This window comes from Biomphalaria glabrata, chromosome 1, assembly GCF_947242115.1.
Source record: "Biomphalaria glabrata chromosome 1, xgBioGlab47.1, whole genome shotgun sequence".
Taxonomy (NCBI): Eukaryota; Metazoa; Mollusca; class Gastropoda; family Planorbidae; genus Biomphalaria; species Biomphalaria glabrata.
This window is the reverse complement of record NC_074711.1, coordinates 8,705,010-8,849,188: the sequence shown is the minus strand read 5'-3', so window position 1 is coordinate 8,849,188 and position 144,179 is coordinate 8,705,010. Positions and strand designations below refer to the sequence as shown.

Sequence of the window (144,179 nt, the reverse complement as noted above, 5' to 3'; positions counted from 1 at the left end):
CGTAAAAATACAAAGCTATCATTAAAAAAATATCATTAAAAAAATACAAAACTATCATTAAAAAAAATCATAAGTGGTTGCTGCCCCCAACGCTTCAGTATCTAGTTGCGCTGCTGACCAGAACTTAAGTTTTTTTCGCTAATCGCGATTAGACATTATAAATAATTATTATATTATATTATATTATATTATAGATATAATGTTCGTCTAATTACTATCACAATGTAGCCTTCTACACAAAATAATACAAAAGCGAACATATTGTCAACAGCTGGGAGAGGTGGCGATAGAACAAAACAAAAAAAAACAAGACAGACTAACAAGCGAGAATAAAGTACTTACAGCTGTGGTTCAGTCATTACAGCCAGCGTATCAGATAAGACCACAGTGGAGAAAGCATGAACACTCTTTTGTTTTTTTTTAAATGACCTTATGTCCCAATGTTACAATGTTACACTTCCATCTAGTGAAGAGATTTACAATATCCACTTGTTCCATTTAAAGGTTCTTAAATTTGTGAACACAATTTGTTACTATTCACATTTAGCTAGAGAGTAGCACCATTCAAGTCAAATCATTAAACTTAAGAGACACTTCGGGACAGAAGACTAAAAAGTCAAAAAGCAGTAACGCATAACTGACATAACTTCATACATAACAAAGTCATAAGCTAATAAAATGTTCAGAAAGACACAAAGATAAAGGCACATTTCTTATTCCATAAGCTAGAACAAATTCGCATAAGTGCTCCTTCTTCTCTAGGTTCACAAGAACATTGATGGTGTTGCCAGAATTAGTCTGGATAACACCAAGAGTTTAGTCTATATTAACACACGAATTCGTGTAGGGCGTAATTATCTTCCGTTCATAAGGAACGTCTGTAATTTTATAAGATAGGGTTATAAACAAGGCTTTTATATCTATACCTAAATGCTATGTTGATGCATTGGCGTTTGTATTGTACGAGTTTCGAACGCTTCTTCAGAAACAAAGAAATCAATTAGGGCTAGGTTCAAACTCCAGACCTTCTTGTTGGCAGTCCAAAGAGCAAACCACACGACAAGGTAGCTACCCTATGTTTTAGTAACGCTTTAAAATAAGAGGCAGGAATATGTCTTCGTGGCTTGTTTTAAAAAAGTGTTTCCAATGTAGATGCCAATTGTATTTATAAAGGACATACACATATTTTATAGGGGCATCAGTTATACCACGTCTTGGTGAGTTGAAATGAAGAGGCAATCCTGTTGTTAAATTACATTTTGTGGAAAGTGAACAGTTGTTGTAAAACAGGTTTATCTCGGAACAACACACACAATATACACTATAAATACAATATACAGTAATATGCACTATACAATATATACACTATAACAATCAACAGCTTTGTACTGTTGTTATTTTTTCATTGCATCAAATATCAAATAAAAGTATAAATAAATGAGGCTGAGGAAAAACGAGAAAGCGTGAAAGAGAGAGATAGAAAGAGAGAAGAGAGAGAAAAAGAGAGAAAGAAAGAGAGAGAGAAAAAGAGAAAGAAAAAAGAGAAAAGAGAAAGAAAAAAGAGAAAAGAGAGAGAGAAAAAGAGAGAAAGAGAGAGATAAAGAAAAAAAAAGTGAGAAAAAGAGAGAAAAAGAGAGAGATTGAGAATAAAAGAGAGAGAAAGAGAGAGAGAGAAAGAGAAAGATAGCAAGACAGAAAAGAAAGAGGCAGAGACAGAGACAGGAAATAAAATAGAGAGAGGGAAAGAAAGAGAACATGAGAATGAGGTTTAAAAAAACAAGAAACAGAGAGGTTATTATAGAAAAATTATTTTTTTTAAATAATATGAGAAAAGATGAAAAGCAGAACAGGTGTCCATTGCACTCACGGCTAAACGTATTTCTCTATGGACGACATACGACGCAATTTGATCACATCCCTCACTACACCACAATTTAAAAGTAAAAAAAAATAAGATGTAAAAATGGCGCCTTGGGGAGTCAGGTACACAATAAGAGCCAAGCATAAGTATGAGTTCAATCACCAGGGGCTAGACATACACGCCATTATTGATCTAAGTCAGACCTTGTAGGCGATTTCTTTATTGCTTGTAATATTGAACAGCGCCGAATGGTTTTAGATAGTTCACATAGCAATATATAGGCCAGGGTGGGGGGCGTCCTTTCGCTTTCGTGCGCCAATTTTTCTTAACTTTCTGATCCAGATGCGCCACTTCATATTTAACAAGTTTCAGTCATTTATATTATGGTCATTGGACAATATTTAGTTTGTTGTTGGTTTGTTGTTGGTTTGTTGTACACATTTGTGTGTAGTAGAGGAAAAGATTTCAGAAATTAAAAAACAACAACAAAAAAACTTGACTTTTAAGAAATTCTTTGTTAATTTTTTTTTGCGTTTATAATTTTAATTTATTTTTTCTGTGTGACCTATAGACTAATTATAATTCATGAACAATGTTAGCAGTTTTAAATGTAAAAAAAAATCACATATATTATAGAGCCTTGTTTTTTTTTTTACCTCGACACTACGATGGCATAGCTCTAGACTGCACCAGAGGAGACAGACAGTGAGCAAGAAAGCTAAGGACAGCGAAAGAACATGGGCCTCAGCTCTGGAAGAAAAACGTACAATGCGAAAGATGGCAGGCTCCTCTACCACCGATGCCAAATCCACCTTAACCTGCGATATTTGTGGAAGGGAGTGTCTCTCCAAAATAGGTCTCCACAGCCACATGAATAAAGTGCGCGAGATGAACCATAGCCGTTCTATGACTGAAGGAGGCCAACAACCCCCCCCCCCCACACACACACATACCAATCAGCACTAGATTTGCTCGTCTGTAATCTGAGCCATGGAAAAGATTGCAATATTTAGTCTTGAGATTAGTTTGGCCCGAGATTCAGAATGGCTCTACATCTTAATGGATTAAATTTTCATTTTAAAACTGAAAAGGTATTAGAATAGGTTTTTACAAAGAGCTGGCTCTAAATAGAACAGGTTTTTAACTGAACTGAATCTGAATAAGATATTCATTAGACTAAACTGGATTTAATTAACTAGATCTCAGAACAGGAAATCAAGAACTTTTAAGTCAGCTATTCCTTTTTTAAGGGCGCGGTGGCTGAGTGGTAAAGCACTTGGCTTCCGAACCAGATGTCTCGGGTTCGAATATCAATATAAGCAGAGATTGGAATTTTAAGGACGTCATTGAGTCCAACCAACTCTAATGGGTACCTGACATTAGTTGTGGAAAGTAAAAAAAGTAAAGGCGGTTGGTCGTTGTGCTGGTCACATGACACCCTCGTTAATCGTCGGCCAAAGAAACAAATGAACTTTACATCGTCTGCCATAGAGATCGCAAGCTCTGAAACGGGAACTTAACTTCCATGTACTTAATTTCTTTCCTTGCTTTTCAATACATGCATTCAGAAAGAGGGATGTTCCGGTCAGTCCTTCTCTCTATGACTCAATCATTACATCCTGCTTGGGGCGAAGATGACATCACATGGAATTTCCGGTCATTACCGACTGAACGACAAACATAAATCGCCCACGTTTTTAACATAATGGTGTCACTGCTATGGCCAACTACTATAGGAATTCTTTGAAAATTAAAGAGCATCACTATCATTAGAAGATACGTCTTTAGATAGTCATTAAGTTGAATGAATAGGTCGTTCAAAAAGGATATTTTTTAACTCACGAACTAATTTAACATGGTCGTTAATAATTGCTTTTCTGTAACTAAGTAACTTAACTCCTTCTCACCTAATCGACGATACCATCGTAGATTTTACCTCATTACATAAAATAATATATTTAATTTTTTAAAAACTTGACTTTGTGTTATATAAAAAGAGCATACATTCCCTCCTTAATTCTATACTAGATACAGCATTTTCTGATAACAAACAACAAAGCTATTGAGGCCAACCATAACAGGGTACTGAAATAGTTATGAACAATAAAGAATTCCTTCGAAACGTGGAAATATAATTATGGTAAGAAAGAGTTAATAAACTGGTGGGATGTTTGACTGAGTGGTATGAGCAGCTAGGCTATATCTATCAAGGTGCTAAAGGCAACAATGAAACCAGCTCCCAGATAAACCCCACCCTCAACAGTTCCACAACGTGATTGAGCATGTATGAATAATACATGTACAATAAAATGTACAAATGTAATTTCCAAAAATTAAACTCTGTGTATGTTAGACCATGTGCTAGTTAAAACCATAGATGTTAAAATGTTTATGTTAAGTTACGTGTAATTTAACTGAATCTGTATAACTGTATGTACGCTACATGTTATGTGATAAGCTGTGAGTATGTTACACTGTATGTCAGCTAAGCTGTGTGAATACCAAACTGCAGATGTCAAAATCTGTTTATGTCAAATTTTGATGTATGTGCAAGCAAATTTGCATCTGAAGTCATGCTCACCGTTAGTTTGTATTTTGTGTTTACAGACTTACAGTTTATTAATACAGGACGTAATCATCTTCTTTTTTGAAGTAACGTCTGTATTATATAAGATAAGTTTGTATAATAAATTCTAAGTATGCTGACTTATTATGCTGATCTCGGCGGTTTTAAAATAATTACAAAATAAAATAAAAAAATGTAGTAAACAAAACAAAAAAAAAACACCACAAAATAGGTTAATTAAAAAAAAAAACTGTATAGATCTAGGTTTTTCTCTTTCAAAGAAAAGGGAAAAAAACGTAATTTATAATTTTTATCCATGCAAACAAATATTCACTCAGGTATTTCTAAAAAGGCTTTTTAATTAGTTTCATTTGCTTTGATCGATTAAAAAAAGTGCTTGCTTCAGTACAAGGTTATGTTTAAGTGTTTAAGTGTTTAAGTGTTTAAGTTGATATCATTTGAACATGGTAAGGAGTAGAGTATACAATAGTGTATGTGTGTATGTGTGTTTCAGTGTGTGGTTGGGCAACATTGTTTTACTGCTGCCTCACGTGCATTTACCGAATCAGTGAAACGTTTAGGGTTAAAGTCTGTGCGCTGTAAGAGATAGACTAGGTCAGAGCAGTTCTAATGCACTGATAAACTAGGTCAGTGCCATTATAAGGCAAGCATAACTTAGGTCAGCGCAATTAAAACGCCAAGGATAAAAAAGGTCGGCGAAATGGTAAGTCAAGGGTAAACTAGGTCAGCGGCAATGATACATTGTGTCAGCGCAATCACAAGGTCAGGGATAAATTAGGTCAGCGGCTATGATACATTGTGTCAGCGCAATCACAAGGTCAGGGATAAATTAGGTCAGCGGCAATGATACATTGGGTCAGCGCAATCACAAGGTCAGGGATAAATTAGGTCAGCGGCAATGATACATTGGGTCAGCGCAATCACAAAGTCAGGGATAAATTAGGTCAGCGGCAATGATACATTGTGTCAGCGCAATCACAAGGTCAGGGATAAATTAGGTCAGCGGCAATGATACATTGGGTCAGCGCAATCACAAGGTCAGGGATAAATTAGGTCAGCGGCAATGATACATTGGGTCAGCGCAATCACAAAGTCAGGGATAAATTAGGTTGGCGGCAGTGATACATTGGGTCAGCGCAATCACAAGGTCAGGGATAAATTAGGTTGGCGGCAGTGATACATTGGGTCAGCGCAATCACGTAATCACAAAGTCAAGGATAAACTAGGTCAGCAAAATTGTAAGGAAAGGATAAAATAATGTATGCAGTTGTCAGAAAATGATAAAATAGTTTAGTGTGGTTAAAAGATATGAATAAGAAAACTATTTAGGATAAAAACATGACAATAAACTAGGTCAGAGACAGTCCGAGCGGTTATAGAAAATAAAAAAAAAACTAGGTCAACATAGTACAAAGAGGGCGATAAACATGGAAAGTTATAGAACTTATAGTGTGATTCTGGGTATGTGGTGATTTCATACCCATGTCAGATACAGCAGTCAAGTCCAAGTGATACACTAAAGTGAAGGTAACTTACCTATGCCTTACATCATTGAACTAGACCTTCTTGAAAATGTTGCACCAAGAACAATGGGATACATACATACATCCTTTTGAAATCCCATTGAAATGTCTGATTGTTACCTCATTAGTGACGTTGGTCAAACAAGTACAATTCCGAACAGAAAGACACAATTGGTACATAAACCTAATGCAGTGTAAAGTGTACTAGATCTATCTGAAGAGGAAGTAAGTATGTATGTGTAGACTATATCAAGCAATCAGGAGAGAAAAAAAATATGAATGTATTCGCGGCGGTCCTCATTGTTGGACTTCGTTGATTGATTTTAAATCGATTAGCTATAGGTTAAAAAGTTATACAAATAGATCAATGGTGATGTATGTGCTGCATAGTGGACTCAATGGACCGTGGATGGTAGGATTGTGAACTGTTGACTTTAACGGAGTGTGTGGAATTTAGTGCCAGTTCAGGGCCAGGCATTTGATTGACCTGTCTGTCTGTTATAACGTCTGTCTGTCAAATCAAGGGCTTATCTTTTGAGCGGGAAAATGAAACAAATGGAAGGGAATGAGAAGGAAGAAACGGAAAGAAACAGACGCATGCACAGAGAAAAGAGAAAGAGACACACACACACACAAAAGAGAAAGACACACACACACATAAGAGAAAGACACACACACACCCAAAAGAGAAAGACACACACACACAAAAGAGAAAGAGACACACACACAAAAGAGAAAGAGAGACACACACACACTGAGAGACAAAGCGCCTCCAGAAGTCTTGTATGCTTGTAATGACTTCCTACTTCTTAAACTCAAACAGTGTGTCTTTGGACCAATCATGCAGATCTCTTCACGTGTCTTCTGTCCAGTTATATTCATCTATTTATATTGACTCATTTCAAATCTTATAGATTTATTTACACCAGTATAATTCATATAGATCTATGCACATTTGAATAGTTTACAGTCATACAGATCTTCACACATAATAATTTTCAATCATGTAGATCTATACACATTAGACAGGTTTCCAGTCATATAGATCTATACAAATTAGACTAGGTTCCAGTCATATAGATCTGTACACATTAGTCTAGTTTCCACTCATAGTCATATAGTTCTCTTGACATCTGTCTTCTTTCCATCCCTAAATTAGTTCATTACTTCTTCCAAATATTTGCATATACGTGAATAATTTATAAACAAAAATACATAATTTACCTTGAACTGAAGAGTCGTCTAATTATCCTTTTAGTTCATCGGCAGTATATCCGACGACTTGAAATAAATAGCAGTTCAAAGCACTCACACACAAGAACAAAAGTTACCTAACACACTGCACGCATGATCCTAGAGCTCGTTGGTAAATATGTTCAGTCAGAGACACATTTGTTCTTCTTGCGTTTATAAGCAGATGCAACAGCCGGCCAACTTTCTCTCGTTCCACTCTTTCTCCTCTTCTCTTCCCCCAGTTTTTGTTTCGCCTCCCACCTCTTTTTTTTTCTCTCTCTACCCCCACTCCATTTTGTCTCTCTCTCTCTCTCTCTCTCTCTTTCTCTCTCTCTCTCTCTGTCCTGGGACACGAGTCATACCGCTTTGCCAATGATATTTTAAATCAAATACCGTTTGACCAGGCTTGGGCTATTCCCCCCATTGATCTCAACTCCACCCTCCCACTCCACAGCACCCGCCAAGTACCTCGGTATCAGTTAGGCTTTTCAGTGCCATGCATTAATATCTAGGGGAGGCCAGCAGGAAAGAACAAAGAGCCTGGCATCTATTTCACACCACGGAATAATTTCCCATAATTCCTAACCGATAAAAAAAAGGGGGGATTCCCTCACGTCTGTCTCACCAGCCTCCCCCACTTCATCCCCGCCTCTTACTATTTTTCCTCTTTACACTCATCTGTCTGCCTCCTCATTGAGAGGGTCAGTAAGTAGTAGATGGGGCAGGTCATGTAATGCACACAAAATAGACTTATCGATTTACTTTTCTTGTTTAGTTTTTTTTTGTAGGTCAGAATGTGTCGGGGGAGGTCTACGTGTGAGCAGTTCGTTAAGTAGGTACTCATCACACGAGATGTTCAATTTTAGCTTTATCATCATAGGAATCGTTGGGCCTTAGGCCTCTTTTCTTTGCCTCTTTTTGGGGCTTTATGAGCCTCTTGTATGGGCCATCTTGCCTCTTTTGTGGGCTTTCTTTTTTTTTTTTAGGTTTTTATTTGTAAGTTCTAATAATTCACAAGTATTAAATCATAAATAATTGAAAAGTGATTAACCTAAAAATATAATAATAGTAATAGAAATATTATTTAATATCAAAGACATACTACCTAACCATTGAAACCACTAGAGACAGAAAAATTATATAAGTATCCTCTACCCCAGGACAATCAACACAATATCAAATATCCCTGACCCCCAACACCCCATTTCTGGAATACTACCTGAGTATTGTACAAGTATATGAAAACCACCTAAATATATATGAGAACATTGTGTACGGAGACAATGAGTGGATAAATCAAACTTAAACAAGAAATTTAAACGTAATAATTTGGGTAAATATCAAGATCCATATTTGCTTACTAGTTATATTATAACATAATTAGCTCGTTTAGTTTTTACGGAACAGAGTTACATGACCTTGGCTCTGGACTTTAAGGCGAACGGAGCTCGTCAGATGTCTACCCAACTAGGAGAAGGAAAACCTCTTCATCCAAACCACTGCTGTATTGCGACTATACCCAGAACATAGCAAAAGCTTTGACAGTTAACCCTGATGAAGAATCAGGAGCATGTCTAGGATTTTAACTCGATCTGCTAACAAAAAAATTGGTTGACTATTTTGACATTCTGGTTGGCGAAGATGTAAAAATGTAGGACGTAATCATCTTCTTTTTTGAAGTAACGTCTGTATTATATAAGATAAGATAAGAAATATGTGAGATGAATACTTTCTGATCAAAGCATACATTGGGTTGTGATTTATGTGTACACACATCTTGGGCCAGGTTGTTTGGCATGCGCTTCGAATCTCATCCCAAAAGTCTCGAGTTCAGACCCTTTCATTAGAATTTTATATACTTTTAGATAGGGGTTTTAAATCTGTGGGTCGCGACCCCTTTGGGAATCAAATGAACATTTGTCAGGGGTCGCCTAAGACCTCCGGAAATTTTTAGATTCTATCTATTTATCATTTTTTGTCGATTCTAACAAGCATATTTGTACATTAATTGGTATTCATTTACATTTGTAATAATAAAACAAAGTGACATTACTCAACTTGTTTATCTTCTCATAAATTGTGAGACTTGTGGTCCACTACATCAGTGGATTAAAGACTTTCTGATAGGGAAAGAACAAACTGTAATAATAAATGGTTCTAAATCAACACCGATAACAGTAAACTCAGGTGTACCTCAAGGAACAGTCTTGGGTCCACTACTATTTTTAATTTACATAAATGATTTACCAAATTGCATTACTTCAGGAACAAAAGTCAGATTATTTGCAGACGATTGCATAATATATAGAACAATAAAAACAACACAAGACACAGATATTTTACAAAGAGAATTAGATGAATTACAGAAATGGGAAGCAAATTGCAGCATGTCTTTCCACCCAGAAAAATGTCAGTTGTTAAGAGTAACAAAAAAACTAAAACAAATTAATTCCACTTATCTTATTCATGGCAAACCAGTAACACAGACTAAAAACGCAAAATACCTAGGTGTTATAATAAATGAAAAACTGTCATGGAATCCACATATTGATGCAACTACAAAAAAATCAAACAAAGCATTAGGATTTATTAAAAGAAATTTCTATAAATCAAATAAGAACATAAAACTAAAATGTTATTTAACCTTGGTTAGGCCAATAATAGAATATGCATCCTCTGTTTGGGACCCCTCAACTCAAGAAAACATTAAGAAACTAGAACAGACACAAAATAGAGCAGTGCGATTCATAACAAACGAATATTCACATTTGACTAGAGTAACACCTTTAGTAAAATCACTAAATTTAGAAAGCCTTCAGGACAGAAGACTCAAAAGTAAAGTAGCAATCATACATAAAACACTGAACCATAATCTTCAAATACAAAAACAAAATTTAATAAAATACTCTGAAAGACACAAAGATAAAGGCACATTCCTCGTCCCATATGCTAGGACAAATTTGTACAAATACTCCTTCTTCCCTAGTGCTATTAGAGCATGGAATGGGTTGCCTGAGCTAGCCAGGAAAACCAGTGACTTGGCAGAATTTAAGTCATTGGTTAATATGCATGACTAAATGCATGACGCGTAGGACGTAATCATCTTCTTTTTTGAAGTAACGTCTGTATTATATAAGATAAGATAAGAAGACTGTCAAACCTAAATTTAATGAACTCAAAACTGAGGGTAACAGATTGAAGAAGACGGATGTTTTGTTAGAGCTTAAAGATGACACTTTGAGTTAGTGAGTGTAACATGTTTGTTTGAAGGCAGATATGTTTTTTTTTTCATTGATAATTTACTTCTTTGTAACGAGTTTGATGCATTCAATGTGTTCTGTTATTTCACACTGATGTGACGTGGTGGTCGAGAGACTACTAAAAAAAAAATTGTTTTTAAACTCTCGTCAAGAATTATTTTTTAATCAGAAAGCAAAAATGAGTAAATTAGCCCACCCGGTAGACATCTTTGTAATCTTGAAAAATTAAATTCTGCAATGGTCGGGGGTCGCTGCCTTGGAGGAATTGTATTAGGGGGTCGCGGCACTAAAAAGAATGAGAACCGCTGCTTAAAGTAGATTTATACATACACTTAATCAGGATTTTTGTGTCGTAGGGAGGGGAAACAAACATCAGCTTCATATAGTAGGAATTTCTAAAATAAGTATTTTTTAAAAATATTTTACTGTAGATATTCAAACCAAAGAGCACATTTTTAAAAGAGCAAATGAATTATCTCCCTTTCATTACTTTACTTTTTTTTGTGTAGGAAATCGAATCTTTCATAAGACGATGTGTAAATAATCTTCCTGTTTACACTTCTCCTGGGACATTGACGCGCACATCACGTGCCAGTAAGCTATGTTATTTGATGACAGCAAATAATAATATAGCACAATTAATTTTTATCAAAGGTAACAAAGTAAAGGTTGTTTGTGCTACCTGGCTGGATGGTAAATACAAGAAAAGTGGCATCTTGTTGTTTTTATTACTGACATAAAAATGAGTTTGGCCAACGAGCTCAGATGATTACATTTAGAAAAGATTATTATGGCTGGACATGGAGCACCAGAAGATAAGGGGGAGAACTCTGGTCAGATAACAAGAAATCTATAGTTCAATTTGTTTTCAAATGAAGAAGCCAGAAATAAAAGATAGAAACATGACATTGGCTAATTCTGGAATACGGTTCTTTAATCTCAGCAGTGTAACTTTCAACAGTTTTTTTTATATATTCTTATTATATAGTTTATAAATACTATACATTAGTAGTCGAAAGTACAGGCCCCCTTGACTTTTCCGTTTCCATTGTAATACAAGGACAAGGGAAATCACTCTATTTCAAAATTAGCAGACGGCTTTTAGTATACACAGAATTAAATATTTTAATATAGAATTCGAATGCTTGCACAACTCTACCAACAATGTTTCGTCCACGCTTCTCAAACACCAAACCCTGTTCGCCCAGAGGCTAAAGTCACATATTACTGTGTTGTTCTTTTAAAGTCTCTTTTCTAAATGTGAATGGACAATCAGCTAAAAGGTTCGTGTGCGCCTAATGTAGCGTCTATAAGATAGAAAGATTTAGAGTATAAAATCTACTGGTAGTGCATGATGACAGCAGGGCTAAAACTTCCTTTTCGTCACATGCAACACACACACACGCACACACTTCAAGAGCTATTGAAAATGTTACGAAATGTAAATAGCATATCACTCCTTCACTGCTCTCTATCTCCCTCACTTTTCTCTGTAGTCACATTTTCTGGAGGCTGTTCTGAGTGTTCTCTCTCTCTCTCTCTCTCTCTTTAATTCTGCTAACCTTCAAACTTGTTCCTGCCTAATTTAATTATTGGATCTCTCGATACCTCTTACCCAATCTTATGCTTGAATCAAGAGCAGCCTCTCTCTTTCTCTCTCTGTTTTTTTCCCAATCTCTCTCTCTCTCTTGCATTGCCTCTCTTGATTTCTCTCTTTTGTTCCCTCACTCTCTCCATTTTTTTCTCCATCTTTCTCTCTTTTCTTCTCTCTTTTCTCCCATTCTCCTTTGTTCTACCACCTCTCTCTTTCTCTTTCTTTCTCTTTCTCTCTCCCTTTCGCTCTCTCTTTCTCTCTTTTTGTCTCTCTTTGTCTGTCTGTCTTTCTCTCTGTCTCTGTCTCTCTCTCTATATATATATATATATATTGTTCTCTCTCTCTCTTTCTTGTACATTCTATCTTTGTCACATACACCCTAACTACAAACACACATACCAATCTATTTCTTCGGCATATCTCATCGCCTACATTATATAGTCCTTTATCGTCTGATTCATTCTGTGATCTAAATCTTCCTTTAAGACCAGGAGAGTTACATGGGCTTAGGGGAGAACTGACCAGGTCTTTGTTTCCATAGAAACCTTAATGATTTCTTTTAAATGCATTAGTCTCTGGTCAAAACAGAAACTTTCCAGTTAAAACAAAATCCTATTGATGAAAAAAGCTCTCAGTCTAACTCTATCAAAGAAAGATCTAGATCTCAGTCTAACTCTATCAAAGAAAGATCTAGATATCAGTCTAACTCTATCAAAGAAAGATCTAGATCTCAGTCAAACTCTATCAAAGAAAGATCTAGATCTCAGTCTAACTCTATCAAAGAAAGATCTAGATCTCAGTCTAACTCTATCAAAGAAAGATCTAGATCTCAGTCTAACTCTATCAAAGAAAGATCTAGATCTCAGTCTAACTCTATCAAAGAAAGATCTAGATCTCAGTCTAACTCTATTAAAGAAAGATCTAGATCTCAGTCAAACTCTATCAAAGAAAGATCTAGATCTCAGTCTAACTCTATCAAAGAAAGATCTAGATCTCAGTCTAACTCTATCAAAGAAAGATCTAGATCTCAGTCTAACTCTATCAAAGAAAGATCTAGATCTCAGTCTAACTCTATTAAAGAAAGATCTAGATCTCAGTCTAACTCTATCAAAGAAAGATCTAGATCTCAGTCAAACTCTATCAAAGAAAGATCTAGATCTCAGTCTAACTCTATCAAAGAAAGATCTAGATCTCAGTCTAACTCTATCAAAGAAAGATCTAGATCTCAGTCAAACTCTATCAAAGAAAGATCTAGATCTCAGTCTAACTCTATCAAAGAAAGATCTAGATCTCAGTCTAACTCTATCAAAGAAAGATCTAGATCTCAGTCTAACTCTATTAAACGGTATTTTAATGAATATACTGAAATACAGTGATCTGTACTTTCACTGAATGAATTATATGCTATGGGAAAATATCAACATTACATTGAAATGTAAGAAAAACATATAGTATTTTAGTATTTATATAGCTTTATCAATAGTAATAAAATACTCTGAAAGACACAAAGATAAAGGCACATTCCTCGTCCCATATGCTAGGACAAATTTGTACAAATACTCCTTCTTCCCTAGTGCTATTAGAGCATGGAATGGGTTGCCTGAGCTAGCCAGGAAAACCAGTGACTTGGCTGAATTTAAGTCATTGGTTAATATGCATGACTAAATGCATGACGCGTAGGACGTAATCATCTTCTTTTTTGAAGTAACGTCTGTATTATATAAGATAGTATAATAGATACTTCATTGTTTGTGTTTAAAAACAGTTAACAATTCAGTTGTCCACCAAGGTTCAAAACCAAAAAACATTTTTTTTCTTAGGACTGTATTGTCTGTGACAAAATAAACTATTGAGCACAACTATAATCATATTGTTCGGGTTATCTAACTTAGAGTGACATTTAACGCAATCAAAAGGAGAGGGGAAGGTAAACAATACATTATTTTTTAACTTAAAATTATGAATTTATTGTCTCAAAATAGAACATTACTATTTTCTCCTATCTAAACATTCTAATAAACATCCAAAAGTTGAGGCGTCTATCATGTTAATACAAAACTATAAGAAGATAACTTATATGCTAAAACTATTACAGATTGTGAAGAAATTTGTTTTATGCGCAATACAGAAGAAACTTAACTCTTTCTCTCTGTAATTATTTACCACATTCTGGTGGAATCAACGTTGCTATCGTAAGTTAGGAGAGAAAGAGTTAATCAAAAATGTTTGGAAGAGCCAAACGAAACATAATTAAAAATTAAATATTAATTAAATCCGGCAATTAATGAGTCAAATATGGCGGTCCATGAAGGGCAATAACATTCAGGCAAAAGACTTAAAGTAGAGAGCCCATGAATGTTGAGTACATGGTTAGGGGTTAGATTGAGTACAACATTAAACTACATTCACTACATCTCAAACCTTTCACCAGGCTAACTCTAAGCCACTGTAAGACACTCAGTGCTGTCTCCCCCAGACACAGCGGGCTTGCACAACATATTAATATCCAGAGGCGTGTATTCTGAGCTCTCTGTCACTAAACAAAACCAGAACAAACACACCGAGTTCTAATGAAAGGCTTGCAGGTGCCATTGAATATCTCTCTCTCTCTCTCTCTCTCTCTCTCTCTCTCTGTCTCCTTTTGTCTCTGTCTCACTCATATCCAGCTCATGAAAAACAAGCCATGCAAATAATACGCAGCGGGAATATTTCATATATTTGGAGTACAATTATGTCAAAGCTAAAGAAAAATAAAAATGGGAATCAAATATAATGGGTTTTATCGACAAAATCAAGATCATTTATAATTGTTGTGTTTGAAAAATAATGCAATTACTTATGTATTATGAACATCTCTCTACTACGTGGGAAACAGTAAACATAAAAATTGGGGTGATCTAACTTTGGTAATAACGAAAGAAAATAAAGTTAAAAGTATAATTAGGAACCTTGTTGGAAAGTCCAGACAAGGGAACATCTTATTACAATGTTCAATAATCATGTTAAAATAATATAACCCAACTATATCAATAATGTCGAAGTTATATCCCTTATTCTATGATACCAAAAGTATTAATTACAAATAATTAATTTAAATAATTAAAAAAATCATTCCTGCTTTGTTAGATAGAAGAACTAATTGCTTCAAGTTTCAATTTGATCGGGGAATATGCGTGGAAGAAATAGCTTTTAACAATTATTTAAAGAGACTAAACCCTACAAATGTAGCCATATCTGTAAATACTGTAGGATTAAATTCTCTTGTTGGTATGAAGCGTTTTATATTCATGCGAATCTTGGACGCTTACGACAAATCTCGAGAAGGATCCTAGCAATGGAACTAAGACGCTACAGACAGATCCTAGCAATAGAACTAAGACGCTACAGACAGATCCTAGCAATAGAACTAAGACGCTACAGACAGATCCTAGCAATAGAACTAAGACGCTACAGACAGATCCTAGCAATAGAACTAAGACGCTACAGAAAGATCCAAGCAATGGAACTAAGACGCTACAGACAGATCCTAGCAATAGAACTAAGACGCTACAGAAAGATCCTAGCAATGGAACTAAGACGCTACAAACAGATCCTAGCAATAGAACTAAGACGCTACAGACAGATCCAAGCAATGGAACTAAGACGCTACAGACAGATCCTAGCAATAGAACTAAGACGCTACAGACAGATCCTAGCAATAGAACTAAGACGCTACAGAAAGATCCAAGCAATGGAACTAAGACGCTACAGAAAGATCATATCAATGGAACTAAGACGCTACAGAAAGATCCTAGCAATAGAACTAAGACGCTACAAACAGATCCTAGCAATGGAACTAAGACGCTACAGACAGATCCTAGCAATAGAACTAAGACGCTACAGAAAGATCCAAGCAATGGAACTAAGACGCTACAGAAAGATCCTAGCAATGGAACTAAGACGCTACAGAAAGATCCTAGCAATGGAACTAAGACGCTACAGAAAGATCCAAGCAATGGAACTAAGACGCTACAGACAGATCCTAGCAATAGAACTAAGACGCTACAGACAGATCCTAGCAATAGAACTAAGACGCTACAGACAGATCCTAGCAATAGAACTAAGACGCTACAGACAGATCCTAGCAATAGAACTAAGACGCTACAAACAGATCCTAGCAATGGAACTAAGACGCTACAGACAGATCCTAGCAATAGAACTAAGACGCTACAAACAGATCCTAGCAATAGAACTAAGACGCTACAGACAGATCCTAGCAATAGAACTAAGACGCTACAGAAAGATCCAAGCAATGGAACTAAGACGCTACAGAAAGATCCTAGCAATGGAACTAAGACGCTACAGAAAGATCCAAGCAATGGAACTAAGACGCTACAGAAAGATCCAAACAATGGAACTAAGACGCTACAGAAAGATCCTAGCAATGGAACTAAGACGCTACAGAAAGATCCAAGCAATGGAACTAAGACGCTACAGAAAGATCCTAGCAATGGAACTAAGACGCTACAGAAAGATCCTATGTGTCTCTTACAACGACCGCATCTCAAATGAGGAGATTAGAAACATGATTGATACAGCAATTGGACTACATGATGATCTGCTAACCACTGTCAAGAAACGTAGACTCAAAATCTATGGCCTCATCACAAGGTCACCAGGGCTCGCAAAGACCTTCCTTCAGGGAGCAGTACCAGGAAGAAGAAGAAAAGTAAGACCGAGAAAACGATGGGAAGACAACATCAAAGAATGGACAGGCCTGTCAGTGAATGAAATTCTATTCAAGGTAAAGGAGAGAGAGCAATGGAGAAAGATGGTTCTCAGATCCTGTGTGGTGTCTCAACGATCCAACAGACTAAGGGATAGGAGAAGGTGAAGGTTGCTATCAAAGAAAATAATTAATTACCAGTAATTAATCGACTAATTGTTTTTTTTTTTATTGATTTTTGTTTTGTCTACGCCAATAAATAATTATGCAAATTTGAACTTGATCTGAGAATGGGGGTGGGAGAAATAGCGTGTAGGCCTACACACTTTTTACCTGACAGACAGACAGACTGAATTATTATAAGCTTTGTAAAAACCTTCTCTTAAAAAGACAGCTTAACTAATGTGACTGCACAAAAGATGCTGAAAGTACGAATCACCTTTTTTTTTTTTTAGATATTTCGTCCATACATCAAAACAATAACAGACTAGAAAGAGGAATCCAAAATGTTTATCTTAGACACTTCAAAACTAAATGCAGAGGTCATTAGTTAATTGATCACTCTTAAGAATCCTTACTTTATGAACCTGGCCACTCAGCAGCGCAGAAAGGTTCATGAGCGTTTGTTCTTTGATTATTTCATCACTTTTATCTTTACAGTTCTTTTTGACGCGGTCATTAGATGATTGCACATTGAGGGTCAACAAGGACCTAGGGTTCAAATCTACTAATGAAATACTTATGGAATTTAAACAACAATTAAGATTTAGATACAAGGGCAGAACTGAACAGTTCAGGTTACAGTAAAGAGATCCACGAAGAAAGAGTCGTCCAAAGAACAGCTGGCTGGACGACGTAAAAGAAAGGACCGGCCTCTCTCTTGATGTCCTGCTAAGAACAGCTGATGACCGGAAATAGTGGAGGGAATTGACCACGCGAACTGTCACAGCCCCGCTACTACGAAAGTCAAATGTCAGAGGAGATGAGAAACTAGTACGTTCAGGGTCTTCCAATGGTAGGACCAAGATTTTCTTTGACCTTTGTTGAACATCTCTTTGCTGTGTCTTGGTGGAGGTAACAACGAATCCCACACTAGCCAACTAAACACAGGCGAAGTGCCAACAATAAAACATTCAAGACAGAGATAGAAACATTTAATCCAGTACAGAAAGGATTCATCTATATCGTCGCTGTCGACAACTAACCAAATAACTAATCCCAAAACCTTTTCGATTAATAAAACTTGACTGTCTCTAAAGACCCTTACATATGAAAGGCATAATACCATAACCATCCCTAGTATCTCTTTTTTATGATGTTATTGTCGCTATATAAAACCTAAACATATGCATATATGAACTTTTATGCCAAAAATTCCTTTTAGTAAACTAGAAAATCTTTACATTTACTATATAGTAAAAAATGATCAATAATAACTTAATTTAAATATACATCAACTAGTGGTGGAATGGTTCACAGATCATGGTTCACTATTAATGAAAAGACTAAATTCCCCTTATCAAACCTTGCGATCTATGGGGCAAATGACGTGAAGCTTACCTAGTTCTGTGACTCAAGGTGAACGAGAGTGTTATGTGGCCAGCAAAACGACTAACCACCTTTACTTTACCCATCTATTGTCACGTACCCAATAGCGTGGGTGGACTCAGGGAATTCCTAAAATCCGGAATTGAAGCACTTGATCACTCAGCCACATCGCTAATCTGAAGCTTATAAAATGTAAATACCTTTCTAGTTTTGTTGTTGTTGTTATTGTTGTTATTGATTGTTATTGTTGTTGCTGTTGTTATTGTTGTTGTTGATGTTGTTATTATTATTGTTGTTGTTATTGCTGTTGTTGTTGTTGTTATTGCTGTTGTTGTTTTGCCTTTCCATCGTCAATTTTATTGTTACTTTTTTGTCTTCCATTTGTCTTATTTTGGAGTTTACTGAAATCTTAAATTTCTTTCGCCTTTTTATGTCCAAATAATGTTCACATACATAAACACACACGCACATTTTATGGGAGAGGGTTCATGAAATATAACATTTATATTCAATTCGTTTTCTAGGATGTTATCATTATTATGTTAGAAATGAACGAGTAGTCATTCTCTGGCGCTGCCAGGGTCGAGTTTCGCCAAAGAGAAACACAATTCATCGTAGTCCTTTTAACAGTTTTCACTGAGGATTTTTCTGGTGATGTGGCAGGTCTGCAGCAGTACCGCCCTCTGACAGGCAACGAAGATATTCCTAGGAATGTTAAGGGCCTTGAAGGTGTCTGTGAGGTCAGTTGTTATTATCCCCTCGGTTGATATAACAATGGGGTATATTGTTATTTTGGACAATGTCCATAGACGCTTTATCTCCAAGCCTAGGTTCCCATATTTTCTTTGTTTTTCTATCTCAGTTTTTCTTAAATTATGAGACAGTGGTACGGCGATATCGATAATGGTAGCGGTTTTTTCTTTTTTATCGATGAACAGCAGATCCGGGCGATTGAAATCTACCGTTTTGTCGGTCAGAATAGGCCTATCCCAGTACAGCAGTATTATTATTATTATTATTATTATATTAACTTTGCCTATCAGGTAAAAAGCTGTACACTTTTTTGTCCGACACCCAGTCTCGTATCAACCTGAAATTTTACACAATTATTTCATTTACCTGACAACGCAACAATCAATAGAAAAAAATACAACAACAAATAGTCAATCAACTATTGGTAATTAATTATTGTGTATGTTATCTTGAACAAGGTTTTTCTCCACTGATGAAATATTATTAGATTTATTATTTGAACCAATATGTACACAGCTATGGGCATTAACCGAGCATTGTTGGGATTCATTTCGTTCCAATGAAAGTGACATTTATTTCTCTGGCGTGCACAATAAAAATGTCAGATGTCATAAAGAGGGAAGAAGAATTTTAAGATGAACGCGTGTAAATATTTGTGTGTTTCAATTACATTAAAGTGTCCAAGAGCTGTGAGATTATAAATCAACTAGAAAAAATAACATGAAAAAAGAGCTTTTGAAGTCAGTAGAGTTATTTGCTTCAACTATATACACTATTGCGTCATGTTAATTCTTCGTCTGTTTCAGCACTAGTTACAGCCTACCACAATTAGTATTTTTTACCCATATTATTACAAGGAAATGAACAAAAGTGAAAAGCATGCGAGTTTCTTTTTATGTAAGAGGAAAATGTTAAAAATGTGTAATGTAAATGTAATCTGGACGCTCTTTTATCTACTTCCTGTCACGCAGGCTATCTCCCTTTAGGCTAAGAAACCCTATTCTGAAAAAGAGATGGTCAGCCACATTTCTGTTTGTCATATTTGACATGTCACATGGATGTCTATCACACTGATGCAAGTCACATTTCTTTTGAGGACATGTATGGCATGTCACACAGATGTCAGCCACATTTCTATGTGACATATATGACATGTAATATAAACAAATATCTGGTGATAATGATTGTTTAACACTGTAACCACGTTCTGTTTCGGTTGTTTTAAAATCTGAAATTCAAGTCACTGGTGATTATTATCTCTTCACCATTCATTGATGACTAGACTTATTTTGGTACAACGCCACATAGTGTACACTGTACGTAAGCATCCATTGCTCTCTCTTTTATATTGCGGAGAAATTCATCATATAATTGGCCACACCATTTAAAAACTGGATTTCTGTAAAAAAAAGCCATGGCCAATGTGTACTCTCCGAGATGTTTCTAACGCACTAACAATTGGTTATTCTATCTCTGAAGTTGACTCTCTCTCTCTCTCTGAATCTCATTCTCTTTCATTGTCCCCATGTCTCTCTCTCTTTCTCTCACTATTTCTCTCTCTTTCTCTCTCCGTTTCTCCCTTTCTCTGTGTCGAGGTTTTTTCGCCCTCCTTATCTCGTAGTTTCTGGAGTGGTACTAAAGTCAAGCGAAGCATAAGTCACATCGACACATGACTTTTCTTGACTTTACGTGACCTCTAGTGGGCCGGCTCTTCCAAACACGATGGTTCTAAAACTGTCAGAAATCAGAATTGTCAGTTCCTTGAAATATCCACTTCAAGTGTTGGAATAATTTCTCATATAAGCAAAGTTTAATCAATAGGATTGATTCAATAAAATGGAAAACTTTTCTCAAGATTCACTTTAACTAAAATTTGTTTCCCCGATATTCTGTTCCATGGATCACATTTCAGGAACACGAAGATCCAGATTTATATCACTTTTCAAGGACAGAAATAGGCACGTTTCATTCTTATTCCCTGGGGCTATTAGTGAATGGAATGGGTTGCCTGAATCAGCCAGGAAATCAACGATTTCGCAGAGTTTAAGTGATTGATTAACATGCATGACTAGACTGACTTAGGGACACTCGTAGGACGTAATTATCTTCTTTGTTAGAGTAACGTCTGTATTTTATAAGATAAGAAGATAAGATAACCAAAACCATTCGTTCGACTTATATCGTTCAGTTAATGTACTTGTAAAGTCTATTCAATGAATAATGACCAGAGACAAGGGTATATAACTCTTTATTTATGATAACTATAGTTTCCTCTTGAATGATGTTATTGTTTCCCTTATATCGTGTTTTCGTATTGGGGGCCATAGCACGAACAATTAGAGCAGTAGTTCCCAAACTTTTTCCCTAACAGAACTTTTAGCAAATTCTGAGTATTTAGCGGAGAACTTTGCTTATTTTGTAGATGAGATTAATTCACGTGGTGGCCTACTAGCTATTTATTCAAGTAAATCGTGGAACACTAAATCAGACCTAGTTGAATAATAGGGTTCTGAGGAACACAGTTTGGGAAACCCTGAATTAGAGTATCGAGAGTGCTCTATCATTCAGAAGGATGGGGTAGTAAAAATCTTGTTCAACAGTCTTTCACCAGGCCAGGTTTTTGAAACAAAGAAATGGTGCCAGAAGTGGTCTATTAGTTATTATGTTGTTGTACACAGTCAAAGTCCGGCTGCACCAAATCCTACCTTGAACTAGGACAATTTGTAGCTGAGAATGAAGAGGGAAGATAGGCGGGTGATTTAAATGTGAAAAAGTTTGTACAAGATTTCACTATAAAACTAAATGTTGAGCCACGGTGCTCCACAAATTAGCTTAAGATCCAATATGGTCCTTCAACAACAAAGGCTCGCTCTATCTAACTTGAATTGCAACAACAATAGGATGTTACTGTTGAATGATACATTTAAATGTAAACTTTTGGAAGACTTCTTTTCTCTAACGTTACTGGCACGCATTGCCACTAATTTACATTTTCACCACTCAATATTTACACCAATTTACATTTACGCCACTCAATATTCACACCAATTTACATTTTCGCCACTCAGTATTTACACCAATCTACATTTTCGCCACTCAATATTTACACCAATCTACATTTTCACCACTCAATATTTACACCAATCTACATTTACACCACTCAATATTTACACCAATTTACATTTACACCACTCAATATTTACACCAATTTACATTTACACCACTCAATATTCACACCAATTTACATTTTCGCCACTCAGTATTTACACCAATCTACATTTTCGCCACTCAATATTTACACCAATCTACATTTTCACCACTCAATATTTACACCAATCTACATTTACACCACTCAATATTTACACCAATTTACATTTACACCACTCAATATTTACACCAATTTACATTTACACCACTCAATATTTACACCAATTTACATTTACACCGCTCAACCTTTGCACCAATCTACTTTTACACCACTCAATATTTACACCAATTTACATTTACACCGCTCAACCTTTGCACCAATCTACTTTTACACCACTCAATATTTACACCAATTTACATTTACACCGCTCAACCTTTGCACCAATCTACTTTTACACCACTCAATATTTACACCAATTTACATTTACACCGCTCAACCTTTGCACCAATCTACTTTTACACCACTCAATATTTACACCAATTTACATTTACACTGCTCAACCTTTGCACCAATCTACATTTACACCACTCAATATTTACACCAATTTACATTTACACTGCTCAACCTTTGCACCAATCTACATTTACACCACTCAATATTTACACCAATTTACATTTACACTGCTCAACCTTTGCACCAATCTACTTTTACACCACTCAATATTTACACCAATTTACATTTACACCACTCAATATTTACACCAATTTACATTTACACCACTCAATATTTACACCAATTTACATTTACACTGCTCATCCTTTGCACCAATCTACTTTTACACCACTCAATATTCGCACTGTTTTGCCATTGCTTAGCACCAGTCAATATTCTAAAAAGAATCCCTATGCAAACTTTACAATAATTGAAAAACAATGGATATAATGAACCAGGTGTAGACTTGTGTCCTAAACTCTGCTCAGGTTTATAACACATTCTTTTTTTTTTTTCGAAATACAATATCAGCAATTATCAACATCCCTTCTCGTTTGATCGGTACACTCTAGTTCTCTCACTGGTTATTAAATGTCAACAAATGACCTGTGGGATAGAAGGTAGTTAGAACATGTTCCACGACATGGCTCCCATCTCACAATAGCATAACAAGAAGACATCGTATCTTTTATCTTTGTTTTGTTCTTTTAAATAGTCTTACATTATTTCATCATGTATTGTACACTATAATATATAGTCTTCATAAACTATCTGTTTATATTATATTCAAACACAAACTTCTTATAATGAGCTCGTACTGTACAATATATTCTAATAATCTAATCATAGCAGGTAGTAATATCGTTTTCTTATCTTATTTTGTAATAATGTTAAAATACCTTCTTTATATTATATTATATTATATTATATTATATTATATTATATTATATTATATTATAATATTTTATATTGTATTGTTATATTGTTATATTGTCATATTGTCATATTACATTATATTACATCATATTATATAGTAAAACACTATCCATTTATAATGTGTATGAAAATAATGTTCTAATAGCATAATCCTAATCTCGCTTTATAATCTTATACTCCTTAGAGTATAATCTTACTCTAACTTTTTAAATCATGTTGGGATGCTTAATAGAATGAAGAAATAATTTTGTGAGTGGAAATCTGGAAACCAAAAGTGTAGCTAGAATTTGACAGGAAATGACATCACGTTTGGAAGCGAGACGTCTAGAGCAAGGACACTAGTGACATTCTAGATTCTAGCTAAAAAATTCAAGGACATTTTCCCCTGGTAAATAAATGTTTAAGGTTCTTTAAGTATTATCAAGTTACTGGGAGCGTCTGGAATGCCAATCAGCTGTTAAGAACTCGCATATATGCCATGGAGACTTGGACTACAATAAATTATAATGTCTGTTATTATGTTCATGAGTTATACACTTACGCTAGAGCTTGCGGAGAAAGGATCTTAATCTAATTAGAATTGAAAAGTATGTGTCTAATTACACATGCTGATAAATGATTAATATATTAGTATAGAAATATATATTTTTATAACAGTAAAAGTTTTGATGAATTCAGTTCACCTGCTAAGTCTGAAAGAAGGTACAATGATTAAAATAACGCTTAACTTACGTAAGCATCTGACGAAGATCCAGGACAATTTATCCTAATGACAGGCAAAATACCTGCGCTGGAAACCAGAAAACAGGTGAGGAAAGCCAACACATTCGCAGACGATTAAAGTTGAGGCCAGGAAACAGTTCGGTCTTCAAGTTGATTTTACACCCACTACACACACTTACACGTAAAGTTTTGATGTACACATGTAAATATTTGATACACACATGTAAATATTTGATACACACATGTAAATATTTGATACACACATGTTAGTATTTGAAGCAATCTAACACATATAGATGTAGTCTATGCTCAACACTAACAACTAGATTCAAACTTGCGAGAAAAATAATGTGTGTGTGTGCTTCATATTACATAAAAAATGTGTGTGTCTCATATTATATAAAAATGTGTGTTTGTGTGTGCGTTTCATATTCCATATTAAGGTGGGGGAAGACTTGGATATTGTGTCTGTGTGTATATGTGCGCGTGCGTATGTACTGTGGATGCGTTAATAAATGTCTGAGGCGACAGGTTGCGGTAAACGTAATGAATGATGGTGCAATTGCACAATGTTGTCTCACAGGAGGTAACTCTTTCACAAGTCCAATTTCCATATTTCAGCTGGCCTCCCTTATGAAGTTATTTCGTGGTTTGTTTTTTTTTTGTTTTAAAATACATTCACTCGTAGCGAATATTTGAACGTAAGGGAAATAGTGAAAAGAAAAATTATATACAAGTCAGTGTAAGTCAATAAAGTTATTAAAAAAAAAAACACACAGTTTCTCATCTCGAGACACTACTACATGCAGAGGCATGAACCCAGCATTTCTCTTATCTGCACGTCGGGCCCTTGTTATCTGGAGAAACGCTCTCTAAATGGGGCCCGACGGCTTGATAAAAAGGGGGAGCGAAATCATTTCAATTAATTTTCCAAAAAATAATAATAATATTTTCATTGCATGTATCAAATTATCAATCCATGTCTGAATATTAACTAAGTAAAATAGTATTATTAGTATTAACCTATGTTTTCGAAAATTAAAACATTTTAAGCAAGAGACGTCTTTTTATCTTCTAAGTAGGATTTTTTTTAATAGCGAGAGGCGTCTACATCAATAACGACTTAAAACTTTTCAAAAGAAGTCGTTTTCAAACACCCCCGACAACGTTTATCCAATACGACATATGTGGTAATGGAGACGATCTGTAGAACTGTTTTACATCGTTAGGTTTACGGCTTAATTATTTGGTAGGAAAAAAACAAACAAAAAGGTTCGTGACAAGATTTCTGACTTAACTCTTTCTCTCCCTAACTATTTCCCACGTTCTGACAATCTAGTTCTTTTTGTCACATTTGTACATTCTACCCTGATATGATAAAACTTCAATAACATCTTTATAATCGGAAAAGGTTATTTTTGGCATAGATTTTTAGGAGAACCCGTGCTTTTTTGTTTTATAAAACACTAAATTAAAGTTTAAGAAATCAAAAATTTATTGAATTTAATCAGGTCCAATCAACAATGATATCGTTAATTAGGAGAGAAAGAGTTAACACAAAGACGTGTTGATGACGGTTACGTCACTGACAGAAGTTGGTGCGCTTTATTATCTCAAATCCCTTTTTTTTTTCACAAGTAGGAATAGTGCGCTCTGATTTCAAGCTTGCATATGAATACAAAATAAAACCGCTGAATTGTGCTATTTGCCTTATATATCCCAAATTTTCTTTTCTTTTTCATACAAGTTTTAAAAATTGCCAGGACCCCACATACAGTGCTCCTCCAGGTCCCAATCTGTCTAAAGAGGGGAGGGGGGACGCGAATGAATTTTTTAAAAAAATTTAGTTGGGCGCCAACGATAAAAGTTTGAGAAACCCTGCACTAAACAAGGGAGTTAAGTTAATCAATTATTGTAGAACAAGGGAGTTAAGTTAATCAATTATTGTAGGCTCGCCTACACAATTTCTAAATCCATTTTTTGTTTTTGTTTTTTTGCCCTTACAAATGCAAAATACATGTTAGAGTGGTGTGACTTAATGAGTGATTCAACTACCAGTCTCCAGAAGGATTTGAATCTAGATTTTTTTTTTCAATTACACTACCAATGATCGTACCACCAATTCGAAGCAAACTAAATAACATTCTTTTATCAAAATGTAACGTTTCAGCTAATTCATCACTTCTTATGGCGGAGATAAATTGTACAGAGGGTTTATCAGACAGAAGGACAGAGTCAGCTGCTTTGTAAAAATTGGACTATATTAAATTATTTATTCAGTTATCAATCTTTGTAAATCAGAAATTAAAAAAGGGGAGTTAACCACACTAAAAACATCCATTAGTTAGCAGATGTAATTACCTCCCTTACAACAACAGACCATCGATAAACTAAATCCAGATACTCGACATAAATAGTAATATTTTTATTTTAATAATAATGCTTACAATGTCAAATATGGAAAAAAAAAGACACTATGCTATGCTGATTGTATTCACTATGTTTACCTGTGTGCAGAAAGTTGTTTTAACGGTGTACATTAGGTAACAGTTAATACTGTATCCTCAGTAAACTGTATTAGAAATTCTCACTATTAAAGGGAAACTCCGATTGTTTTTCAAATTTGAGTTAATGACATATTTAAATTCTGCGTAAAAAGTTGTAATAGTAAACATTTTACCTTTTTTTATTTAAATGCTTAGAAACATTTATATTTAATAAATTAGTCAGTAAATTCTTGACATCTCAAAAAAAACGGGGTTCTATGAGATTTTGTTTTAAGCTAGTTCATACGTCACTTCCCTCAACAATACTGAAAGAGAAAATAGATTTGACCAATCGTATCGCTTCATTCTTACAGTAGCTGTTAGGCCTAGTGACGGCCTAGTCCAGAGCTATGATACAGTTATATATATATATATATATATATATATATATATATATATATATATATATATATATATATATATATATATATATATATATATATATATATATATATATATATGCCTATATATATATATATATATATATATATATATATATATATAAATATATACACATGTATAGATAGATCTAAAAGCATAGTATAATCAACTCGAGAAAAAGAGTAACATTTTCATCTAAGCCTCTCTCTCTGTCCCAAGATGTAAATAGATCGTGTGTCTGACTGATTCGAACAAACTGGTCAGTGTAAGGCTAGTCGAGACTACGTGTAGTCGGTCATGACAAGACAACCAAGCGATAGTGCTTGTTGTGTGTTGAGTGGTCTGGCGTGAAAATACAGACTGCCGGGGTTAGTCAAGCATGTAAATCTACTTTTAATACGCATTTTTTCTTTGCTTACAAGATCCTAGATCTAACTGCATAGACCAAGATATATCTCTTTTACGAGAATGTAAACTTTGCTGTATGGTCTTCTGTTATACAATAAGTCAATAGATTAAAACACATTTGTGACGTCACATAGAAACCCGGTGAAAGTCTGACTGTTTTGGATGCGCAGGAAAATTACGCCGGAAAAACATCAAATACTAAGTTATTATTGTAAAGAAAAAAAAAAAAGAAGAATATATTCATTATCTGTAAATCAAAACACATATTATATCAAAAATTGTCAAAACCATAGGAGTTTCCCTTTAAACTGTGGAAGAAGGAAACAGTGTCAACGAGGATCATTAATCACATGACCGGAAGTAGGGTCAAGTAAACATGTAAAAATACAATTTGTCTACGATTCAAAATCAAAAGGGGGGTGAATGGGGGTGGCGAGAGACAGGAAGATTGCTAGAGATGTAGATCTAGAAGTCGAAGTTGTACTCAAGTAGTGAAGCATTCTTTACTTAACCCTTAAACTGCTGAACTGTTTTACAAAGAGTGCATACAAAATGGAATTACAATTCTGATGTTTAGAGGCTAATCTACCAGACGCGTTTTAAGGGTTAAGGGACTTGGGTATTTTGTATATTATCAGATGTTTAATTCTTGATCGTGCTATGGAGGCGCGGTGGCTGAGTGGTAAAGTTCTTGGCATCTAAACCCTTTGGTCTTGGGTTCGAATCCTGGTGGGACTTTGATTTTTTTTTATTTTCGGGATCATTAGAACGCCTCTAAGTCCACCCAGCTCTAATGGATACCTGATATTAGTTGGGGAAAAGTAAAGGCCGTTGTTGGATGCGCTTGCCACCTCATAAACCGTGTGACAAAGAAATAGAAAACCTTTACATCGTCTGCCCCATGGGGAACTTTACTTTACGCTATGGTACTTAAGGAATGTGTAGTTTCTGAAAAAGAAGAGCCATTTATTATTCATTATGTGCAGATTTCGTTGAGATGGCCTGAAATTATTATTATATTATGTTCTTATAAATTAATAAATAGAGAATAACTGATAAACTTCGAGCAATGATCAATGTCATTTTCACCTATCCTTTAGTGTGATGAACCGTTGGGGCACCACATAAGATCTGTTGACCGTCTTTCTCCATTTCCCACTGTCTGCCTTGGATAGATGGTGGGCCTGTCCATTCTTTTATGTTGTTTTCTTATTTCTTTCTCTGTCTGCCGCATTTCCTTTTTCCTGGTACTGTTCCCTGAAGGAAGGTCTAAGGACCTTGTGATATGGCTATAGAGTTTAGATGACTGTCACGTTAACTAGTAATGAAAAGTGTTAATGTTAATTCCGCATCGAGAAATTTTGGCTTGAAAATTTATAAATACTGCAAACAAATATATGGCTTCCCCAAATCAGTCATTAAATAAGCTTGAAGCTTCACTGTCTTATACATATCACTGTCTTATTGATCAATCAACACTGTCATATTATCTAACCATCACTATCTTATTGATCAATCAACAATGTCTTATTGATAAATCAACACTGTTTTATCGTTCAATCATCACTGTCTTTTTGACATTAGGAAAAACATTAGGAAAAAATAAATACAAAAAAAAATGGAGGGTGGGGTTGAAATGTTGATCTTTTCTAACTGATGTCCACAATTCTTAAAAAGCGAAAACGAAACATACAATTTGAGAAGCGTTTGTCATTGATGACCAGTTGAAACAGTTGATTCCATAAGGTCTGCCACAGACTGGCTCTCATTGATGACCAGTTTAAACAGTTGATTCCATAAGGTCTGCCACAGACTGGCTCTCATTGATGACCAGTTGAAACATTTCATTCCATAAGGTCTGCCACAGACTGGCTCTCATTGATGACCAGTTGAAACATTTCATTCCATAAGGTCTGCCACAGACTGGCTCTCATTGATGACCAGTTGAAACAGTTCATTCCATAAGGTCTGCCACAGACTGGCTCTCATTGTTGACATTTAGAACTATTACACAACATTTATTGTATGCAAGGCGTGTCTGAAGTTCGCTACCAAACTCCAACATATAAATCGAGGACCTAGTGAGGACACATAGGGCACATAATCTTTAAACAAATAATTACAATTACGTAAACCATACCTACAAGTATTTATAAGATATTGTGGAAATACGTTAAAAAAATCTAAGCCCGCAAGAAAAAAAAATAGATATAGCTAGTCTCTGGGAATTGGTTTAGATTTAGGTGTTTGTAAAAGTAAACTAGGATAGAGAACACTTCATTACTTTTAAGAGAGACAGCCCGAAGCGCAAACCACACAACCATGCAGCCCTCCCTGGAACCTTCTGTGCACACTGCATAATGACTCAACAGAGGTTCTGATTAATTGGACGAATACATTTGGACATCACTGAACTATATTGACTTGTCTCAAATGCAGACCAATAGAAAAAGTAACAACAACGATTCACAGAAAGTTTTTCTTGAAAATGTTTTCATTTCTCGACCAACTCATACTGACATTAATTTGCTTTGAAACATAATTACGTCCCTTGTGTACAATGGCCTGCCCAGTACATAAGAATATCATGATAACTTATGTATCAGCCTATCTGGTGGTTGATTGTGTTAACAGCCGATTAAGTCAGACAATGCAACAATTTCAGCTATTGTCATCTTTCATATCAAACAAAGCGAATCTTTTTGCATTATTCATTATCACTGGGGCTGGTTAGTGTATGTTCTAGCATTCACTCAGTGGCGATTAAAATATTGAAAAATGCCGAGACCAGACCTACTAGAGAGGTACAAATGTTGCCATCCGATGCCCCCAAGCGCCTCGACGTAGTTTTGGATACTTGCTGCAAACTAGACCGCAGTTTCAAATGTCAAAATGTGAAAGGATGGAGTGTTAAAAAAAATTTATATAAAATTGTCAGTCAGGGAGGATAGTTTCGATACCGTAGTACTTCAGCTAATAATCAACAAGATTAGTTTTAATATTTAGCTATTTGTAGAGCAAAGATAAAAGTGCTAGATTGTCTATAGCTAGGGTTACCGGATGTCTAGCAAAAGGAGGCCGAGACCTCCGTTTTATGATCGTGTCCTCCGTCCGGAGGGAATTAGCCTGAAGTGTGTAATTGTCCGACTTTTTCACGGTTGTTTTTTTAAAGTTTAATTTGTCTTTTTTGTGTCCTCCTAAGTTAGGATTTGTCCTCCTTTTTGTCTTTCTTTTGGAAAGTTGGTGTCTGGTTACCCTATCTATATCTATGGCAATAACTGTCAAATGTCTGTTTATCATTTTATTTCCCATTTCCATATATATATATATATCTATCTATCTATCTATATATATATATATATATATATATATATATATGTGTGTGTGTGTGTGTGTGTGTACACATAGACACACACACACCGACACAGACAGCCACACACACAAGGCGAAGTATGACTACGAATCCTTAAGGCAAAGAGTAAAATGTTTTTCAAAGAGTTGTATTAATTCTCAGAAAAACATTTGTTGTTGACAGTATTCGAAATAATTTTTGTCGTGTTCTTAAAATTGTGGAGCTCGTTGTGTTACGGCTGTGTGTTTCCAGTGGCGTAGCTATAGTGGGGCGAGGTGGAAGGAAAATTTGAAAATCTTCCGGACCCCCACTTCAAAGGGGCCCCCAAAAAAGTTTTTTTTTTACATTTAAATTTAAATATTACAAAAAAATGCAGTGCCCGAAAGAGGTCAAGCCTCTTTCATTACAGCAAAAGACAGAGAAAACGAAAGGGCGGCTGTTATTGGATACGCTGCTGAATCGGACTTAGATTTTTTGGTTATCACTGAACTATATATACTTCAAACACACACGCAGGGAAATAGAACACACAGTTTGTTTAACATAATTCATTGTTTTTATTTTTCACTCACTCCATAATAATGAAATGAATTTTCGTTTACAAATAATTGTGTCGTTAGCGTAACAATGGAAGCTCCAGTCCATAAGGTCACCAAGCTAACTTATTTATCAACTGTACTGATGTCTGATTGTATTAGCAACCAGATTTCATATATCTCTCGATAATGTCAGAAGCTGCAACAGATTCACCCATTGTCACCGTTCATATCTAACAAAACGAATCTTTTGGATTATTCATCATCACTGGGGCCGGTTTCTACATGCTGTACGCCCTAACATTCACTCAGTGGCGACTGAAATATTGATAAATGCCGAGGCCACACCTAAAAGCGAGGTACAAATATTGCCATGTCCGAACTTGTCGATTTAGTGGGGGATACAGACTGTTAAACAGCAGGCAACAGAGCAGATTCTAACGAGAGAGAGAGTGTAAAAGGGAAAATATTTATTTGGCACAGAAAGTATGTCATATCAAATTGGCACTCACAAAGAATAGTCGCAATACTGTTTACTTCAGCCACGGTCATCAAGATTAGCTTTTAGATTTGGAAGTAAAGTCAAGTGTAAAATTGGCAGCTATGGCGGATACTTCCAAATTTCTGTGGATCATTTTGATTCTGTTTTCCTCGACACGTGAAATCTTGGCTAAAAGTTTATTGAATGAAAAACAACTGGACAGGTAAGGAGTATACGAGAGTATTGAGTGATCGGATTTTGTTTATAAATGGATCATAGATACTATTTAAAGATTACAATCTCAACCACTGTCTATGCAATCGTATTGTATGATCTACACAAACTCATTGTTACAAAAAAAAAATATTCTCCTATAAATTAAAGAAAAATTACTTTCACATTTCAGGAATTATTTTTGCTTTCGTTTACATTTTAAAGACAAAATGATTCCAAATAATTTTCGTTAGGAATTATTTAAATTCGTAGAAAATAAAAGTCTTTTTTCTCTTTTTGCAAGGACAACTAAATCTGTCAATTAAGTAAAAGAAAAAAAAAAACAAAACAAGAACTTAAAATATTTTATGGCCTTTATATAAATACATATTTATTTTATAGGACATCTGAGGAAGAAAGTGCCGCCATTCTTGACCGTTTCACTAAGCTCAATGAAATTATTAGCAGAGTTAAACTACTGGGAAAAAATAATCAACAGAAACAAGGGAGAGAAAGAGGTTATGAACTAGCAGACGACAATAGAGGAAGCACTGCAGACGATTTTGAACGAGCTTCGGGCCATCTTGACACTAAAATTTCAGATTTGGTGGACAGTCTTCAAGACGTTATTGGCATGTTACGGAATGAGAAGAGCTCAGAGAATTCAGAAGGACTAAAACAACAAGAAAAAATTAAGTATAATTAACGAAGCTAATTGCACAAGTTTTGTTAACTATGTTTATTAGTCTATATGCACAACTTTTGTTTACTGCGTTTAGTTATCTAACCGTAAAATGTTTGTTGACTAGTTGCACAACTTTTGTTGAATATTTTTACTTTTTCATATGCACAACTTTTGATTACTACTTTCAGTTATCTAACTGTACAGCTTTACTACACTATGATTGCTTATCTAATTGCACAACTTTTGTTGAATATATTTTTTGTTTAGAAAATGACACCTAGACTAGCTTAAAAATAATTCAAAGTTATTCCATTTACAGATGAAGCAAGTCCATCCCAAATGTTCCTAGATTACAGCAGTAAGTCGGTATCTAAATAACTCATAGACTCTTTTCTCTTCTTTCTTTGTAATATGTTGTCCTTTTAGCGGTCACCGAAATGGGGATAGCCGCTATTAGTTTTGCGTGTTCTGTCGTCCATCCCGTTTAGATCTCGTAAACAAGAAAAGATAGTGAAAATCCGACATCATAATATTTTAGACCATTCAAAATTCTGATGCAAAGCCTACCTTTTTTTTTTGTTACAACTAATAATAGTAAGAAATACGGGATACGTTTTTTTTTAGTAAGGGAGAGAACAATTTACCATATTTTTAACACATTTATACAAACGGTTTTAGATTTTTTGTAAAAAAAAAAATTCTTTTTACAATTGTTTTGCTAAGTTGTATATATTGTCATACTAACTACTACATTTACCAAAAATAATGTAAACTTTTTTTTTAAAGAGAAAAAAAAAATCTATTTTAGTATACATATAAGTGGAATATTATTTAACACAACAATTAATAAGTAGTTTTTCATATTATCGCGTGAACTGTAGAAGAGGGAGAAAACACACGTAACACACGTAAATATAGGAATTATTTTTTTTTTTTTTTTACGTACATTTCGTTTCTTTTTCTTTGAATAAGAGATTGACTCTTTACAAAACAATGACATCAATTAGATAATCATTATAACACATCAGCTAGGCCAGGTTGACATCGAGCTTCACATTCAGATAACCCTAGTGGAAAGCGTGGTCGAGAGGCGCTTGGCTTGGCTACCTTGAAGGGGGCTCGAGGTTCGACACCCGACTCGGTCAGAGTTGTGTTTACAGAGCGCCTAAAGGTAGCACGGAAAGCCAACTCCTAGATACCCCCTCCCCCAACTGGTCACAAATGAGATTGTCCAAAAGCGCTCTGAGCATGCTATAGCGCTATATAAATACTATAATAATAACCCTTGGTCTGGTGGACCGTTGGGGCTTCACACATAATCTGTTAACATTTTTTCTCCATTCTTTTCTGTCATTTGCCTCTGATAGAATTTCATTCTGATATTCTTTCTAAAAATATTTAAAAAACTGTCTTTGTAACCTTGTTTATTCATGAATTAATTTGTGTGTAAATATGATATTAATATGATTTTTGTATGCACATTCTGCTATTCTTAAACAACACAAATATTTTCTTGATTCCATGATCACCACAACACAGACAAGCTTGACCAATGCATCAGTGATCTCCAAACCATATCAAGTCGTGGAGAAGATGGTCAGAGATTAAAACGAGGTAAGTAGGATTAATAGAAAATAATTTTACAATTTAAAATATGTGACATTTTATGCAACAGATCTTTCGTGAGGCATGTGGAAAGGGGTGGCTGGAGAAATAAAGGTATCTGGGTGATCGCTTTTTAAATGCATTTATAAAAACATTATATATATATATATATATATATATATATATATATATATATGTGTGTGTATATGTACTAATTACTTTGGATCAGTCATGTAGTTGATAATAGATCTCGAATAACAATAATAAATCTGTGTGATTACAAATGTTTTCGTTTAGCGCAATTTCATGCTTTTAGTATTCTCAGTACGTTATGATCCTTTCCCTTGTCTGGACCGGTTGGGGTAAGGGTGGGGAAGAAAGAAGAGTGCAGTCGAAAAGCCAGGGTCAAAATTTGAAAATCTCCCCCGGCCCAATCTTGAAGGGCCCCTAAACAGACCAAGCCGTACCCTTCTCTGGGAAACTAAAATCCCTTGGTACGCCACTGCAAGAGTGTATCTGGTTGGATTTTACAATAATTTTCTTTTTAATTACGTTTACAAAAAATAAAAAGAAAACTTAAAAATTGGGCTAACGACATGAATTTGAACTTAGGGATTAAGCCTCACCAAGCTGACACCTTTCCCATTGTGCTAGTGAAGTGCTTATTATAATAGAAGATTTTGTATTTATCTATTTTTAGTTTTAAATTTTAAAGTGGTGACGAATAAAGGGAACTTATTCAGCTTATACAAAAACATCAGCAAATATGATTTCTTTCCTTTGTTTAATACCGAAAAAATAATTAGTAAACAATAGTTAATTAACTACTTTTTTTTCTTATTGATTTTTATTCGTACACATTATTTGTCACTAACTCCAGGAATAACCTATTTTAAGGTTCAATAAACGTCTTACGAAAGAATGAATTGTAAGAATGTAATGAAGATTAATTATACACACACATAAACACACACACAAACATATATATATATATATATATATTTGGCTCGGAGGGGGAGAAAAAAATCCCCCCACCTCCTCAAATAAAAAATCCTGGCTACTCCCATGTAGTCAATTAATTTAGTTAAAATAAAAACTTGACGTGGTGTGATCTAACGTCGTATGAGGTTTGTGGAAAATGCCTCTGACAGAATGAATTGCGTGTAGCAAGAACCAGAAGCCTGGCAAGGAGGAAAACGCAGAGAAGGACGTCCCCTAGAACCAGGTGCTGCATGCACCTTGTGGACATTTAGTCTGAGAACGCCCGCTGGGAAGAGAGTGCAGACAGTGCTGATCACCAACTATCTATGGAGACAGCTCGCCACCCAACGCCCCAAACGACGCAGTGTGATCCAAGTCGAGATTTAAAAAGTAAAATAAAGTTTTCCTTTCAGACCTTGTGTTATGCTCCAATCAGAACTATGCCATCACATGCGAGTTCCCACAGCTGCTCGGTTTTACAGACGCTCTTGAAATAACTAATTGTCATGTGGCCAGCGCAATGACCATCCGCCTTTAATTTCCCAAACTAAAGTCAGGTACCCATTAGTGATGGGTGGATTCAGGTGCTCCCTAAAAATCCCGAAATTCAAAATGCCAGTCTTCACCGAGATTCGAAACCAGGACCACGGTTTCGGAAGCCAAGCGCTTAACCACTCAACCACCGCTCCCCAAAGTGGAGATATGGGTAATTTTTAATATATTCATATTTTCATTCTTATACAATTTCTCCTGTTGTAACTCACCAGGTCCTGCAAGATTGTGTGAATCAAGTGGTGGTGGTAACAGTAGAAGGGTAAACTTACATTCTTTGTTTTCTTTTTACTTTTATAATTTAAATAGTTTACTTCAATGAGTAGGTGGCATAGTTACTTTGAATGGCAGACAATCTATTTTGATATAATTATTTCAAATAATTCAATATATATATATTTAACTGTTAATTATTCCTATGCAAGGACAAATATACTTTGTAGCAGTTACTTCCCACTACAAATTCCCACTACAAGCTCTCTGTACAACTCCAAGTTCTGAGTTTACTAGCTCAAGTTCTAACTAACTCACATTAACAAAAATCAGACCGTAAAGACTTTTTTCTCCCCCCTCCCCCTTTTACTTTCCACATGTACCTTTACAAACACATGTCACGTGGACACTTCGCGTATCACAGTCATCCACCCGTATCGTACCAACAAACATCTTTCTCTCATCCAGAGATTGACACGTACGCTCTTATGTCTCTCCTGCCTCCACACTATATATATATAATGTTTTTAATGTTATACAGAACTTGATATTGTTACGACTTTAGAGTAGACTGAAGAAAGTTAACTCACCGATTGTCAGGTCGCCGATATCCTTCTGGTTGCAGAAGCACAATCCACTACGAACAGTCAATAATCCAAGTCATAGAAATAATTTCACAGTTCTACTAATCAAATGTACACACAACTATTCACAAAAACCGATTCAAGAAAAACAATCCTCCGTTGAAAAATCCCTCCCCGATCATAACTCTCGTTACTTTACACATCAACACACTCGCTCAGGTCTGTTTCGCCTCCAAACATAAACAAAATTTAAAAAGTTCTCACGTGGGAAAAAATGGTCAGTAGGGGGGGAACAAGTTTACAACAATATGAACTTTCAAACTTTAATGATAAATTGACAAGTTCCTTTAAAGAGTTGAATGAAAGAAAAACTTAAAAAATTATTTTTTTTATATAAAAACAATATCTCCTTTATACATCTTATACAGCAGGAAATGTAAACAATTATTGAATTTTGCATTCATTATTTTCATTTTGAATTAATACTAAATAACCCCGTTTATTTTTTTCTCTCGAAATTTAAACTTTGCGGAACAAACAAAAAAGTGCTGATGAGGAACGGCGCAACAGGTAAGTTTTACATTTTTTTAAATGTTCCAGCTAGACGACTCCTCTTAATGCGGAACGATAGGCTCATCTGCAAAAAAGCATAGATTTTCACCAGATCTAGTAGAAAATACCCAACCCTGGAATCACTGAAAAAATATATTTAGAGTAAGATTATAAAAAATAAAATATTTTTGTGATGATCTCTTACCCTACTATAAATTACTATAAATTATATCTACCATAACAGCTTGTCTGAAAATGGATGGAGTTTTTAAGAATCTGTTTATAAAGAGCAAAAAATATTTTCTAATCAACATAGGTTTTTTTGTCTGAAAATTTTGTTTTACAATACTGTGCATGATGCGCGGAGAGAATGCGCAAAGACCCTACTGTTCCTTTAGTATAGTTCCATGAGTGAACCATTACAAAACAAGAGATGAATAAAATGAGAAAATATGGTACGCCATTCGCTTCCTAAAGGACGTTTTGATTGATTTTAAAAAATATGTTTTCTATGTTCCATATAGATCTATTCGTTATTTCAAATATTTATATCGTCATTTACACTCGATCTTCTGTTAAACATTTCCAGGCAGTGGCGTAGCATCCATGACCCGATAGGGGTTCAATGAACCCGGGCTACTAACAATTAGAGGCCCACAGCATGAGCCCTTAAAGATGACATCAAATAGGGAAAACAATAAATAAAACAAGTGCACTTTTGTAAATAATGATGTCTTAAAAAGGGATCTAAAAACACCTTTCAATGTTTTTAAGGTTATACAGAACTTGATATGAACTTCACAACTTTAACCCGTGTTTCCAGCTAGAGTCCGTGCTGGGACTGTAAGGGTTTGCTTTCATTAGATTTAGTGTAATGGTGGATAGCCCTCATGATGTGTCCACGTATTTTACCGAAGTATCGATGTCATTGTTTCTCATTTACTTGAAACATTTCCTGGCATAAAACATTGTCAACATGTTTTACTCATTAATGGCCAGCTTCATTTCAAGAGCAAAAGATAATGATTTATATGATGCCAACATTCTTTTAGTCTCATTTGGACCAGATAATATTGCATTGGAAATAGTTCAGAGATACAATCCTTCAAATAAACCTTCCATGTTTAATACGAGATTAGACTTTTTAAAAAATACCTGACAACTACATTTTATCATCAAGTTTTACAAGCATTTCTCTCTTTACCAATGAGGTGGCTAAGCGGTAAAGCGCTTGGCTTCTGAACTAGAAATCCCAGGGGCAAATCCTCGTGAATTCTGGAATTTTTAATTTCGGGATCATTGGGCACCTTTAAGTCCTTCCAGCTCTAATGGGTACATGACATTAGTTGGGGAAATGTAAAGGCGGTTGGTCGTTGTGCTGTCCACATGAAGCCCTCGTTAACCGTAGGCCACATCTTCTGCCCTATTGACCACAAGTTCTGAAAGGGAACTTTTTTTTCTCCCTTCGATACTTTATTCACCAGAGCGGTCATTCTCGAAGTTTCGATTGATCAAATATTATTGAAGATTTATTTTTGAAGCAGAGCAGTTTGGCTACACTTGGTGTTCTTTCATATGTGCGCGAAACAGCCACAAGCTTAGAAACCGATAAGTTAAAACTTTGCTACTTAAGAGGCCAAAATTAAGCAATTATACTAATTAAATGTTACACTACTTACTTTTCCATAATAGACATATAAGTAGAGAATAGCTTTTATTGATATTTAATGGACGTGTTTTGTTTTTTTTTGTAATGCAAATATGTATAAGAGGGGGGGGGGGAAATCATAACACACGTGTTTGTAAATTTGAAAACACATTTAAGTCGTTTGACACTGTCATGAAGTTTGACAAACACTGACTTTTAAGACAAGTACGGAGTTCTTTACTGAATCATACGTAATGATATTGTTACTTATTAAAAAAAAAAAAGTACTATCATTAAGTTGGAAAGTCTCTTAGTAAATGTACCCGCTATATTCAGATTGCTCATTTTATTTTATCACACAATTAATTTTTCTTAATGGGGGTTGGGGTGGAAACCGGGGAAGCGCGTACCTTGCTACGCCACTGTCCAGGTCCTGTTCGAAATGATTCTTTTGGTAGTCCTAACGGTTAATGAAGTAAACATTTTGATCTACTTTTTACTTTGTAATTAAAATCGACTGCCTACGCTCTCGTGTATCTCTCGTGAATTTTTTTTTGTATCTTTTTCTCATCTCGGTCGATCAATCAATAGATTAGATAGATAGATAGATAGATAGATAGATAGATAGATAGATAGATAGATAGATAGATAGATGATAAATGATAGATAGATAGATAGATAGATAGATAGATAGATAGATAGATGATAAATGATAGATAGATAGATAAATAGATAAATAGATAAATAGATAAATAGATAAATAGATAAATAGATAAATAGATAAATAGATAAATAGATAAATAGATAAATAGATAAGATAGATAGATAGGTAGATAAATAGATAGATAGATAGATAGATAGATAGATAGATAGATAGATAGATAGATAGATAGATAGATAGATAGATAGATAGATAGATAGCTAGATAGATAGATAGATAGATAGATAGATTCGAATTGCTCATTTTATTTTATCACACAATTAATTAATAGATAGATACATAGATAATCTAAAAGTTATAAATACATAGAAAAAAATTCTAATCAGTTTTTTCCTTTTTTTTCCAGACAGAATGTCAAACAGAACATTGACAAGAACAAAGAGACAAAAAGCTCAAATGTATTGGCATCACTGACATAGATATATTTTAAAACGTAGAAATAAAATAAATAACATAACAATAAAGTTTTAAAATTGTTATGTATTACATGTCCATTACTGTCCATACATTTGTTTTTGTTATGTCATCAAGTTTGCTTTATTTTTTGATCGTCTGATGTGACTATAATAGCCAGGTATAAACATTTTTTTCAAAATTGTTTTTTTGTTAACCTAAGGCAGGGGTTCTCAACCTATGGGTCGCGACCCACTTAGGAGTCGATTGACGATTTGCCAGGGGTCGCCTTAGACCATCAAAAATATGGATTGTTATTTGTCTATTCTTGTATTGTTGTATGTGTGTGTGGGAAGGGGGGTCGGGGTCGTGGCAGAGTGGGGGATTGTAAAAAGGGGTCGCTGAGCTTAAAAGGTTGAGAACCGCGGACCTACTGTCAAATCAGTCTTTCGATCCCTTCTTTGAGGTCTAAGGTCATCTATACAATAAGTAGTCTCAGGAATTCGGGCCGATGATGATCCTTCATCCCAAACGGAACAATGAGATAGACTATGAGTGCCATTCACGCTGTTTTCCTAGACTGAGATTAGCTATAAAAGAAAGAAAATAGTCACAAAAACAATAATCAAATGTTATGATTTTTTTTATAAAAAGGAAAACTAAAAGCAAAAGCACCATCTGCCACTCTGTTTTCAAAAGGATAGCTTCTCCTATCCTGCTCTCAAAGTGATATCTCCATCCGCTTCCAAATCCCAAAGCGATAGCTCCACCTACCATCCTGTTCTCAAAGAGATAGCTCCACCTACCATCCTGTTCTCAAAGCGATAGCTCCACCTACCATCCTGTTCTTAAAGCGATAGCTTTACCTACCAGCCTGTTCTCAAAGCGATAGCTCCACCTACATCCTGTTCTCAAAGCGATAGCTCCACCTACATCCTGTTCTCAAAGCGGTAGCTAGCTCCACCTACCATCTTGTTCTCAAAGCAATAGCTCCACCTACTATCTTGTTCTCAAAGCGATAGCTCCACCTACATCCTGTTCTCAAAGCGATAGCTCCACCCTGCTCCTGATCTCAAGGTGAATGCTCTACCTACCATCCTGCTGTCAGGGAGAAAGCTCAACTAGTCATACGCTTAAACAACACATTATCTCCATTTTTCGGTGAACGAAAAAAGTTGTTATGTCACGCAGGGGAGCACTGGTTATTTGGGCATCCGGCAAATGCGTCAGTGGGGTTGCCGAATGGCCACTTTGAATTACAAAAAGTACCTTTCATAAAAGAACTTTACAGATTTTACTGTGTAATACAAAACACATTGTCTCGTAATAATGGAATCACTCACATATATCCATAAATAATTTAATACCATATTACTGGTGATTTACATGCCTCTATATCTACACTATATATACATGGCTCCGCGATATGGAAGCAGTTGCCAAGCAGTTGGGCAAAACATAGGGACAGTTCAAGAGACCCCACCAAGACCGAGTTAGTGATTACGCAAGTGTGCGAAATTTTAGCTTGATTAAAGATTGAGTGTCTGAAAAATAACGAGTACACACTTTTTACCAGACAGACAGACAGACAGTGTGAGTGGATATAAGCTTTGTAAAAACAAACCAGAAAGTTAGCAGTTAATTGTGTATCATCGTGTTTATTATAATCTTTAGTCCATTAGGCATGTTGGCTGAGTGGGACATTTCTTGGCTTTCAAATTGTAGGGTACAGTCAGGGGAGGACTAAGTACCTAAATCCGTCCTGGTATTTCTTCCTGTCAGCCTACATAGTGGCTGCCATCTGATAGGTATCCATTTGTACCAGTCGTCATAATAAGAAATGGATGATAAAGCTTCAAAGACTGATCTCGAGCATGAGTTAGTTGACCTAACATCTTGTATTCCTAAAATAAAAATTGATTTAGTGGCACTTTGAAATCTTAAAAAAAATATCTACAGTACAATTGTAATTTTAATGAGGCCAAAAAAAAAACAACAAAACTTTATTACTAAATTTTTAAATGATTTGAAATACTTAAACATTACACTTGATAACAGAGAGACATAAAAACGTATTCCTTCCTTATCCATCAACAGACTAGTCCATGAAACATCGTTTATGATTGTGTTCTAATCAATTTCTTGTCGAATGTCGTTATCAATAACCATCAACATGAAGAGGGAATATATAAAATCATGTAAGGACTTATTTTCATTAAAAGTGTTCCTATTGTCGGCGACCACACGGCCCATTCTATTCCAGTCCACTGGGCATTGGCCCGAAAGCCTATATAACAAGTCACCCCTGGGTAGAATTTCGGTGAAGATGTAAATTTTAAAGTTCAGGATTTTTATGGGGATAACTGAGACCTCCTCATTCTAAGGATAATCTGACATCAGTTGAGAAAAGTAAAGGCGAATTGTGGTTGTGCTGGCCACGTGACATCCTCGTCAACTGTTGTTCACATGTGACCTTTACATCACCAGCCCCATAGATCGAAAAATCTAAAAGAGATTTAAAAAAAAAAATCTTCTAAACCAACTCTATGTGGTCAGTGTATTATATATGCCCTTAGAGAGTCTTTTGTTCTGGGAACAAGCTTAAATGTTTTTTTAAATTGAGTTTATTATGATAGTAACACAAACAAATGCCAACTTCTCGCTGACAAGCCTTTGTAGCGAGGTATGTAGAAGTTTATCTGCCGCTCCTTTATTGTCCAGCTTTACAAGTGTAGGTGTTTGATAAATTCAGTTTATTTTGATAGCTGTATAAACAAATCTCCCCGTCTTTCTAATGAGCAGGTATTGTGCACTGAAGCTGACAGGACTACAATGACCGCCGCAATCTTTTGTTCCTTCGGTAGTGACCGCGATGACGTTAGACGTCGCCTTTGACACTTGGTCTTTTGTTCTCTTATCTTACCGCTCTATGACATGAGGATTGGTCAGTTCGGTCGGGGAGAAAAAATATAGGAGGTGACGTGGACAAAAAGACACTGCGATATAAAGCGTGACAGATTTCTGGTCATCCATATCACAAAGTTGCTTCGCAATACAACATATAGTGTGGAATTATTGATGTGGTTTCTTAAAAACGAAAATAAGTGTACTTGTTTAGTGACCAACAGACTCTTAAACTTTAAAGACTTGTTTAGTGAACAGCTTCTGAAATAATCTGGTAAGTAGATTTTTTTCCCTTATAATTCTTTTAAAAAACTTAAACTTATTTACTTTTGCTTTGGCATCCGCATTTCCATAATAGAGACATTTTTTTTCCTAAATTAAAAAAATAATTTCTACCACCTAAACCTCTCGATATATGTCTACTTAAAGTAAGAAATATAAACATAAAGTCATCCACCCACTCCCGATATATAAGTGTTACAACAGATTGTTCCAAAGTCTGTAAGATTGTGAGCAAATGAAATGCAAGGCATTAGATTTATTTCAAGTCTTTTTTTTTTATTCAATTTTGAAAGTTTTAAAAATTATATAAATAAAAATATAAATTTCTAAAAAAAATATAAGCATTCATTTCGTTTGCTACGTAAAGTAATGACTATCATCCAGTAATTGTTTATTTTTGGACTTTTTATATCTAATAGATCATTAGACGAGCCTTTAACTAATTTACTAAATGGTTCTTAAGTGAAGGTTACATTAGTCATTTATTGGTACAAATAATGTTCTAGCCATTTTTTTTTTGATGATTTCATAAAATGTGTATTGGTGTCTTACCATTAGGGATTAAAAAAGAATCATTTAAAATAGGCGTAGAATTTATATAAAATATTTATGAAATTTATGTTATTATTTTTATGCAATTTAAAAGTGTTTTGATGTAGTAGAGTGTACACGTATTTTTATTATTAATTAATTAATTATTATAATAATTTTTTTTTCACAGAAAATATCATGGAGAAAAGTATTTGCTCAACACCGCCCAAATCTAAAGCCATGAAAAGAGAGTTTGATGCTTCAGATAAGTAAGTCACTTTTGTAATCGAAACCCAGTCTTAAAAAAGAGAAGAATATAGGCTTTGAAGCTGCAATTTCTATGTATCTATCTATCTATATATCTATCTATGTATCTATCTATGTATCTATGCATCTATGTATCTATCTATGTATCTATGCATCTATGTATCTATCTATCTATCTATCTATCTATCTATCTATCTATCTATCTATCTATCTATCTATCTATCTATCTATCTATCTATCTATCTATCTATCTGTCTGTCTGTCTGTCTGTCTGTCTTGCTTTTCTATATTGCAACTGTCATGTTTATGTTATTCACATTCACGGAGGTTATAGTCCACATCTTCTATGTAACAGTTGGGGGGGGGGGCGGAAGGCGGTGCTCATTATTTAGGGCTGCTCTCCCCTAACACAAACAACTCACTCACAAGTCTTGATTTGCACTCGAGCATCTAGATCTGTGGCATAGGGGTTTTAAAAGCATGTTTAGAAATACTATCTTATAGAAGCACTTTATACTAGATAACGATTTACTGCTTTAATTTAAATGTCTATATCCAATTACCGCCTTTAGATGTGTAGTATGTATAACTATTTATTATAACCCTTTGTACTATTATATCAATGTCTATTTAAATTTTAATACATTTATGCTCTTTGTTTCTTCTCCAGTGAAAAGAGATATCAGGATAACTTAAAGAGTGTGAAGAAGAGTCTATTCTCAGCCATTGAACATAGAGATCACGTGGCCTTCGCCAAAATCATTGAGACACAGATCCACGTGACAACGTGCAGTGGCAGAAAGATTATCCAGAAGGTTTTCATGAAAGCTTGTCATGCAGGCGACATAAACATCGTCCGATTTCTGCTCCGTAAAGGAGCTGACGTCAACGAGGCGTCCAGCGATGACATCTCGCCTCTCATGGCTGCTGTTCTGTCTAACTCTTTCGATACTGTTGAATTCTTACTTGAATGTAGAGCTACAGTCAAAACTCAAATAAAACCTACACAAGACAGTGTACTACATATGGCACTGAAGAGAGGATTTCGCCATAGCAATGTCTTAGGTTCAGAAAAATGGGACCCTAAATTTTTTATTGACACCAAAATAATCAAACTTTTAATTGACAACGGAGCTTTAGTTAATCAGAAATGTGCAGATGGTTACCTGCCCTTGTCACTTGCTGCCTCTTCCAACAGGGATGCAGTCATCACTCACCTCATTAAGAAAGGCGCTGATGTCAATGGCGTGGACAGTAAGTATGGGATGACTCCCTTGATGTACGCAGCTATTGCAGGCAATGTCTACACCATGAGACAGCTGCTAAAGTATAACGCAGATTTGGACATTACAGACAAATGGGACTATTCGGCTCTCATGTTGGCTGCTCAGTTCAAAAAGTATTTAGTTGTCTTAGCATTAATTGAAGAGGGCGCTGATGTCAACAAGGTCAGTGGCTTTGACGGAAAGAGCGCCCTAATTTTGGCTACAGAGTGTAATTGTTGTGACACAATTAATATTCTACTGGAACTCGGCGCAGACGTGAACTACAGAAAGCCAATCCACAATCGTGGGACGACTGCATTGATGATAGCCGCCAAAAATGGTTTCAAAGATGCTGTTGACACTTTACTCTACTACAATGCAGATGTTGACCTGAGAGACGAGGATGGAAAGACAGCTGTGTGTTTGTGTTCAGATGATGAGATTGTTGAAATGATAAACATGTCACAATAGATAATTTGTTGTTGTATATATTCTAAGTATTATATTGTTGTTTTTTTTTACATGTATAACAAACACTAACAGACACATGATGGTACAAACATATTCTAAGATGCATTATAACACAATTTCCTATGTTTTATTTCTATGTCATTGTTTTATTGTATTTTTGCTAATGTAGTAATGAATAAAATAATTTAAAAAAAAAAACACAATAATTTCTTTTTTTTTTTTGCAAGCTTTTATCTATTTTTTTTAATTTCCACATTAAACTATTAATGCAACGCCCAAAATTCATAGAAGTTTCCCTTTCAGATGTTTTGGTCTATAGGGCAGATGATGTAAAGGCCATTTGATTTAGAGAATTAGATACAATTTATAGCCCGTACTTATTACCTGGGTCAGGCTTGATGTGGAGGGAAAACTCACGAGATTGAAGTGATCAAAATGTCAAGACCTTTTCCACTGTCAGTGGCAATTTTTACAATTTTTATAGTCTGCAATATAAGTATTGTTATCGTACAACACAGGAATTGTTTGAGCCATCTTTTTTAACAGTTTTAAAACATAGAGGCAGGTATTCTAAAAGTAGATCAATGCATTTCTAAAAACTACAAGCATTTTCAAAGAAATATGGACAATAATTTAATAACTACCTTGCGGCCTATTTTTCTTAAGTTGCTACACAATTCTAAATCATTAAACACAAACGATAATGCAAAAAAAAAAAAAATAATAATAAAAAAAAAAATAAAACAAAAAAAAAAATAATAAAATAATATAAAAAAGTATAATTTTATAGTTACAACAAATTTTTGTTGTTATTTGCGTGTCAATTGTCGTCATCCATATTTTCATCTTAATCGCAAATTAATCTTCAAAGATTGCCTATTACCATTAACCCTCCCTCCTTACACCCTTTGTACAAAAAAAAATATAATGAAATTTAGTAGATTTTTCTTTTCTACTTTTGACAAAGCTTATACACATTATGTTCAAGTTACCGCTTCCACTTGTTAATCTCGGCTCAAGTTGAAACTTTGAACTATTATTCATTGTCACTAACAGAAGACGAATCATTAAAAAAAAAGCTAATTAAGTAATTAACTTGTAGTAATTAAATAATTAGTTTTATTTGATATCAAATAGGGAAAAAACTATTTTTATTAACGATACATATGGATGCAAATATGCAGCTTTATTTTTAAAGAAATAATTTTGCTAAAAAAAAGTAAATTTGTATCAAACGTTTTAGATCCGTCGAAACCGGCAACGAAGTTTTTTTGTACAAATTTAATCTATAATTTAAATAATCTAATGATACTATAGCTCAGACTTAAATTTTACTTTAAATTTAAAATTTAACTTAACAAAACAGTAATTTCGGTGGAATAGATATGGAAAATAGATACTATAAAACTTGCAAAATTAAAAGAAAACTGCCAGCATAGTTTATAACACAGTCCATTTGTATAAGCCTTGAAAGAAGCTACAATGCTAACTGTAAGCAGTCACACACACATACACCATTTTTTTATAGGAAACCTCAGATTTTGCGCTATTCAATTTTAGCTTTATCATCATAGGAATCCTTGGGCCTTAGGCCTCTTGTCTTTGCCTCTTTTTTGATGTGGTTGGAGACACTGACAGCCAGGTTATGTAAATTAAGAGGTAAATCCATAAATTGCAAAATTGTTATAAATGTGGTGTACAGAATATGAATAATCATGTAATTTATTGAGCGCTGTTAACAAACAAAGGCGTTGTGATAACATAACAAACATAAACACGAGAGTTAAAATGACAAACTAATTTTAAAAAAGTTTTAAACAGATAGGTCTTAATGTTTTTATTTTTTGAAATGTAGTGTAGCATGTTGTCTGTCTGAGATCAATGGGGAGTGCGTTCCAAACCTCTGCTCAGTGCTCTGCAAAAAACAAGTCCATTGAGCGCAATGTTATCTGGAGGACATATGGACTGGTCAGCTGGTTGAGATACAAGGGCATCAGCAAAATACGGAACTAGAAATAAAATAAATATTTTAATAAATCCTATAGATTAGTGGTTCATTCACAAGAGTGTAGAGTTATTAAGCTCTGTGACACTTGTGACACAAAGTACATTTTTATTTATTTCGTAACAGTAATTCTACTTTTCTACTTTCTTTGTTGTTTTTTTCTCCCAAATCTTTTCCAAACTTTCTCTTTTAAGTTTCTGGCGTTTTTACTACGTTTCATAACGTTTTCAACATATTTCTTTAATTGCGGAGTCTGGGAGCGCATGAGACGCCCTGACCGCAACTCCTCGTAATGGAGGCTGTCAATAGCATAGTGCCGGAAATATATATATATATATATATATATATATATATATATATATATATATATATATATATATATATATATTTCTATTTCTCACGGCTTTGGCCAAATTTTGACTTACGGTGACTGCGGGGAAGAAGACGAAACCGTGCCTCAGATTCTTTTTGACTGCCCCAGACTTTTTGATCTCCGTCTCGACAGGTCTGGGAAGCCAAAAATTCTAAATCTGTATGGTGACATGTATGCATTAAGCAAAACTGCAACAACTTATACCACCACATTAATCAAGCACAATTTCTATCCGCTGCTCGATGCCATACAAAAAAAGTAACTATCAATATTAAATTAAGTAACTTTTTTTTTACATTGAATCTTGAGTTGTCTAGTAGAAGAAATAATTGTGCACAATTTCAACTTATGCGAGACTGGGTGTGGAAGATATATCGTGAACAAACTCTTTTTAGCACACCTGCAGACGGACACAATGAGATGATATAAGTTTTGTAAAACCATGTTTACTTGGAAAATACCAAAGAAATCTTTAAAAAATCATAGATTGCACGATTTTTTTTTACTTAAATGTGGGATGGAAGAGGGACTGACAAAATCATTTGAAACACTGAAATTCGCCATTTAGATAAAATAAAAAGGTTACAAAGACAGTGTGTGGAAACACAAACTCAAAATCGGCCTCAGGCAGATAAAATAACAGGTTTCAATATTTTCAGAAAGAATATCAGAATAAAATTCTATCAAAGGAAAATGAGAGATAAAAATGGAGAAAAAAAAGTTGATAGATCTTGTGTGGTGCCCCAAATGCCCAGAAGACAAAAGGATAGGTGAAAGTAAAGGTGAAGTTAAATGTAAACCTGGCCTTAAATATGTCATATAAGAATTAAAAATTGATCTAATTGTTCTGTAATGGGTCAATCTCTTATTTAAAGCCTCTATAAGTGGAACATGCCGCTAAAAAAAATTCTCCCCTTCCTTTAGTTCAGTGTTTTATGTCTAAAGGACCGCGCTGCAGTTCAAGCGATAATATGAAAAAAAAAACACTAATTAATTGTTGTTTTAATTTGTTTTTCTTATATCCATACTAAATATATTTTTTTCCTTAAAAAAGTAAACATTTTGTTTTGTGAATGTAATAGTTAATATGACAAAACTTCATCATCATCACATCATCGTTCCTTTAAGTTCCTCATGGAATATAGGGCCTCGACAAAAACACGCCACCCTCCACGGTCTCACGCTAGTTTTTTGATGGTTTCCCAGCTCTTCCCGGTCTTCTCTACTTGAAGAAGCAGAGAAGACCGGGATGACAAAACTTACTTAAATTTAAAAAAAATTGCAAAATAATTTTTAAAAAAAAAGTCCTCTCCCTTACTAAATAGCATCCCTTGTTTGTTACTATTAATATTGAATAGTTGTAAAAATAAAGAGGGTGTATTTTTCATTAAAAAAAACTAATTGCATAGTTTATTTTAAAAAACTATTTTTTTGCTTTCAAAACAGAATATTTAGCCTTTGCATTAGAGCTTTGAATGGTCTAAAATATCATAATGTCGGATTTTCAATATCTTTTCCAGTTTATGAGATCTAGACTGGACGGATGGACGGACAGACCACACACACACACACACACACAAATAGCGTCTAAAGAAAAAGAGTTTGAAAAACAAAATGAAAATTACTTTTACAAAGCAAGGTCGTAAAAATATTTTTTTCAAGAATAAATACAAAGAAATCCTAAAGTTAGTCTTCATCAACATGACGTAGTTTAGAAACAAATGTATTTTCTTATTATTAAATTTGTACTTGTAAACTTTATTGATTTTTGAAACGTTGGCCATTAAATAAACCAAAGTCTTATAACTTTCAAATTTTGCAATGGTGATATTTTATTTTCGGTGAATAATTTCATTTTTAAAAAAATTCATTGGAAATTTTAATTTAAAATATTTGGTTTTGTAAAGGAAAAAAAAACCCTATGTACTTGACACGGTGTGTGCGTGGCTTCAATGATTTCGTTTCATTGTTTTAGTATGTGTTTGATAAACCCACTTTATTTATTTAGCTGCGTAAACAAATGTCAACTTGATGTGTACCATGATATGGTAGAAATATTGTTTTTATGTCACAACTTCTAATGTCCGCGGTTCGAAACTTCTGCTTTTGATTAATGCGGTTTATTTAGATAACTACATAAACAAATCTTCCCATTTTTTTTTTTTGGGGGGGGGGGGGGGGCAAGTATTGCAATGGATTTCAATAACCGCCGCCATCTTTTGTTCTTTGAGTTGTGACCGCGGTAATGACGTTGGATCGGTCACTTAGGCTTTTGTTGTCTTATCTTACCGCTCTATGACATGAGGATTGGTCAGTTTGGTCAGGGGGATTTAATTCAGGGTGTGACGTAGACAAAGGGCTCTTCAATATAAAACGAGACAGACTTCTGGACTTTCACATCGTCAGTTTTCCTTGCGCTTGTAGTGTTCAGTTGCTGTAATTTGTTGTTAATTTAGACGTTTTCTTGATTGGTGATAATTAGGATTTTCAACATTAAATAATTAAACTGGTAAGTAGAATATTTTTTTTATTTATGTTATCTTTTTTTTTTTTTTGCTAAACAGCTTTGTATTTTTATTTAAGTGACAAAAATATATCTAAATATCATTGAAATATTTCTATCTCGTACATTATTGTCCAATAGTCACGATATAGACATTTTTTTTTCATGTAAGTCAAACAAAGTAATGCGCATTTTTTCCATTCACTCCTACAAGTCTTTGTTCAGATCTTATTTTTACAATGTTCATTAGACTGTAGAGAGTAGGCATTAGGTCGATTGCTCCAATCGGGCCTATAACTATCAGTCATGGCTCTTGTCACAGGCTTTAAATGGTGTAGGACTAAAAGGGAGAACATCTTTAGTTTAGGCCTGTCGTACAATTGATAGAACTTTAATGAAGACTACTATTGTGTTTGAGTTGCTTCCTACGCATGCTGTATAGCAAATGTTTCTATAATGATCTAATTAGTAGTAATTGGGCCCCACAATTCGTAAGTTCGGCTCGATTTCCCCTCCTCCCCCCCAACGAGTACAAAAAAATATAAAACATTAGCTTCATTTCATAAAATTATTTTATTTTCTTAAATTTTAGTTTTAAAAAAATGTATTAATAAAAGATTTTTTAAAAATTATGAAATCAAAATTTTACCATTCATTTGGTTTATATATTTTACTAAGTAATAGAAAATGGCTGAAGTCAAGTAATCGTATATTTGCACAGGACAAGCTTAGGTCACTACGTAATTTGTTTTTTTAAGTACATGTTACATCATGACTCTAAATATAGTTGTAACTGTTTTTTTTTTTTGTTCATTTGAAAGTAAAAAAAATTTGTTGTTTTGTTACTGTAAATTTAACAAATTTAAGTTCTACTTGAGCTTTAGGGATCTACAAAATATCAAACAAATTAGGCATAAACTTAAAAATAAATTATCACACAATATATATAGAAATGTAAAAACACACACACACACACACAAAAATCAAATACATATATATTAAATATTTAGAAATAAAATGTCTTTTATGTAGTATTGTAATGTACATTTATTTATTTTTGGCAGATAATATCATGGAGAAAAGTGATTGCTCAACATCGCCTAAGTCTAAAGCCACGAAAAGAGAATTGGATGCCTCAGACAAGTAAGTTTGGTTTCTTATGAAAGCTCAGTCTTAAAATAGGAAAACATAAAAATAATGTGTAACATTGTCTATTGATACAAATATCCAATTTCAATAATGGGATGAGAGACCAAGCATCCTTATTTTTTGCTCTCTCTTTTATCTATATCAAATAGTTCTTTATTTAGAAACTTTACCAATAAATTTGTCAGACATGTCAACATTTTTCTAATTATATTGCCATTTTATAAAACTTCTTACTTTTTTTAAAGCATTAATTGAGTTAATTTAAAAAAATACACTTTTCAAGTTGGTGCAATGCACCGTTTTTTTTTTTAAATTAAACAAATAAAAAAAGAAACACTAATTTTTCTTTTAATTTAACAATCTCTAAAAATATGTGTTTTCTTCTCTTGTGTTAGTTTAGTCATGTATGCTCAAGACTTTTTAGAAACATTAGCTATACTTAAAAGCTATACTCAGAAAAAGCTGAAATAGTATATCTACCAAACGTCTATATAACTAAACAAAGTTGGCCAATTATCTTACAAAGAGCTCAATAAAAAAACAATGATTTAATCTCAGCTTTTATAATTATATAATTAAAAAAATATTAACACAAACATTTTATAAGATTATATCAAAACCTGTTTAATGTATTTTAAAATTAAATTTTTCTTTCCAGTGAAAAAATTTTTCGTAAGAACGCAAAGAATGTGCAGAAAAGTTTATTCTCTGCCATTGAAAGTAGAGATCACGTGGCCTTTGCCAAAATCATTGATACTCAGATTCACGTGTCACATTGCAGTTGCAGAAAGATTATCCAGAAGGTTTTCATGAAAGCTTGTGAGGCAGGCGACATAAACATCGTCCGATTTCTGCTCCGTAAAGGAGCTGACGTCAATGAGTCCAGAAAGGGCATGACGCCTATCATGGCTGCAGTCCTGTCTAACTCTTACGACACGGTTGAATTCTTGCTCGAATGTAGAGCTAAGGTGAAAACTCAAACAAAACCAAAAAAAGAAAGCGTACTCAATATGGCGCTAAAGAGAGAATTTTACGATAGCAACAATATAGGTTCAGAAAAATGGGACCCCAGCTTCTTTATTGACACCAAAATAATCAAACTTTTAATTGACAATGGAGCGTCAGTGAACCAGAAATGTAAAGACGGCTACCTGCCCTTGTCACTCGCTGCCTCTTCCAACAGGGATGCAGTCATCACTCACCTCATTAAGAAAGGCGCTGATGTCAATGGCGTGGACAGTAGGTATGGGATGACTCCCTTGATGCACGCAGCTATTGCAGGCAATGTCTACATTGTAAGACAGCTTCTGAAATATAACGCAACGATTGACATTCTGGACGATGGGGACTATTCGGCTCTCATGTTGGCTGCCCAGTTGAAAAAGCCTTTAGTTGTCTCAGCCTTGATTCAAGAAGGCGCTGATGTAAATATGGTTAGTGGCTTTGATGGGAAGAGCGCCCTAATTTTGGCTACAGAATCTAATTGTTGCGACACAATTAATATTCTACTGGAAAATGGCGCAGACGTAAACTTCAGCAAACCTTTTAACAAGCGCGGCACAACCGCCTTGATGATAGCGGCCCATAATGGTTTTAAAGATGCCGTGGACACTTTACTCTACTACAATGCAGATATTGATTTGAGAGACAAAGATGGACATACAGCGGTGTGTTTAAGTTTAAATACTGAGATTGTTGAAATGATAAATATGTCTCTCATAAAAAAATGTTGTAGGTGTTGTTGTAAAATAATGTATAGTGAGTGATGTGTATAAGTAAGCACTGGTTAAATTAACAGCCAGATAATGGCATACACGTTTAATTGTGATGCATTTTAAACTAATTAAAAATTAATTCATTTCTTTTTGTAAAATTGTAAATACTTATTACTTCAATAAAATATTTGTTTGCAACTTTACATTTTTTTATTTATTTAAAATCTTGAGGTAATAATGCTAATTCCTCTTGGGTATTAAATGACCTGATTGGCTTGGTTTAGGACTAGCGGGACCATTTTTTGACGATCTTAATATTAAGGTCATCAAACTTGGTAATGCTTTAGGACCTCATCAATTTTTAATTATTTTTGCACCAAAAGTTTATATCTCCAAAGATTGCAGAAAGGTAACCCAATCTTTAATTTAATAATTACCACGTACTATAATCACATAAGTTGCTTTTAAATTAATAAACATTAAAAAAATAATCAGAAATGAAAAGAAAAATTAAAATACAAAGTAGAAGAACTAAAATAAAATAATGACAAGGTCCAATAAAAAAGAAAGTGGGAGTTTAAAAAAAGTGTACGCTCCACCTGTGTGTAGTTTCCCACACTAAAGTCCAACTCGGAAGTTAATCATTTAAAATTTCTAACTAGCATAGCTCACCTCACACAGATACAAACACTTTAATTGAGCTATTTACCAAAATTATTAACTATATCTTTTATTATCAGAATTTTGTTTTTAATTAAGCCAATGGGGGTGGTATATTGAAATAAAGATAAGTGTTTGAAAAACACATTTAGTTGAACAATTATTTTAGAAACTTAGTTTAATGTAGAGAATTTGTTCCCCTATAATATCTGCAGACACATTTTATATTATTTACTTTTTTAAATACTACACACTTTAAGTAGTGGTACCACAAATTATTTCACGTTGCTATAAAAAATGAGGGTCACAGAAAAAAAACAAGGTTACAAAAGACAGTTTGTGTGGAAACACAAACTCAAAATCGGCCCCCGAAGTGGTCCACCCAGGCAGGCTTCAATATTTTCAGAAAGAACATTCGAATGAAATTATATCAAAGACAAATTAGAGATAAGAATAGAGAAAGAAGGTTAACAGATCTTGTGTAGTGCCCCAACGGTCCAGCAGATCAAGGGATAGGATAATGTGAATGTAAAGGTAGATGTGAACCTGGCTAACTAGTTCTCCTTATAGACCTTGAAGTCTATAGGGCAGATGATGTAAGGTTCATCTGTTTTTGTGGCCTACGGTTAACGAGGGTGTCATGTAGCCAGCACAACGACTAACCGCTTTTGATTTTCCCCAACTAATGTAAGGTACCCATTAGAGCTGGGTGGACTCAGAGGAGCACAAGAATTCCAAAGTTGAAAACCCCAGTCTTCACCAGGATTCGAACCCGAGACCCACGGTTCGGAAGCCAAGCGCTTTACCGCTCAGCCACCGTGCCTCCCCTGGCCTAACTGATGTCTTATAATTAATATAATTGTTTTGAAAAGGCTCAATCTCTTAATCAAATCCTCAAAAAAAAAAATAAAGATGTGTTTCAACTATGTAAATAAAGTTAAGGAATATGACGTTTACAAGACTGATATACGTTTTGAATTAGGTCTAAATTATAATGCATACTAATTAGCTTTTTTTCTTTACAAAACTGCTTGCATAACTGATTTTAAAATTAGATTTTTCGCTTTCAGAAAAAAAAATTAGCCGTAGCATCAGAACTTTGAATGGTCTAAAATATAGTGATGTCGGATTTTCAATATCTTTTCTAGTTTACGAGATCTAAACGGGACGGACGGACAGACGCATAGACGAACAGAAATTTCACACAAAACTAATAGCATCTTTTCCCCTTTCGGGGGCCGCTAAAAAGCAAAATTAAAAAATAATCGGAAATATGTGCTTTTTAAGTAATTTTAACATGAGTATCGAATGAGAGATTAAACTCATGTTAGTAATACAGACACATGAAATTTATATAAAAGAGAGAAAATAATGAATTTAAATGTGACGAAAATAATGGAAAGCGCGAACCAGCGGCTCGGGAAACGGCAACATCGTCAAGTAGCAACACATTACCAAGAGAACCAACCTTCCAGACCGTAGAGATCGAAAGTATTTCATTAGTACGCAATTAGCACCCCAGTAGTCAAATGTTCACAAGCCCAATCTAACTCCGTCTCCGGTTGGTTCAAACCTAGGTTAGGCCAATAATAGAATATGCATCCTCCGTTTAGGACCTATCAACTCAAGAAAACATTAAGACACAAAATAGAGCAGTGAGATTCATAACAAACGAATTTTCACATTTGACTAGAGTAACACCTTTAGTAAAATCACTAAATTTAGTAAGCCTTCAGGACAGAAGACTCAAAAGTAAAGTAGGAATTATACATAAAACACTGAACCATAATCTTCAAATACAAAAACTAAATTTAATAAAATACTCTGATAGACACAAAGATAAAGGCACATTCCTCGTCCCATATGCTAGGACAAATTTGTACAAATACTCCTTCTTTCCTAGTGCTATTAGAGCATGGAATGGGTTGCCTGAGCTAGCCAGGAAAACCAGTGACTTGGCAGAATTTAAGTCATTGGTTAATATGCATGACCAAATGCATGATGCGTAGGACGTAATAATCTTCTTTTCTGAAGTAACGTCTGTATTATATAAGATAAACTCGGTCGATAAAGTCTCTTATTTTTTACAAAGCTTATATAAGCTCACTCTGTCTGTTAGGTCAAAAGTTTGGACACTTATTTCTTCAACACTCGATCTCGGATTAAGCTGAAAATTTTGCACAATTACATGCCAACACAAATATCAATTAAAAAAATTACCGATTAGTTAAATTAACTATTGATAATCAATTATTTTGTTTGGTGTATCAAACAAGGGAAATAAATTACTTGACTGAAGTGGTGGTATAAGCTGAATTAGTCCTCTTTATAGTCTTTTTTTTATTTTTAGATAATCCGTCTCTGACCGATTGGTTGTCGGGTTACGGGGCTCGTGGGGCTTGTGTACAGAAAACGGAAGAAGTGCTAACAAATTATTTTTTAACGAATGTCATTTACGTCCTATTAATTTTTCTTTCTGCATTATTCAACACTGTAGATTTTGTAAGCACTGTCGCTTGTAGCACAAATAAAGTTTTATTATTTCTTTTTCAACAGTAACCTTTCTATATGGCGTATTTGACATAGTTTTTGTTTTAAATTAATTTTTGTTTCATTTTCTTAGTTTTTTTTTTTATTTAGCTTTCATGATATAGCTGCTTCATTTTCTATTATCGCTTTATTAGTGGGAAGCGTGGTCGAGAGGCCAAGTGCGCTTGGCTTGACTTGGCTACCTAGAAGGCTAGCTTGAGGTTCGACACCCGACTCGGGCAGAGTTGTGTTTACCGAGCCCAAGAGGCAACACGAAAAACCAACTCCTAGATACCCCTACCCCCCCCCCCCGCCACTGGTCCACAAATAAGATCGGACCAAAAACAAAATGCTATAAGTATGAAAGTAGCGCTATATAAAAGCTATAATAATTTTATTAAATTTTGTTGTTACCGAATTTTATTACAAACCAAACAGGAACTTGAAGTGCTTAGAAAAGATTACTGCAAATAATTTTAAATGGAAATTCTCATTTACATTGAATGTGATAATAAAAGAAAACACTACCAACAAGGACTTTGAAAATTTTGACAGGAACTCAACATCTACATCAACCATTGCAGTCTTGAACTATTTAATATATGTAATTTTAAACAAGAAACTTTAAACTTCACAATAAAGGTGAAGCATATATATATATATATAGCAGGTTGCCCTCTAAATGACGAAGCTGCCTGGTCGTGAGGTTTGTACGCTATAATGTCGTTTGGATTTATTGATGGTCCCGGGTTCAAACTATGCCCGCTCCCATTACCCGTCGTCCTGCGCGAGGTTTGGACTAGGTAGTAAACTATCTTCAACTCTGAAGGAACATCCGAAACATTTTACAAACAAACAAGCTATAAGAAATTTTAAAATATCTTCAAATAACCATTTTTAGTCTGTTTTATAGAACATTATTTAGATTTTTATTATCGATTGAAATTCTTTTAAATATGAGCTTAATGACTTGTGTTTGGTTTTTAAATTTTGAGGAAGAGGGGACGACCCAGTCAATGGCGTTTGAACGAAATCTGGGACATGGGGATGTGGGGGGGGGGGGGGGGCTCGGCCTCTTTAAGGGCCATGCATTTGACATTCAATATCATGACATACGATAATATGCTTTATAAATGTATAAGTCTAATGTGTGGAATACATGCAACATTGCCAGTAGTTTACAAAAAAAAAATATGAATAGCAAGATAACATGGCATTTAAAAAAAAATTTAATGTTGAAAAATTTCGGACCCTCATATGGTGTCCCCTCCAATGAGGGCCAGGGGAGATTTTCAAATTTGGACCCCACCCAACCTAGCTACGCCTTAGGGCCCATTCACACATGATGTGTCTCGTTTTGGAAGCAGCTGGGACATAGGGACAGTTGGAGAGACTCGCCCAGAACCGACACGCCTGAAGGAAGCTTGTTGGTGTCGATGGCGTAGCTAGGGTGGGGGGAGGAGGGGGGAGAATTTGAAAATCTTCCCAGGCCCCCACTTTTACATTAAAATTAAATTTTACGCAAAATGCAGAGTTCTCCAAAGAGGTAAATCCCCAGGGCCCCAAACGATGGAAAATTCCCAACTACGCCCCTTTTTAATAGATTAGAATCGTAACGTCATAACGTTAAAAAAAACAACGCTTATAGATAAAGCAACTATGAAAGCGGACTAAACTTACAATATATGAAATTGCGATATACCTAAGCAGAGGAGTCTGACAACTAACACAACACATTTGAAGCCCTGATCATATTTATACAAGCTTCCATTAAATGTCAGAATGCTGTACTGCTGTGGACCTGCCTATTATAACCATTGAAATTTTTGTGTACAGTTGACAATGAATTTAGTTTTTGCTTAACAAATCTAGACTGTGCCAGAGCTACACTAATGTCAAGTAGTTAAAGTTTTCAATAATAATAATTATTTAATAATTATAATAATTATTTACACAACCGGGGGAAGGTGTGGTGGCCTAATGGTAATGACCTTGAACTCCGAACCGATGGGTCGAGGACAGTGGTGAATTTACCTATAACCAACAAAAGCTGTAGCTTAGCCCCCCCCCTCCCCCCCCCCCACAGACACATTTGTCTGGTGGCCTCCCAAATATTGTTTGAAGAAAAAAAAAGCAAACGAATAAAGTACTTTATGATGATTACATGAAGCTCCAAATCTCAACTTAGCTTAGGGCCTTATCAACTCTAAATCGTGTCCTGATGATCTGATCTCAGGTTTAAATCTCAGTGAAGAGTCCACACAACTCTAATGGGTACCTGAGTTTGGTTGAAGAAAGTATATTATAACGGGGTTTGATGTGCAGTTCGTTAATTAAAAAAAAATTAATTCTCTAAGGAACTCTCTATAAAAGAAATTTCTACAAATCAAATAAGAACATAAAACTAACATGTTATTCAACCTTGGTTAGACCAATAATAGAATTCCCTATGTATCTTTTGTTTGAGACCCTACAACTACCCCCCCCCCCCACCCCCAAAAAAAACATTAAGAAACTGAAACAGACATAAAATAGAGCAGGGAGATTCATAACAAACGAATATTCACATTTGACTAGAGTAACAAAAAGTAAAGTAGCAATTATACATAAAACACTTAATCATAATTTAAAGATACAATAACACCCACTTATATACACAGAAAGACACAAAGATAAAGGTACAATCCTTGTTCCATATGCTAGAACAAATTGGTACAAATGCTCCTTCTTTTCTAGTGCTATTATGGAATGGGTTGCCTGAGTCATCCAGGAAAAAACAATGTCATGACTAGATTGACATAGGGATACGCTTGTTTGAAGTAACGTCTGTATGTATAACATTTCTTAAATTGAACATTATTCAAAGTTTTCTTTAACGACTCTCAACGAAGACAGAAATCTCCTGAAATTACAATCGAGTCTTTTTAGGAAGTGAATTGATCAACAATCATTTGATAATCAATTGCTTTCACAAACACTATGGTGGTCATCACAGAATTATACAATGTTATAGATTTTACTGATCTTCCACTCCATATGTGTACCGGTTCCATGGTGTAATGGTTAGCACTCTGGACTCTGAATCCAGCGATCCGAGTTCAAATCTCGGTGGAACCTGAATATATTTTTTTAGTGTGGTAGGTGACCGAGAGATCGAGCATCACGAGTAGGACGTAATCATCTTCTCTTTTGAAGTAACGTCTGTAAGGATCTCGGTTGATGGCTGGGAGTTTGAAATCTTTCGTTAAGGAAAATAAAGTTCGTTGTGCTGGCTATATGACACGACTTTTAACCCTCAGCCAAAGAAACAGATAAGCTTTACTTTATCTGACTTTTATATCCAGTTTCGTAACTGTTGAGCGTGTTCAATGTATTTTAAATATTCTAAAAATGTTTCAAATCTTAACAAGTCAATGTTATTTCATGTTCGATAAATATTGTTACGAATGAACAGTGACAGGTAGAGGTCACTATGTGTGACCCCGGCGAGATGACACAGCACCGAGTGTTATCTGGAATCTATGCATGTAAACAAAGACAGGATGGGACGTGCCTCACGTGTTGTTCCAGAGGACGAACAGATTTACGAAGGGGGGGCATTGTGACAAATGAACAGTGACAGTTAGAGGTCACTACGTGTGACCTCGGCGAGATGACACTGCAGCAGGCATCCTCTGGAATCGACATGTATAAACAACAACAGGATGTGATGTTTCCTCCCATGTTGTTCCAGAGGGTACTAGCAGTGTTTTTGCAACAATAGACAAGCGATTAGGGACTCTTTATAAACCAGAGATGTTCATGTGAAAAGAGTCAGTACAGTCGTCGATACTGTTCTCTACTGTGCGAGACAGTAGAAGAGAGTGGACTTGAGCCGTTACAGTCGATACAGTCGATGTAAGACGTATACGCTACATGTTACAGTGACGAATTGTTATAGTTATAATTCAATAAAGTTATTTAAAGCTGAAAGTTGAGTCGTCAAGTTCTTTGCAGTGTTTCTTTTATTTGTGTGCCTAGTACATTTAGCCAGAAAATCAGAAATACGTAACAATTGGTGTCAGAAGTGGGATGTTTTCTGGCTGAAATGTCTTCGAGGAAACTACTTAACCAGCTGTTGGTCAAAGAATTAAGGCAAGAACTTCGTGAGAGAGGTCTGCAGCTCAATGGTAACAAAGAAACACTAACAGAACGCCTAAGACAGGCCCTTATTGAGGAAGATCAAGATCCAGATGAATACATATTTGAATTAAACCCAGATATGACAGAGATCCTGAGTAACATGCAGGGCCAGATGGACTTAATGAAGGAGAGCCTCAAGAAAATAAACGCCATGAATGAAAAAGTAAATGAACAGATGAGCTCTATGAACGAGAAGATTGACCAGAGAGTCAACACTGTGGAAAAAGAAATGGAAGAGATAAGGACTCATGTCCAAGAACAACTGAGTAAGGAACGGGGTACTAGAACAAAAACATTAGTGCCCGAAATCTCCGGGAAGATAAAGCCGCCTGTGTTTGATGGATCCATCTCATGGACTGTTTACAAAAGACAGTTTGAGGCAGCGGCCAAGGTTAATAACTGGAACACTGAAGAAGAGAAAGCGACTGCTCTGGTGTTAGCTTTAAGAGGGAAGGCAGCAGAACTGCTTCAGTCAATAACAAATCAACAAGATTACGCTGCCATTGTTAAGGCTATGGAGCTCCGTTACGGAGACGAACATTTACAAGAAGTTTATAGAGTTCAGTTGAAAACCCGACAACAACGCTCCGGTGAAACCTTGCAAGAGCTAGAGGCGGACATAGAACGTCTTGCTCATTTGGCATATCCAACAGCAGCACAAGACTTTCTGGACGTCATTATCACTGATGCATTCATTGATGCTATTCGAGATCCAGAACTGAAGAAGGCAATAAGAATCAGTGGTAAGCGCAAATCCAGCGAAGCTCTGGTCTACGCCCTCTCCTATGAAGCCGCCAAAGACGCCTCTAAGAATATCCATCATGGGCGTATGCTGGAAGTCCAAGAAGAAGATCTTACACAACTTCTCAGAAGGGTAACTGAAGTGCTAGAAGAACGCAGACCAAATAAGAAGCAAGAAGGACAGAATAGAACCAGTGTACGTTGTTGGAATTGTGGAGAACCTGGCCATCTACAAAGGAACTGCACGAGAAGATTTCCCCGACAAATAGAGTATCAGCACAGACCGGAGACAGATGCAAGGTCAGGTGCTCATGTCTACCAGGGAAACTAACTTTCGCCGGTTTTATGGGGCAAAAATCGGCGATCAAGAACATGACAGCCCCTGCAACTATAATTCCAGTCGCTGTGTTAGGGAAGAATAAAAGTCTGTACATCAATGGTAGAATTGGATCTCGAAATTACCGTTTTCTTCTAGATACTGGTGCCTCACGTTCAGTCATTCGTCCAGACATTGTCAAAAAGAACGAAATCAAGAGAGTGAACTCTTACTCCTTGAAGACGGCCAGTGGAGAGATGATGCCTATACATGGACTGACAAATATAAACTTTGAGCTCGGGCATCAGTCATTTATACATGAATTTCTGATCGCTAACATTACGGATGACTGTATTATTGGGCTCGATTTTATGCAGAAATGTGAATTCTCTCTGAACATCGGAGGTGGTACTTTGAAATGTGGTGATGTTGAGATTCCCTTGCTCGGGGATGAAGATGAAGAGAATGGTCAAATAAGAAGAATCCTTTTAACAGAAGATACAAGTTTGCCAGCTCAGTCTGAAGCAATTATCTGGGGAAAGTTAGAGCATGGTCAAACTGCAACGATGACGGCGATAGTGGAAGGCATTGAAAATGACAACAGCGGAATGGCAGTAGGAAAAACATTGGTCCTTGTCGGAAAAGATCAAAAGGTGCCCGTCAGAATCATGAACCTCGGCCTACAGGAGAGACATCTAGAGAAAGACAGCCCCATCGCAATATGTAATACTCTTGACCTGATAAGAAACTGTAATAATGATATCACGATCGTTAATTCCACCAAACCTTTCAATCCACAAATTACCAAGCTCCTGACAGAAATGAAAGTGAATTTATCAGATGAGCAGTTCAGCAAAGCGGAACAGTTGATCATTGAGTTTGAAGATATTCTGCCATCTGATGAAACAGACTGCGGACGGACAAACATGGTACAACATCGAATAGACACTGGAAACACCAGACCGATTCGACAGCCACCACGTCGCTTGCCGCTAGCAAAGCAACAAGAAGCTATGGACATGATAGAGGGCATGACGCAGCAAGGAATCATTGAGCCCTCAAATAGTCCTTGGTGTTCGCCTATTGTCTTAGTAAAGAAGAAGGATGGATCTATGCGATTTTGTGTAGATTACAGAGCTCTGAATGAAGTCACACATAAAGATAGTTATCCACTTCCTAGAATCGACGATACTTTGGACATGCTTGCAGGGTCCCAGGTATTTTCTACTCTCGACCTAAAGAGTGGGTATTGGCAAGTTGAAATGCATCCCAATGATAGAGAGAAAACCGCCTTCTCTGCTGGCAATGGCCTCTGGCAATTTACTGTGATGCCATTCGGTCTCTGCAACGCACCAGCCACCTTTGAACGATTGATGGAGAGGGTTTTACGAGGACTTCATTGGACTACATGCCTTGTTTACCTTGATGACATTATTGTCATTGGCAAAACGTTTGAAGAGCACCTTGCAAATCTGAAGGAAGTATTTCAACGGATAAGAAGTGCGGGAATGAGACTCAGCCCAAAGAAGTGTTCCTTATTCAGGAAAAACGTTAAGTACCTTGGTCACATTGTGTCAAATGACGGAGTCAGCACTGACCCTGACAAAGTTGAGGCAGTGAAACGATGGCCTACGCCAAGTAATATCCATGAGCTGAGAAGTTTCTTGGGACTCTGTACATACTACCGACGTTTCGTGCCAAATTTCTCAAACATCTGTAAGGTCCTTCATCAACTGACAGAGCAAAAGAGGCCATTTATTTGGACATCTGAATGTCAAGAAGCTTTCGAGAGGCTGAAAAACACACTATCCTCATCACCAGTATTGGCCTACCCCATTCCAGGGAAGACATTCATACTCGACACAGATGCAAGCAACACTGGAATAGGCGCAGTCTTGTCCCAAAAGGTGGATGAAACTGAACGAGTCATCGCATACTTCAGTCGAAGCCTATCGAGAGCTGAAAGGAACTACTGTGTGACGAGACGTGAATTGCTGGCTGCTGTGGATGCAATAAAACATTTCCACAAGTACCTATACGGGCAGAAATTTATCTTAAGGTCAGATCACGCAGCTCTGCAATGGTTGCTTTCGTTTAAGAGCCCTGAAGGTCAGGTGGCAAGGTGGATCGAACGTCTTCAAACCTATGAATTTGAAACTAAGCACCGAAAAGGGCAAATTCACCAAAATGCTGATGCACTGTCTCGACGACCCTGCAAAGCAGAATGTAAGCACTGCAAGAGGGCTGAAGAAAAGGAGGTAGCTGTCAATTGTCTTCGGCTCGGAGTAGATGTTTCCGGACCCTGGTGTGATAAAAGGATTCGAGAGGACCAAATGCAAGATGAAGATCTGGCTCCCATTCTTCTATGGAAAGAAGATGGACAACGGCCAGATTGGAAAGACATCTCTGAGAAGGGGGTAGCCACCAAGGCGTACTGGGCTCAGTGGGACTCGCTGACGTTAGTCAATGGTGTCATCAAAAGAGTTTGGGAATCTGATGATGGAACATCCAATCGCCTTCAGCTGATGTTACCGAAGGTGAGAGTTGCTGAAGTACTGAAAGAGATGCATAATGGCGCTAGCGGATCTCATCTTGGTGTCAATAAGACTCTGGAAAAGGTTCGTCAGCGGTTCTACTGGTTCAGATATAGAGAGGATGTAGAGGAATGGTGTCGAAGGTGCGACATATGTGCGGCAGCAAAAGGCCCTCGACGCAAAACTAGGGGTCTTTTGCAACAGTATAATGTTGGTGTTCCATTCGAGAGGATCGCAATAGATGTAGCAGGCCCATTTCCTGAAACCAAGAAAGGAAACAAATACATCTTGGTAGTCATGGACTATTTCAGCAAATGGCCAGAAGCTTATGCCATACCAAATCAAGAAGCTATCACAGTGGCCGAAACACTCGTGGATAACTGGATCAGTCGCTTTGGTGTACCTAATGAGTTGCACTCTGACCAGGGCAGGAACTTCGAGTCCAAAGTTTTCCAGGAGATGTGCAAGACACTTGGCATCGAAAAGACTCACACGACAGCTCTCCATCCGCAATCTGATGGGATGGTGGAGCGATTCAACAGAACCCTAGAACAACATCTGTCTAAGGTTACTGATGACCGACAAGACGACTGGGACAGCCATATCCCCATGTTCCTCATGTCATACAGAGGATCCGTTCATAGCACCACAGGATATACCCCAGCGAAGATGTTATTTGGTCGTGAGCTTCGTCTACCATGTGACCTGTTATTTGGGATTCCGAGAGATACGCCAGTGTCTTCAACTGAATATGTCACCAATCTCCGAAGACGATTGGAGAATGCTCATGTATTGGCCCGCAGAAACATCAAGACCAACAGTGACCTGATGAAAACGAGGTATGACAAACGGGCCAATACGTCGGGGTTCCATGAGAATGATCTAGTGTGGCTCTATAACCCACAGAGACGAAAAGGCAGATCCCCGAAACTCCAAAGAGACTGGGAAGGTCCATACCGTGTCGTAAAAAGAATAAACGACGTGGTCTACCGGATACAGAAAAGTCCACGGTCCAAGCTGAAGGTTGTCCACGTTGACCGACTCCATCAGTACCGTGGTGAAATAGAATCTGTTCGGGACGAACAGATCTAAGAAGGGGGCAGTGTTACGAATGAACAGTGACAGGTAGAGGTCACTATGTGTGACCCCGGCGAGATGACACAGCACCGAGTGTTATCTGGAATCTATGCATGTAAACAAAGACAGGATGGGACGTGCCTCACGTGTTGTTCCAGAGGACGAACAGATTTACGAAGGGGGGGCATTGTGACAAATGAACAGTGACAGTTAGAGGTCACTACGTGTGACCTCGGCGAGATGACACTGCAGCAGGCATCCTCTGGAATCGACATGTATAAACAACAACAGGATGTGATGTTTCCTCCCATGTTGTTCCAGAGGGTACTAGCAGTGTTTTTGCAACAATAGACAAGCGATTAGGGACTCTTTATAAACCAGAGATGTTCATGTGAAAAGAGTCAGTACAGTCGTCGATACTGTTCTCTACTGTGCGAGACAGTAGAAGAGAGTGGACTTGAGCCGTTACAGTCGATACAGTCGATGTAAGACGTATACGCTACATGTTACAGTGACGAATTGTTATAGTTATAATTCAATAAAGTTATTTAAAGCTGAAAGTTGAGTCGTCAAGTTCTTTGCAGTGTTTCTTTTATTTGTGTGCCTAGTACATTTAGCCAGAAAATCAGAAATACGTAACAATTGGTGTCAGAAGTGGGATGTTTTCTGGCTGAAATGTCTTCGAGGAAACTACTTAACCAGCTGTTGGTCAAAGAATTAAGGCAAGAACTTCGTGAGAGAGGTCTGCAGCTCAATGGTAACAAAGAAACACTAACAGAACGCCTAAGACAGGCCCTTATTGAGGAAGATCAAGATCCAGATGAATACATATTTGAATTAAACCCAGATATGACAGAGATCCTGAGTAACATGCAGGGCCAGATGGACTTAATGAAGGAGAGCCTCAAGAAAATAAACGCCATGAATGAAAAAGTAAATGAACAGATGAGCTCTATGAACGAGAAGATTGACCAGAGAGTCAACACTGTGGAAAAAGAAATGGAAGAGATAAGGACTCATGTCCAAGAACAACTGAGTAAGGAACGGGGTACTAGAACAAAAACATTAGTGCCCGAAATCTCCGGGAAGATAAAGCCGCCTGTGTTTGATGGATCCATCTCATGGACTGTTTACAAAAGACAGTTTGAGGCAGCGGCCAAGGTTAATAACTGGAACACTGAAGAAGAGAAAGCGACTGCTCTGGTGTTAGCTTTAAGAGGGAAGGCAGCAGAACTGCTTCAGTCAATAACAAATCAACAAGATTACGCTGCCATTGTTAAGGCTATGGAGCTCCGTTACGGAGACGAACATTTACAAGAAGTTTATAGAGTTCAGTTGAAAACCCGACAACAACGCTCCGGTGAAACCTTGCAAGAGCTAGAGGCGGACATAGAACGTCTTGCTCATTTGGCATATCCAACAGCAGCACAAGACTTTCTGGACGTCATTATCACTGATGCATTCATTGATGCTATTCGAGATCCAGAACTGAAGAAGGCAATAAGAATCAGTGGTAAGCGCAAATCCAGCGAAGCTCTGGTCTACGCCCTCTCCTATGAAGCCGCCAAAGACGCCTCTAAGAATATCCATCATGGGCGTATGCTGGAAGTCCAAGAAGAAGATCTTACACAACTTCTCAGAAGGGTAACTGAAGTGCTAGAAGAACGCAGACCAAATAAGAAGCAAGAAGGACAGAATAGAACCAGTGTACGTTGTTGGAATTGTGGAGAACCTGGCCATCTACAAAGGAACTGCACGAGAAGATTTCCCCGACAAATAGAGTATCAGCACAGACCGGAGACAGATGCAAGGTCAGGTGCTCATGTCTACCAGGGAAACTAACTTTCGCCGGTTTTATGGGGCAAAAATCGGCGATCAAGAACATGACAGCCCCTGCAACTATAATTCCAGTCGCTGTGTTAGGGAAGAATAAAAGTCTGTACATCAATGGTAGAATTGGATCTCGAAATTACCGTTTTCTTCTAGATACTGGTGCCTCACGTTCAGTCATTCGTCCAGACATTGTCAAAAAGAACGAAATCAAGAGAGTGAACTCTTACTCCTTGAAGACGGCCAGTGGAGAGATGATGCCTATACATGGACTGACAAATATAAACTTTGAGCTCGGGCATCAGTCATTTATACATGAATTTCTGATCGCTAACATTACGGATGACTGTATTATTGGGCTCGATTTTATGCAGAAATGTGAATTCTCTCTGAACATCGGAGGTGGTACTTTGAAATGTGGTGATGTTGAGATTCCCTTGCTCGGGGATGAAGATGAAGAGAATGGTCAAATAAGAAGAATCCTTTTAACAGAAGATACAAGTTTGCCAGCTCAGTCTGAAGCAATTATCTGGGGAAAGTTAGAGCATGGTCAAACTGCAACGATGACGGCGATAGTGGAAGGCATTGAAAATGACAACAGCGGAATGGCAGTAGGAAAAACATTGGTCCTTGTCGGAAAAGATCAAAAGGTGCCCGTCAGAATCATGAACCTCGGCCTACAGGAGAGACATCTAGAGAAAGACAGCCCCATCGCAATATGTAATACTCTTGACCTGATAAGAAACTGTAATAATGATATCACGATCGTTAATTCCACCAAACCTTTCAATCCACAAATTACCAAGCTCCTGACAGAAATGAAAGTGAATTTATCAGATGAGCAGTTCAGCAAAGCGGAACAGTTGATCATTGAGTTTGAAGATATTCTGCCATCTGATGAAACAGACTGCGGACGGACAAACATGGTACAACATCGAATAGACACTGGAAACACCAGACCGATTCGACAGCCACCACGTCGCTTGCCGCTAGCAAAGCAACAAGAAGCTATGGACATGATAGAGGGCATGACGCAGCAAGGAATCATTGAGCCCTCAAATAGTCCTTGGTGTTCGCCTATTGTCTTAGTAAAGAAGAAGGATGGATCTATGCGATTTTGTGTAGATTACAGAGCTCTGAATGAAGTCACACATAAAGATAGTTATCCACTTCCTAGAATCGACGATACTTTGGACATGCTTGCAGGGTCCCAGGTATTTTCTACTCTCGACCTAAAGAGTGGGTATTGGCAAGTTGAAATGCATCCCAATGATAGAGAGAAAACCGCCTTCTCTGCTGGCAATGGCCTCTGGCAATTTACTGTGATGCCATTCGGTCTCTGCAACGCACCAGCCACCTTTGAACGATTGATGGAGAGGGTTTTACGAGGACTTCATTGGACTACATGCCTTGTTTACCTTGATGACATTATTGTCATTGGCAAAACGTTTGAAGAGCACCTTGCAAATCTGAAGGAAGTATTTCAACGGATAAGAAGTGCGGGAATGAGACTCAGCCCAAAGAAGTGTTCCTTATTCAGGAAAAACGTTAAGTACCTTGGTCACATTGTGTCAAATGACGGAGTCAGCACTGACCCTGACAAAGTTGAGGCAGTGAAACGATGGCCTACGCCAAGTAATATCCATGAGCTGAGAAGTTTCTTGGGACTCTGTACATACTACCGACGTTTCGTGCCAAATTTCTCAAACATCTGTAAGGTCCTTCATCAACTGACAGAGCAAAAGAGGCCATTTATTTGGACATCTGAATGTCAAGGAGCTTTCGAGAGGCTGAAAAACACACTATCCTCATCACCAGTATTGGCCTACCCCATTCCAGGGAAGACATTCATACTCGACACAGATGCAAGCAACACTGGAATAGGCGCAGTCTTGTCCCAAAAGGTGGATGAAACTGAACGAGTCATCGCATACTTCAGTCGAAGCCTATCGAGAGCTGAAAGGAACTACTGTGTGACGAGACGTGAATTGCTGGCTGCTGTGGATGCAATAAAACATTTCCACAAGTACCTATACGGGCAGAAATTTATCTTAAGGTCAGATCACGCAGCTCTGCAATGGTTGCTTTCGTTTAAGAGCCCTGAAGGTCAGGTGGCAAGGTGGATCGAACGTCTTCAAACCTATGAATTTGAAACTAAGCACCGAAAAGGGCAAATTCACCAAAATGCTGATGCACTGTCTCGACGACCCTGCAAAGCAGAATGTAAGCACTGCAAGAGGGCTGAAGAAAAGGAGGTAGCTGTCAATTGTCTTCGGCTCGGAGTAGATGTTTCCGGACCCTGGTGTGATAAAAGGATTCGAGAGGACCAAATGCAAGATGAAGATCTGGCTCCCATTCTTCTATGGAAAGAAGATGGACAACGGCCAGATTGGAAAGACATCTCTGAGAAGGGGGTAGCCACCAAGGCGTACTGGGCTCAGTGGGACTCGCTGACGTTAGTCAATGGTGTCATCAAAAGAGTTTGGGAATCTGATGATGGAACATCCAATCGCCTTCAGCTGATGTTACCGAAGGTGAGAGTTGCTGAAGTACTGAAAGAGATGCATAATGGCGCTAGCGGATCTCATCTTGGTGTCAATAAGACTCTGGAAAAGGTTCGTCAGCGGTTCTACTGGTTCAGATATAGAGAGGATGTAGAGGAATGGTGTCGAAGGTGCGACATATGTGCGGCAGCAAAAGGCCCTCGACGCAAAACTAGGGGTCTTTTGCAACAGTATAATGTTGGTGTTCCATTCGAGAGGATCGCAATAGATGTAGCAGGCCCATTTCCTGAAACCAAGAAAGGAAACAAATACATCTTGGTAGTCATGGACTATTTCAGCAAATGGCCAGAAGCTTATGCCATACCAAATCAAGAAGCTATCACAGTGGCCGAAACACTCGTGGATAACTGGATCAGTCGCTTTGGTGTACCTAATGAGTTGCACTCTGACCAGGGCAGGAACTTCGAGTCCAAAGTTTTCCAGGAGATGTGCAAGACACTTGGCATCGAAAAGACTCACACGACAGCTCTCCATCCGCAATCTGATGGGATGGTGGAGCGATTCAACAGAACCCTAGAACAACATCTGTCTAAGGTTACTGATGACCGACAAGACGACTGGGACAGCCATATCCCCATGTTCCTCATGTCATACAGAGGATCCGTTCATAGCACCACAGGATATACCCCAGCGAAGATGTTATTTGGTCGTGAGCTTCGTCTACCATGTGACCTGTTATTTGGGATTCCGAGAGATACGCCAGTGTCTTCAACTGAATATGTCACCAATCTCCGAAGACGATTGGAGAATGCTCATGTATTGGCCCGCAGAAACATCAAGACCAACAGTGACCTGATGAAAACGAGGTATGACAAACGGGCCAATACGTCGGGGTTCCATGAGAATGATCTAGTGTGGCTCTATAACCCACAGAGACGAAAAGGCAGATCCCCGAAACTCCAAAGAGACTGGGAAGGTCCATACCGTGTCGTAAAAAGAATAAACGACGTGGTCTACCGGATACAGAAAAGTCCACGGTCCAAGCTGAAGGTTGTCCACGTTGACCGACTCCATCAGTACCGTGGTGAAATAGAATCTGTTCGGGACGAACAGATCTAAGAAGGGGGCAGTGTTACGAATGAACAGTGACAGGTAGAGGTCACTATGTGTGACCCCGGCGAGATGACACAGCACCGAGTGTTATCTGGAATCTATGCATGTAAACAAAGACAGGATGGGACGTGCCTCACGTGTTGTTCCAGAGGACGAACAGATTTACGAAGGGGGGGCATTGTGACAAATGAACAGTGACAGTTAGAGGTCACTACGTGTGACCTCGGCGAGATGACACTGCAGCAGGCATCCTCTGGAATCGACATGTATAAACAACAACAGGATGTGATGTTTCCTCCCATGTTGTTCCAGAGGGTACTAGCAGTGTTTTTGCAACAATAGACAAGCGATTAGGGACTCTTTATAAACCAGAGATGTTCATGTGAAAAGAGTCAGTACAGTCGTCGATACTGTTCTCTACTGTGCGAGACAGTAGAAGAGAGTGGACTTGAGCCGTTACAGTCGATACAGTCGATGTAAGACGTATACGCTACATGTTACAGTGACGAATTGTTATAGTTATAATTCAATAAAGTTATTTAAAGCTGAAAGTTGAGTCGTCAAGTTCTTTGCAGTGTTTCTTTTATTTGTGTGCCTAGTACATTTAGCCAGAAAATCAGAAATACGTAACAATATTTTCTAAAAATTACATTGGATTTTTTAAAGATTTAATTTTTATGAATATTTTTCTGATGTGTAAAGATTAAAAAAAATCTACTCACACTGTCTGTCTATCTGTTTGGCTGATACATATTTTTAAAATGTTTTTTCTCCAAAACACAATTTTGGTTCAAGTTTAAATTTTTGCACCATTATTTCTTTTACCTAACAAAACAATGGTATTGAACAAAGGAAATATATTGCAATTGACAAATGTGTCGGTACAAATTAAATTAGTCCCCCTTTATACTTTGTTTAAAGAATTAGGTCGATGCTTTACAGTTTGACAACTGACAACAGGTAATGAAACATTCTATTTTTCATAAGCATTTAAAACTAGTTAGTGTATTGGCTTGAGGAGGCTTAAACTCTCAAGTTCAAATTCAAGTTGTACAATAATTTTGTTCTTTTATAAACTACATTTAACTACATAACCAAACCACACCACTTTCTCCCCCCCTTTTTTTTTTACTATTCCTAACTGGTCCAAACTAATGATAGGATATAAAAACATTGAGAAAGCTAAAGGCATAACATTGCGCTAAACAAAAACAATTGGTAAAATTATATTACATTATATTTAATCTCACATATTTATTATTGTTAGTCTAGATCTATTAGTATCACAAAATAATTAAATGAGTGATCCAAACTTTTTGATACAATTACACTTAATATAAGGTTTGCTTTTTTCTTCTTCTAGTTTGACAATCTTGGAATTTTTATTCTTTTCGAACCATAAAAGACGTTTAATTTTTTACTTGGTTTTGTGTTGCTTTGAATATAAAAAACACAACTATGTACTTTTCACTGTTGACGTGGAATCTATGCGTTTGTTTCAGTGTTTTCTTATGCATTTGGTCAATCCACTCTATTTTAATAGCTGTAGAAACAAATGTCAACTTTTCTCTGATAAGCTTTTGTTCTGTAGTGTAACAACGTAAAAGAAGTATATTTTTTTATGCCGCTCCTTCTATTGTTCAGGATTCGAGAGTCAGTTTATTTTGATAGCTACATAAACAAATCTTCCCATGTCTCTGAAGTGTAGGTATTGTGCACTGTACCGCACAGGACTTCAGTGACAGCGGCTCTCTTTTGTTCCTCGAGTGGTGACCGCGGCGATCTTTTGTTCCCTGAGTTGTGACCGCGGCAATGACATAAGTCGTCGCTTTTGACACTTTGTCTTTTGTTGTCTTATCTCTACATAGCATTAGGATTGGTCGGTGTGGTCAGTGTGATGAAAAGAGCGCAAAAAAAATACATGATATGACGTAGACAACCAAAGTTGTTATATAAACGGGTGTTGACTTAAACACACTTCAGTTCGTTACTCTGACTTGCAGCGCATGTTATTCGTACTGGATTGTTTTTGTGACTTTTAGTAATTTGGAAATTATTTCTCGCTTAAGAAACGATCTCCGAGTTTTCAACATCAGGATACACACTGGTAAGTAAAATGTTTTAAATATATATTTTTTTATTTTTCAAATTGATAACTTTCAAGACTTTAGTTTTTGGTAAAATTAATGATTAGAAGCTAGCTGGCAGATGTGTTGCCTTGAAAAAAGTTAACCAAAAATAAATGGAAAACTATTACATAGTTTTGTTGTGGTTAATATGTTCTATCATTATAAGATAGTTATATAGTATAATAGTTTTCCCATTCAGATTTCATGATCTGTGGGTAGATAATGTAAAGGTCATCTGTTTCTGTGGCCCACGATTAAATAGGGTATCATGTGGTCAGCCTTTACTTTTCTCCATCTAATGTTAGGTACTCATTCTAGCTGGGTGGACTTAGAGGCGCCCAAAGATCCCGAAAATATAAATCCCAGTCCGCATTAATATTCGAACCTAAAACCCCAATTTTAAAGCCATGCGCTTTGCCACTCAGTCACATCGCCCCCTTATAATATTATCTAAGAAATTACAACTTTTACTAAAAATAATTATATTATTATAATATTGAAAACTCTCATCAATATTGCTAAATGTAAAACTCCCTGCTATTACATTTAAGATGATTATCCAATGACTCATACATTATTCAAGTTGTACCAAGATGAAATTGTTAAATAAAATTTCTTTCCTCTGTGATTATTTTGAAAATCGATGTTAATGCTATTTATTCACGCAAAATTTTTGTTTGATGTTTGCAAGTGTGTAAGAAATCTAAATGGAAATTTAAATCAAATATATTTTTATTCTTAATTTTGCAGATAATATCATGGAGAGACGCTTAAACTCAACACTGCACAAATCTAGAGCCTTGAAAAGAGAATTTTCTGCTTCGGACAAGTAAGTTTCTAATCTTTTTCTCATATAATCATAAAATATAGTCATGAAACTAATACAAGAAAAAGAAAAAGTTAAAGCCTAAAGCGTTTTTCACACTTAATTTTTCCCTCTATAAATTCCTAATAATCGTCTGATTGATTCTCTCACCTTACTGTTGTTAATAAAATAACAGTAGCAATTTGATTCTTTAATTAATTGTCATTCTTATGTTTTAGTTCGCATTTAAGTAAATACAAAATTTAAAAATATAATTTCATTGAAATTATTAGTCGCAAACCTGGGGACTCGAGTTTGAATCCTGGTGAATACTGGGATTTTTAATTTCGGGATTTTTAGGGCGACTCTGAGTGCACCGACCTTTAATTGGTACCTGACATTAGCTGTTGAAAAGTAATGGCGGTTGGTCGATGTGCTGACCACATAAAAACCTTGTTAACTACAAGCCACAGAAAATTATTAGAATTACATCATCTACCCTTTTGTCGCTAGGTCTGAAAGGGAAACCTTCTTCTTGCTCTATGTGTTTATTCAAAGTCCTCTTTGAGTTGCTCCATAGTACTTTATGAGTTTTAGCCATAGTAGCTTCAGAACTGATTTGTTTTAAGGATATTTAAATTGACACTTATGTAAATGAACTTTTTGGATCAACAATTTTGTTTCGATGCCAAAATATATTAAATGTATAGGTTTATTTATTTACTAATAAAATAAAAGTAATTAATTGAAATACTTTATTTATTGTTTTTTTTTTCTGCAGCGACAAGTGTTTGAAGGATCAAATGAATTATACCAGAGAGAATATAAATGCAGCAATTAAAAGAGGAGATCACGTGAGTGTGGCCAACATTATTGGTACACAGATACGCAGGACAACATACTATGGCAAGAAGATCATGAAGCAGGCATTCATTAAGGCTTGCCTGGCAGGCGATAGTCGTATCGTGTGTCTGCTGCTACGTAATGGAGCTGATGTCAACGAGGCGTCCATTGAAGACTTCACACCTCTCAAAGCCGCTGTTCTGTCTAATTCTTACCAAACTGTTGAGCTGTTGCTGGAATGTGAAGCGAGTGCCAAAACTCCTACTAAGCCTTCACAAGACAACGTGCTTCATGTGGCGCTGAAAGGAGGATTTCACCCCAGCCTTGTCATAGGTTCAGAAAGATGGGACACCGAGTTCCTAACTGATACAAAAATTATAAAACTTTTGATTGACCATGGGGCATCAGTTAACCAGAAATGTGCAAACGGTTACCTGCCCTTGTCACTTGCTGCCTCTTCCAACAGGGATGCAGTCATCACTCACCTCATTAAGAAAGGCGCTGATGTCAACAGTGTTGACAGTAGGTATGGGATGACTCCCCTGATGCACGCAGCTATTGCAGGCAATGTCTACATTGTAAGACAGCTTCTGAAATATAAAGCAGCCATAGACATCACAGACCAATGGGACTATACAGCTCTTATGTTGGCTACTCAGTTTAATAAGCCTTTAGTTGTCTCAGCCTTAATTCAAGAAGGCGCTGATGTCAACAAGGTCAGTGGCTTTGATGGAAAGAGCGCCCTAATTTTGGCTATAGAGTCCTACTGTTGTGACACAGTTAATATTCTGCTGGAAAACGGCGCAGACGTGAACTATAGAAAGCCAATCCACAAGAGTGGGACGACCGCCTTGATGATAGCCGCTCAAAATGTTTTTATACAAGCCGTGGAGAGTTTATTATCTTACAATGCGGATGTGGATCTGAGAGACGAGGATGGACATACCGCTGAATGTTTGTGTTCAGATAGTGAAATACTTGAACTACTAAATATGTGACAATAAATTAGTTGATGTTTTTTTTGTAGCCATTAAAATTATGTTTTGTTACATGTATAACTATTTACTGAATATATTAAACGCCAAATTTTATAGTGTACAGAATTTTTGAAATGCATTATGATTTTTTTATATTTTGTATGCTCTAATATAGTACTCAATAAAATATTTAATGAATTGAATGAATAGTTTTCTTTTATTGTTTTTATATGTTTTTCTATTTTTCCCTTAGATTAAAACTAAGTTTACAAATACTTAAATTTAGATAACCTTCATAAGAGAAGACTCACAAGTAAAGTAGCAATTATACATAAAACACTGAAACATAATCTTTAGATACAAAAACAAAATCTAATAAAATACTCCAAAAGACACAAAGATGAGGCATGTTCCTCGTTTTATATGTTAGGACAAATTTGTACAAATACTCCTTCATCCCTAGTGCTATTAAAACATGGGATGGGTTTACTGAGCCAGACAGGAAATTATGTGACCTGGCAGAATTTAAGTCAATTGTTAGCATGAATGACTCGATGCATGACACAAAAGACGTAATCCTTTTTTTTTTTGGAAGTTAAGTCAGTATTATATAAGATAAGAAAAAAAAAATTTTGACTGGTACTGAGAGAGGCTAGAAGAGAAAGGGTAGCTTTGGTTTTAATTCACAAGAACAAAATTGTTAAAATCTTTAGGACTTTTCGACTATCAGCCACTCTTTTGGTCTGCAATTTTTCTTAAATAAATTTTAATACTATTATTTCTTTCTTTTTTTGAAAAATTATAACAAGAAAATATTACAATTGCTTTTCATTTTTCTAGATACAAAACAAAAAAAGTTAATACCGATACATAATTAATTTAAAAAAATGCTTTTGTGTTGTCAATAAAAAGAATATTAATTGTGCACAATTTAAGCTTAATCCGTGGCTGGGTGTCTGAGAAATCTCGTGTACACAATTTTTTCATACGCACAGAGGAAGTTAAGATAAGCTTTGGGAGAAATAACGTGTGCACATTTTTTTTCAGACAGACAGACAGGGTGAGTTGATATAAGATTTATTAAAACACAACTGATGATGTGTGAAAACAAAATTTGAAACAGAAAAAATACCTACAAGTAAAATTAATAAAACAACAGACAAACAATTTTAGTCGGCACTTGTAGGTCAGTAATACTCCCAGCAACAGTTTACATATTATAAACAAATTGGATTATTTGAAATATTGCACTTTTTTTCTTTTAACTGAAAAGAACAAAATCAAAATTAATAAAGAAAATCAACAAATTTGCTAATTAAATACTGCTAATAATTTTTTGGGTACTGAACAAGGGATATAAAATTTATTTAACAGATGTGTTGGTAAAAGTTAAATTAGTCCCCTTTTTAATTTGTTAAAAAAAATAAGTTTGAAAGTAACAATAAGAAATGAAACCTTTTATTTTCATTAGCACTTCAACTGGTACAGTGGTTAGTGTATTGGCTTGAGGAGTCTTCAACCCTCGAGCTCGAATTCAAGTCTTACAATTATTTGGTTCTTTATAAACTACATTTAAAAGCGATCTTGATAACCTTTACAATTTCTTTCCCTTCCTCCTCTTTACCCTCCCCAACTAGTTTAGACAGGTAATAGTTTTTAAGCCCATAGAGAAAGCGAAACTTTAAAAGTGTGCTCATCAAAAACAGGTGGTAAAATTATTTTTTTATCGCACAGATTTATTATGTTAGTCTAGATCTATTATTTAAAAAAAAAATTAAATTACTGATTTAAACTAATTGATACAATTACCTTAATATAAACTTTGTTGTTGTTGTTGTTTTTTGAAATAATTTTATTTTCTTGTTTGAGAGTCTTAGGAACATTTATTTATCTCGGTTTAGTGTGTGAATGTTGTTCGTATTTGCATATATAATGTTATTGTTACAGTAGTTACGCTGAGGTGGTCAATTGTAGTCAAACTGAATTTCCATTTGATTGGATCTTATCTTATCTTATCTTATCTTAAGACGTTTATTTATTAACTTGGAGAGTTTATTATCTTACAATGCAGATGTTGACCTGAGAGACGAGGATGGACATACCGCTGAATGTTTGTGTTCAGATAGTGAAATACTTGAACTACTAAATATGTGACAAAATATTAGTTGATGTTATATTTGTAGGCAATAAATTTATGTTTTGCTACAATTATAACTATTTACTGAATATATAAAAACGCCAAATTTTTATCTTATGGATTTTTTAAATGCATTATTATTTATTTTTTTTATACTGTATGCTCTAAAATCAAGCGCACTTAGCCTCTCGAACACGCTTCCCACGATTGTTTTCATTTGTACATAATTATAGTATTTATTATTATTAATTTAAGCCCTAGAATATGATAGATGTTTTTTTTTATCTATGTTGGATGTAGATGTCTTTCAATGTTGTTAAATTTTTTACATTTCTTTGAACAATAGTGAAGAGTGCAGTCATTTATAAATGCATGTAGGTCTTGTGGAGTTGCGGTCCGTGTTAGCGCTCTATAAAGCTTCATCATCATAAAGAATTAACTGCATTTACTTGGTATTTTGTTGATGAAACTGCAGATATTTCAGGCCGTGTCTTTGGACTTTGGTTTGTTGTTGGAGATTGTATTCGAGAAGACCTCATTGGCTTTGTCCCTGTTGTTTAGAGAGAAGCGCTGTCTTGGGTCTAGTGTCAACGAATACATTATGGACACACTACTCGGCCAAGATTACGATGGCTTCCCTGTGATAGCTAGCTTTTAGAACTGTGCTCAGACAAGAATTTGTAAAAAAAAAATTCATAAGCAGGCTTTTTCCGCCTAAGAAACGTAATCATGTTATCAATGACCTAAATAACTTTTTAGATATACGTAATGCTGTTAGTATCATCATGAAAACTTGAATTGAGCTGATGCTACTGAGAATTGGCAGTTGACTGACGCAATGAATAAAACTCATATTTTTTTATAGAACACCCCTTTACATCGAGTTGTTAGATTTTTCATTAACGTCTGATTTGTCTTCATCCCTAAAACTGTGAAAGAGCTGGAACGTGAAGAAAAATGTCAGCACTGTACACGATAAGCGTTCATCTCCAGCTTGTTCATGGCGACGAGAAGCTTTAGTTAAATTATTGAGTTTTAGCAGCTACAGTTGAAGTTTGCAGTTGTTCTTTTGTGCTTGTTTGATAAACCTTATGGAAGGAAGTGTTGCACGGATAAACTTTACAATATGTTTGTTTGTTTACATGTTAATTTTTTTTTTATTTCATGAAACAATATACAATACCTTTATATAGTATAAAGCTATTTAAAATATTTTTACAGTGCATTTAATATCACATAGGCATGAAGGGGGAGAAGCACCTGTTTTTTATTTATTTATTCTCCGTAACAAGAGAGTTGGCGATACGTCTTTGGCCATTGTTGACAACTTGTACACCCATGCAAAAAATCCCACAAGCGCCCATGTAGATAAATAAGTTTAATTACATGATTTTAAACTGATTTGAAATGACTCAATAGTAAAACATAAGACTTAACACTTAACGAAGGAGAGGCACACAATAAAAGTATTCCTTCCGTACACATCAACAAACTAGTCCGTGATACATCGTCTATGATTGTGTACAAATTAATTTATTGTCTTGTCAATAACCATTAACATAAAGAGTAAATATATAAAATCATGTAAAGACTTATTTTCGTTAGAATTGGTCCAATTATCGGCTACAGCACGGGCCATTCTCTTCCAGCCCACAGGACATTTGTCCGAATGCCTATATAGCAAGCCCTCCTGCACCCCCCCCCCTCGGGTCTAAGGTTCGAATTTCGGAGATAAGTTACATTTTAAAGTTTAGGATTTTTATAACGGCCACTGAGACTTATTGTAATGATAATCTAACAATAGTTTTGGAATGTAAAGGCGAATTGTCGTTGTGCTGGCCACGTGACATCCTCATTAACTGTTGTTTACAGATACATATGTTCTTTACATCACCAGCCCCATAGATAGAAAAAAAACTGAAAGAGATACTTAATTCTCATAATCATCTTAACAAACTCTATGTGGTCTGTGTAGTCTATATGCCCTAGTCATCTATTGTTTTGGGTATGGGCTTACCTGTTTCTATAAATTACATTATTATGATAGTAACACAAACAAATTACAACTTCTCGTTGATAAATGTTTGTCGTGTTGTATGCCGCTTCTTTATTGTCCATGATTTCAAGCGTAGGTGTTTGATAAATTCAGTTTATTTTGATAGCTGTATAAACAAATCTCCCCGTGTTTGTAATGAGCAGGTATTGTGCACTGAAGCTGGCAGGACTACAATGACCGCCGCCATCTTTTGTTCCTTCAGTAGTGACCGCGGCGATGACGTCAGAAGTCGTCTTTGACACTTGGTCTTTTGTTCTCTTATCTTACCGCTCTATGACATGAGGATTGGTCAGTTCGGTCGGGGAGAAAAAATATAGGATGTGACGTGGACAAAGGACACTCCTATATAAAGCGTGACAGACTTCTGGTCATCCATATCACAAAATTGCTTCGCAATACAACATATAGTGCGGATTTATTGATGTGGTTTCTGAATAACAAAAATAAGTGTACTTGTTTAGTGACCAACAGACTCTGAAATTTTTAAGACTTGTTTAGGTAACAGCTTCTGAAATAATCTGGTACGTAGATATTTTTTCCTTATAATACTTTTAAAAAACTTAAATTAATTTACTTTTGCTTTGGCATCCGCATTCCCATAATAGGGACATTTAAATAAAAAAAAATTCTACCACTTGAACCTCTCCCTCGAGTGTCACGATATATGTTTTACTTAAAGTAAGAAATAGAAACTCATTCATTAAGTCATCCACGCACTCCCGATAGTATATGTATTACAACAAATTTATTACAAAGTCTGTAAGATTGTAACAGATAATATACAAGACATTAGATTTATGACAAATATTTTTTTAAAATTCATTTTTGAAAAATTATATAAATAAAAATATAAATTTCTAAAAAAAAATGTAAGAATTCATTTTGTTTGCTACGTAAAGTAATGACTAGCACATAGTAATTGTTTATTTTGGGATTGCTTCTATCTGAGAAATTTTTTAGACGAGCCTTTAACTAAATAGTTCTTAAGTGAAGGCTACATTAGTCATTTATTGGTGCCAATAGTGTTCTAGCCATTCAGAAAAATGGAACATCTTGTTTTTATTGATGATTTCACAAAGGTGTATTTGTGTATTACCATTTGAGATTAAAAAAAAAATATTTAAAATATTTATGAAATTTATGTTATTATTTTTATGCAATTTAAAAGTGTTTTAATGTAGTAGAGTGTACACGTATTTTTATTATTAATTAATTAATTATTATAATAATTATTTTTTTCACAGATAATATCATGGAGAAAAGTATTTGCTCAACACCGCCCAAATCTAAAGCCATGAAAAGAGAGTTTGATGCTTCAGATAAGTAAGTCACTTTTCTTATTGGTACCCAATCTTATAATAAAGAAGAATAAAAGAAATGAATAAAAAAAAGGAGAAAAACAAATCATAAAAAAATATGAAGCTGCATTTTTACTAGATTGTCATCTAAAATAATATGCACTGGTGCAAGAGTGATTTCCTGACATAGTGTGAAACAAGTTTATAATGTAGACCTATTGATTGAGATATCAATGATACAGAAAAATTAGATTGATCTGCATATTATTTTTGTTTACCAGTCATTCAAGGTTCTCTGTATTAATTCTCTTTCAATTATCTAAAAAAAAATGTTTCAACGAGCTTCTCACATTTTTATCCAGTTTGTGCCGGTTTCGATATTTAATAGATTAATATCTATCAATCAATCTATCTATCTATCTATCTATCTATCTATCTATCTATCTATCTATCTATCTATCTATCTATCTATCTATCTATCTATCTATCTATCTATCTATCTATCTATCTATCTATCTATGTATGTATGTATGTATGTATGTATGTATGTATGTATGTATGTATGTATCTATCTATCTATCTATCTATCTATCTATCTATCTATCTATCTATCTATCTATTTATCTATCTATCTATCTATCTATCTATCTATCTATCTATCTATCTATCTATCTATCTTTCTATCTATCTATCTATTTATCCTGCTATTGTATATTGCAACTGTCATGTTTATGATATTCACATTCACGGAGATTATAGCCCACTCTCTGCTGTGTAACAGTTGGGGGGGGGGGGGCTGTGCTCATATTATAGAGAGTGGGAAGAAATAGTCTCGTACTGCCTTTAGGCTGCTCTCCCCTAACACAAACAGGTCACTCACTAGTCTTGATTTGCACTCGAGCATCTAGATCTGTGGCATAATGGTTTTAAAAGCATGTTTTAGTTTAAAGAAATACTATCTAACAGAAGCACTTTATTGCTTTAATTTAAATGTTTATATTCAATTACCGTCTTTAGATGTGTAGTTATTATATGTATAACTATTAATTATAACCATTTGTACTATTATATCAATGTCTATTTAAATTTTAATACATTTTTGCCCTTTTATTTTTTTTCCAGTGAAAAGAGATATCAGGATAACTTAAAAAGTGTGAAGAAGAGTCTATTCTATTCTATTGAAAGTAGAGATCACGTGGCCTTCGCCAAAATCATGGAGACACAGATCCACGTGACAACGTGCAGTGGAAGACTTATTATCCAGAAAGTTTTCATGAAAGCTTGTCTGGCAGGCGACATCAAAATCGTCCGATTTCTGCTCCGTAAAGGAGCTGATGTCAACGAGGCGTCCAGCGATGACATCACGCCTCTCATGGCTGCTGTTCTGTCTAACTCTTACGATACTGTTGAATTCTTACTTGAATGTAGAGCTACAGTCAAAACTCAAATAAAACCTACACAAGACAGTGTACTACATATGGCACTGAAGAGAGGATTTCGCCATAGCAATGTCTTAGGTTCAGAAAAATGGGACCCTAAATTTTTCATTGACACCAAAATAATCAAACTTTTAATTGACAACGGAGCTTTAGTAAACCAGAAATGTGCAGATGGTTACCTGCCCTTGTCACTTGCTGCCTCTTCCAACAGGGATGCAGTCATCACTCATCTCATTAAGAAAGGCGCTGATGTCAACGGCGTGGACAGTAAGTATGGGATGACTCCCTTGATGTACGCAGCTATTGCAGACAATGTCTACATCGTGAGACAGCTGCTGAAGTATAACGCAGATTTGGACATTACAGATAAATGGGACTATTCGGCTCTCATGTTGGCTGCTCAGTTCAAAAAGTATTTAGTTGTCTTAGCATTAATTGAAGAGGGCGCTGATGTCAACAAAGTCAGTGGGTTTGATGGAAAAAGCGCCTTAATTTTGGCTATAGAGTCCTACTGTTGTGACACAGTTAATATTCTACTGGAAATCGGCGCAGACGTGAACTACAGAAAGCCAATCCACAAGCGTGGCACGACTGCATTAATGATAGCCGCTCAAAATGGTTTCAAAGATGCTGTTGACACTTTACTCTACTACAATGCAGATGTTGACTTGAGAGACGAGGATGGAAAGACAGCAGTGTGTTTGTGTTCAGATGATGAGATTGTTGAAATGATAAATATGTCACAATAGATAATTTGATGTTGTATATCTTGATATTAATATATTGTTTTTTTTAATGTATAACAAACACTAACAGCCACATGATGGTACAAACATCTTCTAAGATGCATTATAACATCATTTCCTATGTTTAATTTCTATGTCATTGTTTTATTGTATTTTTGCTAATGTAATAATGAATAAAATAATTTTGAGAAACTTAATAATTACTTTTTTTTTACAAGCTTTTATCTATTTTATTTTTACTTTACACATTAAAACTATTAATGCAACGCATAAAGTTCATAAAAGTTCCTTTTTCAGATCTTTTGTTCTATAGTGCAGAAAGGCCATTTGATTTAGAGAATCAGATAAAATTAATAGCCTGTACTTATTACCTGGTTAAGGCTGTAAGTGGAGGGAAAGCTCACCAGATTGAAGTGATCAAAATTTCAGGACCTTTCCCACTGTCAGCGGCATTTTTTACAATTTTTATAGGCTGCAATATAAGTATTGTTTTTGTACAACAAATGAATTGTTTTAGCCATCTCCTTAACAGTTTTAAAACATATAGGCAGGTATTCTAAAAATAGATCAATGCATTTCTAAAAACTACAAGCATTTTCAAAGAAATATGGACAATAATTTAATAACCACCATGCGGCCAATTTTTCTTAAGTTGCTACACAATTCTAAATCATTAAACACAAAAGAGAATGCAAAAAAAAAAAATAAAATAAAAGTAAAAAAATATATATAAAATATTATTAAAAAAGTATGGTTTTATAGTTATCAAAAAATTTTGTTGGCATTTGCGAGTCAAGTGTCGTCGTCCACATTTTCATCTTAATCGCAAATTAATCTTTAAAGATTGCCTATTACCATTAACTCTCCCTCCTTACACACTTTGTACAAAAAAATTGTAATGAAATTTTGTAGATTTTTATTTTCTACTTTTGACAAAGCTTATATCTACTCACTCCGCCTATCTGTCTATTACACATTTTGTTAAAGTAACCGCTTCCACTTGTCAATCTCGGCTCAAGTTGAAACTTTGAACTATTATTCATTGTCACTAACAGAAGACGAATCATTAAAAAAAGAAAGCTAATTAAGTAATTAACTAGTAGTAATTTAATAATTAGTTTTATTTGATATAAAATAGGGAATTAACTATTTAATTAACGATACATATGGATGCAAATATGCAGCTTTGTTTTTAAAGAAATAATTTTGCTAAAAAAAAAAGTAAATTTGTATCGAACGTTTTAGGATGGTGGGAACCGAGAACGAAGTATTTTGTACACATTTCATCTATAATTAAAAAAATGTAATGATACTATAGCTGAGACTTGAATTTTACTTTAAATTTAAAATTGAACTTAACAAAACAGTAATTTCGGTGGAATAGATATAGAAAATAGATACTTTAAAACTTGCAAAATTAAATGAAAACTGCCAGCATATTTTATAGTACAGTCCATTTGTAAAAGCCTTGAAAGAAGCTACAATGCTAAATGTCAGCAGTCACACACACACACAGTCAATTTACACTCTTAATATGTAGGTAACTTTTGATGAACCTATATGTACAAATTAAGAGGTACATCCATAAATTTCAATAATGTTATGATTTTGGTGTACAGAATATGAATAATAATGTAATTTATAGAGCGCTGTTAACAAACACAACGCAGGCACAATGCGCTGTGATAACATAACAAACATAAACACGAGAATTAAAATGACAAACTAATCTAAAAAAGTTTGAAACAGAAAGGTCTTAATGTTACTTTTTTAAAATGTAGTTTCGCATGTTGTCTGTCTGAAATCAATGGGAAGTGTGTTCCAAAACTCTGTTCAGTGCACTGCAAAAAAAGATTACAAGTCCATTGAGCGCAATGTTATCTGGAGGACATATGGACTGGTCAGCTGGATGAGATACAAAAGCATCAGCAGAATACGGAACTAGAAATAAAATAACTATTTTAATAAATCCTAAAGATTAGTGGTTTACTCACAAGAGTGTAGAGTTAATTACCTTTACCACTTGTGACACAAACTACATTTTTATTTATTTCCTAACAGTAATTCTACATTTCTACGTTCTTTGTTGTTTTTTTTTTCTAAAATCTTTTCCGATCTTTCTCTTTTAAGTTTCTGGAGTTTTTACTAGGTTTCATTACGTTTTAAATATATTTCTTTAATTGCGGATTTTTTTGCATCATTCAGAAAAGAAATATTTAGCCTTTGCATTAAAGCTTTGAATTGTCTTAATATAATGATGTCGGATTTTCAATATCTTTTCTAGTTTATGAGATCTAAACTGGACGGACGGATGGGCAGACCACACACACACACACAAAAAAAAACGTCTACTCCCCTTTCGGGGGGTCGCCAAAAATCATTGGTCGATAGTATTTTTTTTTACCAAACTGTGGGAGGGAAGGGGGACTGAATAAATCATTTAAAATACTGAATGTCGCCATTTAAATAAGAAGAAGAATTTAAAAAAAAATTATAATTACTTTTCAAAGAAAGAACGTTAAAATATTGATCTTTATTTTAAGAATAATACGTAGAAATCTATTAGATAGTCTTTATCAGCTTGACGTATTTTCTTATTAGTTAAATTTGTACTTGTACACTTTATTGATTCCATTGGTATAATAAAATAAAACGTAAGCTATTAAATACACAAAAGACTTATAACCTTCAAATTTTGTAATTGTGATAATTTATTTTTGGCCAGTAATATCATTTTTAAAATGTACATTGGAAATTTTAATTTAAAATATTTGGTTTTGTAAAGGAAAAAAAAACCTATGTACTTGACACGGTGGGTGCGTGGCTTCCATGATTTCGTTTCTTTGTTTTCGTATTTGTTTGAAAAACCCACTCTATTTTAATAGCTGAGCAAACAAATGTCTACTTGATGAGCCCATTGTTGTGTACCAAGACATGGTAGAAATATTGTTTTTATGTCACAACTTTTAATGTCCTCGGTTCGAGACTTCTGCGTTTGATCAATGCGGTTTATTTAGATAACTACATAAACAAATCTACTCATTTTTTTTTGGGGGGGGGGGCAGGTATTGCGAGTTTGAGGGGAAAGGATTTCAATGACCGCCGCCAATCTTTTGTTCTTCGAGTTGTGACCGCGGCGATGACGTCGAATCGGTCACTTAGGCTTTTGTTGTCTTATTTTACCGCTCTATAACATGAGGATTGGTCAGTTTGGTCAGGGTGATTTAATTCAGGGTGTGACGTAGACAAAGGGCTCTTCAATATAAAACGAGAAACACTTCTGGACTTTCACATCGTCAGTTTTCCTTGCGCTTGTAATGTTCAGTTGCCGTAATTTATTGTTAATTTAGACGTTTTCTTGATTGGTGATAATTAGGATTTTCCTTATTAAATAAATAAACTTGTAAGTAGAATAATATTTTTTTTTGTTAAACAGCATTGTATTTTTATTTAAGTGACAAAAATATATCTAAATATCATTAAAATATTTCTATCTCCTACTTATTGTCCAATAGTCACGATATACACTTTTTTTCATGTAAGATAAACAACTTAATGAGCATTTTTTTCCATTCACTCCTACAAGTCTTTGTTCAGATCTTATATTTACAATGTTCATTAGACTGTAGAGAGTAGGCCTTTCACTATCAGTCATGGCTCTTGTCACTGGCTTTAAATGGTGTAGGACTTAAAGGGGGAAAATCTTTAGATTAGGCCTGTCGTACGATTGATAGAACTTTAATGAAGACAACTATTGTAATTGAGCTGCATCCTACTCATGTTGTATAACAAAATGTTTGTATAATGATCTAACTAAAAGTTGATAGTGTACACAAAATTAGAACAGGGGCCTAACATGAAATTGGGCCCCACGATTCGTAAATTCGGACCTAGATTTATAAACTTACATTATAAGTCTGTTTTATTTTCTTAAATTTTAGTTTTAATAATGTATTTATAAAATGATAAAAAATTTACACCAATTAAATGAATAGTTCTAATTTTTTCGTTCATTAGAAAGTAAAAAAAAATGTCTGTTTTGTTGCTGTAATTTTAACAAATCGTTTTTTTTTAAGTTCTAGTTTGAGCCTTAGGGATCTACAAAATATCAAAATAAATTAGGCATAGACTTAAAAATAAATTATCACACAGTATATATAGAAATGTAAAACACACACACACACACAAAACAACTACATATATATTAAATATTTAGAAAAAATAGTCTTTTATGTAGTATTGTAGTGTACATTTATTTATCTTTGGCAGATAATATCATGGAGAAAAGTGATTGCTCAACACCGTCCAAGTCTAAAGCCATGAAAAGAGAGTTGGATGCTTCAGACAAGTAAGTTTGGTTTCTTATGAAAGTTCAGTCTTAAAATAGGAAAACATAAAAATAATGTGTAACATTGTCTATTGATACAAATATCCAATTTCAATAATGGGATTAGAGACCAAGCATCATTTGTTTTCGCTCTCTCTAAGGCTCTTTTAACTATATCAAATAATTCTTTATTAGAAACTTTACCAATAAATATGTCAGACATGTCAACATTTTTCTAATTATATTTTATAAAACTTATTACTTTTGTTAAAGCCTAAATTGAGTTAGCTACAAAAAAACTACTTTTCATGTTGGTGCAACGCACCGTTTTTTTAAAAAGTCAAACGAATTAAAAAAAACACTAATTTTTCTTTTAATTAACAAATCTCTAAAAATATGTGTTTTCTTCTATTGTGTTAGTTTAGTCATGTATGCTCAAAACTTTTTTAGAAACATTAGCTATACTCATAAGCTATACTCATAAAAAGCTGAAATAGTATATCTACTAAACGTCTATATATCTAAACAAAGTTGGCACATTATCTTACAAAGAGCTCAATAAAAAACAATGATTTAATCTCAGCTTTTATAATTATAAAATTTAAAATAAATATTAACACTAAAATTTTATAACATTATATCAAAACTTGTTAAATTTAATTTTAAAATTAAATTTTTCTTTCCAGTGAAAAAAAATATCGAAAGAACGCAAAGAGTGTGCAGAAAAGTCTATTCTCAGCCATTGAAAATAGAGATCATGTGGCCTTCGCCAAAATCATTGATACTCAGATTCACGTGATAACTTGCAGTTGCAGAAAAATTATCCAGAAGGTTTTCATGAAAGCTTGTGAGGCAGGTGACATAAACATCGTCCGATTTCTGCTCCGTAAAGGAGCTGACGTCAATGAGTCCAGAAAGGGCATGACACCTCTCATGGCTGCAGTCCTGTCTAACTCTTACGACACGGTTGAATTCTTGCTCGAATGTAGAGCTAAGGTCAAAACTCAAACAAAACCAAAAAAAGACAGCGTACTGAATATGGCGCTAAAGAGAGGATTTTACGATAGCAACAATATAGGTTCAGAAAAATGGGACCCTAGCTTCTTCATTGACACCAAAATAATCAAACTTTTAATTGACAATGGAGCGTCAGTGAACCAGAAATGTAAAGACGGCTATCCTCCCTTGTCACTCGCTGCCTCTTCCAACAGGGATGCAGTCATCACTCGTCTCATTAAGAAAGGCGCTGATGTCAATGGCGTGGACAGTAGGTATGGGATGACTCCCCTGATGCACGCAGCTATTGCAGGCAATGTCTACATTGTAAGACAGCTTCTGAAATAAAACGTAACGATTGACATTCTGGACTATGGGGACTATTCGGCTCTCATGTTGGCTGCCCAGTTGAAAAAGCCTTTAGTTGTCTCAGCCTTGATTCAAGAAGGCGCTGATGTAAATATGGTTAGTGGCTTTGACGGGAAGAGCGCCCTAATTTTGGCTACAGAAGCTAATTGTTGCGACACAATTAATATTCTACTTGAAAATGGCGCAGACGTAAACTTCAGCAAACCTTTCAACAAGCGCGGCACAACCGCCTTGATGATAGCGGCCCATAATGGTTTTAAAGATGCCGTGGACACTTTACTCTACTACAATGCAGATATTGATTTGAGAGACGAAGATGGACATACAGCGGTGTGTTTGAGTTTAAATACTGAGATTGTTGAAATGATGAATATGTCTCTCGTAAAAAAATGTTTTAGGTGTTGTTGTGAAAAAATGTATAGTGAGTGACGTGTATAAGTAAGCAATGGTGAAATTAACAGCCAGATAATGGCATATACGTTTTATTTTGATGCATTTTAAACTAATTAAAAATTAATTCATTTCTGTTTGTAAAATTGTAAATACTTATTATTTTAATAAAATATTTGTTTGCAAATTTAAATTTTTTTAAATTTATTTAAAATCTTGAGCTAAAAATGCTAATTCCTCTTGGGTATTAAATTACCTGATTGGCTTGGGTGGGGACTGGGCGGGACCATTTTGTGACGATCTTCAGGTCATCAAACTTGGTATTGCTTTAGGACCTCATCTACTTTCAAATGAAGCTATTGTAGACACAAAGTTTTTTTTCTATCAAACGTATATATTTCCCAAGATCGAAGAAAGGTAACCCAATCTTTAATTTAATAAATGATTACCATTTACTCTAATCACATAAGTTGCTTTTAAATTAATAAACATAAAAAAAAAATAAACAGAAATGAAAAGTAAAATTAAAATACAAAGTAGAAGAACTAAAATAAAATAATGACAAGGTCCAATAAAAAAGAAAGTTGGAGTTTAAAAAAAGTGTACACTTAACCTGTGTGTAGTTTCCCACACTAAAGTCCAACTCGGAAGTTAATCATATAAAATTTCTAACTAGCATAGCTCACCACACACACGGACACACACTTTAATAGGGAAAAAAGACGAATCTGTGTAGACTTCTGTTGTATTATAATTAAATACAAGAGATTGGGACTCTAAATTATAGCTATTTACCAAAATTATTAATTATATTTTTTATTATCAGAATTTTTTTTTAATTAAGCCAATGGGGGTGGTATATTGAAATAAAGATAAGTGTTTGAAAAACACATTTAGTTGAACAATTATTTTAGAAACTTAGTTTAATGTAGTGAATTTTTCCCCCTATAATATCTGGAGACACATTTTATATCATTTACTTTATAAATACTACACACTTTAAGTAGTGGTACCACAAATTATTTCACGTTGTGAGAAGCTATGAAAAATGAGGGTCACAGAAAAAAACAAGGTTACAAAAGACAGTTTGTGTGGAAACACGAACTTAAAATCGGCCCCCGAAGTGGTCCACCCAGGCAGGCTTCAATATTTTCAGAAAGAACATCCGAATGAAATTATATCAAAGACAAATGAGGGATAAGAATGGAGAAAGAAAGTTAACAGATCTTGTGTAGGGCCCCAACGGTCCAGCAGATCAAGGGATAGGTGAATGTGAATGTAAAGTTAGATGTGAACCTGGCCTAACTAGTTCTCCTTACAGACCTTGTGGTCTATAGGGCAGATGATGTAAAGTTCATCTGTTTTTGTGGCCTACGGTTAACGAGGGTGTCATGTAGCCAGTACAACGACCAACCGCCTTTACTTTTCCCCAACTAATGTCAGGTACCCATTAGAGCTGGATGGACTCAGAGGAGCACAAGGATTCCAAAGTCGAAAATCCCAGTCTTCACCAGGATTGGAACCCTGGTCCCCCGGTTCGGAAGCCAAGCGCTTTACCTCTCAGCCACCGCACCTCCCCTGGCATAACTGATCTAATTATGACCGGATGATGCATTCTCTCTCTTAATCGAAAATGACATTTACAAGATTGCTATTCGTTTTAAATTAGGTCTAACTTATAATGCATACTAATTAGCTTTTTATCTTTAAAAAACTGCTTGCATAACTGATTTTAAAAATTAGATTTTTCGCTTTCAGAAAAAAAAAGTAGCCGTTGCATCATATCTTTGAATGGTCTAAAATATAGTGATGTCGGATTTTCAATATCTTTTCTAGTTTACGAGATCTAAACGGGACGGACAAACAGACGCACAGATGGACAGACATTTCACACAAAACTAATAGCATCTTTTCCCCTTTCGGGGGCCGCTAAAAATTAAAATACCATCTATTCGAAAATATGTTTAACAGTAATCTTTCTATATGGCGTATTTGACATAGTTTTTGTTTTAAATTATTTTTTGTTTCATTTTCTTAGTCTTTTTTTTTTATTTAGCTTTCATTATATTGCTGCTTCATTTTCTAATATCGCTTTATTAGTATGAAGTGTGGTCGAGAGGCCAAGTGCGCTTGAACTATGCTTGAGGTTCGACACCCGACTCGGGCAGAGATGTGTTTACTGAGCGCCTAAAGGCAGCACGGAAAACCAACTCCTAGATACCCCCTCCACCCACTGGTCCACAAATGAGATTGAAAGTAGCGTATATAAAAGCTATAATAATACAACTCTGAAGGAACATCCGAAACATGTAAGACATTTTACAAACAAAAAACAAACAAGCTATGAGAAATTTTAAAATATCTTCAAATAACCATTTTTAGTCTGTTTTATAGAACATTATTTAGATTTTTATTATCGATTGAAACTCTTTTAAATATGAGCTTAATGAATTGTGTTTGGTTTTTAAATTTTGAGAGGACGACCCAGTCAATGGCGTAGGAAGGAAATTGGGGAAGCGGGGATGTGGGGGGCGGGAGGCGGGGGCTCGGCCTCTTTAAGGGCCATACATTTGACATTCAATATCATGACATACGATAATGTGCTTTATAAATGTATAATTCTAATGTGTGGAATACATGCAACATAGCCAGTATTTTACAAAAAAAAAATGAATAGCAACATAACATGGCATTAAAAAAAAATTTAATGTTGAAAAATTTCGGACCGACTCCTCATATGGGGTCCCCTCCAATGAGGGCCAAGGTAGATTTTCAAATTCAGACCGCCACCCCACCTAACTACGCCTTGGGGCCCATTCATGCATGGGGTGTCTCGATTTGGAAGAAGACGCTAAGCAGCTGGGACGTAGGGACAGTTGGAGAGACACGCCCAGAACCGACACGCCTGAAGGAAGCTTGTTGGTGGCAATGGCGTAGCTAGGGTGGGGGGAGGAGGGGGAGAATTTGAAAATATTCCAAGGCCCCCACTTTAACATTAAAATTAAATTTTACGCAAAATGCAGGGGCCCCAAAAGATGTTAAGCCCCTAGGGCCCCCAAACGATGGAAAATTCCCAGCTAAGCCCCTTTTAAATAGATTAGAATCGTAACGTCATAACGTTAAAAAAAAACAACTAATAGATAAAGCAACTATGAAAGCGGACTAAACTTACACTAGAACAAATTGCGGTATACCTAAGCAGAGGAGTCTGACAACTAACACAACACATTTAAAGCCCTGATACTAACCATATTTATACAAGCTTCTATGAAATGTCAGAATGCTGTACTGCTGTGGACCTGCCCATTATAACCATTGACATTTTTGTTTTCAGTTGACAATGAATTTAGTCTTTGTTTAACAAATCTAGACTGTGCCAGAGCTACGCTAATGTCAAGTAGTTAAAAGTTTTCAATAATAATAATAATTATTATTTACACAACGGGGGGGGGGGGGGGCGTGGTGGCCTAATGGTAATGCCCTTGAACTCCGAACTGAGTGGTCGAGGACAGTGCTGAAATTACCTATTACCAACATAAGCTGTAGCAAAGCCCCCCCCCACACACACACACACGCACAACACTTGTCTGGTGGCCTCCCAAAAATTGTTTGAAGAAACAAAAAGCAAAGGAATAAATTTATGATGATTACATGGAGCTCCAAATCTCAACTTAGCTTAGGGTCTTATCAACTCTAAATCGTGTCCTGATGATCTGATCACAGGTTTAAATCTCAGTGAAGGGTCCACCCAACTCTAATGGGTACCCGAGATTGGTTGAAGAAAGTAACGTGGTTTGATTTGCAGTTCGTTAATAAAAAAAAATAATTCTCTAAGGAACTTTATATAAAAGAAATTTCTACAAATCAAATAAGAACATAAAACTAAAATGTTATTCTACTTTGGTTAGACCAATAATAGAATACCCTATGTATCCTATGTTTGAGACCCTACAACTACCCCCCAACCCCGCAAAAAACATTAAGAAACTGAAAGAGACACAAAATAGAGCAGCGAGATGCATAACAAACGAATATTAAATGTAGCTAGAGTAACACCTTTAGTAAAATTACTAAATTTAGAAAGCCTTCAGGAGAGAAGACTGAAAAGTAAAGAAGCAATATATATAAAACACTAAACCATAATCTTCAAATACAAAACAAAATCTAATAAAATACTCTGAAAGACACAAAGATAAAGGCACACTCCTTGTTCCATATGCTAGAACAAATTGGTACAAATGCTCCTTCTTCCCTAGTGCTATTATGGAATAAGTTGCCTGTGTCATCCAGGAAAAAAACAATGACTTGGCAGAATTTAAGTCATTGATGTTATTACTAGATTGACTTAGGGATACGCGTAGAATGTAATCATCTTCTTGATTGAAGTAACCTCTGTGTGAAGGCCTATAACATTTCCTAACATTATTCAAAGTTTTCTTCAAACGCTCAACGAAGAAAGAAATCTCCTGAAATTTCAATCAAGTCTGGAAGGTAGTGAATTGATCAACAATCATTTGATAATCAAATTCTTTCACAAACACATTTGTAGTCATCACAGAATTAGACAATAATATAGATTTTGCTGATCTTCCACGACATATGTGCACCGGTTCCATGGTGTAATGGTTAGCACTCTGGACTCTGAATCCAGCGATCTGAGTTCAAATCTCGGTGGAACCTGAATATTTTTTTAGTGTGGTAAAGCGCTAGGATTAGATTATTACGCCAATGCCATTGTCAAATACATGGGCTCCTAAAGAGGCTACGCCACTGGTTGGTGACCTTTTCTCCCAGATAGGAACCACAGACATTTGGACTTGTAAACTTAATGATCATCAACATTATTAACAAAAATGGAGGCAGTAGCAATGAAATTCACTTCTGTGTACAATAGGTTGTTGAGCGTGTTCAGGGTATTTTAAATATTCTAAAAATGTTTTAAATCTAAACAAGTCAATGTTATTTCATGTTCGATAAGTATTTTCTAAAAATTACATTGGATTTTTTAAAGATTTAATTATATAAATATTTTTCTGATGTGTAAAGAATAAAAAAATCAACTCAATCTGTCTGTCTATCTGTTTGTCTGATACAAATTTTAAAATGTTTTTTCTCCAACACACAATTTTGGTTCAAGTTGAAATTTTTGCACCATTATTTCTTTTACCTAACAAAACAAAGGTATTGAACAAAGGAAATATATTGCGATTGACTAATGTGTCGGTACAAATTAAATTAGTCCCCCTTTATACTTTGTTTAAAGAATTAGGTTGTTGCTTTACAGTTTGAAACTGACAACAGGTAATGAAACATTCTATTTTTCATAAGCATTTAAAACTGGAACAGTGGTTAGTGTAGTGGCTTGAGGAGGCGTTAGCCCTCGGGTTCAAATTCAAATCGTACCATAATTTTGTTCTTTATAAACTACATTTAACTACATAATCTTTGCCACTTTCTCTCCCCCCCCCCTCTCTTTACTATTCCCAACTGGTCCAAACTAATGATAGGATTTAAAAACATTGAGAAAGCTAAAAGGCTTGACATTGCGCTAAACAAAAACAATTGGTAAAATTATGTTTAATCTCACATATTTATAATTGTTAGTCTAAATCTATTAGTATCACAAAATAATTAAATGACTGATCCAAACGTTTTGATACAATTACACTTAATGTAAGGTTTGCATTTTTTTTTCTAGTTCGACAGTCTTGTAAATTTTTATTCTTTTCGGACCCCTAAAAACGTTTAATTGTTAAATTGGTTTTGTGTTGGTTTGAATTAAAAAAAAAACACAACTATGTACTTTTCACTGTGGACGTGGAATCTATGAATTTGTTTCATTGTTTTCCTACGCGTTTGATAAATCCACTCTATTTAAATAGCTGCACAAACAAATGTCAACTTTTCTCTGATAAGCTTTTGTACTGTAGTATAACGTTGTACAAGTAGTTTATTTTTTTTATGCCGCTCCTTCTAATGTCCAGGGTTGGAGAGTCAGTTTATTTTGATAGCTGCATAAACAAATCTTCCCGTGTATATGAAGTGTAGGTATTGTGTACTGGACCTCACAGGACTTCAGTGACTGCGGCGATCTTTTGTTCCTCGAGTGGTGACCGCAGCGATCTTTTGTTCCTCAAGTGGTGACCGTGGTGATCTTTTGTTCCCTGAGTTGCGACCGCGGCAATGACATAAGTCGTCGCTTTTGACACTTTGTCTTTTGTTGTCTTATCTCTATAGAGCATTAGGATTGGTCAGTGTGGTCAGTGTGATAAAAGGCGCAAAAAAAAAATACGTAGACAACCAAAGGTGGTATATAAACTGGTGTAGACTTTAACACACTTCAATTCGTTACTCTGACTTGCAGCGCATGTTATTCGTACTGGATTGTTTTTGTGACTTTTAGTAAATAGGAAATTATTTCTCGCTTAAGAAACGATCTCCGAGTTTTAAACATCAAAATTCACACTGGTAAGTAAAATTTTTAAAATATATATATTTTTTTATTTTTCAATAGTTAACTTTCATGACTTTAGTTATATTGTAAAATTAATAATTAGAAGCTAGCTGGCAGATGTGTCACCCTGGTAAGTGTTGACCAAAAATAAAAGACACATTTTTAAAAGTTTGTTGTAGTTACCATGTTCTATCAGTAAAAGATAAATATATAGTATAATAGTTACCCCATTCAGACTTTAAAATCTGTGGGGAGATAATGTAAAGGTCATCTGTTTCTGTGGCCCACGATTAACGAGGGTATCATGTGGTTAGCCTTTAATTTTCTCCATCTAATGTTAGGTACTCATTCAAGCTGGGTGGACTTAGAGGCGCCCAAAGATCCCGAAATTAAAAAACCCAGTCAGCATTAAGATTCGAACCTGGAACGCCAGTTCGAAAGACAAGTGCTTTGACGCTCACTCACATCGCCCCCTTATAATATTATCTTATAAATTACAAACTTTCCTAAAAAAATTATTATATTATTATAATATTGAAAACTATTATCAATATTGCTAAATGTAAAATCCCTGCTAATTCTTTCCTCTGCGATTATTTTATTAACGATGTTAATGTTATTTATTCATTTTGTTTTATGTTTGCAAGTGTGTAAGAAATCTAAATTCAAATTTAATTAAAATATATTTTTATTCTTAATTTTGCAGATAATATCATGGAGAAAAGCTTAAACTCAACACTGCACAAATCTAGAGCCTTGAAAAGAGAATTTTCTGCTTCGGACAAGTAAGTTAATCATATTTTTCTCATATAATCATAAAATATAGTCAGGAAACTAATACAATAAAAGAAAAAGTTAAAGTCTAAGCGTTTTTCACACTTAATTATCAATCTATCAATTCCAAATAATCGTCTGAGTGATTCTCTCACAATACTGTTGTTAATAAAATAACAGTAGCAATTTGATTCTTTAATTAATAGTCATTTTCATATTTTAGTTGCATTTAAGTAAATAAAAAATTAAAAAATATAATTTTATTGAAATTATTATTCGCAAACCTGGGACTCGAGTTCGAATCCTGGTAAATACTGGAATTTTTTATTTCGTGATTTTTAGGGCGCCTCTGAGTGCACCCACCTTAAATGGGTACCTGACATTAGCTGTCGAAAAGTAATGGCGGTTGGTCGTTGTGCTGACCACATAAAAACCTTGTTAACTACAAACCACAGAAACAAATTACCATTACATCATGTGCCCCATTTGAAAGGGAAACCTTCTTGCTCTATGTGTTGATTCATAGTCCTCTATGAGTTGCTCCATAGTACTTTACAAGTTTTATCCATAGTCGCTTTAGTACTGATTTGATTTAAGAATATTTAAATTGACACTTATGTAAATTAAATTTTTGGATCAACAATTTTGTTTCTCTGCCAAAATGTATTATATGTATAGGTTTATACATTTACTAATAAAATAAAAGTAATTAATTGAAAGACTTTATGTGTTGTTTTCTTTTCTGCAGCGACAAGTGTTTGAAGGACCAAATGAAATATACCATGGAGAATATAAATGCAGCAATTGAAAGAGGAGATCACGTGAGTGTGGCCAACATTATTGGTACACAGATACGCAGGACAACATACTATGGCAAAAAGATCATGAAGCAGGCATTCATTAAGGCTTGCCTGGCAGGCGATAGCCGTATCGTGTGTCTGCTGCTTCGTAGTGGAGCTGACGTCAACGAGGCGTCCATTGAAGACTTCACACCACTCAAGGCTGCTGTTCTGTCTAATTCTTACCAAACTGTTGAGCTGCTACTGGAATGTGAAGCTAGTACCAAAACTCCTACTAAGCCTTCACAAGACAACGTGCTTCATGTGGCGCTGAAGGGAGGATTTCACCCCAGCCTTGTCATAGGCTCAGAAAGATGGGACGCCGAGTTCCTAACTGATACAAAAATTATAAAACTTTTGATTGACCATGGAGCTTCAGTTAACCAGAAATGTGCAAACGGTTACCTGCCCTTGTCACTTGCTGCCTCTTCCAACAGGGATGCTGTCATCACTCACCTCATTAAGAAAGGCGCTGATGTCAACAGCGTGGACAGTAGGTATGGGATGACTCCCCTGATGCACGCAGCTATTGCAGGCAATGTCTACATCGTAAGACAGCTTCTGAAAAATAAAGCAGCCATAGACATCACAGACCAATGGGACTATACAGCTCTCATGTTGGCTGCTCAGTTCAATAAGCCTTTAGTTGTCTCAGCCTTAATTCAAGAAGGCGCTGATGTTAACAAGGTCAGTGGCTTTGACGGAAAGAGCGCCCTAATTTTGGCTATAGAGTCCTACTGTTGTGACACAGTTAATATTTTGCTTGAAACGTGAACTATAGAAAGCCAATCCACAAGAGTGGGACGACTGCCTTGATGATAGCCGCTCAAAATGGTTTCATAGAAGCCGTGGAGAGTTTATTATCTTTCAATGCAGATGTTGACCTGAGAGACGAGGATGGAAATACCGCTGAATGTTTGTGTTCAGATAGTGAAATACTTGAACTACTAAATATGTGACAATAAATTAGTTGATGTTATATTTGTAGGCAATAAATTTATGTTTTGTTACAATTATAACTATTTACTGAATATATTAAAACGCCAAATTTTAGTGTAAAGAATTTTTGAAATGCATTATTATTTTTTTTATTCTGTATGCTTTAATATAATAATCAATAAAATATTTAATGAATTGAATGAATAGTTTTCTTTTATTGTTTTTATTTGTTTGTCTATTTTTTCCTTTAGATTAAAACTAAGTTTACAAATACTTAAATTTAGATAACCTTCATAAGAGAAGACTAACAAGTAAAGTAGCAATTATACATAAAACACTGAAACATAATCTTGAAATAAAAAAGAAAATCTAATAAAATACTCAAAAAGACACAAAGATAAAGGCATGTTCCTCGTTCCATATGTTAGGACACATTTGTACTAATACTCCTTCATCCCTAGTGCTATTAGAAAATGGAATGGGTTGCCTGAGCCAGCCAAGAAATTCTGTGACCTGTTATAAATTATGTCAATGAATAACATGCATGACTTGATGCATGACGCCTAGGACGTAATCATCTTCTTTTTTGAAGTAACGTCAGTATTTTATAAGGTAAGAAGAAGAAATTTTGACTGGTACTGAAGTATCTGAGAGAAGCTAGAAGAGATGGGGTAGCTCTGGTTTTAATTTACAAGATCGAAATTGTTAAAATCAATAGGACTTTTCTGACTATCAGCCACTTTTTTGGTCTGTAATTTTTCTTAAATAAATTCATAATGCTATTATTTCTTTTTTTTCTTCGAACAAAATATAACAAGAAAATATTTTTTTTTAATTATTTAAAAAACGCTTAATATAAAGTGTACTTGTATCTTATAGTTTGGATTAGTCATGCAATTAAATATGTAATGGAGCTAAACTATCAAGAAAAAAAAGCATTTATAAAAATAAAAGAAGGGAGAACGACTTGATATCAAACTCATTGCTCAAGTCTTCTCAGTTGACACAGTAACCACTCGACTAGTGGATAGCTTATGAACATGGAAGATTGTATAGTTATCTATGGTTTCTATAATCTGGTACTATTTTTTATGTTTGCGTTTACTAGACTCAGTCGAAGACCTATAAAATTATAAAATGGACTCATTCAGCTTGTACCATCACTTCAGTCAATTACAATTGCTTTCCATTTTTCTAAATACAAAACAAAAAAAGTTATTATCGATAGTTTATTATGTTTTAAAAAAATTGATACTTGTGTTGTCAATTAAAAGAATATTAATTGTGCAAAACTTAAGCTTGAACCGAGACTGGGTGTCTGAGAAATCTCGTGTACACAAATTTCTCATACGGACAGAGTAAGTTAAGATAAGCATTGGTAGAAATCAAGTGTGTTCATTTTTTTCCAGACAGGGTGCATTGATATAAGATTTATTAAAACACAACTGGTGATGTGTGAAAACAAAATTTGAAACATAAAAATGATAAAAAATAATAATAAAACAACAGACAAACAATTTAGAGTCGGCACTTGTAGCTCAGTAATACGTTCAGCCACATACTATAAACAAATTGGATTATTTGAAATATTGCACTTTTTTTTCCCTTTTAACTGAAAAGAAAAAAAATAAAATTAATAAAGAAAATCAACCAATTTGCTAATTAAATACTGGTAATAATTTTTTGGGTACTGCACAAGGGATATAAATTGTATTTGACAGATGTGTTGCTAAAAGTTAAATTAGTCCCATTTTAATTTGTTTGAAAAATTAGGTCGTCGCTTATAAGTTTAAAATAAACAATAAGAAATGAAACCTTTTATTTTCATTAGCACTTCAACTGGTACAGTGGTTAGTGTATTGGCTTGTGGAGTCTTCAACCCTCGAGTTTGAATTCAAGTCTTACAATTATTTTGTTCTTTATAAACTACATTTAAAAAGCGTTCTCGATAACTTTTACATTTTCTTCCATTTCCTCCTCTTTACTCTCTCCAGCTAGTTCAGACAGGTAACAGTTTCTAAGTGCATAGAGAAAGCAAAAAGTTAAAAGTGTGCTCATCAAAAACAGGTGGTAAAATTATTTTTCATCGCACAGATTTATTATGTTAGTCTAGATCTATTATTATCACAAAAAAATATTAAATGACTGATTTAAACTAATTGATACAATCACCTTAATATAAACTTTGTTGTTGTAGTTTTCTTTTAAATATATTTTTGTTCTTGTTTGAGAGTCTTAGGAACATTTATTCATCTCGGTTTAGTGTGTGAATGTTGTTCGTATTTGCATATATATTGTTATTGTTACAGTAGTTTCGCTGAGGTGGTCAATTGTAGTCTTACTAAATTTCCATTTGAATCGATCAATAGAAAATTATCTTATCTTATTTTAAGACGTTTGATTATTAACTTGGTTGCGAGTTGGTTAAACATATTATAAAAAACAAAAAAAAAATGTTCTTTTAACTGTTGACGTGGAATCTATGCGTTTGTTTCAGTGTTTTCTTATGCATTTGGTCAATCCACTCTATTTTAATAGCTGTACAAACAAATGTCAACTTTTCTCTGATAAGCTTTTGTTCTGTAGTATAACAACGTAAAAGTAGTTTATTTTTTTATGCCGCTCCTTCTATTGTTCAGGATTCGAGAGTCAGTTTATTTTGATAGCTACATAAACAAAACTTCCCATGTATCTGAAGTGTAGGTATTGTGCACTGGACCGCACAGGATTTCAGTGACAGCGGCTCTCTTTTGTTCCTGGAGTGGTGACCGCGGCGATCTTTTGTTCCCTGAGTTGTGACCGCGGCAATGACATAAGTCGTCGCTTTTGACACTTTGTCTTTTGTTGTCTTATCTCTACATAGCATTAGGATTGGTCAGTGTGGTCAGTATGATGAAAAGGGCGCAAAAAAATAATACAGGATATGACGTAGACAACCAAAGTTGTTATATAAACGGGTGTAGACTTCAACACACTTCAATTCGTTACTCTGACTTGCAGCGCATGTTATTCGTACTGGATTGTTTTTGTGACTTTTAGTAATTTGGAAATTATTTCTCTTATAAGAAACGATCTCCGAGTTTTAAATATCAGAATACACACTGGTAAGTAAAATGTTATATACATTTTTTTTTTCAATTGTTAACTTTCATGATTTTAGTTATATTGCAAAATTAATAATTGGAAGCTAGTTTGCAAATGTGTCACCTTGATAAGTGTTGACCTAAAACTTTTTAAAAGTTTATTGTAGTTATTATGTTCTATCAGTATAAGATAAATATATACTATAATAGTTAACCCATTCAGACTTTACGATCTGTGGGGAGATCATGTAAAGGTCATCTGTTTCTATGGCCCACGATTAACGAGGGTATCATGTGGTCAGCCTTTACGTTTCTCCATCTAAAATTAGGTAGTCATTCTAGCTGGGTGGACTTAGAGGCGCCCAAAGATCCCGAAATTAAAAATCCCAGTCCGCATTAATATTCGAACCTGGAACGCCAATTCGAAAGACAAGCACTTTGCCGCTCATTCACATCGACCCCTTATAATATTATCTTATAGATTACAAACTTTTCTAAAAAAATTATTATATTATTATAATATTGAAAACTATTATCAATAATGCTAAATGTAAAACTCCCTGCTATTACATTTAAGATGATTATCCCATGATTCATATATTATTCAAGTTATACCAAGATGAAATTGTTAAAAAAGTGTTATTTATTCAGGCAAAACATTTTGTTTTATGTTAGCAAGTGTGTAAGAAATTGAAATTCAAATGTAATTAAAATATATTTTTATTTTTAATTTTGCAGATAATATGGAGAAAAGCTTAAACTCAACACTGCACAAATCTAGAGCCTTGAAAAGAGAATTTTCTGCTTCGGACAAGTAAGTTACCAATCTTTTTCTCATATTATCATAACATATAGTCAGGAAACTAATACAAGAAAAAAAAAAGTTAAAGCCTAAGCGTTTTTCCCACTTAATTTTCCGTCTATCAATTCCAAATAATCGTCTGAGTGATTCCCTCACCCTACTGTTGTTAAAAAAATAACAGTAGCAATTCGATTCTTTAATTAATAGTCATTTTCATGTTTTAGTTTGCATTCTAGTAAATAAAAAAATATAAAAATATAATTTGATTGAAATTATTAGTCGCAAACCTCGGGACTCGAGTTCGAATCCTTGTGAATACTGGGATTTTTTATTTCGGGATTTTTAGGGCGCCTCTGAGTGCACCCACCTTTAATGGGTAACTGACATAAGCTGGCAAAAAAATAATGGCGGTTGGTCGTTGTGCTGACCACATGAAAACCTTGTTAACTACAAGCCAAAGAAACAGATTACCATTACATCAACTTCCCTGTTTGTCGCAAGGCCTTAGAGGGAAAATTTCTTCTTGAGTTGATTCATAGTCCTTTATGAGTTGCTCCATAGTACTTTATGAGTTTTACACATAGTCGCTTCAGAACTGATTTGTTTTAAGAGTATTTAAATTGACACTTATGTAAATACATTATTAGTATCAACAATTTTGTTTTTCTGCCAAAATTTATTATATGTATAGGTTTTTACATTTACTAATGAAATAAAACTAATTAATTGAAATACTTTATTTGTTGTTTTTTCTCCAGCGATAAGTGTTTGAAGGATCAAATGAAATTTACCATAGAAAATATAAATGCAGCAATTGAAAGAGGAGATCACGTGAGTGTGGCCAACATTATTGGTACACAGATACGCAGGACAACATACTATGGCAAAAAGATCATGAAGCAGGCATTCATTAAGGCTTGCCTGGCAGGCGATAGCCGTATCGTGTGTCTGCTGCTTCGTAGTGGAGCTGACGTCAACGAGGCGTCCATTGAAGACTTCACACCACTCAAGGCTGCTGTTCTGTCTAATTCTTACCAAACTGTTGAGCTGCTACTGGAATGTGAAGCTAGTACCAAAACTCCTACTAAGCCTTCACAAGACAACGTGCTTCATGTGGCGCTGAAGGGAGGATTTCACCCCAGCCTTGTCATAGGCTCAGAAAGATGGGACGCCGAGTTCCTAACTGATACAAAAATTATAAAACTTTTGATTGACCATGGAGCTTCAGTTAACCAGAAATGTGCAAACGGTTACCTGCCCTTGTCACTTGCTGCCTCTTCCAACAGGGATGCTGTCATCACTCACCTCATTAAGAAAGGCGCTGATGTCAACAGCGTGGACAGTAGGTATGGGATGACTCCCCTGATGCACGCAGCTATTGCAGGCAATGTCTACATCGTAAGACAGCTTCTGAAAAATAAAGCAGCCATAGACATCACAGACCAATGGGACTATACAGCTCTCATGTTGGCTGCTCAGTTCAATAAGCCTTTAGTTGTCTCAGCCTTAATTCAAGAAGGCGCTGATGTTAACAAGGTCAGTGGCTTTGACGGAAAGAGCGCCCTAATTTTGGCTATAGAGTCCTACTGTTGTGACACAGTTAATATTTTGCTTGAAACGTGAACTATAGAAAGCCAATCCACAAGAGTGGGACGACTGCCTTGATGATAGCCGCTCAAAATGGTTTCATAGAAGCCGTGGAGAGTTTATTATCTTTCAATGCAGATGTTGACCTGAGAGACGAGGATGGAAATACCGCTGAATGTTTGTGTTCAGATAGTGAAATACTTGAACTACTAAATATGTGACAATAAATTAGTTGATGTTATATTTGTAGGCAATAAATTTATGTTTTGTTACAATTATAACTATTTACTGAATATATTAAAACGCCAAATTTTAGTGTAAAGAATTTTTGAAATGCATTATTATTTTTTTTATTCTGTATGCTTTAATATAATAATCAATAAAATATTTAATGAATTGAATGAATAGTTTTCTTTTATTGTTTTTATTTGTTTGTCTATTTTTTCCTTTAGATTAAAACTAAGTTTACAAATACTTAAATTTAGATAACCTTCATAAGAGAAGACTAACAAGTAAAGTAGCAATTATACATAAAACACTGAAACATAATCTTGAAATAAAAAAGAAAATCTAATAAAATACTCAAAAAGACACAAAGATAAAGGCATGTTCCTCGTTCCATATGTTAGGACACATTTGTACTAATACTCCTTCATCCCTAGTGCTATTAGAAAATGGAATGGGTTGCCTGAGCCAGCCAAGAAATTCTGTGACCTGTTATAAATTATGTCAATGAATAACATGCATGACTTGATGCATGACGCCTAGGACGTAATCATCTTCTTTTTTGAAGTAACGTCAGTATTTTATAAGGTAAGAAGAAGAAATTTTGACTGGTACTGAAGTATCTGAGAGAAGCTAGAAGAGATGGGGTAGCTCTGGTTTTAATTTACAAGATCGAAATTGTTAAAATCAATAGGACTTTTCTGACTATCAGCCACTTTTTTGGTCTGTAATTTTTCTTAAATAAATTCATAATGCTATTATTTCTTTTTTTTCTTCGAACAAAATATAACAAGAAAATATTTTTTTTAATTATTTAAAAAACGCTTAATATAAAGTGTACTTGTATCTTATAGTTTGGATTAGTCATGCAATTAAATATGTAATGGAGCTAAACTATCAAGAAAAAAAAGCATTTATAAAAATAAAAGAAGGGAGAACGACTTGATATCAAACTCATTGCTCAAGTCTTCTCAGTTGACACAGTAACCACTCGACTAGTGGATAGCTTATGAACATGGAAGATTGTATAGTTATCTATGGTTTCTATAATCTGGTACTATTTTTTATGTTTGCGTTTACTAGACTCAGTCGAAGACCTATAAAATTATAAAATGGACTCATTCAGCTTGTACCATCACTTCAGTCAATTACAATTGCTTTCCATTTTTCTAAATACAAAACAAAAAAAGTTATTATCGATAGTTTATTATGTTTTAAAAAAATTGATACTTGTGTTGTCAATTAAAAGAATATTAATTGTGCAAAACTTAAGCTTGAACCGAGACTGGGTGTCTGAGAAATCTCGTGTACACAAATTTCTCATACGGACAGAGTAAGTTAAGATAAGCATTGGTAGAAATCAAGTGTGTTCATTTTTTTCCAGACAGGGTGCATTGATATAAGATTTATTAAAACACAACTGGTGATGTGTGAAAACAAAATTTGAAACATAAAAATGATAAAAAATAATAATAAAACAACAGACAAACAATTTAGAGTCGGCACTTGTAGCTCAGTAATACGTTCAGCCACATACTATAAACAAATTGGATTATTTGAAATATTGCACTTTTTTTTCCCTTTTAACTGAAAAGAAAAAAAATAAAATTAATAAAGAAAATCAACCAATTTGCTAATTAAATACTGGTAATAATTTTTTGGGTACTGCACAAGGGATATAAATTGTATTTGACAGATGTGTTGCTAAAAGTTAAATTAGTCCCATTTTAATTTGTTTGAAAAATTAGGTCGTCGCTTATAAGTTTAAAATAAACAATAAGAAATGAAACCTTTTATTTTCATTAGCACTTCAACTGGTACAGTGGTTAGTGTATTGGCTTGTGGAGTCTTCAACCCTCGAGTTTGAATTCAAGTCTTACAATTATTTTGTTCTTTATAAACTACATTTAAAAAGCGTTCTCGATAACTTTTACATTTTTTTCCATTTCCTCCTCTTTACTCTCTCCAGCTAGTTCAGACAGGTAACAGTTTCTAAGTGCATAGAGAAAGCAAAAAGTTAAAAGTGTGCTCATCAAAAACAGGTGGTAAAATTATTTTTCATCGCACAGATTTATTATGTTAGTCTAGATCTATTATTATCACAAAAAAATATTAAATGACTGATTTAAACTAATTGATACAATCACCTTAATATAAACTTTGTTGTTGTAGTTTTCTTTTAAATATATTTTTGTTCTTGTTTGAGAGTCTTAGGAACATTTATTCATCTCGGTTTAGTGTGTGAATGTTGTTCGTATTTGCATATATATTGTTATTGTTACAGTAGTTTCGCTGAGGTGGTAATTGTAGTCTTACTAAATTTCCATTTGAATCGATCAATAGAAAATTATCTTATCTTATTTTAAGACGTTTGATTATTAACTTGGTTGCGAGTTGGTTAAACATATTATAAAAAACAAAAAAAAATGTTCTTTTAACTGTTGACGTGGAATCTATGCGTTTGTTTCAATGTTTTCTTATGCATTTGGTCAATCCACTCTATTTTAATAGCTGTACAAACAAATGTCAACTTTTCTCTGATAAGCTTTTGTTCTGTAGTATAACAACGTAAAAGTAGTTTATTTTTTTATGCCGCTCCTTCTATTGTTCAGGATTCGAGAGTCAGTTTATTTTGATAGCTACATAAACAAAACTTCCCATGTATCTGAAGTGTAGGTATTGTGCACTGGACCGCACAGGATTTCAGTGACAGCGGCTCTCTTTTGTTCCTGGAGTGGTGACCGCGGCGATCTTTTGTTCCCTGAGTTGTGACCGCGGCAATGACATAAGTCGTCGCTTTTGACACTTTGTCTTTTGTTGTCTTATCTCTACATAGCATTAGGATTGGTCAGTGTGGTCAGTATGATGAAAAGGGCGCAAAAAAATAATACAGGATATGACGTAGACAACCAAAGTTGTTATATAAACGGGTGTAGACTTCAACACACTTCAATTCGTTACTCTGACTTGCAGCGCATGTTATTCGTACTGGATTGTTTTTGTGACTTTTAGTAATTTGGAAATTATTTCTCTTATAAGAAACGATCTCCGAGTTTTAAATATCAGAATACACACTGGTAAGTAAAATGTTATATACATTTTTTTTTTCAATTGTTAACTTTCATGATTTTAGTTATATTGCAAAATTAATAATTGGAAGCTAGTTTGCAAATGTGTCACCTTGATAAGTGTTGACCTAAAACTTTTTAAAAGTTTATTGTAGTTATTATGTTCTATCAGTATAAGATAAATATATACTATAATAGTTAACCCATTCAGACTTTACGATCTGTGGGGAGATCATGTAAAGGTCATCTGTTTCTATGGCCCACGATTAACGAGGGTATCATGTGGTCAGCCTTTACGTTTCTCCATCTAAAATTAGGTAGTCATTCTAGCTGGGTGGACTTAGAGGCGCCCAAAGATCCCGAAATTAAAAATCCCAGTCCGCATTAATATTCGAACCTGGAACGCCAATTCGAAAGACAAGCACTTTGCCGCTCATTCACATCGACCCCTTATAATATTATCTTATAGATTACAAACTTTTCTAAAAAAATTATTATATTATTATAATATTGAAAACTATTATCAATAATGCTAAATGTAAAACTCCCTGCTATTACATTTAAGATGATTATCCCATGATTCATATATTATTCAAGTTATACCAAGATGAAATTGTTAAAAAAGTGTTATTTATTCAGGCAAAACATTTTGTTTTATGTTAGCAAGTGTGTAAGAAATTGAAATTCAAATGTAATTAAAATATATTTTTATTTTTAATTTTGCAGATAATATGGAGAAAAGCTTAAACTCAACACTGCACAAATCTAGAGCCTTGAAAAGAGAATTTTCTGCTTCGGACAAGTAAGTTACCAATCTTTTTCTCATATTATCATAACATATAGTCAGGAAACTAATACAAGAAAAAAAAAAGTTAAAGCCTAAGCGTTTTTCCCACTTAATTTTCCGTCTATCAATTCCAAATAATCGTCTGAGTGATTCCCTCACCCTACTGTTGTTAAAAAAATAACAGTAGCAATTCGATTCTTTAATTAATAGTCATTTTCATGTTTTAGTTTGCATTCTAGTAAATAAAAAAATATAAAAATATAATTTGATTGAAATTATTAGTCGCAAACCTCGGGACTCGAGTTCGAATCCTTGTGAATACTGGGATTTTTTATTTCGGGATTTTTAGGGCGCCTCTGAGTGCACCCACCTTTAATGGGTAACTGACATAAGCTGGCAAAAAAATAATGGCGGTTGGTCGTTGTGCTGACCACATGAAAACCTTGTTAACTACAAGCCAAAGAAACAGATTACCATTACATCAACTTCCCTGTTTGTCGCAAGGCCTTAGAGGGAAAATTTCTTCTTGAGTTGATTCATAGTCCTTTATGAGTTGCTCCATAGTACTTTATGAGTTTTACACATAGTCGCTTCAGAACTGATTTGTTTTAAGAGTATTTAAATTGACACTTATGTAAATACATTATTAGTATCAACAATTTTGTTTTTCTGCCAAAATTTATTATATGTATAGGTTTTTACATTTACTAATGAAATAAAACTAATTAATTGAAATACATTATTTGTTGTTTTTTCTCCAGCGATAAGTGTTTGAAGGATCAAATGAAATTTACCATAGAAAATATAAATGCAGCAATTGAAAGAGGAGATCACGTGAGTGTGGCCAACATTATTGGTACACAGATACGCAGGACAACATACTATGGCAAAAAGATCATGAAGCAGGCATTCATTAAGGCTTGCCTGGCAGGCGATAGCCGTATCGTGTGTCTGCTGCTTCGTAGTGGAGCTGACGTCAACGAGGCGTCCATTGAAGACTTCACACCACTCAAGGCTGCTGTTCTGTCTAATTCTTACCAAACTGTTGAGCTGCTACTGGAATGTGAAGCTAGTACCAAAACTCCTACTAAGCCTTCACAAGACAACGTGCTTCATGTGGCGCTGAAGGGAGGATTTCACCCCAGCCTTGTCATAGGCTCAGAAAGATGGGACACCGAGTTCCTAACTGAAACAAAAATTATAAAACTTTTGATTGACCATGGGGCATCAGTAAACCAGAAATGTGCAAACGGTTACCTGCCCTTGTCACTTGCTGCCTCTTCCAACAGGGATGCTGTCATCACTCACCTCATTAAGAAAGGCGCTGATGTCAACAGCGTGGACAGTAGGTATGGGATGACTCCCCTGATGCACGCAGCTATTGCAGGCAATGTCTACATCGTAAGACAGCTTCTGAAAAATAAAGCAGCCATAGACATCACAGACCAATGGGACTATACAGCTCTCATGTTGGCTGCTCAGTTCAATAAGCCTTTAGTTGTCTCAGCCTTAATTCAAGAAGGCGCTGATGTTAACAAGGTCAGTGGCTTTGACGGAAAGAGCGCCCTAATTTTGGCTATAGAGTCCTACTGTTGTGACACAGTTAATATTTTGCTTGAAAACGGCGCAGACGTGAACTATAGAAAGCCAATCCACAAGAGTGGGACGACTGCCTTGATGATAGCCGCTCAAAATGGTTTCATAGAAGCCGTGGAGAGTTTATTATCTTTCAATGCAGATGTTGACCTGAGAGACGAGGATGGAAATACCGCTGAATGTTTGTGTTCAGATAGTGAAATACTTGAACTACTAAATATGTGACAATAAATTAGTTGATGTTATATTTGTAGGCAATAAATTTATGTTTTGTTACAATTATAACTATTTACTGAATATATTAAAACGCCAAATTTTAGTGTAAAGAATTTTTGAAATGCATTATTATTTTTTTTATTCTGTATGCTTTAATATAATAATCAATAAAATATTTAATGAATTGAATGAATAGTTTTCTTTTATTGTTTTTATTTGTTTGTCTATTTTTTCCTTTAGATTAAAACTAAGTTTACAAATACTTAAATTTAGATAACCTTCATAAGAGAAGACTAACAAGTAAAGTAGCAATTATACATAAAACACTGAAACATAATCTTTAAATAAAAAACAAAATCTAATAAAATACTCAAAAAGACACAAAGATAAAGGCATGTTCCTCGTTCCATATGTTAGGACACATTTGTACAAATACTCCTTCATCCCTAGTGCTATTAGAAAATCGAATGGGTTGCCTGAGCCAGCCAAGAAATTCTGTTACCTGTTATAAATTATGTCAATGGATAACATGCATGACTTGATGCATGACGCCTAGGACGTAATCATCTTCTTTTTTGAAGTAACGTCAGTATTTTATAAGGTAAGAAGAAGAAATTTTGACTGGTACTGAAGTATCTGAGGGAATATAGAAGAGATGGGGTAGCTCTGGTTTTAATTTACAAGATCGAAATTGTTAAAATCAATAGGACTTTTCTGACTATCAGCCACTTTTTTGGTCTGTAATTTTTCTTAAATAAATTCATAATGCTATTATTTCTTTTTTTTCTTCGAACAAAAAATAAACAGAAAATATTTTTTGAAAATTATTTTAAAAACATTAATATAAAAAGTAAATGTATCAATTAGTTAGGATTAGTCATGCAATTAAATATGTAATGGAGCTAAACTATCAAGAAAAAAAAAGCATTTATAAAAATAAAAGAAGGGAGAACGACTTGATATCAAACTCATGGCTCAAGTCTTCTCAGTTGACGCAGTAACCACTCGACATATGTGCACCGGTTCCATGGTGTAATGGTTAGCACTCTGGACTCTGAATCCAGCGAGCCGAGTTCAAATCTTGGTGAAACCTGAATATTTTTTTTAGTGTGGTAAAGCGCTAGGTGACCCAGGGATCGAGCATCACGCGTAGGACGTAATCATCTTCTTTTTTGAAGTCACGTCTGTATTATATAAGGATCTCGGTTGATGGATTGGATTTTAAAATCTTTCGTTAAGGAAAATAAAGTTCGTTGTGCTGGATATATGACACGACGTTTAACCCTCAGCCAAAGAAACAGATAAGCTTTACTTTATCTGACTTTTAGATCTAGTTGCGAAGCTATAGTGGGGGGGGGATTAGAAAATCCCCCTAGGCCCCCACTAGAGGGGCGCCCCCAAATGAGTGTTCGAAACCTTTTTTTTTACATTAAAATTATATATTACGCCAATGCCAATGTCAAATACATGGGCTCCTAAAAAGGCTACGCCAATGGTTGGTGACCTTTTCTCCCAGATAGGAACCACAGACAGAGATGACATTTGGACTTGTAGACTTAATGATCATCAACATTATTAACAAAAATGGAGGCAGTAGCAATGAAATACAATTCTGTATACGATAGGTTGTTGAGCGTGTTCAAGGTATTTTAAATATTCTAAAAATGTTTCAAATTTAAACAAGTCAATGTTATTTCATGTTCGATAAATATTTTCTAGCAATTACATTGGATTTTTTAAAGATTTAGTTTTTATAAATATTTTTCTGATGTGTAAAGAATAAAAAAAATCAACTCACACTGTCTGTCTATCTGTTTGTCTGATACAAATTTTAAAATGTTTTTTCTCCAACGCACAATTTTGGTTCAAGTTGAAATTTTTGCACAATTATTTCTTTTACCTAACAAAACAAAGGTATTAAACAAAAGAAAATATATTGCAACTGACTAATGTGTCGTTACAAATTAAATTAGTCTTCTTTATACGTTGTTTAAAGACTTAGGTTGTTGCTTTACAGTTTGAAACTGACAACAGGTAAAGAAACATTCTATTTTTCATAAGCATTTAAAACTGGTACAGTGGTTATTGTATTGGCTTGAGGAGGCGTAAGCCCTCGAGTTCAAATTCAAATCGTACCATAATTTTGTTCTTAATAAACTACATAAGCTTTGCCACTTTCTCTCTCCCCCCTCTCTTTACTATTCCCAACTGGTCCAAACTAATGATAGGATATAAAAACATCGAGAAAGCTAAAGGCATGACGTTGCGCTAAACAAAAACAATTGGTAAAATTATGTTTAATCTCACATATTTATAATTGTTAGTCTGTAATAAGAAATAAAGGAACACTGTCTAGTAACCTAAAACAAGGCTTTATTAAACTAGAACGACACATGAACTGACGAAAGAGACTTGGACTGTAGCACACTAGATCAATGTTGTGAACACATTCTCACGACGTTACACAAACATAAACAAATAGCAACTATTTCACCACATTCACCCCGCCTAGAATTAAAATAGCAAGTATAGTAATATAGTAGGCCAATAGCATAAATAAAAGAGAATGCCAGTGCCTGTAATACAATAGATCAATAAATAGTGTCGAAATATTAATTTCTCTTGTAAACAATAGTGAATGGTGATGCAAAGAAACCTAAAAACCAGTATCTGTTGTATGACTTATAAACAATTACTAGTTTCTGTTTTAAATATTAACAAATAGTGTAGTAAGTAGACATGTACGTAAGTAAGTGAAAAGTAAACTCTAATATCAGTAGCAAGAGATAAACAATGCCAGTTTATGTAGAACATATGTAGTGCAATAAAGGAACAACTCTAGACTCTATAGTTCGGTCTGGTTCTTCTCTCTCTCAAGTTGTAACGGGGTTGACTATCCTGTTCTACAGTTTGGGAGTCACTAGTGAGTTCCTGAGCGTCAAGTGGGGTATTTTCAAGAGGAAGCGCTCGGAGGTCCTCAGAGCCTACCAGGGGTTCTTTCCTTTCTTGTATCACCGTAGGGGTGTTGACTGGTACTTCCGTGTTTTGAGTTTCTGGAGGATATTCATTATCCTCACCCTGAGGGAAGAACGAAGGTTCACTTGTTGTTGTGGATGGGGAGGGGGTGGGAGCCAAGCGTCTTAGAGAGACCGTCTCCTCTTTACCGCTGGGCAACCGTACGACAGCATATTGGGGGTTGCACATCAGCAATTCGACTTCCTCCGTGAGAGGATCATACTTTGAAGATCGGTTCTCTCTTCTCAGCAACACTCTACCTGGGCTAGATAGCCAAGTGGGGATAGATATCCCGAAGGAGGAATTCCGGTTGAACCGGAAAACTCTCTCATGTGGAGTTTCGTTTGTTGCCGTAGATAGTAATGATCTAATCGAGTATAGGGCCTGGTTCAAGACAAGCTCCCATCTCGAGATCGGGAGATCGAGGTCTTTCAGTGCTAAAGTAACAGCGTTCCATAGAGTTTTGTTTAGTCGTTCAATTTGTCCGTTGCCTGAAGGATTAAAGGCGGTTGTTCTACTTATAGCTATTCCCCTCTCGTGCAGAAAGGATTGCACCTCCCTCGACATAAAGGACGTACCTCTGTCAGAATGGACGTACTCATGCATCCCAACAAAGGAAAACAGCTGATTTAAACACTTTATGACAGTGGATGAGGACATATCGGGACATGGGTAGGCAAATGGGAAGAGTGAGTACTCATCCACCATTGTTAATAAGTATTTATTGTGAGTAGCAGATGGGAGTGGCCCCTTAAAATCAATGCTTACTCTCTGAAATGGTTGGGTAGCTTTGATGAGGGTGCCTGAAAACTGTTTGAAGAATCTAGGCTTCAGTTCAGCGCAAGTTTTACATTGGTTTACCACTTTGCGGACGTCCTCGCAGGAAAAAGGTAAGTTCTTGGTCCGAACGAAATGGAGGAGTCTCGTGACCCCTGGGTGACAGAGGTTGTTGTGTAACAGTTTGAGGTCTTCTCCAGTCATTGCTGACGCAAAGTGGTTCCTTGAAAAGGTATCCGCCGCAGCGTTTTGTTTCCCGGGTCGATATATGACGTCATATTGGAAACAACTAAGCTCCAGTCGCTATCTTTGAATCTTTTCGTTTTTGATCTTGCCCTTGTTCTGCTGGTCAAACATAAAAGACACTGAGCGTTGATCTGTAACCAATGTGAAGGGTCTGCTGATAAGGTAATGTTGCCATTTTCTCAGGGCTTCTACGATAGCGTATGCTTCCTTTTCCACTGCTGAGTGTCTGCGTTCACTATTAGTGAGTGTTCTTGAAAAGAAGGCGACAGGACGGCCGTCTTGATTAAGAGTGGCGGCAATCGCAATGTCAGAGGCATCTGTTTCGACTGTTAGTGGTCGATTGTAGTCTATCGTCGACACAGCAGCGTTTTCAAGTTCGTGTTTTTGCGTTTTTATGTCGAGGGAGGTGCAATCCTTCAAATGGGATCATCAGTTTTTCGTGCTGGCTGATGAAATCTAGCCCTAAGATTACATCAGATACTAGTCCATCTAGTAGTGAGAGCTTAACACTTTCATATTGTTCATCTTTGTACTTTATTTTAGCGAAAATATGGCCGTGAGTAGTGCGAGAAAGATGTGTAGAGGCCATGTAGATTCTGTTTCTGGACGTTTCTAATTTCCATTTGTACCTTTTAGCAATTGAAGAAGATATATAGCTTTCACTGCTCCCCGTATCTACGAGAGCCTTCAATTGTACTCCATTGACGAGTATTGAAATAGTAGATTTAGTAAGACCGGACGCTGGTGTCGATGCCCAGGAAGATCCAACGGTTGTAGTCCGAGACGTGTCATCATCTGCTTTCACTATGGCTGAGGTTGTAGATTTGAGTGTCTGTCTGGTCGATTTACAGACTTTCTGGAAATGGCCCCTCTTACCGCACAAGTTGCATGTAGCGTCACGGGCCGGACATCTAAAGCGTTGATGTGGGCTGTTTCCACAAAAGAAACATCTTTTACTAGTCGCCGCACTCACCTCGTGTTCTACTTTTGTCATTGGAGAAAGCCTCTCCTCGTCGGCGCTAGCTCCACAGGGAGTTTCAGAGTGGATGTTATACGCCATGGCATGGTTATGGGCATATTCAAGTTGCCTTGCCTCTTCATAGGCGCACTGTAGAGTTAGAGTAGATTTCTCTAAGAGTCGCAGCCTTATGCTGTTTGAAGCCAGTCCAGTAATGAAGGCGTTTCTTACGAAGATATCTCTGTGTTCTTCAGCGGTGACAGCTTTGAAGTCACAGTCTTTGGCCATACTTTTAAGCTTAAGTAGGAAGGAGTCAACGGTTTGTCCGTTCTCTTGTCGACAAAGAGTTATCATGTGCCGTGCAAAAATTTCGCTTTTAGGCTTCACGTAGACATTTTGTAGAACTTTGATTGATTCTTCGAACGTTGTACACTCACTTATGTACTGAAATACGCTCGAAGAAACGTAGTTTTCTAGTAATTTCTTTTTGTCAATCTCGCAATGAGAGACTGAGGAGATGAAATTCTCAAATGTTCTCAGCCAGTGCAGCCACTTCTCGGCAGCCGATGGCGAGCTAGGCTCTATGTCTAGCTCTTTTGGCCTAAATAGACGTTCCATTTGTATTACTACTTTTACTTACAGACTGAGAATAGTGTTGAACGAAAATCCAAAAAAGATACGTGAGGCACATAGATCCATGGAATTGAAAATTTCTAGTTTAATAAATTGTAATAAGAAATAAAGGAACACTGTCTAGTAACCTAAAACAAGGCTTTATTAAACTAGAACGACACATGAACTGACGAAAGAGACTTGGACTGTAGCACACTAGATCAATGTTGTGAACACATTTTCACGACGTTACACAAACATAAACAAATAGCAACTATTTCACCACATAGTCTAAATCTATTAGTATCACAAAATAATTAAATGACTGATCCAAACGTTTTGATACAATTACACTTAATATAAGGTTTGCATTTTTTTTCTAGTTCGACAGTCTTGTAAATTTTTATTCTTTTCGGACCCCTAAAGACGTTTAATTGTTTACTTGGTTTTGTGCTGGTTTGAATGTAAAAAAGAACACAACTATGTACTTTTCACTGTGGACGTGGAATATATGAATTTGTTTCATTGTTTTCCTACGCGTTTGATAAATCCACTCTATTTAAATAGCTGCACAAACAAATGTCAACTTTTTACTGATAAGCTTTTGTTCTGTAGTATAACGTTGTACAAGTAGTTTATTTTTTTATGCCGCTCCTTCTATTGTCCAGGGTTGGAGAGTCAGTTTATTTTGATAGCTGCATAAACAAATCTTCCCGTGTATCTGAAGGGTAGGTATTGTGCACTGGACCTCACAGGACTTCAGTGACCGCGGCGATCTTTTGTTCCTCGAGTGGTGACCGCAGCGATCTTTTGTTCCCTGATTGTGACCGCGGCGATCTTTTGTTCCTCGAGTTGTGACCGCGGCGATCTATTGTTCCCTGAGTGGTGACCGCGGCGATCTTTTGTTCCCTGAGTGGTGACCGCGGCGAACTTTTGTTCCCTGAGTGGTGACCGAGGCTCTCTTTTGTTCCTCGAGTGGTGACCGCGGCGATCTTTTGTTCCCTGAGTTGTGACCGCGGGAATGACATAAGTCGTCGCTTTTGACACGTTGTTGTCTTATCTCTATAGTGCATTACGATTGGTCAGTGTGGTCAGTGTGATAAAAAGGCGCAAAAAAATACAGGGTATGACGTAGACAACCAAATGTGGTATATAAACGGATGTAGACACACTTCAATTCGTTACTCTGACTTGCAGCTTATGTTATTCGTACTGGATTGTTTTTGTGCCTTTTAGTAATTAGGAAATTATTTCTCGCTTAAGAAACGATCTCCGAGTTTTAAACATCAAAATTCACACTGGTAAGTAAATTTTTTAAAATATATATATTTTTTTATTTTTTCAATAGTTAACTTTCATGACTTTAGTTATATTGTAAAATTAATAATTAGAAGCTAGCTGGCAGATGTGTCACCTTGATAAGTGTTGACCAAAAATAAAAGACACATTTTTAAAAGTTTGTTGTAGTTACCATTTTCTATCAGTAAAAGATAAATATATAGTATAATAGTTACCCCATTCAGACTTTACAATCTGTGGGGAGATAATGTAAAGGTCATCTGTTTCTGTGGCCCACGATTAACGAGGGTATCATGTGGTAAGCCTTTACTTTTCTCCATCTAATGTTAGGTACTCATTCTAGCTGGGTGGACTTAGAGGCGCCCAAAGATCCCGAAATTAAAAATCCCAGTCCGCATTAATATTCGAACCTGGAACGCCAATTCGAAAGACAAGCGCTTTGCTGCTCACTCACATCGCCCCTTTATAATATTATCTTATAAATTACAAACTTTCCTTAGAAAATTATTATATTATTATAATATTGAAAACTATTATCAATATTGCTAAATGTAAAACTCCATGCTATTTCTTTCCTCTGCGATTATTTTTATAATCGATGTTAATGTTATTTATTCATTTTGTTTTATGTTTGCAAGTGTGTAAGAAATTTTAAATTCAAATTTATTTAAAATATATTTTTATTCTTAATTTTGCAGATAATATCATGGAGAAAAGCTTAAACTCAACACTGCACAAATCTAGAGCCTTGAAAAGAGAATTTTCTGCTTCGGACAAGTAAGTTAATCATATTTTTCTCATATAATTATAAAATATAGTCAGGAAACTAATACAATAAAAGTAAAAGTTAAAGTCTAAGCGTTTTTCACACTTAATTATTCCTCTATCAATTCCAAATAATCGTCTGAGTGATTCTCTCACACTACTGTTGTTAATAAAATAACAGTAGCAATTTGATTCTTTAATTAATAGTCATTTTCATATTTTAGTTGCATTTAAGTAAATAAAAAATTAAAAATATAATTTCATTGAAGTTATTATTCGCAAGCCTTGGGACTCGAGATCGAATCCTGGTAAATACTGGGATTTTTTATTTCGGGATTTTAAGGGCGCCTCTGAGTGCACCCACCTTAAATGGGTACCTGACATTAGCTGTCGAAAAGTAATGGCAGTTGGTCGTTGTGCTGACCACATAAAAACCTTGTTAACTACAAACCACAGAAACAAATTACCATTACATCATCTGCCCCATTTGTCGCTAGGCCTGAAAAGGAAACCTTCTTGCTCTATGTGTTGTTTCATAGTCCTCTATGAGTTGCTTCATAGTACTTTACAAGTTTTACCCATAGTCGCTTCAGTACTGATTTGATTTAAGAATATTTAAATTGACACTTATGTAAATTAAATTTTTGGATCAACAATTTTGTTTCTCTGCAAAAATGTATTATATGTATAGGTTTTTACATTTACTAATAAAATAAAAGTAATTAATTGAAGACTTTATGTGTTGTTTTTTTTTCTGCAGCGACAAGTGTTTGAAGGACCAAATGAAATATACCATGGAGAATATAAATGCAGCAATTGAAAGAGGAGATCACGTGAGTGTGGCCAACATTATTGGTACACAGATACGCAGGACAACATACTATGGCGAAAAGATCATAAAACAAGCATTCATTAAGGCTTGCCTGGCAGGCGATAGCCGTATCGTGTGTCTGCTACTTCGTAATGGAGCTGACGTCAACGAGACTTCCATTGAAGACTTCACACCACTCAAGGCTGCTGTTCTGTCTAATTCTTACCAAACTGTTGAGCTGTTGCTGGAATGTGAAGCTAGTGCCAAAACTCCTACTAAGCCTTCACAAGACAACGTGCTTCATGTGGCGCTGAAGGGAGGATTTCACCCCAGCCTTGTCATAGGCTCAGAAAGATGGGACGCCGAGTTCCTAACTGATACAAAAATAATAAAACTTTTGATTGACCATGGGGCATCAGTTAACCAGAAATGTGCAAACGGTTACCTGCCCTTGTCACTTGCTGCCTCTTCCAACAGGGATGCTGTCATCACTCACCTCATTAAGAAAGGCGCTGATGTCAACAGTGTTGACAGTAGGTATGGGATGACTCCCCTGATGCACGCAGCTATTGCAGGCAATGTCTACATCGTAAGACAGCTTCTGAAATATAAAGCAGCCATAGACATCACGGACCAATGGGACTATACAGCTCTCATGTTGGCTGCTCAGTTCAATAAGCCTTTAGTTGTCTCAGCCTTAATTCAAGAAGGCGCTGATGTCAACAAGGTCAGTGGCTTTGACGGAAAGAGCGCCCTAATTTTGGCTATAGAGTCTTACAGTTGCGAAACAGTTAATATTTTGCTGGAAAACGGCGCGGATGTGAACTATAGAAAGCCAATCCACAAGAGTGGCACGACTGCCTTGATGATAGCCGCTCAAAATGGTTTCATAGAAGCCGTGGAGAGTTTATTATCTTACAATGCAGATGTTGATCTGAGAGACGAGGATGGACATAACGCTGAATGTTTGTGTTCAGATAGTGAAATACTTGAACTACTAAATATGTGACAATAAATTAGTTGATGTTTTATTTGTAGCCATTAAAATTATGTTTTGTTACAATTATAACTATTTACTGAATATATTTTATCGCCAAATTTTTATCTTATGGATTTTTTAAATGCATTATTATTTTTTTTATTCTGTATGCTCTAATGTAGTAATCAATAAAATATTTATGAATTGAATGAATAATTTTCTTTTATGTATTTATTCGTTTGTCTATTTTTCCATTAGCTAAAAACTAAGTTTACAAATACTTAAATTTAGATAGCCTTCATAAGAGAACACTCAAAAGTAAAGTAGCAATTATTTATAAAACACTGAAGCATAATCTTTAAATACAAAAACAAAATCTAATAAAATACTGAGAAAGACACAAAGATAAAGGCATTTTTCTCGTTCCATATGCTAGGACAAATTTGTACAAATACTCCTTCATCCCTAGTGCTATTAAAACATGGAATGGGTTGACTGAGCCAGACAGGAAATTCTGTGACCTGGCAGAATTTAAGTCAATTGTTAACATGCATGACTCGATGCATGACACAAAAGACGTAATCCTATTTTTTTTTTTTGGAAGTAACGTCATTATTATATAAGATAAGAAGAAAAAATTTTGATTGGTACTTTAGTATCTGAGAGAAGCTAGAAAAGAAAGGGTAGCTTTGGTTTTAATTCACAAGAACAAAATTGTTAAAATCATTAGGACTTTTCGACTATCAGCCACTCTTTTGGTCTGCAATTTTTTAAAATAAATTCATAATGCTATTATTTCTTTCATTTTTTGAACAAATTATAACAAGAAAATATTTTTGTAACATTATAAAAAAAAAACATTTATATGAAGTATACTTGTATCATATCGATTGGATTAGTCATGCAATTAAATATGTAATGGAGCTAAAGTAACAAGAAAAAAAAAAGCATCTATAAAAATAAAAGAAGGGAGAACGACCTGAAATCAAACTCATTGCTCAAGTCTTCTCAGACTTTTAAGTCGACAAAGTAATAACTGTACTAGTGGAGAGCTTATTAACATGGAAGATTGTATAGTTATCTATGGTTTTTATAATATTGTACTATTTTTCAGGTTTGTGTTTACTAGACTCAGATGACGACCTATAAAGTTATAAAATGGACTCATTCAGCTTATACCATCACTTCAATTAATTACAATTGCTTTTCATTTTTCTAGATACAAAACAAAAAAGTTAATACCGATACATAATTAATTTAAAAATAATTGCTTTTGTGTTGTCAATAAAAAGAATATTAATTGTGCACAATTTAAGATTGATCCGTGACTGGGTGTCTGAGAAATCTCGTGTACACAATTTTTTTTATACGCACAGAGGAAGTTAAGATAAGCTTTGGGAGAAATCACGTGTGCACATTTTTTTCAGACAGACAGACAGACAGGGTGAGTTGATATAAGATTTATTAAAACACAACTGATGATGTGTGAAAACAAAATTTGAAACAGAAAAAATATCAAGAACAAAAAATAATAAAACAACAGACAAACAATTTTAGTCCGCACTTGTAGGTTAGTAATACTCCCAGCAACAGTTTACATATTATAATAAAATTGGATTATTTGAAATATTGCACTATCTATGTATACTTCTTTTGTATTATTAATTTAAAAAAAACGAATTGAAATGTTAAATTATTGACTTGAGCTGAATACCTTCTCCCACGTACCACTCCCACATTGCTATGTACCTACAACTTATCTGGACCAGCTTGAAAAATAAGGGAGGAGGTAAATTAAGAGATACCTGAGTGGATTTTACAGGAATTTTTTTTTTTAAAGGTGAGTGTCCTAAAATCTAACGCCTCCTCGGGCCGACTCTGCTAGTGAGGTATTTACACCTAATGAGGATTTTATAGTTGTTAATTGTTTATTACAATTTAGAGAGTCGAACTATAAAGATGACTAAATAGGCTTAAGTAAAGTAAAAATTCTTTAAAATGCTCGAGAGCAAATGAACTATTTTTAAAAAATTATTCTTGTGTTATCAGGTAAAAGAAATAATTGCAAGAAATTTTAGCTTGATTCGAGATTGGATGTCGAGAAGATAACAAGTATAACTTTTTACCAGACAGACAGAGTGAGTTTATATAAGCTTTGTAAAAAAAAAAACAGACCTTGTGGTCTATAGGGCAGATGATTTCATCTGTTTCTTTTGCCTACGGTTAACAAGGGTGTATTGTGGCCAGCACAACGACCAAACACCTTTACTTTTCCCTAACTAATGTCAGGTACCCATTTGAGCTGGGTGGACTCAGAGGCGCCCGAAGATCCCGAAATTAAAAATCCCATTCTTCACCAGGATTCGAACCCCGGTCCACGGTTCAGAAGTCAAGCGCCTTACCGCTCAGCCACCGCGCCTTTAATTAAAGCTCTAGAATATAAAGAAAAGTTTTTTTCTTATCCATGGAAGAGAAATCTATACCAGCTGTCTTTCGATGTTGATAATTTTTTTTACATTTCTTTGAACAAAAGTGAAGAGTTCAGTCATTTTATAAAATGTATGTAGGTCTTGTGGAGTTAAGGTTCGTGTTAGCGCTCTATAAAGCTTACGATGGTAGAGGGTTTACAAACTTTTTTAACCGTCGTCCGAGTCAAAACGGGACATTGGCAGCAGCAAAAATCTAAAACAAAAACATACGGACCTCATCATAAAGAATTAACTGCATTTACTGGGTATTTTGTTGATGAAACTGTAGATATCTCAGGCTGTGTCTTTGGGCTTTGGTTTGTTGTTGGTGATTGTATTCGAAAAGACTTCATTGACATTGTCCAAGTTGTTCAGAGAAAAACACTGTCTTGGGTCTAGTGTCAAAGAATACATTATGGATACACTACTCGTCCAAGACTACGATGGCTTCCCTGTAATATCTGTGCTCAGACAAGGATTTGTAACAAAAATTTCATAAGCAGCCTTTGTCCGCCTCAAAACTTAATCATGTTATCAATGACCTAAATAACTTTTCAGATAAACGTAATGCTGTTGGTTTCATCATGAAAACTATTTCTTCTAAGTGAGGTGAGACTGCTGGCAGACAAATTTGGAATTGAGCGGATGCTACTGAGAATTGGCAGTCGACTGACGCACCGAATAGAACCCATGTTTTTTTTTTTATAGCACGCCGCTTTACATCGAGTTGTTAGATTCTTCATTAACGTCTGATTTGTCTTCATCCCTAAAACTGTGTAAGAGCTGAAATGTGAAGAAGAATGTCAACACTGTACACGATAAGCGTTCATCTCCAGCTTGTTCATGGCGACGAGAAGCTTTAGTTAAATTATTGAGTTTTGGCAGCTACAGTTGAAGTTTGCAGTTGTTCTTTTGTGTTTGTTTGATCAACCATATAAAAGGAAGTGTTGCACGGATAAACGTTACAATGTGGCTGTTTGTTTACATGTTAATTTTTTTTATTTAATGAAACAATATACAATACCTTCATATAGTATAAAGCTATTTAAAATATTTTTACAGTGCATTTAATATCACATAGGCATGAAGGGGGAGAAGCACCTGTTTTTTATTTGTTTATTCTCCGTAACAAGAGAGTTGGCGATACGTCTTTGGCCATTGTTGACAACTTGTTGACAACTTGTACCCCCATGCAAAAAATCCCACAAGCGCCCATGTAGATAAATAAGTTTAATTACATGATTTTAAACTGATTTGAAATGACTCAATTGTAAAACATAAGACTTAACACTTAATGAAGGAGAGGCACAAAAAAAAAAAGTATTCCTTCCGTACACATCAACAAACTAGTCCGTGATACATCGTCTATGATTGTGTCCAAATTAATTTATTGTCTTGTCAATAACCATTAACATAAAGAGGGAATATATAAAATCATGTAAAGACTTATTTTCGTTAGAATTGGTCCAATTATCGGCTACAGCACGGGTCATTCTCTTCCAGCTCACAGGACATTTGTCCGGATACCTATATATCAAGCACCCCCCCCTCGGGTCTAAAATTCGAATTTCGGTGATTAGTTACATTTTAAAGCTTAGGATTTTTATGGCGACCACTGAGACTAATTCTAAAGATAATCTAACAATAGTTGAGGAACGTAAGGCGAATTGTCGTTGTGCTGGCCACGTGACATCCTCATCAACTGTTGTTTACAAATACATATGTTCTTTACATTACCAGCCCCATAGATATAAAAAAACTGAAAGAGATACTTAATTTTCATAATCATCTTAACAAACTCTATGTGGTCTGTGTAGTCTATATGCCCTAGTCATCTATTGTTTTGGGTTAGGGTTTACCTGTTTCTATAAATTACATTATTATGATAGTAACACAAACAAATTACAACTTCTCGTTGATAAATGTTTGTCGTGTTGTATGCCGCTTCTTTATTGTCCGGGTTTTCAAGCGTAGGTGTTTGATAAATTCAGTTTATTTTGATAGCTGTATAAACAAATCTCTCCGTGTTTGTAATGAGCAGGTATTGTGCACTGAAGCTGACAGGACTACAATGACCGCCGCCATCTTTTGTTCCTTCAGTAGTGACCGCGGCGATGACGTCAGAAGTCGTCTTTGACACTTGGTCTTTTGTTCTCTTATCTTACCGCTCTATGACATGAGGATTGGTCAGTTCGGTCGGGGAGAAAAAATATAGGATGTGACGTGGACAAAGGACACTCCTATATAAAGCGTGACAGACTTCTGGTCATCCATATCACAAAGTTGCTTCGCAATACAACAAATAGTGCGGAATTATTGATGTGGTTTCTGGATAACAAAAATAAGTGTACTTGTTTAGTGACCAACAGACTGAAATTTTTAAGACTTGTTTAGTGAACAGCTTCTGAAATTATCTGGTAAGTAGATATTTTTTCCTTATAATACTTCTAAAAAACTTAAATTAATTTACTTTTGCTTTGGCATCCGCATTTCCATAATAGGGACATTTTTTTTTAAATAAATAAAAAATTCTACCACCTGAACCTCTCCCTCGAGTGTCACGATATATGTTTTACTTATAGTAAGAAATAGAAACTTATTTATTAAGTCATCCACCCACTCCCGATAGTATATGTCTTACAACAAATGTGTTACAAAGTCTGTAAGATTGTAACAGTGGAGACTCAAGACATTAGATTTATGACAAATATTTTTTTTTAATTCAATTTTGAAAAATTATATAAATAAAAATATAAAATTAAAAAAAAAAAAAGTAAAAATTCATTTCGTTTGATACGTAAAGTAATGACTAGCACCTAGTAATTGTTTATTTTGGGATTGCTTCTATCTGAGAAATTTTTTAGACGAGCCTTTAACTAAATAGTTCTTAAGTGAAGGCTACATCAGTCATTTATTGGTGCCAATAGTGTTCTAGACTCTAGCCATTCAGAAAAATGGACCATCATGTTCATCGATGATTTTACAAAAGGTGTATTTGTGTGTTACCATTAGAGATAAAAAAAAATTCATTCGAAAAAGGCGTAGAATTTATATAAAACATTTATGAAATTTATATTATTATTTTTATGCGATTTAAAAGTGTTTTGATGTAGTAGAGTGTACACGTATTTTTATTATTAATTAATTAATTATTATAATAATTATTTTGTTGACAGATAATATGGAGAAAAGTATTTGCTCAACACCGCCCAAATCTAAAGCCATGAAAAAAGAGTTTGATGCTTCAGATAAGTAAGTTACTTTTGTAATCGAAACCCAGTCTTAAAAAAGAGAAGAATATAGGTTTTGAAGCTGCAATTTCTATGTATCTATGTATCTATGTATCTATGTATTTATGTATCTATGTATCTATGTATCTATCTATCTATCTATCTATCTATCTATCTATCTGTCTGTCTGTCTGTCTGTCTGTCTGTCTTGCTTTTGTATATTGCAACTGTCATGTTTATGATATTTACATTCACGGAGGTTATAGTCAACACTATTCTGTGTAACAGTTGGGGGGGGGGGGAGGCGGTGCTCATTATTTCAAGGAGTGTGAAGGTATAGGCGAAGAGTTTCGTGCTGCCTTTAGGGCTGCTCTCCCCTAACACAAACAACTCACTCACAAGTCCTGATTTGCACTCGAGCATCTAGATATGTGGCATAGGGGTTTTAAAAGCATGCTTAGTTGAAAGAAATACTATCTTATAGGAGCACTTTATACGAGATAAAGATTTACTGCTTTAATTAAAATGTCTATATCCAATTACCGCCTTTAGATGTGTAGTATGTATAACTATTTATTATAACCCTTTTTACTATTATATCAATGTCTATTTAAATTTTAATACATTTTTGCGCTTTTTTTCTCCTCCAGTGAAAAGAGATATCAGGATAACTTAAAGAGTGTGAAGAAGAGTCTATTCTCAGCCATTGAAAGAAGAGATCACGTGACATTTGCCAAAATCATGGAGACACAGATCCACGTTACAACTTGCAGTGGCAGAAAGATTGTCCAGAAGGTTTTCATGAAAGCTTGTCTGGCAGGCGACATAAACATCGTCCGATTTCTGCTCCGTAAAGGCGCTGACGTTAACGAGGCGTCCAGCGATGACATCACGCCTCTCATGGCTGCTGTTCTGTCTAACTCTTTCGATACTGTTGAATTCTTACTTGAATGTAGGGCTACAGTCAAAACTCAAATAAAACCTACACAAGACAGTGTACTACATATGGCACTGAAGAGAGGATTTCGCCATAGCAATGTCTTAGGTTCAGAAAAATGGGACCCTAAATTTTTTATTGACACCAAAATAATCAAACTTTTAATTGACAACGAAGCTTTAGTTAACCAGAAATGTGCAGATGGTTACCTGCCCTTGTCACTTGCTGCCTCTTCCAACAGGGATGCAGTCATCACTCACCTCATTAAGAAAGGCGCTGATGTCAACGGCGTGGACAGTAAGTATGGGATGACTCACTTGATGTACGCAGCTATTGCAGGCAATGTCTACATCGTGAGACAGCTGCTGAAGTATAACGCAGATTTGAACATTACAGACAAATGGGACTATACGGCTCTCATGTTGGCTGCTCAGTTCAAAAAGTATTTGAGTGTCTTAGCATTAATTGAAGAGGGCGCTGATGTCAACAAAGTCAGTGGGTTTGATGGAAAAAGCGCCTTAATTTTGGCTATAGAGTCCTACTGTTGTGACACAGTTAATATTCTACTGGAAATCGGCGCAGACGTGAACTACAGAAAGCCAATCCACAAGCGTGGCACGACTGCATTAATGATAGCCGCTCAAAATGGTTTCAAAGATGCTGTTGACACTTTACTCTACTACAATGCAGATGTTGACTTAAGAGACGAGGATGGAAAGACAGCAGTGTGTTTGTGTTTAGATGATGAGATTGTTGAAATGATAAATATGTCACAATAGATAATTTGATGTTGTATATCTTGATATTTATATATTGTTTTTTTAATGTATAACAAACACTAACAGCCACATGATGGTACAAACATCTTCTAAGATGCATTATAACATCATTTCCTATGTTTAATTTCTATGTCATTGTTTTATTGTATTTTTGCTAATAAAATAATGAATAAAATAATTTTGAGAAACACAATAATTTCTTTTTTTTTTTTTTTACAAGCTTTTATCTATTTTTTTTTTACTTTACACATTTAAACTATTAATGCAACGCATAAAGTTCATAAAAGTTCCCCTTTCTGATCTTTTTTTCTATCGTGCAGATGATGTAAAGGTCATTTGATTTAGGGAATCAGATAAAATTAATAGCCTGTACTTATTACCTGGGTAAGGAGTGGTAAGTGGAGGGAAAGCTCACCAGATTGAAGTGATTAAAATTTCAGGACCTTTCCCACTGTCAGCGGCAATTTTTACAATTTTTATAGTCTGCAATATAAGTATTGTTTTTGTACAACAAATGAATTGTTTGAGCCATCTCCTTAACAGTTTTAAAACATATAGGCAGGTATTCTAAAATAGATCAATGCATTTCTAAAAACTACAAGCTTTTTCAAAGAAATATGGATAATAATTTAATAAGCACAATGCGGCCTATTTTTCTTAAGTTGCTACACAATTCTAAATCATTAAACACAAAAGAGAATGCAAAAAAAATAAATAAAATAAAAGTAAAAAATATATATATAAAATATTATTAAAAAAGTATGGTTTGATAGTTATCAAAAAATTTTGTTGGCATTTGCGAGTCAAGTGTCGTTGTCCACATTTTCATCTTAATCGCAAATTAATCTTTAAAGATTGCCTATTACCATTAACCCTCCCTCCTTAAACACATTGTACAAAAAAAATTTTAATGAAATTTTGTAGATTTTTATTTTCTACTTTTGACAAAGCTTATATCTACTCACTCCGCCTATCTGTTTATTACACATTTTGTTCAAGTAAACGCTTCCACTTGTCAATCTCGGCTCAAGTTGAAACTTTGAACTATTATTCATTGTCACTAACAGAAGACGAATCATTAAAAAAATAAAAAGCTAATTAAATAATTAACTAGTAGTAATTTAATAATTAGTTTTATTTGATATAAAATAGGGAAATATTTATTTAATTAACGATACATATGGATGCAAATATGCAGCTTTGTTTTTAAAGAAATAATTTTGCTAAAAATAAGTGTAAATTTGTATCGAACGTTTTAGGATGGTGGGAACCGAGAACAAAGTTTTTTTGTACACATTTCATCTATAATTTAAAAAATGTAATGATACTATAGCTCAAACTTGAATTTTACTTTAAATTTAAAATTGAACTTAACAAAACAGTAATTTCGGAGGAATAGATATAGAAAATAGATACTTTAAAACTTGCAAAATTAAATGAAAACTGCCAGCATAATTTATAGTACAGTCCATTTGTAAAAGCCTTGAAAGAAGCTACAATGCTAAATGTCAGCAGTCACACACACACACAGTCAATTTACACTCTTAATATGTGTGCAAAGAATGATTAACCCTATATGTGCAAATTAAGAGGTAAATCCATAAATTGCAATAATGTTATGATTTTGGTGTACAGAATATAAATAATAATGTAATTTATAGAGCGCTGTTAACAAACACAACGCAGGCACAATGCGCTGTGATAACATAACAAACATGAACACGAGAATAAAAATGACAAACTAATCTAAAAAAAGTTTGAAACAGAAAGGTCTTAATGTTATTTTTTTAAAATGTAGTTTCGCATGTTGTCTGTCTGAGATCAATGGAGAGTGAGTTCAAAAGCTCTGCTCAGTGCACTGCAAAAAAAGATTGCAAGTCCATTGAGCGCAATGTTATCTGGAGGACATATGGACTGGTCAGCTGGATGAGATACAAGAGCATCAGCAGAATACGGAACTAGAAATAAAATAAATACTTTAATAAATCCTATAGATTAGTGGTTTACTCACAAGAGTGTAGAGTTAATTACCTTTATCACTTGTAATTCTACATTTCTACGTTCTTTGTTGTTTTTTTTTCCTCAAATCTTTTCCGACCTTTCTCTTTTAAGTTTCTGGAGTTTTTACTAGGTTTCATTACGTTTTAAATATATTTCTTTAATTGCGGATTTTTTGCATCATTCAGAAAAGAAATATTTAGCCTTTGCACTAAGGCTTTGAATTGTCTTAATATAATGATGTCGGATTTTCAATATCTTTTCTAGTTTATGAGATCTAAACTGGACGGACGGATGGGCAGACCACACACACACACACACAAAAGCGTCTACTCCCCTTTCGGGGGGTCGCCAAAAATCATTGGTCGATACTATTTTTTTTTACCAAACTGTGGGAGGGAAGGGGGACTGACAAAATCATTTAAAATACTGAATGTCGCCATTTAAATAAGAAAAAGAATTTTAAAAAATAATTAAAATTACTTTTCAAAGAAAGAACGTTAAAATATTGATCTTTATTTTAGGAATAATACGTAGAAATCTATTAGATAGTCTTTATCAGCTTGACGTATTTTCTTATTAGTTAAATTTGTACTTGTAAACTTTATTGATTCCATTGGTATAATAAAATAAAAACGTAAGCTATCAAAGACACCAATTACTTATAACCTTCAAATTTTGTAATGGTGATAATTTATTTTTGGCCAGTAATATCATTTTTAAAATGTACATTAGAAATTTTAATTTAAAATATTTGGTTTTGTAAAGAAAAAAACAACTATGTATTTGACACGGTGGGTGCGTGACTTCCATGATTTCGTTTCTTTGTTTTCGTATTTGCTTGATAAAATCACTCTATTTTAATAGCTGAACAAACAAATGTCAACTTGATGAGCCCATTGTTGTGTACCATGACATGGAAGAAATACTGTTTTTATGTCACAACTTCTAATGTCCGCGGTTCGAGACTTCAGCGTTTGATTAATGCGGTTTATTTAGATAACTACATAAACAAATCTTCCCATTTTTGGGGTTGGGGGGAGGGGCAGGTATTGCGAGTTTAAGGAGAAAGGATTTCAATGACCGCCGCCAATCTTTTGTTCAAAGAGTTGTGACCGCGGCGATGACGCTTGATCGGACACTTAGGCTTTTGTTGTCTTATCTTACCGCTTTATGACAGGAGGATTGGTCAGTTTGGTCAGGGTGATTTAATTCAGGGTGTGACGTAGACAAAGGGCACTGCAATATAAAGCGAGACAGACTTCTGGACTTTCACATCGTCAGTTTTTCCATGCGCTTGTAGTCTTCTGCTGCTGTAATTTATTGCTAATATAGAAGTTTTCTTGATTTGTGATAATTAGGATTTTCCTTATTAAATAAATAAACTGGTAAGTAGAATATTTTTTTTATTTATCTTTTTTTTTTTTGATAAACAGCTTTGTATGATCTAATTAATAGTACTTGCGTCCCACAATTCGTAAGTTCGGCCCGATTTCCCCCCTCCCCCCAACGAGTACAAAAAATATAAAACATTAGCTTTATTTCATAAAATTGTTTTATTTTCTTAAATTTTAGTTTTAAAAAGTGTATTTATAAAAGATTTTTTAAAAATTATGAAATCAAAATTTTACCATTCATTTGGTTTATAAATTTTACTACGTAATAGAAAATGGCTGAAGTCAGGTAATCGTATATTTCCACAAGACAAGCTTAGGTCACTACGTAATTTGTTTTTTTACGTACATGTTACATCATGACTCTAAATATAGTTCTAACTGTTTTTTTTTTGTTCATTTGAAAGTAAACAGAAAATGGTTGTTTTGTTACTGTAAATTTAACAAATTTAAGTTCTACTTGAGCTTTAGGGATCTACAAAATATCAAACAAATTAGGCATAGACTTAAAAATAAATTTTTACACAATATAAATAGAAATGTAAAAAAAAACCACACACACTCACAAAAACAACTACATATATATTAAATATTTAGAAATAAAATGTCGTTTATGTAGTATTGTAATGTACATTTATTTATTTTTGGCATATAATATTATGGAGAAAAGTGATTGCTCAACACCGCCCAAGTCTAAAGCCATGAAAAGAGAATTGGATGCTTCAGACAAGTAAGTTTGGTTCAGTCTTAAAATAGGAAAACATAAAAATAATTTAAAACATTGTCTATTGATAGAAATATCCAATTTAAATAATGGGATGAGAGACCAAGCATCCTTAGTTGTCGCTCTCTCTTTTATCTATATCAAATAGTTCTTTATTAGAAATTTTACCAATAAATTTGTCAGACATGTCAACATTTTTCTAATTATATTGACATTTTATAAAACTTATTACTTTTTTTAAAGCATAAATCGAGTTAATTTAAAAAAAAATTACTTTTAAGTTGGTGCAATGCGCCTATTTTTCTTTTAAATAAACAATCTCTAAAAATATCTGTTTTCTTCTCTTGTGTTAGTTTAGTCATCTATGCTCAAGACTTTTTAAAAACATTAGCTATACTCATAAGCTATACTCATAAAAAGCTAAAATAGTATATCTACCAAACGTCTATATAACTAAACAAAGTTGGCCAATTATCTTAGAAATAGCTTAATAAAAAACAATGATTTAATCTCAGCTTTTATAATTATATAATTTAAAATAAATATTAACACTAACATTTTATAAGATAATATCAAAACCTGTTTAATTTATTTTAAAATTAAATTTTTCTTTCCAGTGAAAAAAAATATCGTAAGAACGCAAAGAGTGTGCAGAAAAGTCTGTTCTCAGCCATTGAAAGTAGAGATCACGTGGCCTTCGCCAAAATCATTGATACTCAGATTCACGTGACAGCTTGCAGTTGCAGAAAGATTATCCAAAAGGTTTTCATGAAAGCTTGTGAGGCAGGCGACATAAACATCGTCCGATTTCTGCTCCGTAAAGGAGCTGACGTCAATGAGTCCAGAAAGGGCATGACGCCTCTCATGGCTGCAGTTCTGTCTAACTTTTACGACACGGTTGAATTCTTGCTCGAATGTAGAGCTAAGGTCAAAACTCAAACAAAACCAAAAAAAGACAGCGTACTCAATATGGCGCTAAAGAGAGGATTTTACGATAGCAACACTATAGGTTCAGAAAAATGGGACCCAAGCTTCTTGATTGACACCAAAATAATCAAACTTTTAATTGACAATGGAGCTTCAGTGAACCAGAAATGTAAAGACTGCTATCCTCCCTTCTCACTTGCTGCCTCTTCCAACAGGGATGCAGTCATCACTCACCTCATTAAGAAAGGCGCTGATGTTAACGGCGTAGACAGTAGGTATGGGATGACTGCCTTGATGCGCGCAGCTATTGCAGGCAATGTCTACATTGTAAGACAGCTTCTGAAATATAACGCAACGATTGACATTCTGGACGATGGGGACTATTCGGCTCTCATGTTGGCTGCCCAGTTGAAAAAGCCTTTAGTTGTCTCAGCCTTGATTCAAGAAGGCGCTAATGTAAATATGGTTAGTGGCTTTGATGGGAAGAGCGCCCTAATTTTGGCTACAGAATCTAATTGTTGCGACACAATTAATATTCTACTTGAAAATGGCGCAGACGTAAACTTCAGCAAACCTTTCAACAAGCGCGGCACAACCGCCTTGATGATAGCGGCCCATAATGGTTTTAAAGATGCCGTGGACACTTTACTCTACTACAATGCAGATGTTGACTTGAAAGACGAGGATGGACATACAGCGGTGTGTTTAAGTTTAAATACTGAGATTGTTGAAATGATGAATATGTCTCTCGTAAAAAAATGTTGTAGGTGTTGTTGTGAAATAATGTATAGTGAGTGACGTGTATAAGTAAGCACTGGTGAAATTAACAGCCAGATAATGGCATACACGTTTTATTTTGATGCATTTTAAAATAATTAAAATATTAATTCATTTCTTTTCGTAAAATTGTAAATACTTATTACTTTAATAAAATATTTGTTTTCAAATTTACATTTTTTTTAATTTATTTAAAATCTTGAGCTAATAATGCTAATTCCTCTTGACGATCTTTATGTCAACAAACTTGGTTATGCTTTAGGACCACATCTATTTTCTAATGAAGCTATTATGGTCACAAATTTTTTTTGCACCAAACGTATATATGTCCCAAGATCGAAGAAAGGTAACCCAATCTTTAATTTAATAAATGATTACCACTTAGTCTAATCACATAAGTTGCTTTTAAATTAATAAACATTAAAAAAATAAACATAAATGAAAAGAAAAATTAAAAAACAAAGTAGAAGAACTAAAAGAAAATAATGACAAGGTCCGATAAAAAAGAAAGTTTGAGTTTTAAAAAAGTGTACACTTCACCTGTGTGTAGTTTCCCTCACTAAAGTCCAACTCAGAAGTTAATCATATTCAATTTTGTACTAGAATAGACCACTTCACACATAAACACTTACTTTAAAGGGGAAAAAAAGACGAATCTGTGTAGACTTCTGTTGTATTATTATTAAATATAAGAGATTGGGACTCTGTATTATAGCTATTTACCAAAATTATTAACTATATCTTCTATTATCAGAATTTTGTTTTCAATTAAGCCAATGTGGGTCGTATATTGAAATAAAGATAAGTGTTTGAAAACACATTTAGTTGAGCAATTATTTTAGAAACTTTGTTCAATGTAGCGAATTTTTTCCGTTATAATTTCTGGAGACACATTTTATATTATTTACTTTTTTAAATACTACACACTTTAAGTAGCGGTACCACAAATTATTTCACGTTGTAAGAACCTTTGAAAAATGAAAGTCACAGAAAAAAAAAAAGCAAAATACCAAACATTCAGAAAATATGTTTAAATATAATTTTTAGATATGTGCTTTTATAGTAATTTTAACATGAGTATCGAATGAGAATTAAACTCATTATAGTAATATAGACACATGAAACTCATCTTAGTAATACATACACATGAAACTCATGTTAGTAATACAGACACATAAAACTCATGTTAGTAATACAGACACATAAAAATCATGTTAGTAATACAAACACATGAAACTCATGTTACAGATACATGAAACTCATGTTAGTAATACAGACACATGAAACTCATGTTAGTAATACAGACACATGAAAATCATGTTACAGACACATAAGACTCATGTTAGTAATACAGACACATGAAACTCATGTTAGTAATACAGACACATGAAACTCATGTTACAGACACATGAAACTCATGTTAGTAATACAGACACATGAAACTCATGTTACAGACACATGAAACTCATGTTACAGACACATGAAACTCATGTTACAGACACATGAAACTCATGTTACAGACACATGAAACTCATGTTAGTAATACAGACACATGAAACTCATGTTACAGACACATGAAACTTATGTTACAGACACATGAAACTCATGTTACAGACACATGAAACTTATAGAAAAGAATTAATGAAACTCATGTTAGTAATACAGGCACATGAAACTTATGTTAGTAATACAGACACATGAAAATCATGTTAGTAATACAGACACATGAAACTCATGTTACAGATACATGAAACTCATGTCAGTAATACAGACACATGAAACTCATGTTAGTAATACAGACACATAAAACTCATGTTACAGACACATAAAACTCATGTTAATCATACAGACACATGAAAATCATGTTAGTAATACAGACACATGAAACTCATGTTACAGACAAATAAGACTCATGTTAGTAATACAGACACAAGAAAATCATGTTAGTAATACAGACACATAAAACTCATGTTACAGAAACATGAAACTCATGTTAGTAATACAGACACATGAAACTCATGTTACAGACACATGAAACTCATCTTAGTAATACAGACACATGAAAATCATGTTAGTAATACAGACACATTAAACTCATGTTACAGACACATGAGACTCATGTTAGTAATACAGACACATGAAACTCATGTTAGTAATACAGACACATGAAACTCATGTTACAGACACATGAAACTCATGTTACAGACACAGGAAACTCATGTTAGTAATACAGACACATGAAACTCATGTTACAGACACAGGAAACTCATGTTAGTAATACAGACACATGAAACTCATGTTACAGACTTATGAAACTCATGTTAGTAATACAGACACATGAAACTCATGTTAGTAATACAGACACATGAAACTTATGTTAGTAATACAGACACATGAAACTTATGTTACAGACACATGAAACTCATGTTAGTAATACAGACACATGAAACTCATGTTACAGACACATGAAACTCATGTTACAGACACATGAAACTCATGTTTGTAATACAGACACATGAAACTCATGTTACAGACACATGAAACTCATGTTACAGACACATGAAACTCATGTTTGTAATACAGACACATGAAACTCATGTTACAGACACATGAAACTCATGTTAGTAATACAGACACATGAAACTCATGTTAGTAATACAGACACATGTTAGTAATACAGACACATGAAACTCATGTTAGTAATACAGACACATGAAACTCATGTTACAGACACATGAAACTCATGTTAGTAATACAGACACATGAAACTTATGTTAATAATACAGACACATGAAAATCATGTTAGTAATACAGACACATGAAACTCATGTTAGTAATACAGACACATGAAACTTATGTTAGTAATACAGACACATGAAAATCATGTTAGTAATACAGACACATGAAACTCATGTTAGTAATACAGACACATGAAAATCATGTTAGTAATACAGACACATAAAACTCATGTTAATAATACAGACACATAAAAATCATGTTAGTAATACAGACACATGAAAATCATGTTAGTAATACAGACACATGAATCTCATGTTACAGACACATGAGACTCATGTTAGTAATACAGACACATGAAACTCATGTTAGTAATACAGACATATGAAACTTATGTTACAGACACATGAAACTCATGTTAGTAATACAGACACATAAAACTCATGTTACAGACACATGAAACTCATGTTAGTAATACAGACACATGAAAATCATGTTAGTAATACAGACACATAAAACTCATGTTACAGATACATGAAACTCATGTTAGTAATACAGACACATGAAACTCATGTTAGTAATACAGACACATGAAACTCATGTTACAGACACATGAAACTCATGTTAGTAATACAGACACATGAAACTTATGTTAGTAATACAGACACATGAAAATCATGTTAGTAATACAGACACATGAAACTCATGTTAGTAATACAGACACATGAAACTTATGTTAGTAATACAGACACATGAAACTCATGTTAGTAATACAGACACATGAAACTCATGTTACAGACACATGAAACTCATGTTAGTAATACAGACACATGAAACTCATGTTACAGACACATGAAACTCATGTTACAGACACATGAAACTCATGTTAGTAATACAGACACATGAAACTCATGTTACAGACACATGAAACTTATGTTACAGACACATGAAACTCATGTTACAGACACATGAAACTTATAGAAAAGAATTAATGAAACTCATGTTAGTAATACAGGCACATGAAACTTATGTTAGTAATACAGACACATGAAAATCATGTTAGTAATACAGACACATGAAAATCATGTTAGTAATACAGACACATAAAAATCATGTTACAGACACATAAAACTCATGTTAATCATACAGACACATGAAAATCATGTTAGTAATACAGACACATGAAACTCATGTTAGTAATACAGACACATGAAACATATGTTAGTAATACAGACACATGAAAATCATGTTAGTAATACAGACACATGAAACTCATGTTAGTAATACAGACACAAGAAAATCATGTTAGTAATACAGACACATAAAACTCATGTTAATAATACAGACACATAAAAATCATGTTAGTAATACAGACACATGAAAATCATGTTAGTAATACAGACACATGAATCTCATGTTACAGACACATGAGACTCATGTTAGTAATACAGACACATGAAACTCATGTTAGTAATACAGACATATGAAACTTATGTTACAGACACATGAAACTCATGTTAGTAATACAGACACATAAAACTCATGTTACAGACACATGAAACTCATGTTAGTAATACAGACACATGAAACTCATGTTACAGACACATGAAACTCATCTTAGTAATACAGACACATGAAAATCATGTTAGTAATACAGGCACATGAAACTCATGTTACAGACACATGAGACTCATGTTAGTAATACAGACACATGAAACTCATGTTAGTAATACAGACACATGAAACTTATGTTACAGACACATAAAACTCATGTTAGTAATACAGACACATGAAAATCATGTTAGTATCACAGACACATGAAATTCATGTTACAGACACATGAGACTCATGTTAGTAATACAGACACATGAAACTCATGTTAGTAATACAGACACATGAAACTCATGTTACAGACACATGAAACTCATGTTACAGACACAGGAAACTCATGTTAGTAATAAAGACACATGAAACTCATGTTACAGACTTATGAAACTCATGTTAGTAATACAGACACATGAAACTTATGTTAGTAATACAGACACATGAAACTTATGTTACAGACACATGAAACTCATGTTAGTAATACAGACACATGAAACTCATGTTACAGACACATGAAACTCATGTTACAGACACATGAAACTCATGTTAGTAATACAGACACATGAAACTCATGTTACAGACACATGAAACTCATGTTAGTAATACAGACACATGAAACTCATGTTAGTAATACAGACACATGAAACTCATGTTAGTAATACAGACACATGTTAGTAATACAGACACATGAAACTCATGTTAGTAATACAGACACATGAAACTCATGTTACAGACACATGAAACTCATGTTAGTAATACAGACACATAAAACTCATGTTACAGACACATGAAACTCATGTTAGTAATACAGACACATGAAACTCATGTTAGTAATACAGACACATGAAACTTATGTTAGTAATACAGACACATGAAACTTATGTTACAGACACATGAAACTCATGTTAGTAATACAGACACATGAAACTCATGTTACAGACACATGAAACTCATGTTACAGACACATGAAACTCATGTTAGTAATACAGACACATGAAACTCATGTTACAGACACATGAAACTCATGTTAGTAATACAGACACATGAAACTCATGTTACAGACACATGAAACTCATGTTAGTAATACAGACACATGAAACTCATGTTAGTAATACAGACACATGTTAGTAATACAGACACATGAAACTTATGTTACAGACACATGAAACTCATGTTAGTAATACAGACACATGAAACTCATGTTACAGACACATGAAACTCATGTTACAGACACATGAAACTCATGTTAGTAATACAGACACATGAAACTCATGTTACAGACACATGAAACTCATGTTAGTAATACAGACACATGAAACTCATGTTACAGACACATGAAACTCATGTTAGTAATACAGACACATGAAACTCATGTTAGTAATACAGACACATGTTAGTAATACAGACACATGAAACTCATGTTAGTAATACAGACACATGAAACTCATGTTACAGACACATGAAACTCATGTTAGTAATACAGACACATAAAACTCATGTTACAGACACATGAAACTCATGTTAGTAATACAGACACATGAAACTCATGTTAGTAATACAGACACATGAAACTCATGTTACAGACACACGAAACTCATGTTAGTAATACAGACACATGAAACTCATGTTACAGACACATGAAACTCATGTTACAGACACATGAAACTCATGTTAGTAATACAGACACATGAAACTCATGTTACAGACACATGAAACTTATGTTACAGACACATGAAACTCATGTTACAGACACATGAAACTTATAGAAAAGAATTAATTTTAATGTGACGAAAATAATGGAAAGCGCGAACCAGCGGCCCGGGAAACGGCAACATCGTCAAGCAGCAACACATTACCAAGATAACCAACCTTCCAGACCGTAGAGATGTCCTAATCGAAAGTATTTCATCAGTACTCAATTAGCACCCCAATAGTCGAATTGTCAAATGCACAAGCCAACTCCGTCGCCGGGTAGTTCGAAGCTTATATTATCTCATTCTGTCTGTTAGGTCAAAAGTTTGGACACGCTATTTTTCCGACACCCGATCTCGGATCAAGCTGAAAATTTTGCACAATTACATGCCAACACAAATATCATTAGTTAAATTAGCTATTGATAATCAATTATTTTGTTTGGTGTATCAAACAAGGGAAATAAATTGTACTTGACTGAAGTGGTGGTATAAGCTGAATTAGTCCCCTTTATAGTCTTTTTTTAAATTTTAGCTAATCCATCTCTGACCGATTGGTTGTCGGGTTACGGGGCTCGTGGTTTTCTTTTAAATCTCATTACTTCCTTCAGCTCTGTTTATTTGTGGCGTATCTTGTGTACAGAAAACGGAAGAAGTGCTAACGAATTATTTTTTAACGAATGTCATTTACGTCATATTAATTTTCTTTCTGCATTATTCAACACTGTAGATTTTGTAACCACTGTGGCTTGTAGCTCAAATAAGGTTTTATTATTTCTTTTTCAACTGTAATCTTTCTATATGGCGTATTTGACATAGTTTTTGTTTTAAATTAGTTTTTGTTTAATTTCTTAGTCTTTTTTTATTGACCTTTCATTATATTGCTGCTTCATTTTTTAATATCGCTTTATTAGTGGGAAGCGTGGTCAAGAGGCCAAGTGCGCTTGAACTTGGCTTGACTTGGCTACCTAGAAGGCTAGCTCGAGGTTCGACACCCGACTCGGGCAGAGTTGTGTTTACTGAGCGCCTAGAGGCAGCACGAAAAACCAACTCCTAGATACCCCCTCCCCCCCCCCAACTGGTCCACAAATAAGATTGGACCAAAAGCGCTCTGAGCATGCTATAAGTATGAAAGTAGCGCTATATAAAAGCTATTATAATTTTATTAAATTTTGTTGTTACCGAATTTTATTACAAACCAAACTGGAACTTGAAGTGCTTAGAAAAGATTACTGCAAATAATTGTAAATGGAAATTCCCATTTACATTTAATGTGATAATAAAAGAAAACACTACCAACAAGGACTTTCAAAATGTTGACAAGAACTCAACATCTACATCAACCACTGCAGTCTTTATCTATTTAATGTATATGTAATTTTAAACAAGAAACTTCAAACATCACAATAAAGGTGAAACATATAAATATAGCGGGTTGCCCTCTAAATGACGAAGCTGCCTGGTCGTGCGGTTTGTGCGCTATAATGTCGTTTGGATTTATTGATGGTTCCGCGTTCAAACTCTGCCCGCTCCCATCCCCCGTCGTCCTGCGGGAGGTTTGGACTAGGTAGTAAACTATCTTCAACTCTGAAGGAACATCCGAAACATTTTACAAACAAACAAGCTATAAGAAATTTTAAAATATCTTCAAATAACCATTTTTAGTCTGTTTTATAGAACATTATTTAGATTTTTATTGTCGATTGAAATTTTGAGGAAGAGGGGACGACCCAGTCAATGGCGTTTGAACGAAATCGGGGACCCGGGGATGTGGAGGAGGGGGGGGGGGAGCCCGGCCTCTTTAAGGGCCATGCATTTGATATGCAATATCATGACATACGATAATGTGCTTTATAAATGTTAAAGTCTAATGTGTGGAACACATGCAACATTGCCAGTAGTTTACAAAAAAAAAATATGAATAGCAAGATGACATGGCATTTAAAAAAAAAATTTAATGTTGAAAAATTTCGGACCCTCATATGGTGTCCTCTCCAATGAGGGCCAGGGGAGATTTTCAAATTTGGACCCCACCCAACATAGCTACTCCTTAGAGCCCATTCATATATGATGTGTCACGTTTTGGAAGAAGACGCTAAGCAGCTGGGACGTATGGACAGTGGAGAGACTCGCCCAGAAGCGACACGCCTGAAGGAAGCTTGTTGGTGGCAATGGCGTAGCTAGGGTGGGGGGAGGAGGGGGGGGGAAAATTTGAAAATCTTCCCAGGCCCCCACTTTTACATTATAATTAAATTTTACTCAAAATGCAGGGGCCCCTAAAGAGGTAAAGCCCCCAGGGCCCCAAACGATGGAAAATTCCCAGCTACGCCACTTTTTCAATAGATTAGAATTGTAACGCCATAACGTTAAAAAAAAACAACGCTAATAGATAAAGCAACTATGAAAGCGGACTAAACTTACAATATATCAAGTTGCGATATACCCAAGCAGAGGAGTCTGACAACAAACGCAACACATTTGAAGCCCTGATCATATTTATACAAGCTTCCATTAAATGTCAGAATGCTGTACTGCTGTGGACCTGCCTATTATAACCATTGAAATTTTTGTGTACAGTTGACAATGAATTTAGTTTTTGCTTAACAAATCTAGACTGTGCCAGAGCTACACTAATGTCAAGTAGTTAAAGTTTTCAATAATAATAATTATTTACACAACCGGGGGAAGGTGTGGTGGCCTAATGGTAATGCCCTTGAACTCCGAACCGATGGGTCGAGGGCAGTGGTGAATTTACCTATAACCAACAAAAGCTGTAGCTTAGACCCCCCCACACACACACACACACTTGTCTGGTGGCCTCCCAAATATTGTTTGAAGAAAAAAAAAGCAAACGAATAAAGTACTTTATGATGATTACATGAAGCTCCAAATCTCAACTTAGCTTAGGGCCTTATCAACTCTAAATCGTGTCCTGATGATCTGATCCCAGGTTTAAATCTCAGTGAAGAGTCCACACAACTCTAATGGGTACCTGAGATTGGTTGAAGAAAGTATATTATAACGGGGTTTGATGTGCAGTTCGTTAATTTAAAAAAAATTAATTCTCTAAGGAACTCTCTATAAAAGAAATTTCTACAAATCAAATAAGAACATAAAACTAACATGTTATTCAACCTTGGATAGACCAATAATAGAATTCCCTATGTATCTTTTGTTTGAGACCCTACAACTACCCCCCCCCCCCAACCCCAAAAAAAAAAAAACATTAAGAAACTGAAACAGACATAAAATAGAGCAGGGAGATTCATAACAAACAAATATTCACATTTGACTAGAGTAACAAAAAGTAAAGTAGCAATTATACATAAAACACTGAATCATAATTTAAAGATACAATAACACCCACTTATATACACAGAAAGACACAAAGATAAAGGTACACTCCTTGTTCCATATGCTAGAACAAATTGGTACAAATGCTCCTTCTTCTCTAGTGCTATTATGGAATGGGTTGCCTGAGTCATCCAGGAAAAACCAATGTCATGACTAGATTGACATAGGGATACGCTTGTTTGAAGTAACGTCTGTATGTATAACATTTCTTAAATTGAACATTATTCAAAGTTTTCTTTAACGACTCTCAACGAAGACAGAAATCTCCTAAATTACAATCGAGTCTTTTTAGGAAGTGAATTGATCAACAATCATTTGATAATCAATTGCTTTCACAAACACTATGGTGGTCATCACAGAATTATACAATGTTATAGATTTTACTGATCTTCCACTCCATATGTGTACCGGTTCCATGGTGTAATGGTTAGCACTCTGGACTCTGAATCCAGCGATCCGAGTTCAAATCTCGGTGGAACCTGAATATATTTTTTTAGTGTGGTAGGTGACCGAGAGATCGAGCATCACGAGTAGGACGTAATCATCTTCTCTTTTGAAGTAACGTCTGTAAGGATCTCGGTTGATGGCTGGGAGTTTGAAATCTTTCGTTAAGGAAAATAAAGTTCGTTGTGCTGGCTATATGACACGACTTTTAACCCTCAGCCAAAGAAACAGATAAGCTTTACTTTATCTGACTTTTAGATCTAGTTTCGTAGCTATGGAGGGGGGGGGAGAATTTGAAAATCACCCTAGGCCCCCAATTCTGTACAAAATAAACTGTTGAGCGTGTTCAAGGTATTTTAAATATTCTAAAAATGTTTCAAATCTAAACAAGTCAATGTTATTTCATGTTCGATAAATATTTTCTAAAAATTACATTGGATTTTTTTAAGATTTAAATTTTATGAATATTTTTCTGATGTGTTAAGAATAAAAAAAAAATCAACTCTCACTGTCTGTCTATCTGTTTGGCTGATACATATTTTTAAAATGTTTTTTCTCCAAAACACAATTTTGGTTCAAGTTTAAATTTTTGCACCATTATTTCTTTTACCTAACAAAACAATGGTATTGAACAAAGGAAATATATTGCAATTGACAAATGTGTTGGTACAAATTAAATTAGTCCCCCTTTATACTTTGTTTAAAGAATTAGGTCGTTGCTTTACAAATTGACAACTGACAACAGGTAATGAAACATTCTATTTTTCATAAGCATTTAAAACTAGTTAGTGTATTGGCTTGAGGAGGCTTAAACCCTCAAGTTCAAATTCAAGTTGTACAATAATTTTGTTCTTTTATAAACTACATTTAACTACATAACCAAACCACACCACTTTCTCCCCCCCCCCTTTTTTTTTTACTATTCCTAACTGGTCCAAACTAATGATAGGATATAAAAACATTGAGAAAGCTAAAGGCATAACATTGCGCTAAACAAAAACAATTGGTAAAATTATATTATATTATATTTAATCTCACATATTTATTATTGTTAGTCTAGATCTATTAGTATCACAAAATAATTAAATGACTGATCCAAACTTTTTGATACAATTACATTTAATATAAAGTTTGATTTTTTCTTTTTCTAGTTTGACAATCTTGGAATTTTTATTCTTTTCGAACCATAAAAGACGTTTAATTTTGTACTTGGTTTTGTGTTGCTTTGAATATAAAAAACACAACTATGTACTTTTCACTGTTGACGTGGAATCTAGGCGTTTGTTTCAGTGTTTTCTTATGCATTTGGTAAATCCACTCTATTTTAATAGCTGTAGAAACAAATGTCAACTTTTCTCTGATAAGCTTTTGTTATGTAGTATAACAACGTAAAAGTAGTTTATTTTTTTATGCCGCTCATTCTATTGTTTAGGATTCGAGAGTCAGTTTATTTTGATAGCTACATAAACAAATCTTCCCATGTATCTGAAGTGTAGATATTGTGCACTGGACCGCACAGGACTTCAGTGACAGCGGCTCTCTTTTGTTCCTCGAGTGGTGACCGCGGCGATCTTTTCTTCCCTGAGTTGTGACCGCGGCAATGACA

General features: G+C 35.0%; 3 protein-coding genes and 4 non-coding genes across 7 annotated transcripts; all 7 read left to right on the top strand.

Annotated features, from left to right (window-relative positions):
• Positions 1-31,971: 31,971 nt before the first annotated feature.
• Positions 31,972-40,285, top strand: LOC106050877 (uncharacterized). The gene is made up of 7 exons (XM_056020482.1): positions 31,972-32,290; positions 32,683-32,972; positions 33,285-33,323; positions 34,505-34,579; positions 36,319-36,365; positions 37,447-37,470; positions 40,168-40,285. Exons 1-6 carry the CDS (start codon positions 32,190-32,192, stop codon positions 37,450-37,452), a joined length of 558 nt encoding a protein of 185 aa, XP_055876457.1. The 5' UTR covers positions 31,972-32,189; the 3' UTR covers positions 37,453-37,470; positions 40,168-40,285.
• Positions 40,286-44,129: 3,844 nt separating this feature from the next.
• Positions 44,130-45,934, top strand: LOC106051713 (ankyrin repeat domain-containing protein 50-like). The gene is made up of 2 exons (XM_056018536.1): positions 44,130-44,200; positions 44,869-45,934. Exons 1-2 carry the CDS (start codon positions 44,130-44,132, stop codon positions 45,932-45,934), a joined length of 1,137 nt encoding a protein of 378 aa, XP_055874511.1.
• A 5,953-nt stretch (positions 45,935-51,887) lies between these two features.
• Positions 51,888-89,266, top strand: LOC106051711 (serine/threonine-protein phosphatase 6 regulatory ankyrin repeat subunit A-like). Its single transcript, XM_056018535.1, has 8 exons — positions 51,888-51,958; positions 52,623-53,695; positions 74,045-74,123; positions 74,881-75,896; positions 81,357-81,435; positions 82,533-83,548; positions 87,865-87,943; positions 88,609-89,266. Exons 1-8 carry the CDS (start codon positions 51,888-51,890, stop codon positions 89,264-89,266), a joined length of 4,071 nt encoding a protein of 1,356 aa, XP_055874510.1.
• Positions 59,914-59,985, top strand: Trnaq-cug (transfer RNA glutamine (anticodon CUG)). The gene has a single exon. It is a non-coding gene; the product is annotated as a tRNA-Gln (tRNA).
• A 5,019-nt stretch (positions 89,267-94,285) lies between the features above and the next one.
• Positions 94,286-94,357, top strand: Trnaq-cug (transfer RNA glutamine (anticodon CUG)). The gene has a single exon. It is a non-coding gene; the product is annotated as a tRNA-Gln (tRNA).
• A 16,711-nt stretch (positions 94,358-111,068) lies between these two features.
• Trnaq-cug (transfer RNA glutamine (anticodon CUG)) lies at positions 111,069-111,140 on the top strand. Its single transcript has one exon. It is a non-coding gene; the product is annotated as a tRNA-Gln (tRNA).
• A 31,398-nt stretch (positions 111,141-142,538) lies between these two features.
• Trnaq-cug (transfer RNA glutamine (anticodon CUG)) lies at positions 142,539-142,610 on the top strand. Its single transcript has one exon. It is a non-coding gene; the product is annotated as a tRNA-Gln (tRNA).
• Positions 142,611-144,179: the final 1,569 nt, after the last annotated feature.

Bases quoted from the DNA above. Each gene is read 5' to 3' on its own strand.
- LOC106051713 (XM_056018536.1), top strand. From the start codon at position 44,130: ATGGAGAAAAGTATTTGCTCAACACCGCCCAAATCTAAAGCCATGAAA. The intron at 44,201-44,868 runs GTAAGTCACTTT...TTTCTTCTCCAG, and splicing joins GAGTTTGATGCTTCAGATAA to TGAAAAGAGATATCAGGATA.
- LOC106051711 (XM_056018535.1), top strand. From the start codon at position 51,888: ATGGAGAAAAGTGATTGCTCAACATCGCCTAAGTCTAAAGCCACGAAA. The intron at 81,436-82,532 runs GTAAGTCACTTT...TTTTTTTTCCAG, and splicing joins GAGTTTGATGCTTCAGATAA to TGAAAAGAGATATCAGGATA. The intron at 87,944-88,608 runs GTAAGTTTGGTT...TTTTCTTTCCAG, and splicing joins GAGTTGGATGCTTCAGACAA to TGAAAAAAAATATCGAAAGA.
- LOC106050877 (XM_056020482.1), top strand. From the start codon at position 32,190: ATGGCGGATACTTCCAAATTTCTGTGGATCATTTTGATTCTGTTTTCC. The intron at 32,291-32,682 runs GTAAGGAGTATA...TTTATTTTATAG, and splicing joins AATGAAAAACAACTGGACAG to GACATCTGAGGAAGAAAGTG. The intron at 32,973-33,284 runs TTAAGTATAATT...TTCCATTTACAG, and splicing joins ACTAAAACAACAAGAAAAAA to ATGAAGCAAGTCCATCCCAA.